At 43.2% G+C, this 144,179-nt stretch overlaps 2 protein-coding genes and 1 non-coding gene across 3 annotated transcripts; all 3 read left to right on the forward strand.

The window, feature by feature from the left end:
- The first annotated feature begins 29,968 nt into the window (after positions 1 to 29,968).
- On the forward strand, positions 29,969 to 78,792 carry ARL8B (ARF like GTPase 8B). The gene is made up of 7 exons (XM_075552325.1): positions 29,969 to 30,256; positions 65,026 to 65,106; positions 66,149 to 66,222; positions 66,601 to 66,694; positions 70,227 to 70,294; positions 70,560 to 70,630; positions 76,695 to 78,792. The coding sequence occupies exons 1-7, from the start codon at positions 30,134 to 30,136 to the stop codon at positions 76,742 to 76,744; spliced, it is 561 nt and encodes a 186-aa protein (XP_075408440.1). The 5' UTR covers positions 29,969 to 30,133; the 3' UTR covers positions 76,745 to 78,792.
- LOC142451954 (U2 spliceosomal RNA) lies at positions 53,490 to 53,680 on the forward strand. Its single transcript, XR_012785048.1, has one exon. It is a non-coding gene; the product is annotated as a U2 spliceosomal RNA (small nuclear RNA).
- A 30,465-nt stretch (positions 78,793 to 109,257) lies between the features above and the next one.
- EDEM1 (ER degradation enhancing alpha-mannosidase like protein 1) lies at positions 109,258 to 143,042 on the forward strand. The gene is made up of 12 exons (XM_075552326.1): positions 109,258 to 109,869; positions 115,652 to 115,724; positions 120,218 to 120,321; positions 121,504 to 121,675; positions 122,741 to 122,924; positions 125,541 to 125,715; positions 127,429 to 127,549; positions 132,331 to 132,501; positions 136,689 to 136,762; positions 137,970 to 138,066; positions 139,731 to 139,934; positions 142,752 to 143,042. The coding sequence occupies exons 1-12, from the start codon at positions 109,370 to 109,372 to the stop codon at positions 142,839 to 142,841; spliced, it is 1,965 nt and encodes a 654-aa protein (XP_075408441.1). The 5' UTR covers positions 109,258 to 109,369; the 3' UTR covers positions 142,842 to 143,042.
- Positions 143,043 to 144,179: the final 1,137 nt, after the last annotated feature.

Here is a 144,179-nt window from a genome sequence, read left to right on the forward strand (position 1 = left end):
CCCGAACTCGAGGCTAATGCCAGGTGTGTCAGGGTCCCGGGACCCTGCACTACCACAATGGCTGGCTTTTCTTCTGATTGCTTGAGGGCCCTGCTCTCTAGATTGCCAGGCATTGGAACCACAGGTTTTGTAGGTGACTCATTGCTGACAGTGACATTAAGCAGAGATGGCAAAAGAGTGATGGCAGCTCAGTCATCTCTGGGTTGAGGAACCAGGACTCTTCCTGTTGGAAGTCTTGCAGGCCTCCTTTCTGGGTCCCAAGGTCTTCTTGGGACATGCCAAGGAGGATGGAGAGCCTGAGAGACAGATACCAGACTTCCTGCCAGTCTTGGTATGCAAGGCTGTGAGCCGGTCCTAATTTAATTTAAAGAATAAAGTCATAGGCCATCGCTACTATCCTAGGAATCACACGGCAATTCATACTGGTTAAAAATCACAAGGAATGTTTTACTTATTTATTTTTAATTAAATTACTCTGGATGCTACTGAAAACAAATGGCCAGGCATCCTGGCTTCCTGGCCTAAGGGAAGGTCTCTCGGAGGAGAAATTACCCCATCCAGGATTGTGCAACCCCATCAGATGTGGAGTGAATCCGGGAAATTGTTTGAAGTAAGGATCCAGTTGGGGGGTTAGCAGAGAAGTAGTAGTAATAGTAATAATAGTAGATAAGTACTTTAAAGAGAACAAAAGTAAACCCGAAACTTCCACTATTACACACATCCATCTACTGAACAAGCAGGGCGTAAGAGTTACAAACGGAAAGATGCAAGGTTTTCTACAAGTAGTAAAAAGGTGTAATTCATGGTTCCCAGAGGGAGAAACTTCAGATCTAGGGAGTTGGGAGGAAATCTGTACAAACTTAAAGAAAGGAGACATGGTCTTCTGTGGGTTCAAGTTAAGATGGTTTTAGAAACTTTGCAGGAGAAAGAGAAGGATTACCACTCTAGCGAGATATCTTGTGTGAGCTGTCTAAATCTAGAAAAGCAAACTAAAGTCTCTCTGAATGAGTATGAACTAGGTGATGAAACTTTAGAAAAAAACTGAAGAAGCAGGGACTGATTTGTTATCTAAGGCCTCAGATTCTAAACAAAACCTCAGGGCCAAAGCCTCTATATCCTGGGGGACTGAAGGCTCTCAAAGCCTAAAGGTAATAAGGAATCATTAGAGGAGTTAATTCTAAAATTAAAATCGAGGCTATTGCACAATACCAGGAAGCACCCTTGCCTTCAAAAGCAGAGAGAGAGGTAGCAGAAAAGTAAAATTTAGAAACCAGACCTAAGAGAGAATATTTTGTTGTGGAAAGATCAAACATTTTCAAAAGGAGTTCGGAGGATGCCCTGCAGCAAGGGCGGCTCCAGAATTGGCTTGCCAGAGCCCAGGTTGTGTTGATGTAAAGTTAACTAGCCAAGAAAAGGTTAAAGAATGCCCCTCACAGCTTGTTAAAACCAAACTTCAGGAGGCTGTGCTTGAAAGAGTAATAATACCATTTCAGTCAGGGAAATTTAACCAAGTACTCAAGGAATTCAAATTGATACTGGGCTTATTCGAAGTATGAAGAAAAACTTTAATTTCTGTAATTAAAAAAGCAATTATAAAACCAGAAATTATTAAAAGCAGCACTTGGGGTCCACTACCTGAAAGGACTATATAGGGAGTTTATTAAGAAGGTCCAACCTTAATTCTTGAGGTGTTCAGACTGTTACTAGAGTTGTTGATCAGAGCTATGAAGGAGAAATGAGGGCAGTAATTAAATCTGATGCACCATGTTTATAATGAAGGAAGGTTGCTTAAGTCAATTACCTTGGCTTTCTAACTTTTCTGAAGTCAAAGTCTCTAACTATCAGGAAAGAGCAGCTGAGAAGTCTGACCACCCTATGAATCAAGGGGTCTTTTGGAATGCTGATGTGGTGAAGCAACAGCGCCCCCACATGGATTTAGAAATTGAAGGGAAAAGGGTTTTCAGTTCCGGATATGAGGTCACTTCCTTAGGGTATTCACAGGGCCTAAGACTTCCTCTAAATCCAAGTTAAGCAAGAGAAGATATTGCAAGATTGTAAAACCCTACAGTGTAAAAAGTCTGAAAGACAATACGACTTAATTAAGCCTGTAACGATACTTTTAAACTTATGCGGAAATGGTCTGTTTGATAAGTTAGTTCAAAATCAGCAGGACAAATTTGTTAAGAATTTTTTTCAGTTAAGTAGCTCCCTCTACAGCTAATGAGCTCTCTTGATTCTCTAAGAGAAGGGAGTCTAAATTTACATAACAATGAAGTCTAACTAGTTTTACTGGTTCAAAACCAAGCACATTAACTGAGATCACTGGTAGTGCCTTAAAATCTCCATTGTTAAAATAGAAGGGGGACATGAAGAGAAATTCTATGTATGACAAACTTCATTTAGTCCTTTTAACTAAAAAAAATTTCTCCTTACTACAAGCTTGTAACAAAGTGGTTCTTACCTTCCTAATGCCTCAGTTCTCATGTTGTGTTGACCCCTCCCCAACCATAAAATTGTTTTCATTGTTACATCGTAATTAGTTTTGCTACTGTACTTTTGTTATGAATCCGGTGATCCCAGTGAAAGGGTCGTTTGACCCCCAAAGGGGCACGACCCACAGGTTGAGAACCACTGCTGTAACAAAAGCCAGATGACCAGAGAAGTGTCATGATCTCACTTACTTTCTTTTTTTTCCCAAATCCATTTTAATTTTATTTTGCCTCCTCTTTTAAAAAAAATCATTTTATTGGGGGCCCATATAACTCTTATCCCAATCCATACATACATCTATTGTATAAAGTACATTTGTACGTTCATTGTCATCATTCTCAAAACATTTGCTCTCCACTTAAGCCCTTGACATCAGATCCTCATTTTCCCCCCTCTCTCCCTGCTCCCTCATTGTGTTAGACAGGGTTCTCTAGAGAGACAAAACCAGATTGCTAATAATTTTATATATATAAATAATTTTTATATTTATATATTGCTAATAATTTTATATATATTAAGAAATGAACATTTAAATTATATACAGATAGATAGATATATAATACAAGAAATGAAAAGTTAAATTGTAAAGCAGTACAAATGGCTCAGTGCAACTTACTCCTGTGAGAGAGTTGTCAGACACTGGCAGTCCTTCAAGTCTTGAGGGCTGTCAGGTAGTCTTCTGTAGAGAGATTCAGGCTATCCCAGCAGAGGCAGCAAACAGCAAGGCAGGTCACCAACAGTCAGCCAGGTCACCAACAGTCAGTCCCCAGCTCAAGAGATATAAATTCCAATTGCGTGGTGAAGGAAGTCTTAAAGGGACCTCAAATTGCAGCTACACAGTCCACAGGTTAGGTGTCCCACAGGTAGTGTAGCTTGCAAATTTAGGCACAGAACAAGCAAGGCAGCCACACACTGGTTTGATGATCAAAGAGGGAGAAACAAGAAAGGCGAGGCTCGCCAAGCCATTTATCTCTCTGCCCTTCAATTAAGCCCACAGGCCAAGCTGGCACAATAAACTATCTCATTCACGAACCCTTGATAATTTATAAATTATTATTTTGTCATATCTTACACTGTCCAACATCTCTCTTTGTTAGATAGTTTAGCTTAGGGACTGGGGAATCCATTGAGCATGCTCAGAGGTTCAGGTTTCCGGTCAGGAAGGGAGGTACACCTGGGTGAGCGCTGCACCTGGATTGGCCCACCTAGGCCAGATAAATTCAATTCCGCCAATAGGGTTGACCAGGGTCGTCTACCATTCCTCTCCAGGGGATAATTGAAAAAGGCAGGAGCCCGAAGCTGACCGCGTGACTTTCCAAGCAGCTTCTGGGGAGGTTGCACGGGGTGAGGAGCCCTGCGGGTGCCTGTATAAGCCTGAAACTTCTTCTAACTCTCATAAAACTCACTTGGATCACAAACCAGGCCTCGGTGTGAATTCTTTCTCACGTGGAGCCAAGGACCAAGGTGTATCTGTCCCCAGAGAGATCTACACCTTCACCCACTTTTCTGTTGTCCATCCTCAGGGAGGAGGTTATCTGAAGATGCCTGTAATTGGTTCCACCTTTCCACCCCACCCTCCCTCCACCATACTGAACATTTTCATGCCATAATGATTGGACTACTACAACAGACTGTTCATTTACTAAAAGATCAAATTGTGGACTTGCAATAATTCATGCTAAAATGTAATTGGAATGTAACTGATTTCTGTGTAACCCCTTACTCATATAATAAGACATGGCATGATTGGGATATAATTAGGAAACTTTTTCAAGGGTTTAAAGGAAATATTTCATTAGATGTTAATCTGCTAAAAAAAAAAAAGACATTTTCTATACATTCAAGGATAGAGTTACGACATCCCCTAGCTCTAAGGTGATTAAACAATTGGTAGGCAGGTTCGACCCGCGGGCTAGGGGTCAAAGTGTTTCACATAGCTGAAGTTGTAGCCTGACTGGGCTGGTCATTATCATAATTTTGATGCTCGCAGTCTTGTGCTGCTTCCATAGGAAGCTAGGAGATATGAAAAGAAACCATATAGCTTCTATATCTCTATTAACTTTTAAACATAATACTGTAAGGGGAAATGTGGAAAACTAACACTGAGAGAAATATGAGTAAGACTATATTCCCTAACTTATCACAGAGGGAATCTAAGTTAGAGATGAAGTCCAAGTACATTATCCTGCTTTAAATATCATTCCCACAGATTTCCCCCCAACAGCTATGTTGCCTTAAAGTAAGCATGTAGTTGATTTTATATCCTTTCAGAAGCAAACATCCTGTTGCTAACTCTTCCTGCCCTGTCACCCAACCCATCTCATATCTTACCTTAATAGTGGGTGGGCCGGGGGAGGGGGTTGGGCTTTATCCCCCAAGCCTGGATTCAAAATATTTGCCATAGCTCAAATTTTGGGCTTGGCTATATTAATATTGTCATTAATTTTGCCTTGGCAGCTTTCAATGTATAGAAAGTAATCATGCTGCCCCGGTAGCTCTTTTGAATTTAATACATAAAATAAAAGGGAGATTTATGGGATACAGACAGATTATTCCCCAGGCTATCCTCCCATATTATTTGCCAAACCTAAGATGCTGCTTCCTAACACATGGTCAATGTCTATACACTCATCAGCTATCTAGAGCAATCAGATTCTATTGTCTGTTCCATCTCAGGTGGGGCCCATTCCCTGCTGATAAGGATAGTGGATTATTTCACTGAAGGAGAGCCCAAAGACAAGGTGAAGCAAACTCAAGGGGTTCAAGGTTAGGCTGCCATCTTTACTTTAGAGTCCACCCATCTTGTCACATGTGTACTCCCCTTCCTATTATATGTACACCCCTAGCTCTTCCCCCTCCTATTGCATGCATGTCTATGGTACAACCCCTTCCTGTTAAGATGTAATTAGGGGGACTGCCGTGATTGGAAATATATTCGCTCTCTCTGTGTGGACCTGGCTGCTGAGGTCATAGCTGTCCAGAAGGTGAGCAATTGCATGCCTTATCTTGTCTGATGCATCTTTCATTTTACCCCTCAGTTACACAACCGCTCTTGGACCCATTTGATTGTGGGGGATGGTACCCCACAGTTTGGTGCTCAACTGGTTGAGCCACCAGTGACTCATTTGAATGCATATTACATGTTCCTAAAGTGCCGGGGAGGAGAGCCCAGGGTGGACCCCCAGAAAGGCCTTCCAGGACTATGAACTTAGAAGGGTGTGATTTTGGTCATTGTCTGTATAGTGTGTACAGAAAAGGGAACTGTGCATAGTAAGGGCTGAAATATTGGATGCCGGGGAATAAGTGCAGCTGTGGAGCACTTTCTATGGGAGAAGCACTGTGTTACAGTGTTGCCGTTGGCTGTGGTGAAAACTCTCAGAGGTATGTGATGTTATTCCCCTTTTAATTTCCAAATTGTCAAAGATCAGAAGTGGAAGAATCAGGGCTCAAACCCACTTCTGTTTGACTCCAAATGTGATTATCTACCAAAACATAACAGGAAGCAAGGATAACCTAGTTGAAATCCATTTAAGGAAAAAAAAAATCACACTTCCCGAAATTACGGACTCACTCTCTGTCATTTCCTTCCCACGCCAACACTGCATTTTCTTTCCTAGACAAGACTGAGCTTCAGTTTGGATTCCCTGAATTTATTTCAGACTCGATTCTGACTCAAACACTTAGTAGAAACCCAGGCTCAGCGGGCTGAAGGGGAGAGAAATGGATTTGCCATATAACTGAAAACGCCAGAGTCAAGCTACAGGGCTGGGTGCTTAACAACGGAAGATCTTAGGTAGGCACTTCTCTCTTCTTCCATGCGGTGATTATCAGTTCCACTGATGACTGGATCTCAGTCATCTACTCCTTTTGTACCTACTCCTCAATCATCTACATCCTTTTGATGTTTATTTCTCCTTTGACTTCAAAACAAACACTGATTACTCAGTATTTCCTGCCACCTGGTTGATGCCCAGTCACAGTGACCCTACAGGGCAGAGCAGAATTGCCCTGTGAATTCTGAGACTGTAGCTCTTTACAATAGGAAAGCCTCATCTTTCTCCCATACAGCAGCTGCTGGGTTCAAACGGCTGACCTTGTGATTAATAATAGCCCAACGTGTAACCCACTATGCCATGTCAAAAAAAACAAACCCAAACAACCCAACAACTCACTGTCATTGTGTGGATGCTGATTCATAGTGACTCCCAATGGGTTTCTGAGACAGTAATTGTTGATGGAAGTAGAAAGCCCAGCCTTTCTCCCTCAGAGCTGCTGGTGGTTTCAAAGTAGTAACTATTTAGATTGCACCCAAAAGTGTAACCACTACACCAGAGCTCCATACTATGATACCAGGCCTCTGAAAAAACACTACAATGCTTTATTGCTGCACCCAAAGCCTTCTCTTCCTTGCACTGCTGTATGGGCTGGCTCTCGCCCTTCCTGCTCCCCCTTCCAAACTCTCACTGGCATCCAGTCGATTCTGACTCATAGTGGCTGTAGGTGGTGTTGATCAGCTGAGCTTGCGATTCACAGCCCAGGTGTGTCCACTGCAGCACCTGGGCTCCTTGCTCACTCTTAGATAGCAAACAAAACCATGGACTGAAAAATCCCATTGAAAATGAGTTCTAAAAAAAAATTTTTTTTAAGAAAATGAGTTCTCACCTTTTCCATGGATGAATCACTTTCTGAATATTTCAGTCAGATTTTAGAAATCATAAAGTTTTGCAATGAAACATTTAGATTTTCTCCTATCTAAATGTTTTACCTCGTTTGTATTAAGGAAACTGAAGGGAAGTGACATATTCAAAATCACACAGCTATTTAATTTACCAATCAAAATAACAACAAAACAAAACACCTCACTGCCATCATCGCACCCTTACAGGTCAAGGTAGAACTACCCCATGGGTTTCTGAAACTGTAGCTTTTTTTTTCTTTTTCCAAACCAACAGCTTTGTGTTATTTATTGTTAAACTTGATACAGAAGCATAAAAACCTGTCCCGTCCCGCGGGTCATCAACAACGTGGATACCTGAAGGAGGGACTGGGAATGAAGATGGGCACGTGGAGAGATGGAGGCAAGACTGGAATCTGATCAAACCTTGTTTATTGAGCTGAGAGCAGAGGCTTAACTAGCCAGCGAAGGGCGGGCACCATTATGTCACATGGAAATAAGGTACAGCTGAGGTAGCCAATAGTCGTGCATCTCCCAAATAAGGAAATGGCGGGCAACTGTGATAAAACAGGTCAGTATGCTAATGAAGCATACCAGGCGCCTGGGGGGAAATGCCACCAGTCATGTATTGACCAATGAACATAGCAGCTGCTAGTGAAAGAGCACCAATCCTAGCAAGGGTCAAGACAGCCACCATCTGGTGGGTGAAACAAAGGCAGTAAAACTAGAGGGCACAGTTTGTATGGCAGGAAACAGAGTAAATTCATAAAGGTCATACACGGCTTAAATCCAGGGTAGGGGGACACACAGTTCCCTACAAAAACCAAGGAAGAAATCAGATTATTTGCCAATACAAGTTCAATTGATAAGACGGGGGCAAAAATCTTAATGCAGCTCAGCATGACCGGCCGCTAGTGAACCAGGGCAAAGGCGGCCATGCGTGCCATCCCTCAGGTGCTCCTGACACACCCAGTTTGGTTCTTCTTGGAGTTGTACCTGATCTTATTATCGGTTTTCATTTGAATCCATTGAGAAATGGGCCAATTCCGCTCCAGTTTCTTGTCCAGGAATCTCTTGATCCTGAAAGTCTTATGAGAAAACAAGGTGAAGTCAGAGCAACACCACACTCAGGAAGGCTGAGAAACTGAGAGAGGGAGAAGAGCGAAACTGTAGCTTTTTAAGTAGAAAGTTTTGTCTTTCTCCTGAGAAGGTACTGGTGGTTTCAAACTACTGACCTTGGTGGGTAGCAGCCCAGCGAGCAAGCACTAGTCATTTGAATCTTTTTACTCCTAGAAGAGTGCTTTTTAAACTATTTCTTTTTAAAAAGTCATTTTATTGGGAGCTCATACAATTCATCACATCCACTGTGTCAAGCACATTTGTACATTTGTGGCCCTCATCATTCTCAAAACATTTCCTTTCTACTTGAGCCCTTGGTATCAGCTCCTCATTTTCCCCTCCCTCCCCCCCTCCCTCATGAATCCTTGATAATTTATAAAGTATTATTATTTTATCATATCTTACACTGCCCAACGTTTCCCTTCACCCAATTTTCTGTTGTCTCCTCCCCAGGGAGGAGGTTATATGTAGATCCTTGAAATCAGTTCCCCCTTTCTACCCCACTTTCCCTCCATCCTCCGACCACTCTCACCCCTGGTCCTAGAGGGATCATCTGTCCTGAATTCCATGTTTCCAGTTCCTATCTGTACTAATGTACATTCTCTGGTCTAGCTGGATTTGTAAAGTAGAATTGAGATCATGATAGTAGGGGAGTGGAAGCATTTAAGAACTTGAGGGAAGTTGTATGTTTCATCGTTTCTACCCTGCACCCTGACTGGTGCGTCTCCTCTCCATGACCTTTCTGTAAGGAGATGTCCACTTCTCCACATGAAGTTGGTAATCAGTTTTTCCATTTCTTTGAAGAAAGATGATGGTAATTGTATCAAGATTGTATTAAACTTACATAGTACCTTGGGCAGACTGACATCTTTACTATATTGAGTCTTCCAATCCACAAGCATGGGGTATTCTTCCATTTGTTGAGGTCACTCTTGGTTTCTTATAAGAGTGTTCTGTGGTTTTCTACAAACAAATCTTTTGTTGTTTTTGTCAGGTATATCCCTAGATATTTCAATTTGTGTTTGGCTATTGTGAAGGGTACCACCTTTTTGATCCCTTCTTCTGTAGTCTTATCTGATGTGTATAGCAGGCTGATAGACTTCTGTTTGTTGATCCTGTATCCTGCCACTCTGCCATATTCCTCTATTGCTTCCAATGCTCAGCTTGTGTTTTTGGGGATTTTCCATATATAAAATTATATTATCAGTGAATAATGGTACTTTCACCTTTTCCTTTCCTATGCAAATACCTTTGATGTCTTTTCTTTGCCTTATGCTGTTAGCTAAGACCTCCAGTACAATTTTGAATAAGAGTTGGGACAAGGGGCATCCTTGTCTGGTCCCCTTGTTCAGTGGAATTTTGTTTATCTTTTCTCCATTCACTACCACATTGGCTTTTGGTTTTTCATATATAGCTTGTATTATCTTGAGGAATTTTCCTTCCGTTCCTATCTTCTTGAGTGTCATAAAAAGGAGTGGGTGTTGGATGTTGTCGAATGTTTTTTCCACATCTATCGATACTATTATGTGGCTCTTATAGTTTTTCATGTCAATGTGGCGAATGATACTAATGGTCTTTCATATGTTGAACCATCCTTGCATCCCTGGTATGAAACCCACTTGGTCATGGTGAATTATTTGTTTTATATACTTTTGTATTCTATTGGTCAGTATTTTATTAAGGATTTTTGCATTGATAGTCATTAAGGATATTGGTCTGTAGTCCTTGATCCTTGTGGGATCCCTGCCTGGTTTTGGTATCAGAGTTATACTAGCTTCATAGAAGGAGTTCGAGATTTTGCTGTCTTATTCTAGGTTCAGGAAGAGTTTGTGTAGGATTGGTGTCAGTTTTACTCAAAATGCTTCACGGAATTCTCCTGAGAAGCCATCTGGTTCAGGGGATTTTTTTTTTTTTAATCCCTTGATAACCTTGTCTATTTCTTCTATTGCTCTGGGTCTGTTGAGATTCTTGACATCCATCAGGGTAGTCTAGGAAGGGACTGCTTTTTCAATAATTTGTCTATGTCTCCAAGTTTTTAAAATTCATTGGGGTACAGTCCTTCATAGTACTGTGTAATTATCCTTTTGATTTCATTAGGGTTTGTTGTAATGTCCCCTCTTTCATCCCTCATACTTGCTATTGAAATTTGTTCTCTCCTTTCTTTGGTTATGTGTGCCAGCAGTCTGTCGATTCTGTTTATCCTTTCAAAGAACCAAATTTAGCAGTATACGTTTTCTTATTTTCCCTCTCCTGAATCTCAGCCTTGATTTTTATTATTTGTTTTCTTTTGCTATTAGTAGGATTGTCCTGTTGACTCTGTTCTAGTTGTAAATTTGTGCCAGCATATGAATTATGAGTCTCACTTCCTTTTTCATGTGTGCATATATTGCTATGGAACTTCCTGATAACTGCCTGAGATAGTTTATTGTGCCAGACTGTCAGATAAACACAAGTGGGATTAATTGAAGGGCGGAGAGATAAATGGCTCAGTGAACCTAGCCTTTCTTGTCTCTTGCTCTCTAATCATGGGACCAGTGTGCAGCTGCCTTGCTTTTCTGTGCCTCAATTTAAAGGGGACACTACCTGTGGGATGCCTAGTCTGTGGACTGTGTCGCTGTAAGTTGAGGTCCCTTTAAGAACACATGATTGAAATTTACATCTCTGGAGCTGGGGATTGACAGTTGGTGACCTGGCTGATGTATGGTGACCTGCCTTGCTGTTTGCTGTCTGTACTGGGATAGCCTAGCTCTCTCTCTCTACACAGGACTACCTGGCAGCTCTCAAGACTTGAAAGACTGCTAGTGTCTCACAACTCTCTCACGGGAGTGAGTTGCACTGAGCCATTTGTACTGCTTTATAATTTAACTGTTCATTTCCTGTATTTTATATCTGTTTATTATTTAACTGTTCATTTCTTGTAATATATATGTATCTGTATATAATTTAACAGTTCACTTCTTGTGTTATATATCTAAATATATATATAATTATCAGCAATCTGGTTTTATTTCTCTAGAGAATCCTGCCTAATACACTGCCTTTGCTGTTTCCCATAAGTTTTGGTACGTCGTGTTCTCATTCTTGTTGGTTTCTAGAAATTTACTGATTTCATCTCTGGTCTGGGCCAGTAAACACTCCTTTTGCAGTACACTTATTCAACCTCCAATGGTTTGCTCTTGTTTTCTTCCTGTTCCTTTTGTTGATTTCCAGCTTTATGGAACAGTGGTCAGAGAGAGAGGTCTGTATGATATCAATGTGCTTAAATGTATGTATGTAGATTTGCCTTATTCCCCAGCATGTGGTGTCTCTTTGAATATGTACCATGTGAACTTGAAAAGAATGTGAATTAATTTGTATTTGGATGAAAAGCTCTGTAAATATTTATCAGGTCAAATTGTCTAAATGTATGTAGTGTTTAGATCTCTAGCCTTGTTGAATTTCTTTCCCTGTGATCTATCTTTCTCAGAGAGCAGTATATTGAAGGCACCTAATATAATTGTTGAGCCTATGACTTCTTTTTTCCTCTTTTGGAGAGTTTGGTTGATGTATTCAGCAGTGCTCTTGTTCGGGGAATATGTGCTGACAATGCTGACATTCCCTTGGCATTATATAGTGTCCTTCCGTATCACTTTTCATGGTTTGCACTTTAGGTCAACTTTATCTGAGATTAGGATTGCAAACCCTGCTTCTTTTAATTGCTGTTTGCTTGGTATGCCTTTCCCCAGTCTTTGATTCTCAGCCTATTTTTATGTGTAGTCTTGAGATTTGTTTCCTGTAAGCAGTTGAATGATGGTTTGTGTTTTCTAAACCAGTCTGCTAACTTCAGTATTTTAATGCTTGAGTTCAGTCCATTGATATTCAGGGTTATTATCTCCATCTGTGGACTCTGTGATGGCATCTTGTACCTTTTGTGTTGGGTGTTTTCCTACTTCCCTTTCTTATCAGTGTGTTGTGCATGTGTGTGTGGTTCATTCTTGACTTATTTCCACCCTTAAGCCAATGCTATCTTCGGGGCTATTTTCTCTATGTTGCTCTCTGGGTGGGGTTGTTCTATGTGGTGGTCTCTTATGTATGCTTCTTGAATGCTGTTCTTCTGCCCACACTGGGTAGGCAAGGATCTTTTGTAGGCCTGGGTTTCTTCTAATGTAATCTTTGAGTTTTTCCTTGTCTGGGAAGACTATTACTTCTCCATCTATCTTGATAGATTATTTGGCTGGGTAGAGTATTCTTGTTTTTCCGTTATTTTCCTTCAATTTTTGGAAGATGCCACTTCACTCTCTCTTCTTCCTAGTGTCCACTGATAGGTTAGAGCATATTCTTATTAAGAAATTTTTATATGTGATTGCTTGTTTTTTTCTAGCTGCTCTCACGGTTTTGTCCTTTTCCTCAGTTATATAGTTTAACTATTATGTGCCTTGGTGATTTCTTAGGATTCAGTCTAGCTGGTGTTCTTTCAGCCTCCTGAATGGTTGCCTGGTTTTCATTTATTAAGCTGGGAAAGTTTTCCTCCAAGAATTCTCTCACTAATATTGCAGATGACTTCTTTGTTATTCTGATTTTGTTCCTCTTCATAGCATTAAATATAGCTCTTAGGTTTTCTTCAGCTTTTCTGATGATCTTATTAGATTTTTGTCCAGGTTTGTTAAAGGATGCCTGGCTGTCCTCTAGGTCACTGGTGTGGTTCCCTGCCTCCTCCAGTTGATTGGCGAAGTCCGTGACTCTGCTACTGGTTTTTGTTATCTCATCCCTTAGCTCTTGTATTTCCCTTTGGTGTGTGGACTTTATCTCCTTTATCATTTCATCCTTTTCCTGTATTGTTTCCTCTATAGCCTGTATGACCCGAAATAGCATTCTGAAATTTTATTTATTTCTGTGGCAGACCAATGTCTGCTTCTTCTCCACATGTTGTTAGGTTCAAGACATCTTCTGCCATTGCCCTTTGTTTCTCCTGTTTTTTCATTGAGGTTATTTGGCCTGATTGCTGTTTGCATTGTATTGTTTTGGAGTAGCCAGGTGCCATTTTCCAGGGTGTTGTAGAGCCCTGGTTCTCTCTGGTGGAGTTGTAGGGATGCTTCTTCAAACTGCCTGCAGCTAATTTCACTATGGAATTGGCCTACCACTTTTTCCTCCTGTGGTTTCACTCTTTCCCTAGTCAACCAGTAATCTGTTATTTGGAGGGCACAATGTATGGTCTTCTCAGGGGGTGCTGGTTGGATTGTTGTGGACCCAAGAGAATGGTGCTCTACTGGGTGATCTCAGAAGAAGCCGTGATTGTGTGGCCTGTGGCAGCTTGGGGCATTGCAGAGGGCTTGTGGGTGTGCCTGCTGCAACAGGAGTGCCACAGAAGGCTGGTGGGTTGCCTACTTTTATGTAGAACACTGCAAATGTTAGGCGGAATTGCCCTGGTCAGGTAGATCCCTGTGGAGGTTACACAGAGGTTTCTGCAGCCACGTGGACTGTTGGTGACTGTTAGCCAAGCTGCCTTAGGCTGTGTGAGGAACTACGGCTGGCAGGAGGAAGTTCCCTCAGTCATGTGGGACCACAGAGAATGGGTAGGAGCTCCCCTAGCTAAGCAGGCAGGATTTCCCTGGTAGAATGTGGGCAGGATTTCCTCAGCCAAGTGTTAAGCACTGCAAAGGGGAGGCGGGAGGAATTTAACCCAGAAGACGTTGGGCGGATATCCCTTGGTGGAGGGTGGGCAGGCTTGCCCAAGCCTCTGGTTACACTGCAGAGGGTGGAGCATGCCCAGCTGTTTGGAGGGCAGGCATAAATGCCCTAGGCTAAGGGGAGTGGTCTGGAGGTCAGCACAGTGGCATGTGAGAGAAAAGGGAAGAGAAAAAGAAATTTTTTAAAAACTTAAGCCCGCTGAGACTGTCTGGGATAGCGGGAAGAGAGGGAAACAAAAGTAGCCATATGGCTGAGCTCTGATCCCTGACCATGGGGCTGAAGAGATTTAATCCATGCCTAGAGGTGGCAGCAAGCTGTGGCTGTGTTGAGATAAAGCACTGCTGCAAATGATCCTGGCTCTTGCCGAGATAGTGGTGGGGCTAAGGTAAAACCCTAACCTTTAAATCATTTCTAATAACTTGTTTTAGTTCCTGGCCAGTACCCTTTGCATCACTTTAAAGTGTGTTGGGTATCTGCTTTCTGCCTCTGGGTTTCTCATATGACTGAATATTCTCACAGTGGGGTTGACTAGCTCAGTTTGAGAATCATGTGGATGAAACTTCCCCAGCTGGTTCTGTTTTCCCGAAGATCGACCAAACCAAACAAAAATTCTAACATTGAGTCAAATGCAATTCAGAGCTACCCTTATAGGGCAGAATGGAACTGCTCCTGTCCATTAACCAGACTGTAACTCTTTACAGAAGTAAAAAGCCTCATCCTGTCTTCTGCAGAGCAGAGCAGTTGGTGGTTTGAGACAGCTGACATTGGAGGTAACAGCCTAATCTGTAACCCCTAAACTTCCAAGGCCTTTGAAGATCTACATCTTCCCTTTTAAAGACAGTAGCACTGCCATCTGCCCATGGCTGGTTTTGTCTATGTGACCTGCAATGACATCCATGGCTAATGAGAAATTCTGCCTCCTTGCCTACCTTGGCCAAGTGCAGTAAAGTCACATGGAGAAGGCCCATGTGTTGGCATTTTAAGATGCTATTAGGTTGATGATCTGGTCATTGGGAACATATGGAATGTGCCACATTTGTTTTACACTTCTTTTATTCTTTAGTCCAAACTATCACTGTCAACACATGTGAAGCCAACATAACAGATGCTGCCAGAGCAGATTTCAGGCTCTCCTAATTGGTGTCATTAAGTACACAGTGCCTCTTCTCCATGAGATTACAGTGTTAAATTCTGTCCCTATGATTCTCCCTCTGGGAATCAATTTTCCCACAGGGGAAACTGAAATGTGATCCAAAGGTTTGTCTAGGGCTCATGCCTGAGAATGTTATCTTTCTGCACACACAGCCACACAGCAAATACCTGGGTCAGTCTTACCTCTTGCCCCAGTCCTTACCACCCATCTTCCCATAGGGAAAGGGCCCTGAATCTTGATGATTTGTGAATGCATCTATGTATTTGGGCACATGATTCTGGATTCCTATCATTTAACTTAATTCTAGACAAAGTTGAACCAGAATAGTGCACCCAGAGGACTTGATACTTTACTGGACTAACTTCAGTAGAAAATACCTCATCAGTTAAAACATCCATTAAAACTCATCTTACACTTATTTTTACATGAGAAACTAATCATCCTCATTGTCCAGAGTCCTGATGTTCCAGAAATAACAAATAGCATAGAGTGGGTTTGGTTTTTGACACACATACACTGCACCTACAATAAACCACACGCATAAGAGTAAGAAAAATGTGTTAGGGAGAGAACTTGTCTATACAATAAAGTTTGGAGTTCCCCAGTGCATAGAAAAGTTATGTCTATGAATTTCGCAGGGGCATTGTGAAACAGTTTGAGCCATTTGAAAATTACTCAATGTGGCACAGACATGAAGTGAACACATGCATGGTGCCCTAGGCTTGCTAGGGGAGGGCTGCCACAAACCTTCGAGCTGTGAGAACACATTATCTGGAGAGCACATGAGGGTGAAGCTCAACAACGAGGTGGCAGCTTGCTGACTTCAATGCTCTTCTATAGAAATTCCAAAATGAACATTTCAAGGTGTAAATTACATTACTCTCTTGGGTCCCCCATCGCATGGAGAATAAACCCAATTGTAAGCCACCAGGCCCCTGTCATCTGGTCCCTGTTTCTCCATCCTCACCCCTATCTTTTATAGAGTTTTCTATGCTGCTTCTTTCCTCCCTTCTTTTCCCTTTCACCACAGGTATAGTCTCTCATTCTCATATCATCCAGGTGTCCTCACTCAGGACCACCTTCTTGTCACCCTTGCTGGAGCAGGCTCCTCTCCTTTCACCCTGGGCTCCCTTGATTCCACTTCCTTTCTAACACTCACTATTACCTGGAAAGAGAGCATGTGATCATCTGCTTGTCACATCATATGACTCACCCCCTAGGATCTAAGCTTCAGAAGGGCAGTCATTTGTACTCCAAAAGTCTCACAGATATTCTTATTTACTCCTTTCCCCCAGTTTTTGAAGAAGCAGACTGATTTACATAGTTTCAAAGTCAAAATGATTTAAAACAGTGTCCAGAGATGTTGAATTCACATTCCTGCCCCTGTCCAATTTAATCAGCCCATCTCCATAAGAATGTATTTACAATCATCTCTGTTTAGCCTTCTAGGACTTATTTATGCAAAGACAAGCATATATATTGAATAAATACAGGAACATATGAGCATATAGGTGTTGTTATTAGGAATCAATTTTGACTCATAGGGATCCCATGTGACATAGTTAAGTTGTCCTTAGGATTTTCCTTATGGAAGTAGATCACTAGGTGTGTTACTTTGGGTTGACTGGAGAAAAAAATTCATAGACACTCATTTGTGTGTAAGAGAGAACTTTATATCAAAGAGCAATTTTACATTAAAGAAACAGCCCAGGTCAGTACAAATCAAGTCTATAAGTCCGATATCACCCCATATGTCAATACTAGTCCATAAATTCCTCCTTAGATTCATGCAGCCATGCAATGACACCAAATGCAGGAAGATCACAGGCCAGTTGGTGGAAAGTCTTGTGAATCCATTGCTAGTGGATGCATCTCAGCACTGGTGTGGGTTTCCAAGTGGGCTCCTCCGGCTCCATGGCTCTGGCTCTCTCAGCATAACTCCATGTGGTTTGTCAATAGGAATGTATCACAGGGAATGAGTGTATCTGGCTTCTAGTGAGCTGTTTTGATGCCGTTGCACATCCAAATTAGGTTATCAATCTACAATCTGATTGACAGGCTAGACTCCATCCCTTCCTCAAGTTGACAGATTATGTGACTGCCACGCCAAGTTTTTTCCCCTAGAACTACTGGGTTATTGGATGGTAGGGGGAGGTGGGGCTGATGGGGTGGTGGTCTCAAACCATTGACTTAACAGTCAGCAACAAAGTGCTTTAACTAGTATGCCATAAGGGGGCTTTCTCTTTCACTTTATGAGATGGTTAAGGTTTATTGTGCCAACCTGACTGATCAACATGTGGGATTAATTGAAGGGTGGAGAGATAAATGGCTCGGTGAGCTTTACCTTTCTAGTTCTTGGGTCTCTTGCTCTCTGATGATCAGACCAGGGTACAGCTTCCTTAGTCAGTTCCCTGCTTCAGCTGGTAATGCTCACTTCCTACAAGACATCCCTAAGGAGAAGCCACATGGACTTACCCTGATGCAACCCTGGGTGCTAGAGCAGCCATGTGGAGACCCCTGCCAGTGCTGAGATGCTTACATGCTCAGATTTGGCTTTCCTCCTGCAGTCAGCGTCATTGAATGTGTTTTGTGAGATTGAGGAGGATTTTGTAGATTGGTGTAAGACATATGGGCTAATGTTAGATTTATGGGCTGGGACAGAACTGGGTTGTGATGCTTTTTAATGTACACTTACCCTTTATATAAAACTCTCCTTTATACAAATAAGTTTCTGTGGATTTCTTTCCCTAGTCTACCCAGAATAACACTATCTATCTATCTATCTATCTATCTATCTATCTATCTATCTATACCACTGAACAAAATGAACCCAGAATTACTTGTGCTTACTTACTAATCTATAGTGAACAACTTCACTCCCCCCCCTACTAAATCAAAGAATGTGCTTCTAGATATGGCAACGATCTCTCTCCCAACTTTAGCTTCTGTTTACAGAATTAAAGCCTCTTTTCCAATTTATAGCCCCTGACAAGGATAGAGTACCAGTAATCAAGGTAAGCACAGATATACTTGTGCTTAATAATCAGAGTGAACAGTTTCAGAGGTCTTCCCACCACATTTCTATCTGGAATTGTCCACAGAAGACTATTAAGCAAGCCCAGGAAACCCTTGTTTACCCTATATATTAGATAATCTGGCCCTTTATACAAGAGAAAAATTTTAAAAATGACTATTACAAAATTATAGGAACCAACACCCTCAATGAGAAAACAAGAAAAACAGAACAGCAGAGCTAACAATGCTCATAGAAGAATCATATGTGGATCTGCCACAAAAAGAAATCTCAGAAGGTTGCTTGGAATAATACAGGATATGAGGGAAGCAACGCAGAAAAAGGACACAATGATAGAGGAACGAAGTGCACAATAGAGGGAATTAAGTCCATGAAAGGGGATGAAGTACATGTACCAAAGGGAAATACAAGAGCTAATGGATGAGGTAACAAAAGCAAAACACAAGATCACAGATTCACCAGCAGACTAGAGGAGGTGGGGAATAGTACCAGCAATCTTGAGGACAGTCAGTCAGACTTCAACAAATGGGAAAGACAGTCAAACAAGATAATCAATGAGGCAGACGAAAACCTGAGCTCAATGACAGATGCTATGACGCAGAACAATATTCAAATAATTGGTCTATCAGAACAAGACACAATGAAGATGCCAGCAGTTAAATTAGTAAGGGCTGGAAGCAAACATCCTCACCTTAATGAATTAGAATCAGACACATAAAGTAAACAGAAAGGATAGCGATTAGACTAAACCTGAGAAAGAACTCACCAAGACATGTAACAGTTAAATGATCTAACTGAGAAAAAAGAGAAAATTTTAAGAGCAGCAAGACAAAATAGGTGGTCACATACAATGTAGTGCAGGTAAGAATATGCTCAGACTTATGAGCAGAAACTATGAAGAGGAAAGAGTGGAGTAACCTCTTCCAAACGCTGAGTCCTCTACCTTGCCAAACTAGCTATTAAGATAGATGGCGGAGTAAGAGTCTTCCAAATAAGGAAAATCTCAAAGAATAAGCCATAAGAGACCCAACCTTGCAGAAAATCCTTGATGACTCACCATGGTCAGAAGACCAACATCCACTAAGCACATACAGGAGACCACCATATAGCCCACCTCCATCCAGAAGCCAACACACCAAAAACAATTACCAGATAACACAAACACACAAACAAAGCACATTGATATAAAGGGAGATAGGAAAACACCTAACACAAAAGGTACAAGATGACAGCAATACATCAAAAAATGGTGGATAATAACTCTGAATCTCAATAGCCTCAACTCACCCATTAAAAGACAAAGGCTAGCAGACTGGCTCAGAAAACATAATCCATCAATCTGTTGCCTGCAAAAGACACATCTTAAGCTTGCAGACAAAAATAGACTAAAATATAAGGCTGATGGAAAATATACCAGGCAAATGGCAACTTAAAAAAAGCAGAGGTTGCAATCCTAATTTCCAACAAAATTGACCTCAAGGTGCAAACCAAAACAAGAGACAAGGAGGGGCACTATATAATGCTCAAAGGATCTGTAGACCAGGAACCAGTGAGCACAATAAATACATACATGCTTAAAAAGCGATCCAAGAAATTCATCAAACAAATTATTCAAAAGATGAAAAAAGAAATCACAGATTTAACAATCATAGTAGGTGACTTTAATACACCATTATCAGAGAAAGATAGATCACTGGGAAAGAAGCTCAACAAGGAGACTACAAAGGTAAACTACAATTAGACAATTGGCCCCGAGAATAGTACCAGCATTCTTGAGGATAATCAGCCAGACTTCAATAAATGGGAAAGACAGTACACTTTGAGTCTGAATAAATTCAGACACATAGAGATAATTCAGATGTCACTCTTGAATCACCAAGACATAAAGCTGGAAATCAATAAAAGGAAGACCAGAAAAACAAGGGTAAACCATTGAAGGATAAATCATGATCTTGTGTGATGCAAATGGGTACAGGCCCAGATTAGAGAGAAATTTAGGAGGTTTCTAGATACTAATGAGAATGAGAATGCAACACACCAAACCTATGGGCTACATCAAAAGCACTTATCCGAGGCAGCCTGGTAGCAATAAATGCATATATGAAAAAGGAAGAGGCTTATGACTGATGCACTATGACAAAACCTCCATCAACTAGAACAGAGTCAACAGAACAACCCTACCATAGCTAAAGAAAAAAGAAAAATCAGGGCAGAGTTAAACCAGTGGGAAGACAAGAGAACAATGCAAAAAAAAAAATCAATGCAGCAAAAATCTGGTTCTTCAAAAGGATCAATAGAATCTACAAAGACTGCTAGCAAGCCTAACCAAGTAAAGGAAGGAGCAAACCTCAATAGTTAGGATGAGGGATGAAACAGGGGAAATTACAGTGGACCCTCAAAAGATTAAAAGAATAATCACAAAGTACTATGAAAATCTGTACTACTATTAATTCAACAATATGGAAGACATGGACAAAGATGAGGAAAAACAACCCATTCCTAGATTATCGAAGATAGAGGTCAAGAATCTCAACATACCCATAGCAAAAGAAGAAATAGATACGGCTATTAAGATACTACGAACATAAAAATCTCCTGGACCAGACAGCTTCACAGGAGAATTCTACCAAGCATTCAGGGAAAAGCTATCACTGTACCTCTACAAATTATTCCAGATCATAGAAAAAGATGGCAAACGCCCAAACTCATTCTACGAAGCCAGTGTAACTTTGAACTCAACCAGGGAAAGGATCCCACAGGAATAAAGAACTACAGACCAATATCTCTAGTGAACATACATGCAAAAATCCTTAACAAAATATTGGCCAATAGAATACAACAGTATATAAAACATATCATCCACCATGATCAGGTGGGATTCATTCTAGGGATGGTTTAGCCTCTGAAAATCCATCAATATTATTCACCACATACATAAGAAAAAGGATAAGAATCACATGATAATATTGATAGGCACAGAAAAAGCATTTGACAACATCAAACACACATTCCTAATTAAGACACTGAAGATAGGAATGGAAGGAAAATTCCTCAAGTTAATACAAGCTATCTATGAACAGCCAGCATCATAGCCAAGGAGAAAAGATTTAAAAAATCCCACTGAAAAAGGAGACCAGACAAAGATGGCCTTTGACCCCCACTTCTATTCAACATTGTACCGGAGGTCCTAGTTAACAACATATGAAGGTGAATGACATTAAACATGTGCAACTGGGAGAGGAGGAGGAGGCTATTTGCAGACAGCATGATTCTGTACATTGAAAATCCCCCAAACTCCACAACAGGAGTATTGATAGCAATAGAGGAATATGGAAGGGTGGCAGGATAAAAGATCAATAAACAGAAGTCTATTTGATTGCTATCTATCTCATAAAAGACCAGGACAGGAGGAAAGCCAAGGGAAATAGAGGAAAGAGCTAGGAGGCAAAGGGCATTTATAGAGGTCTAGATAAAGACATGTACATATGCAAATATGCATTTGAGGATGGGGAAATAGATCTATGTCTATATTTATAGGTTTAGTATTAAGGTGGCAGAAGGACATTGGGCCTCTGCTCAAGTACTCCCTCAATGCAAGGATACTTTCTTCTATTAAATTGGCAATCTATGATGCTCACCCTCCCGACACAACCACTGAAGACAAAGAGGGTGAACAAGAAAATGTGGTAAAGAAAGCTGATGGTGCCCGGCTATCAAAAGATATAGCGTCTGGGGTCTTGAAGGCTTGAAGATAAACAAGCAGCTGTCTAGCTAGAAGCAGCACACTACCTGTGTGATCACGAGGTGTTGATAGGATCAGTTATCAGGCATCAACAAACAAAATTTCATATCATTGGGTGCACACCTCCATGATATGATCGCTGAGGACAAACAGGTGCATAAGCAAATGTGGTGAAGAAAGCTGATGGTGCCTGGCTATCAAAAGACATAGTGTCTGGGTTCTTAAAGGCTTGAAGGTAAACAAGTGGCCATCTAGCTCAGAAGCAACAAAGCCCACATAGGAGAAGCACACCAGTCTGTACGATTATGAGGTGTCGAAGGGATCAGGTATAAGGCATCATTAGAAAAAAAAAATCTTACCATAGTGAATGAAGGGGAAAGTGCAGAGTGGAGACCCAAAGCCCACTGGAGATCCCCTTTCAGAGGGGTCTAGGGGAGGAAATGAGTCAGTCAGGGTGTGATGTAGCACCGATGAAGACTACAGCTTTCCTCTAGTTCTTAAATGCTTCCTGCCCCCCAACTACCATGATCTGAATTCTACCTTGCAAGTCTGGATAGAGCAGAGGTTGTACACTGGTGCAGATAGGAGCTGGAGGCACAGGGAATCCAGGGTGGATGATACCTTCAGGACCAGGGGTGTGAGTGGCGATACTGGGAGGGTAGAGGGTGAGTGGGTTGGAAAGAGGGAACCGATTATAAGGATCTACATGTGACCTCCTCCCTGGGGGACGGACAACAGAAAAGAGGGTGAAGAGAGACGTCGGACAGGGCAAGATATGACAAAATAATAATTTATAAATTATCAAGGGCTCATGTAGGAGGAGGGAGCAGATAAAAAAGAGGACCTGATGCAAAGGGCTTAAGTGGAGAACAAATGCTTTGAAAATGATGAGGGCAAAGAATCTACAATGTGTTTTACACAATTGATGTATGTATGGATTGTGATAAGAGTTGTATGAGTCCCTAATAAAATGGTTTTTTAAAAAAGACCATGGAAGAGGATATCAAGAAGGCAACACCCTTCACAATAGCCTAGAGCAAATCGAAATATCTAGGGACATATTTAACAAAGAAAACCCCATAAGATGTATACAAAGAAAACCCCAGGGCCAGACTATAGTCAACCGAAAGCAACCGCCACTAACAGAAGACTCAATATAGCAAAGATGTCAATCTTACCCAAAGCACTATATAAGCTTAAGGCTATCACAATTCAAATTCCAACAACCTGTGGGGGTAGGGCCAGGCCCCCACAATTAATCATGGGTTCGATAGGCGCAATTGTATGGTTGAGATATATAAAGATTATAATAAAGTCATAGAGAGCATGAGATAAAGGAGAGATTAAAATAATAGAGTCAGATACATTTCATAGTAGCATGTTCACCTCAGCCCCTGTTGGGGGAAGCCAGCCCCTAACACATCATCATGGTTCTGGTAGGCACAATTGTTCAGTGATAATAAGTACAGATCATAGTAAAGTTGTAAAGAGCATGAGAGATAGAAGAGAAGTATTAAAAAATGGAGTCAGACCTAATTCATGGTAGCATGCTCACTTCAGCCCCACTTGGTGGTCCACGTGGATGGAGCGAGAGAATTTAATGCTAGCCCAGGCTTTTTATATTCTCTGGGGACATGCAAGCCCCTTAATTACAGGTGAGGACCTACGTCATAGGAAGGGGTTGTGCTATAGGTAAAACATTAATGGGGGGGGGGGCGTGATCTAGGAAAATATACACAATAGGAAGAGGAGGGATTGGGGATATACATGTGACAAGATGGGCGGATCCTAGATACAGGATGGCAGCCTAACTTTGGATGCCACAGATCAGTTTGGCCTGTTCCCTGGCTCAACTGATAGAGACCATTAATCCATTGTCTCTAGCAGCAGGGAGCAGGCCTACCCCTGTGGTGTGGGGAGACAGCAGTCTGGCAGGGACTGCTTCCAGGGAAGATGCCTGTGAGCATCTGACCTCCCCCCACAAGTCCCCCTTTTGTTTTATATATAAAATTCAAAAGCCACATGGGCGACATGGCTATTTTCTATACATTAAAAACTGTCAAGGCAAAATTTCATGATCAAATTATTATAGCCAAAAATTTAGGTTTATGAAACATTTGGAATCTAGGTGCTGGGGATAAAGACCCCTATGCCCATCTGCTATTGGAGGAAGGCATGAGAGAGATTAGATGCAAAACAATGGTTTGTAGTAATAGTCCAGTAATTATTGTATAAAATGTTCAGATTTGATAGTCTCAGAGTTTCTCTTTGACAGCGTCAGCAATGGAAGTAATATCTCAGCAGTCAGCGATCGCCATTCTCAGGAATCTGTTGAATTTAGAACGATGACATTGACTTACCCAATGAGTTCCCTTCATACAGCGGGGGCAGAGTTCAGGTTCTTTTAAATCGGAATTAGGTGGCCCTGGCCCATGCTCTGGCGCAGGCCACAGTTTGCTTTTCACGGCCAGGCTGATCGGCCTGTGCTGTCTGTACTCTCTTTGAAGATGACCTGTCTTTCCCCAACTAAAGAACTCTCTTCTAGGTCTGATGTAATTTGCCAAGGCCGCTGCCATGAGGTCTGCCTTGTGTTCCTCTGCCCCTACATTCCTGCATATCCTAAAATAATCCAGCAGCAGTGCCCTGTTCCCTGTAGGGATACAAGGTATTTTTACAGTGCTTATTAGAGAAATCATAAGATAGTTTATGCACTAGATCTCTTACTGCCTGGACATTCTTCACACATTTGGAAATAGCATCTTCCAGTTGGGACACAAAGTCAGCATAAGGCTCATCATTCCTGTCTTATAGCCGTGTAACTCGGCTTCTCTCTTCTGATGGAATTATCTTTTCCCAGGAACTTAAGCAAATGTCACGTATCTGTCCTATTGTCTGTTCAGTAAACTGTAGCTGAGACTCAACTGTGATATAATTCTCATCTTCTAGCAGCTGATGAACCCCTAGACCTATCCCATCCTCAGCACTCTTCAAGCTCGTGCAAGGGCTGCTTGCTTCCATAGCATTTGATATTGCAAGGATTCTGAAGAGTAAAGGCAAATTCTCGCTAAAACTCTCCAGTCTGCAGGTGTCCAGCTCTCGACTTCTGCTAGACCCCTTATCATGCTAATTACAAAATGTGAATCTGGACCATAACTAGATACTGCTTGTTTGAGATCTTTCAGCAGCTTAAAGGGTGCCTTTCTTGGTTCCCTTCAGGGTGCTGCTCGTCAGGTTCCCTGTCTATAATTCTTTTTTTTTTCCTTTTTCCATGCTCCCCCCCGTCTATAATTCTAACAGGATAAGCCATTCGGAATTCTAAATCTGCTTCTTGAGCTGTACTCTTCTCCGCCCGTGAGAGCCAAGGTGCTTTCTTACTCCCTGACTCTTTGCTTCTCACTATCCGAGCCTCACTTTCTAGGTTAAACCTCTCTATTTGCATTTCTTTGGATCTGATCTCTTCTCCTCCAGCACAGGCTTGCTTGATATTATTGTGATTCTCTGCGCTATACTCTGGCGGGGCAGATGCTTCTACTCTGCAATGTACTGATTCAAACTTCGCCTTCTCAGCTTCACCTAAAATCATCTCATCTGCCTGAAACTCATTCTGCCTGCTTCTCATCTGACTCAAGTCTGTGTAGTTTAGAAGTTTCTCACTACTCTGCTGGTCTTGCACGGCCTTCGCTCTCTCACCCTGCAGCAGATCCAACACTGCTTTAATCTGCACCCACAGCTCCCAGGCCTCCATGGGTAGGCTCTGTCCTTCCCTGTGTGCTTTTCTTATGTTAATGGCCACCTTATCCCAAATCTCCATAACAAAGGTTCCTGACTCCGGAAAGGAAGGATTAAATTTCTTTAGCACTCAAAGAAACTCTTTCATTCTCTTATTCTTTACCACTACATTTTGTTTCTTCAAGAGGTGGCAAAGAGTGATACCGTACTCTGTATCCTTGCTCTTTGCCTGACCCATATCTCACTCGGACTAAAACTTCATACTTAAACTCCAAAAAATGTCCCAGTTCACCTTCACTGTCCGATGAGCCCGTACAATTGTTACATGGGATATAACTCAAAAGAGTTCATTTCCTACGCCCCCCCCACCCTCCCTGTAATGGGCACCACATGTCCCGTTTGGTGGTACATGTGGAGAGAGAAGGGAAGGAGGACAAGGGGAATGGAGGATGGGAGAGAGGACTGTAGAGGAGAGGGAGCCAACGAGAGGCCAAGGGAGCCCAAGAGAACTCTTTATTGCTAACTAAGGCCTATATAGCTTTGGGGGGCATGCAAGCCCCGAATTACAGGTAAAGACATACATCACAGGAAGGGGTTGAACGATAGGTTATACAGCAATGAGAGGAGGGTGATCTAGGGGTAGACATGCAATAGGAAGAGGAGGGATTGGGGGGCACACGTGTGACAAGAAGGGCAGATCCTAGGTTCAGGATGGCAGCCTAATTTTGGTGTTACTGCCCTGGTTTGAACTGTTCTCTGGCTCTCCATATAAACCATTTTCAGTAGGGTGTAAACCCCACCTACAGGGACCAAACTGATGGCCGCAACCCTTTAGGGAGAAGTAGCCTATTGTCCTTAACAGCAGGGAGCAGGCCCTACCTGTGGTGGGACCAGTCAGCAACTGACTGCCTACAGGGAGGATATCTCTAAGCATCTGACTTCCCACCATATGCTGGTAAACAGCCTGTAATGTTTGGCATATCTTTGGGGGAGACAAAGCTGGAGGAAAGTCTCTTTATATTCTCGCAACAACCTTCTTGAAAGAATTGGAAAAATGGATCACCAATTTCTTATGGAGAGGGAAGAAGCCTCAAATTAGGGGAACAACTAAGGAATTAAAATCCACAAAGAGGACATAGAGATCCTGAGGGGTGCTGGAGCAACAGCACTCTAGCTGAGAGGAATTACTGAGAGGCAGATGTAGGGCAAGCATGATGGTGGGGCAGGAGGAAAGTAAAAGGAAGTGTAAGGTCTCTCTCTCCTGGCTAGATTTCAGCCTCGGTCCTTGGCTCCGCTGGAGAAAGATTTCACGCCGAAGCCGGGCTTGTGATCCAAGTGAATTTAATGAGAGTTAAGAGAAGTTTCAGGTTTTACGCGGCACCCATAGGATTCCTTTGACCATGCGGCCTGGCAGACTGCCCCAGGTCACGCAAGGATCTCTCTCCTCCCACGAAGACGACCAGACCAACCAAGCAAGACGCCTCTCCCTTCCGGTCCCTGCCTTTTCAAGGGTTCCCGGGGGAGGCATGGTGAACGACCCCCAGGTCGATACCATTGGCCGAATTGCAGTCACCTGGCCCAGGTGGGCTGCTCCAGGTGTAACGCCCATCTGTGCCCACCTGTGGGAAAATCCAGCTTTGTCTTTTGTTGGCTCTCCTGGGCATGCGTAATGGACTTCCCAATTCCCTAGGCTAAGCTACCTAACAGAAGCAGAGGAAAGATCTAGGAAGCAAAGCTATGGATAGAGGTATAAGCATAGGTACATACATAAGTAAATACATTAATTTCTAAAAATAGAGGTATTGGCCTAGGTACATATATTTATATGGCAATACATTGAAGTAGTGGACTGATTTCGGGCCTCTGCTCATACCCTCCCTTAATGTAAGAACACTTTATTCTAACAACCTGGAATTCTGTGATGCTCACCCTCCCAGCATGATCACTGAAGACAAAATGGGTGCATAAGCAAATGTGGTGAAGAAAGTGAATGGTACCCAGCTATCAAAAGATATAGTGCCTGAGGTCTTAAAGGCGTGAAGTTAAACAAGCGACCAGTTAGCAGAGAAGCTACAAGCCCACATAGAAGAAGCACATCAGCCTATGGGATCACAAGGTGTTGACAGGATCAGGTAACAGGTATCAGAAGACCCCAAACAAACAAACAAACAAAAACCATATTGTTGAGAACATGGGGGTTCAGAACAGAGACCCCCAAACCCATCTCTAAACAATGGGACATCCACTCACAGAAGGGCCACAAAGGCCACAAAAGGATGAAACACACAATATTCCTCTGGTTTCTTGAGGCTTCCTCATCCCACACTATCATGACCCCAGTCCTACCTTTCACTGTGGACTAGACTGGGAGCATGTGTACAGGTATAGATAAGAGGTAGGAGCTAACAATACACAGAATCCAGTAATAGGAATGGGAGTAGCGATACCAGGAGGGTAGAAGGAAGGTGGGGAGAGCAGGAGAGGAAGGGGGAACCAATTACAATGATTGACACATAACCATCACCCTACACACCCCCACACCCAGGGGGACAAAAATCAGAAACCCTGGGGGAACAGTTGGTATACGATATGAAAATAATAATAATAATAATTTATAATTTATCAAGGGGTCATGAAGGGGTAGGGGAAGAAGAGCTGATACCAAGGGCTCAGTAGAAATTAGAAAATAATGATGGCAACATATGTACAAATGTGCTTGAGACAGACAATTGATGTATGAATTGTTATAAGAGCTGTAAAAGCCCCCAATACAATGATCTTTTAATTAAAAAAGAAAAATTGTGGAAACCTTTATTAAAGAGGAATGTCAAAATGTGAGGCTATTTCCCAGCCGTTCTCCCACTGAGGCCTGTGTACATGTGATGGCAGTGTGCTCTTCTGATTACACCAGAACCAAGTGGAGGCATGGGCATTTCAGAGGAACTCACATCGCGTTCCCTTCTGCTGTTCTGTGAGTGTAGGAAGCAAAAGGGAGTCCGAAGGGGCAAGATCAGGGCTGTAGGGTGGATGTAGGATAGGACGGTCGTGGCTCCCCTTGAAGGTACATTGCTGTGATGGACGTACGTTCTTCAAATCAACTTGTCTGGTCTTTAACTCAGCAAGGAAGTTTTCCATGTCCATAAAATATGTTCATAATAAGCCCCACTGATCATCATATGTTGTTTGAGAAATGTCTGTCCAGATGACCCCTTTGGAGTCTCAGAAACGGTCACTATAACCTTCTGAGTTGACCTCCCTGTCCTGAATTGAACTGGCCAGGCAGATTCCTCTGGAAGTCCCTGCTTTGCTTAGACCTTCGCTTTGAGGGTGGACTAAGAAAACTAAGACTGTGGGTTACTGAAAGACCTTGTCTGCATCCGTCCACTGCCTCCAGAGACAGACCCCAATACACTTAGTTTGCAAGAAACCCAGGCATGTATGACCTTAAACCCTAGCAGCACTGTTGTTTTTTATTTACCCTCAGTTATGAACCCCAGGGACACAGCACGAGAAAGAGGTGGCAGTCTGCTTTTGTAAAGATCTACAACCCCAGAAATCCCATGGGCAAGTCTCCTCTGTTCTTACTACCATCGAGTACATTCTGACCCACAGCAATGCAACAGGACAGGGTAGAACTGCCGCTGCACATTTCCAAGACTTTAAATCTTTTAGAGGACTGGAAAGACTTATCTCTGCACTAAGAAACAGCTGGCAGTTTCAAACTGCTGCCTTTATGGTTAGTGGCCCAATAAGTAACCACTACACCACCAAGGCTCTGTGTATCTTGTTTGAATCTTCCTTCTCCCTTGCCCCTGTGAAACCGTTTCTGGATTTCATTCCATGTGAGTCCATTAAAAATGTTCTCTTTTCCACACAGCTGTGTAGAATTCCGTCTTGAGCTATACCCCACTACCAGCATGTGGGTTGTGACACACAGGAACCCTATATAGGGTCTCCAAGGCTGTCAATCTGTAAACCTTGACTTTGAGGTTAGCAGTTCAACTCTATCCAGTACTTTAATGAGCATTCAACTGATCAACGTGTGGTTTCCCATCTTCTGCTACTAGATTAATGTAGGACAAGGATTTTTATTTTATGCGAAATCCTTCAGAATATTTAAGCCTTCCTATACAGGTAGAACCTCAATGAATGAATGGATGTGTGGACAAATAAATGTTGAATGAACCACTGAAGATGAGGGAAAAAGCAAACCTTAAGGGAGCCCGCCGGCGCGTTGTGCTATGGAGAGGTTCCACCAGGGGGCGCTGCAGGAGGCGGGCGCTCCTGGTCAGCAGGCCACGCCGCTCTTGCCGTCAGAACCGGCGGCGACGCGGGGACGGCGGTGGGGGAGGACGAGTCATATGACTCGCTCGGCTTCCTGGCTCTGGCCGCCGCCGCCCGCCCGCGTCTGCCTGCGCCGCCCCGGGGCCCCGAGGAGCCGTTGGGGGGTCCGGGCCGAGGTCCTCTCTTGTGGAAGCCGCCTCCCAGCCGCCAGCCTACCCGTTTGCTCTCCCGGCAGCCATCATGCTGGCGCTCATCTCCCGCCTGCTCGACTGGTTCCGCTCGCTCTTCTGGAAGGAGGAGATGGAGCTGACGCTGGTGGGGCTGCAGTACTCGGGCAAGACCACTTTCGTCAATGTCATCGCGGTGAGCGGCCCCCTCCCCCCCTCGGACGCCGCCGCCCGCCAGTCCACCCGGTCGCCGCCTTCAAGGCCGCGCCTTGGGGCGCCCCTCGGCGCCGAGAAACAAATGGGGAGCGGTGTGGGGTTAATCCTGCCCCCAAAGGTTAGCTTTGGGAATTCCCAGCGTTGCGAGGACAGCGGTGTCGCGCTGAGACCGGCTGCGGAGGGGTTAATCCCACCTAGCCGCCGGCGGGCGGTGTCCCCAGCGCGCCCGGGAAAGGGTTAAATTGGCCTGGGTAAGTTTTGTGTGCAACTTTTGCGGCCCGGGCTGCCCTCGGGTTGGTTCGTGGGGGCAGGTGGCCTGGGGAGTGTCCGTCAGCCCTGGGAGGGAAGTGAGGCTTGAGCCCTCCTCAAGTTTCCCCTCGAGGTGAAGAACCCGTTTGTAAGGAAAGCGGGAGACCGGCGTGGACTGCGTCCTGGATTCCGTGGGGGGACTTATCGCTTCCAGTTCCCCAGCTAATGCTCCCGCTTGTTTTACCTCATCTCCCTCAAGAGTCGGGATCCAACTGATGGTTGAGCCCACTGGTCCATTTGGGGAAGGAGGGGCGGAGTCTTCGTGGCCACAGGTCCCCCGGGGTTCCGGTCCCCACTCTGGATTTGCAGGCAGCTTGCAAGTTAACTGTCTTGAAAAGGAAGGGCAGGCGCTTGAGAAGGGATGGCAGAAGCATAGCTTATTTCAGGATATCTCGGAGGGAAAGTGTCCTGAGACTTTGTAGTGTGTGTGGTGTGTACTGAAAAAGACTGGGTGAAAGGCCGAGTTCACGCTTGATCTGGTCGAAGACGAAATCGCAGTGGAACGATTCACAGCAGTATTTGGGGCTGTGGGCTTGGTGTGACTTAGTCTTAACTGGTTAGGGTTTGTCCAGACCAGGCATGAGCAGCTCTAGCGAGAGAGCCAGGAGCTCTGCCACCTTTTAGATGACTGTTGTTATCCGTATTTACCAGGAGACTAAGCTGCCCAACTGGTTTGGGTAGAGGAATGATTCAGTCATGGTCCCTATAGAGAAACAGCTGTAAGAAGACTTGCAGAGAAGGATGACAGATGCTCACACTTCTTGGAGGAGTGTTAAGTATGAACAAATTGTACTATTTTGTTGTATGGCTCTTTTTGTCATGCCCTCCTCTCATGAAGATGATTGTGTTTCCAACAAGTATGTGCAATGTGTATCCAAATGCCAGGAAAATTAGTGAGCATGATGTAGCCGGACTAGATGGTTTACATGCTAAAGCCTACGTAGCTTGAGTACAGCTCAGCTCAGTTAAGGGTAAATATTCCCGTCTTCCCTTGAGGTAAGCATTGGAGTGAGTTTGCAAATCTTGTCTCATTGAAAGATTGAATTGACGTATGTTTTAGAAGGGCGTGTTTACTATAGTAGTTGTATTTGTGGCAGAGAAGTAGTTGTGTTTGGGAAACAAAAAAGTTGAGTAAGTCAATCTTTGAGAAATTTCTTGTTGATTGTCATGAGTTGTTTTCTGTGGACCATGTAACTAGTGAAATGAGCTTGGGCTTTGAAGTTGGGCAACTCTGGTTTTGAAATCTGGCCCTGCTTTGCATCCTTTGAGTCTTTGCTTTTCAATCTAATAAATGGGGATAATAATATGTTCATTACAGAGTTGCTCCAGGGATTAAATGAAATTGCAGATTCAAGTTTCTAGCACTGTACCTACCCTCAGAAAACAGAAAATTCTCTACCATCCAGTTGATTTCAACTCATAACCACCCTGTATGACAGAGTAGAACTGCTCTTTTGAGTATTCTCTGCTGTAAATCCTTACTCAAGCAGACAGCCTCTGCTTCTCCATCAAAATAGGTGGTGGTGTTGAATCCACAGGTCTACCAAAGGCCCCCCTCCCCGAAACAAACAAACCAAAAAAAGAAGCCTCTCCATTGAGTCGATTTTGACTCATAGGGACCATGGCTGTAGTGGTAAGTAAATGGCAACTTCAGGAAACCAATCCCTGGTCAAGGACATCATGCTTGGTAAAATAGAGGAGCAGTGATTGACACGTGGCTCCAACAAACGGTGCCAACGTAAGAACCACTGTGAGGATGGGGTAGGACCTTGCAGTGCTTTATTCTGCTGAACATGGGGTCACCGTGAGTATGAGCTGACTCGATGGTATCAAACAACACTTTTTATTTGTAGTCAGTACAGCCCTTTAATGCAGAAACTTTTGAAGTTTATTAAGAGGTGTGTCTGCGATATCCAAATGTAGGCTACAGAAGTGGATTTATGGATTATGGCAAATAATTACATCATGCCCCTCCACCAGTTTTCTCCCTTTCTTTTGAAATTTTTACATTGAGCTTACTTAAAAAAAAAAATCTAGAAATCTGTTGAACCTAAAGAAAGCCAGTAATTTCAATATTATCTTTTAAAAAATCATTTTATTTAATATTATCTTAACATTAAAGTGTGTGCTATTTTCATTAGAAGTGTGTATTCAACACCCTGTCATCAAATTGATCGACTCAGCAGCCCAGTGGGACAGAGTGGAACTGCTCCATAGGGCTTCCAAGACCATAAATCTTTATGGGCGCAGATACCTCCTCCTCTTCCGGAACAGCTGGTGGGTTTTCACTACCACCCTGAACAGCCCAACCTTTAGGTTACTGCATCACCATGGCTCCTTAGTGGTGTGTTAGGTCCTGTTAAAAGCTCTGGATTTGTAACTGGCTGTGTCTTTGCAAGTGTGCATGCAAGAGCAAGATGGAGCCTTTACCATGAAGAGTTACAATCTCGGAAACTCGGAATCCACTTAGACAGTGAATTGTTGAGCAGAGTGACCTCTAAGATTAAAACAAACAAAAAAACCAGGTCTCAGTGAACTAATTGACTTTTCAAAAAAATTTTTCATCCACAGACTAATCAGTGATTCCTTTAGAATATATTGAAGTGATTTGATCAATTATCAGTTAGAACCAGTGTATCCTAAATACTAAATTTGGCCTTACTTTCAAGAAAAAAAGTAAAGCAACATTTTGTAGAGTTTTTTAAACATAGAGACAACATATACGTTTGTCTAATGTGTTTGACTTATAGAGAAATGCAGATGGGTGTTGAACACTATCAGGGGACTTTGAAAAGTTCATGGAAACTAGTTTCAAAGTTCATGGAAAAAGTTCCATGAATACTTTTGTATGTCTACGTTTCTAAGCTTATTCATTTATCAAAGTAAGCAGATAACTTCTCATGCACAAAAAGCTTTTTGTAGTATTCGAATTAAGATGCTGCTCCATCTTCTCCCTAAAAAGTGAAGATTTTAGAGTTACCATACCCAAAGTGTTTGCACAACTGAAGTACTTTTTTTTTTGGGGGGGGGGGTTGTTCATTTATTTTCATAATATTTTTAAATTTTTATTTTAGGTTTGTTTTAGGTTCACATTCAACAATTTTTACACAATTTCTTTGATGCCATTGGTTACACTCTTTTTAAAATTTTTTTTATTTTAACAATTTATTGGGGCTCATACAATTCTTATCACAGTTCATACATATACATACATCAATTGTATAAAGCACATCTGTACAGTCTTTGCCCTAATCATTTTTTTCTCCTCTTTTCTTTTTTTACATTTTATTAGGGACTCATACAACTCTTATCACCGTCCATACATATACATACATCAATTGTATAAAGCACATCCATACAGCTGAAGTACTTTTAACGCAGAATTGGGTCCAGTTCTGGAAGACCGCAGAGGCTCAGTCTTCTGAGAATGTGTGTTGTTTTCTGTTGTCAACTGGAAACAGCAGCTTCTCTAATTTATTAAAATATAAAGATGCCTGACCTAATTTGTGCTTTCCTTTGGGTATTTTAAAAAAGAAATATTCCTAGTCTTGAATTTTCTAATGAGCTACTGTGAAATTGCCATTACTGAGCATTCTAGCAGTTATTGCATAAGAAATCATGTGCCATATATGTGTAATGTATGTTGGGTAATCTTCCTTTTTCACTGGGACTCGTTGATGGATTTTAGTGCTGTCAGTTACTAAGAAACATTTACTAGGCTTTATCGGAACGATGTAAGTTTTCTAGAAACTGCCGGATTTTGACCTTAGTTGCTGCAGAGTTGGCCCTGGGTGTGTCAGAATAGCCCTGTGCTGCAGAGAACTGTAAGGGCAGTGTCCCTGCCTGTGCGCAGTAGAGCACCACGTCTTTCTTCCTAGCACCTCTGAGGAGAGTCCGACTTTTAACCTATCTAGTTAGTAGGGGAGTGGCTGCTCTGCAGGGTGTCCAGGCTTGTAAGGGTACATCTGCATATGTCCCTCCTGCAGAGATGCCGTGAGCACCAACCACAGACCTGCCCCTGAGCAGTCACACACTTTAAGCTCTGCACAACTGTATTTTCTGAAGATTTGTAGGCGTGTTTGTGATTATAAAAATAATGTTTCATTAGTTGAAATTTGAAGAGACTAGTACCAAATATCTATCCCGAAGATTTAACTATTGTCAACATTTCAGAGTGTTTCCTATATGTCTTCAGTTTATTTCCAAAACCTTATCGAATGCCTTCCAAGTATTCCTTCTTGCAGACGCAGCAGCAGCATGCAAGGGGGCCTGATGAACGTTCATGGGAAAATTCCATTACTAATGCCATTTTTCCATGAACTTTTGGAAGCCTGGTAGTTGGTTGGTCCCTCAGTATTAGACATTCAGGTAGTTTCCAGGTTTCTGCTAATTATTCCACTCTGCACTTGTGAGGATGGGTTCCAGAGCTGCCATTGCAGAATCAAAAGATAGGAACAGATTTCATCAATGAGATGATCAAATTGCTCTCTAGAGAGGGTGCATTTTTACTGCGTGCTTAACTCATTCCTGTTATGAGCAAGCCCTGTTCTTAACTGTGCCTGTAAATGGAATTTTAGGTTATTCAGAGCAGGTGAATTGAGATCTTACTTAGCTTTACTTTAGTGCTAGAAAATTCTTGTAAGCCTTTTCAGTGATTTAAAAGCTTCACCTGCAGGCCAGAGCAAGTAAAGAGAATTTGTCTAAAAGAATTAGTTGCAGAGGGAGAGATTCCAAGGTTTCAAAGTGAGGGCAAATTTACATAACATTAACAAAGGACAAGTACAAGTTCCTAATCTGGGGGCTTCAAGTATAAAATTGAACACCAATTAAGCACTTTTTCCTTTGGTGTTTTTAGGGCAAAACATACTAGTTTAATTGAGAAGATGATAAACTAACAGTTATTTTAAGCTCTTTTGTTAGGTACTGCTGTTTCTGTTTTTAATGAGTTTTATGTTTCAGCAGCTGCTAAGACAGGCTATAAAGTAGAACATAATTCTTTTTTCAATTTTCTCTTACAGAAGTTTGTAGGCAAGCCACATAAATTCAGCTCGTTCCCTTTAGCTGTCATGCTAATTTGTTTTAAACTCATTAGGGCATTGTATTAGTAATTCATATCTCTGAAGGCTGATGGATGTTTCCATGTGGTCCTTATCTAACCTGGAAGTAGGATGATTCTTTATTTGTTGTCTAGAATTCATTTTTCTAAACATGAATCTAAGAAAGTTTGTCATGTAGACCACTTTTGGAAACTCTAGCATAAGAATTTTCTTTCAATTCATAACCTGAGTGTCATAACAGTTTCATGTCCTTTGAGCTCATGCTTGAGAAAAATCAAGGGCAGAAATAAAAACCTAGTGACTGAATATCCCAAATTAAGTAATTTAAGTTTAGTTTTTCTAAGATGTAGCACACCCAAACTGAAATCCTTAGTGGAATAGTTTGCGCTCCTTCTTCAAAACCAAAACCACAGCCTTAATTCTTTTATTGAAGCTGGTACTTTTTCTTAAATTAGATGCTGGATCTTGCATTTGGATCTGATGTCATAGTTTACCCTGAGGGTGGAATGGGGGGAGGGGTGGAGGGAGGGACATACTACAAAGGAACAGAAGGAAACTTGCTAGGAAGAGTGTTAGAATTATATTGATTTTCCGTGATTGTGGTGATAATTTCATGGAATGTACTTGTAATTTTATGTAATTTATGTATATTTATTGTCAGTCAACAGAACTTCAGTTAAGCACTGAGATTGCTAGTTCAAACCCATCCACTGGCTCCAAGAGAGGAAAACCTGGTGGTCAGCTTAGCCCCATGGGACAGACTGTTCTGGCACAGAGTTGTTGCAGTCGAAATCAACTTGGTGACACCTAACAGCAGCAACAAACCTGTAATGTAAATAAAAGCGGTGTTTCGAACCTCAATTTGCTGACATTGGCTATAGTGGGGTGAGTTTGCTTGGAATGCATTGAGTCGGTGGTTCTCAACCTATTGGTCACAACCCCTTTGGGGGGTCAAAACGACCCTTTCAAAGGGGTCACCCGATTCATAACAGTAGCAAAATTAGTTAGTCAGTATCAACGAGCATTTTATGGATGGGGGGTCACCGCAACATGAGGAATTGTATTAAAGGATCACAGCATTAGGAAGGCCGAGAACCACTGCTTTAAGTGATAATGTGAGTTAGAATGGAATAGTGACTACTACCTGTTTAGGTTCAAGTTCTCACCCCTCCCTTATTGATTGGCTCCCTTATTGCCCATGTCCCTTATTTTGGAAATGAGAATGATGGTGTGTACCTTGCAGTGATACCTCCATGGAATACATATAGAACACTGAGCGGTGCAAGTATATAGGACTGCTTCAGAAAAGTTAGATCCTGGAGTTCTGTAATTCCATCTCTTCAGCTCTGCATGTTGGTCTGTTTCACTGATGCATTCCAAATGCCCGGAACCGTGCCGGGCACATCTGTGCCAAAATTATTGTTTTTTTAAATCATTTTATTGGGGGCTCATACAACTCATCACAATTCACACATCCATCCATTGTGTCAAGCACTGTTATACATTTGTTTCCTTCTTTATTCTCAAAATATTTGCTTTTCACTTGAGCCCTTGGTATCAGCTCCTCATTTTTTTCCAAAATTATTATTAAAAACATAAAAGTAGTCAAAAATAGTCATGATCCTCACCCATTGGTATGAGCCCAGCTGATTGGGATTTGAATAGTGGCAATGTCATATATCAGTAGTGTCAGGTGGCTCTCTGGATTGGCTGTCCTCGTGTATAAAATGGAAGTGATCGAAGAAGCCACCTTGTGAGGAACTTGTAATAGCCCTGGTGGTGCTGACAGGTAAGCATTGAATTGCTTGTGAGGTTGGCGGTTCAAACCTACCAGTGGCTTCTTGGGAGAAGAGCGAGGCAATTTGCTTCAGTTAAGATTCGCAGCTAAATTGATGGAAAAGGTGTTTCAGTCTCTAGATTGGGATTGCAATTTTTGTTGGATCTACAGGGTTCTTTCTTCCTTTTTAGAATTTGAAATTAGATCTGATAAGATTCTCCTTGGTCAGTAATTATTTATAGAAACCACTCTGAACAGGGGATTAGAAACAAATCCCTTTTCTTACCTTGCCATTGGTAATGACAGGACTGTTTGCATGCCATCTGACTGCTCCGTTTGTCATGTTTGACGTGGGTCAAGGTGAACAATGATGAGAGCCTGGAACTCATCGCTGTGTGTGTGATGTGTACTTGTAAGTAGAATTAGAAATCCTAGGTACAGGTCAGATAAATAAATGTCTGTGCACTCCAATCTAAGATGCTCGGTATAAAATAACAGACCCTCTCGGGAAGAAAAGTTGGATTATAATTTTATGGTAAGAACTAGAGTAGACAGATTCCATGAAGAGGGGAAGAATGGCCTTCTAGAATTAGGTGCTTTGTACACATGTAAGGAAAGGTGGGTCTTTCTAGTCCCACAAAGAGTTACAGTCTCTGAAACCTAATATGTAGAATATTTCTTAAGTAAGAGCTTAATCCGCTATGTAAACGTTCACCAAAATCACAGACACAAATATGCTGTGGAGCATATGCTGTGTATAAAACCAACTAAACTCATGGGCACTGAGTCAAGTTCTACTCAGGGTAACTCTTTAAGACAGAGTAGACCTGTACACTGTGGTTCCTGAAACTCAATATTTAGTCTCATTCTTCTCAGGAGCAGCCCTTGGGTTTGAAGTAGTAGCCTAGCAGTTAGCAGGCCAATGCTTAACCTACTGTGCCACCAAGGTTCCTTCCAGCTGTATAAAAAAAGTCAAACTCATTGCCATCTAGTCCATTCCAACTGATAGCTACCCTATAAGACAGGGTAGTTGCACTTTGTTCTGCTAAACTCTCGGTCAGCAGTTCGAAACCACTAGCTGCTCCTCGGGAGGAAGTTGAGGTTTTCTACTCTGTAAAAAGTTACAATCTTGGAAGCCCACAGGTCCAGTTCTACCCTGTCCTATAGGGTCACTCCGAGTCTATTGACTCCATTGCAGGGAGTTTGGTTTTGGTAAGGAACCCTGGTAGAACTCAGCTGCTACTGTAATGTCAGTAGTTCAAACCAATCAGCACCTCGGAAGGAGAAGCCCTGGAGAGCTGTCCTGTCAAGATCCTAGCCAGGAAGATCCTGTGGGACAGGCTGCTGTCTCAGATGATGACAGGCACTCTGCTCTGAGTTGACCCGTTCTTTCTGAGGTGAGCGGAGAGTAGGAGTTTTGGCAGCGTCCACCTTTGTGTGGCAGCTCCGTAGTTGGCTCAGACACTTGATTTCTAGGCTTATCTTTTTTCTGCACTTCTTGAAAGCTCATTTTATTTGTAGAATAGCTTACTGCAAATACATGGACTTTGTTTCTAATAGCTCTTAAGAGAGAAAGGGAAAGTTAAGAAATAGAAGAAACAATTTAAATTGTTTCCATAATCTTTTAATGACTTTTTAGTTTTTTGGCTTCCATCTTTTTTATTTCTTCACTTTGTGACTGAGTTAAAAATCTACCCAAAGGTACCTTTGAAGAAGGGTGTACAGATTTATTGGCAAAGGCTCACAGATCTAATCCATATTCAAATTTTTTAAAAAGTACAGGGATACAAACAAAGAAATCATGACTCTTATTAAGAGTTAAAGATGATCAATATTAGGCTGTAGTCACCCATATTTTCCGTTTGCCTTGTTTTTAAATATGCGTTTGTGCACACTTGCCACTGGTGAGGGGAACATGCTGTGTGTATACTTGGTGAGTTCGTGTAGTTCCTTGTTGGTCTCCACATGAGTGACTAGCGGGGAGCTCGCAGTCTGGTCTAAGTGGAAAATTTTAACCACTCCCCTCCAGCTTAGAGACACATTAACCCATTTCTTTCCACCCCCCCAAAAAAAAGAAAATTTTATTGTGAGCTCTTACAGGTGTTATAGCATTCCATAGTTCAATCCCTTTTAAAAAAAATTTTTTTTTTTCAATCCCTTTTTTTATAAATCATTTTATTGGGTGCTCTTACAGCTCTTATAAACAATTCATTTATCAGTTGTATCAGACACATTTGTACATATGTTGCCAACTTTTCTGCTTGAGACCTTGGTATCAGCTCCTCTTTTCCCCCCCTCCTTCCCTTTCCCTCCTACTCTCATGCCCCTTGATAAATTATAGATTATTATTTTCATATCATATACCATCCGCTGTCTCCCTTAACCCACTTTCTGTTGTTTGTCCCACTTGGTGGGGGTGGCTAATACATCAATCATTGTGATGGGTTCTCCTTTTCTTCCCCCATCTTCCCCCACCCTCGTGGAATTGCTACTCCTATTACTGTTCCTGAGCCCATTTTGTAAAAATCATACATCACATGGATGTCAGGGAGTTTACTGTTACATGTGTATTTTGATTGCCACCATTATTTTCTACCGTTTATTTACTGAAATGCTTGTGCTTAACATTTTGTTTTTCATTTTTTGCACAAAGCATCAGAAATGTGTGTGGTTCAGAGGGTTTGACAAGTGTTAGCCTTTGGGTTTTCCCATCATCCTGTCTATATCAAGGGTCTTCCTGTGTCAGTCTTGATCACATCAACTCCATTTTCATCATACTCAACATTGTTGGAGCCCTAGTGGCCTCGTGATTACGAGTTGGGCTGCAGTTTGCATGCTATCAGCAGTTTGCAACCACCAGTCACTCCAGAGAAAGATTAGTCTCAGAAATCCACAGGGACAGTTTTACCCTGCCTGATAGGGTCACCATGAGTTAGAATTTACTCAATGACAGTGAGTTTGTTTTATATATCACTCTCAGGTAATGTCTTGTTCCTTTGTTTTTTACCTCAGATCCCGTTCCTGATTATTAAGCTCCATGAGAGCAGGACTTGGGCCTCCCCCACCCCCCTTGGTTTTTTAAATGCCATATCCCCAGTGCTAAAAGTGTTTAGCACATAATAAAGTAAATAAATTCATGGATATAATACCAAAGCATTTCGATTTTATGAATATTTAAGCTGTGGTTTTATATATAAATATAGTGAATTTCCTGTGGACAGGCCCAGCAGGTAGGGGACAGTGTGATAGATGATTCATAAATATACCAGACATCTAAGGAAGGCTTAAAGAGTGATGCCTTTAGAGTCAAGTGTTGGTGAAGAATATTAAGAATACTTCAGAATTCTAAAAAACAAATAAATGTGACTTGGAAACAGCAAATTTGGCTTGGTACAAATGGTTGGAGCGTCTGAGGGGCCTGCCCTAATCCCAACTACGTGCACATCTGCCCCCTCCCCCACCAGAAGAATTTATTTCAGAGGACAGCACTGAATCTGCAGCGCAGGGAGAGGGACATATCTGATCAGAGCACACAGGAGCAAATGAAGGGGGAGGGAGAGTGGAGCACACCCTGGCCCACCAAACCTTGAGGATGGTTTTCCTGCTCAGAGCAGCCAGTCCACAGAGAGGACCCTATGGGCGGCCCCACTATGAGACACGACATTGCTCACTGACCCATAGCCCTACAGGGGACTACACTGGAGACACAGTGTGGGAATTCTGCCCAATCTGATTCCACCACACCAAGGCAAAACACTAAGGGCGTGGAACAGAACAGCAAAGGGAACAGAGCAGAAAAGTCCCCAGGGAATACTAAAAATAAACTTGGGGCCAGGGCTTGGTGCCCCATCAGACTCATCCGTAAAACACTCCTAAAGGCCAACAAGCAGTCCTTGAACTAACTACAAGCTTTTCTCTTTTTTTCTATCATTGGGTCTTTGTTGTTGTTTTGCTTTCTTTTGTTGCTTGGTTTTGCTCTCTTGTTTTAGTGCATGTTATTATCTCCGCAGGTGTGTCTAAATAAGATAAGATAGGCTGGATGAACAATCTGGAGGAGAAAACAATGGACCGACAGTTCTGGGGGGACATGGGAGAGGGGGAGGAGGAGGAAAGGAAGTGCTAACAAACCCAGGGACAAGGGAACAACAGGAACAAGTGATCCAAATCTTCAACTCTTAGCTATGCAAATGCTACTTAACTAGTCACACTTTTTTTGAATAATAAAAGCACCTTGTTCTAAGAGAATCACACGGATATGCAAGATTCAAGAGAGCCTTAAAGAGATCCTAAATTACTGAGTTATCTCAATGTTTTTAGCAGCAAGGTCACATGACAGTCATTTTGCGATGCTTTTGTCTGCAAAGACACAGAGGCACAGGGGACTAATTGGTCACCCATCAGTAAACACCTTGATCAGCCCATACCTCCTACACTTTCCTCTTGTCCCACTATCATGTTCTGCCTTCATTCGGGTTTTAGGAATTCCTCTCAGTTACATTGCCCTTGATCCAGCCCTGCCAGACTTCCCACACCCTCCTTGACACTGATTTTGGATCACTTGTTAGCCCCTTGTCCCTGGGCTTGTTAACAACCTCTTTGTTTCCCCCACCTCCCCTACTCCCATGTTCCCCCAGAATTGTCATCCCATTGTTCTTCCTTCTGGCTTGTTTATTCCACCTATCCCTTCCAGGTAGACATGCTATGTACTATCACAAGACTGAGTACCAGGAAGCAACAACAGAAAGTAAATCAATAACTACAACAACACACACACACGCATACACACACAAACGTAAGAATAGTTCAGGGTCTGTTTGTTTTCCTTCATGGGTGCTTCTGTTTCTTTTTACTTTCCTCCTGTCCCACTATCATGTTCAGCTTTCATTCGACTCCCAGTGCTTCTCAGCTTCGTTGCACTTGATCAAACCCTATCAGGCATTTTGAGCCCTTCTTGCCATCAACTTTAGATCTCTTATTGTTCCCTGGTCCCTGGGTTTGTTGACTACCCTCTCCCTTTCTTCCACCTCCTCCTCGCCCATGCCCCCCAGAGCTGTTGTTGAACCCATTGTTTATTCCTCGGGATTGGTTATCCTACCTGTCCTATGTGCGTAGACATTTTAAAAGGGTGTGTGTGTGTGTGTGTGTGTGTGTGTGTGTGTGTGTGTGTGTGTAGAAATCACAACACCACAAAAAAAAAAACCCGTCCTATAAGTAGTTCCAGGTCTTCTGTCTGCTGACCCTTCTGAATGTTTTCCAATCTGGTCTGGTGAAGTGCCACACCTTGCCCTCCGATTCCAAGGTCTGTTTTCAGGATCCCTCCGGTCCTTCATTGTTTTGCTCCCCTTGTTCTGTTGCGTTCCCTTCGTGTTTAGCGCCAGTGCAGGGAGTCGTTTTCTGACCGAGTATAATTCTCACTCTCTGGCTCCAGTGCTGTCCCCTGTAACCCTGTGGGTCAGTGAGGGGGTGTCTTGACTTATGGCTAGTCCCACAGACCTTTCTGTTAGTTCACTGCTTTATACAGGTCTGTTACTCTCGAGACTTGGTGTCCCAGGTTGAGTTCTGGTCCCTTTCTGGCTTTCCTGTGGAGACATGAACAATACTGTCCCCCTGAGTGTGTTAGTGTCCTGTTTCCCACTCTCTCTCCCGCACTTTCCCCTCTTTTTTAGTTTGCTGCCATATGCATCCCTGGGTTGGGTCTGACCCTTGCGAGGGTGCCTTGACCTTGGAGGGCCAGAAGTGTATTGTATTCATTGTAGTGGGGAAAGACCTGGAAAAAGAGACTGAATTTGTGTTTGTAAGCCTGGGAGGGTTTGTTTAGAGGGATAAGAAAAGACATGTGTTTCTAGAGGATTAATTTAGGATCAGCCAAAGAGGTTGTAGGAACCTCAGTGGCGCAGCATGTTAACAAAAAGATCAGAGATTGGAACCCATCAGCTACTCCAGTGGACGAAGATTGGACAATCTGCTTTTGTATAGATTACAACCTTGAACCCTGTGGAACAGTTCTGCTGTCTTCTAGGGTCATTGTAAGTCCAGACTTACTTAGTAGCAGTGGGCTTGGTTGGGTTTTGGTTATAGAGATAGTATTATGAGTTTAGTTTTGGTTTATAGAGATTTTTGGCAAGGAAAATGGGTGCAAGACTGTGACCAAGGTCTGGGTGAGAGAAAGGAGACTGGGGAGGAAGGGCAAGATGAGCAGTTATGGAAGTAGAATGAGTACATCTTAGCAGTTGAATCAGGTGTGGAGGACACAGCAATTGTCCTCTATGGCCTGCTCAACGCACTTGATTTGAATGAGTGGCGGGGAAGGTGACTGCCACCAACAGACAGCTGATTCAAAGACGAGAGAGGGAGGGACTAGGTATAGAAGAATAAAAAGTATTACATAATTAATGATCTAAAGAGAATGTTGTTTGACAGTGATAGGACATTAGTGCTATATTTAAGTATAGTGGGAGTAGAACTGAAAATTAAAATTTCATGAGTTTTAGCTTTTTTTACCATTTTATTGGGGCCTCATACAACTCTTATCACAATCCATACATACATCAGTTGTCTCAAGCACATTTGTACATTTTCTTCCTAATGATTTATGTAGATCAGTGTTTTCCAGAGTGGCCAATACACTCCCCGTGGCGAGTGGGGGAGTTGGGACAATCCTAGGAGGCGGCAAAAACAGACATCTGCACTTGCTCTTGGATTGGGGGGCTATAGTACAAAAGTTTGTAATTACCGGGGGCAAGTTGAGTAACGTTTTTCCTGAAAAGGGGTGTTAGGCCAGATAAGTTTGAGGACCTATGCACTAGATCATCCTGCTCTGCAATGACTGGTTTTGACAAGGACTGCGCTTCTTGAACTCTTCCCACAGTCACAGTTGGTACCTGGGCTTGTTTGTGATGCTTGTTTAGGTACATGAATTAGTTGGCCCAAAAATGCCAACTCTAGAAGAGGGTCTCCCTCAATCATAGGCCTTTTATTCAGCTGTGATAGAAGCTGTCTATTCAAAGTGGCTCAGTTGTTTTGTAGGCTTTGCCTACGTATTTCTTTTTCAAAACATGAAAGGGAATGTTTTCTTCCCTGCAAAAATACCTATTTTAGGTGTGTGTGTGTGTGTGTGTGTGTGTGTGTGTGTGTTTTACTGAATAAGTCTTGTGTGCTTATTTGCTTTAAGTATCTGATCTCTTGGGATTTAAATTATATTTTTCTCAGGTGCTGGGTAAACATGTAGATCACAGTTTTCTTCTGTTCAGATAACAGTACTGATCATCTTACTCTGGCTGAAAAGACAAAGTATGATCCTCAGTCTTCTCTGAGGATCTGCTTGGAAAGATTCCTTTCTAAGTACTCAGATACCACACGCACATCTTGAACGCATGGGCACTGCCCTAAAACAGGTTAGGGATTAAGTGTTCCACCTTCGTTCTTGGGACAGCAGACACAAGATCATGTCTAGACATCCTGTTGTTTCAGAGTCGTCCTTCTCCCCCACCACAGCTCCCACCATGTATTTCCCCTCTGTGGGTTTTTACACACAATCCGTTGTTTGAACCTTTGGGTCCCTTATCGGCTTTTATTGAGGTGAAATGTGAACTGACACAATCAGATAGATGTGGAATTCCACTCCCAAGCTTCCACTTGAATGCTCTGTTCCATAACCAAGGTGAGTCGGGATGAGTGTGGGTTCTTTCTGGGTTTGCAGGCAGAGTGCCCTTTAGGACCTAGGTCTGCCAACTCTCCCATATGACAGAAACCGACTGAGAAGTTGGATGTGGTTGCTGATCGTGTTTCAAGTGCATTTTTAGCTTTCTTTTGCTCTCTGTTGCCAAATGTTGTAAGTGTATGAGCTATTTCCTGTATTTTTTATTAGCGCACTGGTCAACTTAAGTATTTCTTGTAGTAGATTTAGGAGAGGAGCCTCGATTTGCCAGTGAAATTCAGCAAGGTAGAAAGGGGCGAGGGACATAAGCATTTAAAAAAAATTCTAGACTATGGTCTTAGTGGAGAATAAACCATGGTGTATGTTCGCTGGCACTCTTTCTCTTAGCCTAGAAGGCACTGTCTTACTCGTTAAGTAGGGCCAAGATCTGCAAAAACTTGGCCCCAACTTTTTTCCTAGGTAAAGGTATTGCCATTAGTTTTGTTTTTGTAGTACTTTGTGTCCCCGGAGTGCTTATTTATGCTAATTAACTGCTCGTGTGTCTGTGCTTCTAGACAGACCCTAAAGCTAGCTTTAGGCCTGACTCATAGTGGGTGCTCTGTAATTATTGACTTACTAGAGTGAAGCAGTATAAGGTCATTTATGCTTGACGCTGCTGAGTCAGACAAGCTTAGGTTTGAATTGTTTCTGGCCCTCCGAAGCTTCCCTTTCATCTTGAGTGATGTGTGACAGGAGAGCACATGGACTGGCATAGTGGTTGCTGTGAAATGAGTAATTAGCGCAGTTGGTAAAATATATGGGCGTTAAGACAGGGTCAGGTATTGCAGTTAGATGGCAGATGAGATAGTACCTCACTTTACCTGTGATGTGAACACTGCAGATTCAGTTTTACAGAGGAATGAAAGGTTCCTGAATTTCTGGATAGGGGTAGGTGTACTGGGCCTGTGGGGCTGGTTTCTCATTCTTAATGTTTTGGTTGTTCTGAGAGAAACTAAAATAACAATGTGCTTGTCATAGCCCACCATAGATGGGTTAGAATGTTTGGGGTGATCTGCTGAAAAATTTTAATGGTTTATTTGGCTCATCTTCCTGTTGTTGGTAAAATTTCTGTCGTTGGTTCAATGGTAAAATTCTCATTTAACACACAGAAGGTCTGGATTGGATTTTAGCTGATCAGCCAGTGGGAAAAGCCCTATGGGTCACAGTGGTTGGATCTGCTGCCAATCATAGGGTTAGCACAGCACAGGGCAGCTTCTTATGTCATTGTGAATAGAATATATTGAACAGTAATTTATAACAATAACAACTATTTTGGGCTTGGTGGGAGAAATCATAATTTTTGACTAGAGTGTAAAACTGGGATGCTTTCCATTTATAACCTCTCAGTTGACCAGCGAGTTTGTATTTGTTATTCAGCATCCTATATTGGGTTCAAGCTTTAGTACAAATAGTGACCCATGCTTATCTCTCAACAAAGAACCCCTGGATACCCTGAGCTTTATGATGAAGTGGGAAGTGACTTTAGGACTTTGAAGCTCACACCATGCCTTTGCATGGTCATTAATACACAAATAAACATCTTTCTGGTAATTTCCTTTTAGCCAAGATCTGTTTGGTGGCAAGAATGTCTTCTTCTGAATTCAGCTCAAATTTCTGGCAGCCCCTATCAGTGAACTGCTGCAACCATTTTTGAATCATTTTCAGCAATATTTTACTTGCATGTGGTATGGATAATAATCAGTGATTTCCCATTCTGTTAGTCACCTTTCTTTGGAAAGGGCACAAATATAGATCTCTTCCTGTTGGTTGGCCAGATAGCTACCATCCACATTTCTTGGCGTAGGTGAGTGAATGTTTCCAGGGCTTCACCAGCGTGTCGAAACATTTCAATGGATATTTTGTCAGTTCCTGGAGCTTTATTTTCCACTAACACCTTTTATGCAGCTTGGACTCCTTCCTTCAGTACCACTGATTCTTGATCATTTGCTACTTATTGAAATGGTTGTTGGTTGACCAGTTTTTTCCCCTGGAAGTTTTATTGCCTAATAATTCACATCACACAACTCAATAGTTCACTCTAAAAAAAAAATTTATTTGTAGTCATCATTGGGGCTATTTCTTGCTGCTGATTTGTGTGTTGGCCTGCTCTTCCTCCTGCATGACCAGGACCAGGGCCTTCATGAACGCTTGCAGGGCTGATAAGGGCTCAGTAAGCTTGGCGAGGGTGGATTCTGCTTTATCATTCTCAATGGTCTCCAGGTCATAGTCTAGCTCTTGGTCATCTTTGGAGAGCTTAAGTTAGGTTGGCCTTTGCTTTGAGCTGAAGAGGCACAAGGAGTCTCAGGAAGAAGGCACTGCACACGAGGGGCACAGCACAGGGCGGGGGAGGGCTGGGGGGGAGAAGTGTCACCCCAAACTCCTTCTTACTGGATTTTGTGATAGGTGCTTACATTTTAATGATATTTGTATCAACTAGACTTCCCGGTAGGCATGTAGATATTATCCCATCACAAACAACGTCATACTTTAAGATAGATCTTGAAATGTTTTTGACGATGAATGTGCTGCTATTCCTCTTGAATTTGTCATTTCTAGCATAAGATTATCTAATTCAAATGGCCAATACCAGTCCATTTCAACTCACTTATTCTTAGAGTATCAGTCTTTGTGCATTCATTTCATTTTTTATGATTTCCATTTAGCCTAGATTTATACTTTGTACATTCCATGTTGCAATTATTAGTGGATGTTTTCAACTGTTTCAATTTGAGTCATGCCCTGTCCACAGATGACAGTCCTGAAAGCTTTAGTCCATTCAAACTGTTTAGGTTGACTCTACTCATAGGGTCCTATTTTTAGTACCTTCCAACTATATCTGACAATTGGTTTTCACAAAACAAGGCTCCAGCAATTGATGGCATATCAGTGGAAATGTTTCATCAAGCTAATGAAACACTGGAAGCACTCACTCATCTATGCCAGGAAATTTGTAAGACAGCTACTTGGCCAACTGGAAGAAATCCATATTTGCACCCATTTCAAAGAAAGGTGACCCGAGAGAATGCTCAAACTGTAAAACGATATCATTGATATCACAGGCAGGCAAAATTTTGCTGAAGATAGTCCAACAGTGGTTACAGCATTACATTGACACGGGTTTCCAGAGGTTCGAGCCAGATTCAGTAGAGGTGGTGGAACAAGGGATATCATTGTTGATGTCAGGTGGATCTTAACCTAAAGCAGAGAATGCCAGAAAGATGTTTACTTGTTTTATTGATTATACTAAGGCATTCATTGTATTGACCATAACAAACTATGGATAACCTGCACAAGAATTGAATTTCCAGAACATTCCATTGTGCTCTATGGAACTTGTACACATACCAAGAGACAGTTGTACGAACAGAACAAGGGAATACTACTTGATTTAAAATTAGGAAAGTTGTGCATCCAGTTTGTATCCTCCCACCTTACTTGTTCAGTCTGTGTGCTGGGCAACTAATCAGAGAAGCTGGATCATCTGAAGAAGAACATGGCGTCGGGATTGGAGGAAGCTTATTAACAACCTGTGATGTGCAGCTGACACAGCCTGGCTTGCTGAAAGTGAGGAGGACTTGAAACCCTTGCTGATGACGATCAAGGATATTAGCCTTCAGTATGGATTACAACTCCATGTAAAGAAAACCCAAATCCTCACCACTGGACCAACGTACAGTATCGTAAACAGAGAAAAGGTTGAAGTTGCCAAGGCTTTCGTCTTTCTTGGATCCACAATCAGTGCTCATGGAAGCAGCATTTGAGATAAAAAGACACATTACATTAGGTCAGTCTGCTGCATGAGACCTTTTTGGAGTATTGAAAGGCACAGATGTTACTTTGAAGACCATGGTGAGCCTGACCCAAGCCATAATATTCTCCATTTCACCATATGCATGTGAAAGTTGAACACTGAATGGGGAAGACTAGAGAAGAATGGATGCATTTGAATTATGGTGCTGGAGAAGACTTTTGAAAGCATCCATGGACTGCTAAAAGGCCAACCCGATCTGTCTTGGAAAAAGCATGATCAGAGTGCTCCTTAAGGGAAGGATGGTAAGACTTTGTCTTACATACTTTGGACCTAAATCAGGAGAGACTAGTCCTTGGAGACGACATGCATGGCAAAGGTGGGGCAGTACAAAAGAGGAAGGCCCTTGATGAGATGGATTGACACTGGTCGCAGCAATGGGCTCAGCGCAGCCACAGTCTTAAGGATGGTGCAGGACTGCATTGCTTTGTTCTGGGTGCATAGCATCACTCTGGATGGGAACTGACTCAATGGGCAACGTATCTGGTCGCAAATTTTCAGTAGAAGCCCGTAGTCTGGAAGCCCTGTTGAAACGTTCACCTTGAGTAACCCTTCCAGCATCATAACAACATGTCAACCAAAACAGTATGACAAACTGACAGGCGAGCAGTAGACCATCTGTTGCTTTCCTTTCATTGCTGAGGCTCTAGGTTTTCCTCTGGTATTTCTCTTATGTCTGAAGCACTTCCTTAAGTATTTCGTCTAGAACAGGTGTGCTGGCTACATATTTTTGTAATTACCCTTATCTGAGAATGTCTTTTATTATCTTCATCCTCAAAAGATAGTTTTGTTGGATAGAGGATTTCAATAGATAGTTTAGCACTTGAGAAATAGACTTTATTTTAGATGAAAAGCTCGTAGTTATTAAAATCATTTTTTTCCTGGCTGTTTTCACAAATTGGGGATGTTTAATTTCAGGAGTTTAATGATAGTGTACTTGGGTGTGAATTGCTTTCTCCTCTATCCTGCTTTGGGTTTGTTACGCTTTTTGGATCTGTAGGTTTATGTCTTTCACCAAATTTCTGGGAGTTTTCAGTCATTATATTCTTCGCGTTTCTTCTGCACTGCTTTTTTGTTTTGCCTCCTAGAACTCCAATGGCAGTTCCTGAGGCTGTGTTCACTTTCCGTTTTTAAGTCTTATTTTCCTTCTCAGCTGTTCCCTTAACTAGCGCTTCCCAGTTCCTTGGCTGTCTGCATTCTGCAATGTGCCCATTCAACAAGGATTGTTTTTGTGTTGGATATTTGTTTCAGAATATTGCTATGGTTCTAATGGACTTTCTATATTTGCCTAGACTTTGTGTTCTGTTCATTTCTAGAGTGTTTGCCCATACGTCAAGAATGGTTGTAGCAGTCTTGTCTGGTAATGCCAGCGCCTTTGCCATCTTCATGGTGGGTTGCTGATTTTGTTTCCCTGCTAGTTTTTGACTTTTTATTTGTTCTTTATACACTCGGTTATTTTGGACCTTTTAAATGTTCAAATTCTACGGAAAACATTGATCTTTATTTTTGTTTTGTTTTAAATGGCAATTGAGCTAGGTCACAAGATCCATCTTTCCTTGTGTGGTCTGTAGCTCTAATATCAGTTCACTCTTCAAAACATCTATGTTGCTCTTTGGGTCACTCTTGCTGTTGTTACAGCACCCAGGCTCAGCCAGGAACCTGGGTCTGGTTAGTTTAGATCTTTAAGCTTTTAATGTGCAGTTCAGCGTCAGATCTATACATGCACGGCCTGGAGATAACCATGCACAGAACAACATACACAAGGTGTATGTCTTTCCTTTCCTGATATTCCTATCACAGCTGACTCCCAGGAGTCACTCTTTCAGGTACTCTGGCTTAAACGCTTGGGCTTTACCCTTCCTGCTCTGATGTGCCCTTCCCTGGACTAAATCTGTTTCTAGGGCTAGGTGGCTGGATAATTGGGATAAAAGCAACACAAACAAACAGGCTTATCCACCCCATCGACCAGCCTTTTGGACCAGAATTCCTCTGGTCAAAGAGCTTGTCCTCGTTGCCCTGGTACCTGCTTGCCTGTCTCTGCCTGATACAGCAAGGGGCTGGGAAGAGAGAGCAATAGAAAACAAAGCTCCGTTCTCTACCCCCACCCCATCTTTCTGCCCGGTCACCTTTCCCCCCAAGCAATCAGAGCCCCCTCCAATTTGAAAAAGAAATTTTCTTTTGGAATGTTTTCTCTCCTGCCTGGTGCACATTCCCTGGAATTGGCCTGTCTTTGAATCTGGCTGGGAGATCAGGAGGAATCAACAAAAAGCTGTGGGAAGCTCAGCGGCAGATTGATTGTGGTTTCCGTTTCGGTTGCCTTCCTCTTCCTGCAGCCACTTTTCATAGTATTGGAGTAGCGGCACGGTGCATTTGTCCAGAGTTACTCCATTCAATGAGAGTGCTTACTGCGTTTAACCAGAGCCTGCTGTAACATATTTCATGACATTATGGCACATAAATATCAGATGTTTTTCTAGTACCAGCCATTGTTCAGAATACTTTGCACGTTTTAATTCATTCAATTTTATAAACAACTATTTTAGGTTTTTGTTAAGTCTATTTTACGTGTAGGAAAAACAAGACAGTTACAGGAACTTGAAGAAGGAAATAGAGCCAACCAAGTGGTAGGACCACAGTTGTAACCTGGTGGAACTGTTTGTTGAGCCTAAGTCTAACATGCCACCTTTATATCATTGTGTTTTAACATCCCTTAGGTGAGAAAATTAACTGATTAATTTTATACTTTTTATAGTCACTCCAAGTCACCGGGATACTTTAAACTACATGCAAGTGATTGCTGATCAGCTACATAATTTTACTTGTATAGAATAGCCACTATTAATTGCATTAAAGCTTTCTCCGATACTAGCTTACTCTAAAGATCTTGATAAACTAGGCTTTTTTGTTTTAATGAATATGAAATTCACTTTACAGTTTCCAGTGTGTTTCTTTAACAGTGATGTACAGCAGCTTTTCCATAAAATATTTCCCCTTCAGAATAAAGGATTTTTTGTTACATAATTTTTACTTTGAAGTACTTGAGTAGCTCTAGGAATCTCTGTTTTTCAAAAGTTTAGTAATAGAAATCTAGAAGGACATTTGAAGGAAATGCTTTTTGCCTTTATAATCTTATTTTTGATTGTCAGTATTTGCACTTATAAAAGGACAGTTCAATGATAAAATGACTCATTCACTCTAGATCCAGAAAGACCAAGTCCTTAGGAAAGACAGGCCCGTAGACTAGTACTGAGGCCTGGAAATGTGACTTGTGTGTTCTTTTCTCCCATCCCACCCTTCTCACTCCAGCAGCTGCGGTGGCCTATTGGTGAACATCCTAGATGGCTCCGCAAGTGATCTGGTCAGTGGTGGATCCTTGCTACTTATGAAAAAGACGTCCAGGCATTTCATGGCTTGACACGTTAGCACACACTGGGTTTGCTAGTCTCCAACAATAACATTTCTTTGGGGATCCATTTTCACCTGCTATGAGCCAGAATTTTACTTTACAGCCACCATCACCAGTTTCTGATTAGCTAAGTAAAAATACAGAACTCTACTTGTAGGTGGCTTCTGGGTGGTTCACTAGGAGTGTTTATTGACATGTTGATTTATAAGTAAGCAAACTGAGTTTTTTCTTCAGTTCTCCGGATTTAATTCGGATTCAAGCAATCAGAATTTTTAGGGGCCTACTGTATATACTCTAATATAAGCTGACCTGAGTTTAAGCCAAGGTACCTAATTATTACCTGGGAAACCAGAAAACTGATTGACTCGAGTATAATCCTAGGGTGAAAAATGCAGAAGCTGTTGGTGAGTTTCAATAATCAAAACAAATGAAAATAAAATTACTAAAAATTGAGACATCGGTGGGATAGTGTATTTAAATATTTATTTTAAATAAAAACATAAATAAAAGGACAAGTCATTTAACATTAGTAAACCAGCACAGTAAGTGGAAAATAGGTTCAAGAAAAACAATAAGGTATCATTGCAATGCATCAGTGCATTGCAATGATACCTTAAGAGTACTATTCCCTGAGCTTAATCAGCAACCAAGCTAAAATGTAGAGTTAAAATCCTTCAAAACTGGATTTCTCATCATCATCCATATCCCAATGCAGAGCTTTAGCTGGTGTGAGATCATCATAGATGCTTTCCTCGCTGGGTTACCCTGACCCGTGTATAAGCCTAACCCCAGTTTTTCAGCACATTATTTTGTTTTGTGCTGAAAAACTTGGCTTATACATGAGTATATACGGTAATTGAAATTGTGGATTGGAGGATATGTTAGTCTTTAAGAATTGTCTTTGTAAAGAAGGTTGCTGCAAAGTAGCCATACTGGTACCTGTAAGTATTAGTTGTTTCAAATGAGTTGAATTGCAATGATAGGCATTTAAATTTAATTGGTAGTTGGAGTTTCCTATACCATTATACTTTATAAAAAGTTCTTTTCTAGAGAATTTTCTTTTCATCTTTGGTATTCAGTTTTTATAACCTAATGTCAGAAAAAGTTCAGAGAGTGTTTAACTGTTTCCATCAAAAGGAACAATTAAAAAAAATAAACCCATCGCTTCTCGGCCTTTTGGCTAAGATCAAGTGTAGTATCTGTTCTTATCAGTTTAATATCTGATACGTCCTCTATCCGAGGACAATATATTAAATGGACTTTTGGAATTAGGAGATGGAATAGGAGCTTGCTCCATCCACTCCACGCATCGACCTGGTATTGCAGTACTTCCAGGAACGGTGCACCCCCCCCCAAAAAATAAACCCACTACCATCTGGTTGATTCCGACTCATCGTGGCCCTTACAGAGCAGAGCAGCACTGCCCTATCCTGTTTCCAGTGCTGTAAATCTTCATGAAGCAATCTACTGCCACATTTTTCTCCCACAGAGTGTGACAGATGTAAAATGCCAACCCTTGATTACCAATCCCATGCTTAAACCATTGTGCCACCAAGGATCCTTTTGTTTAGTGTTGTAAAGAAAACCTACCAGTACTTAAAATCCATTGCCGCTGAGTCAGTTCTGGCTCATAGCAATTCCCGTGTGACAGAATATTAGTTGGCTGGAAATCTTTACAGAAGCAGACTGCCACAGAGCAGCTGGTGGATTCTAACCACTGACTTTTGGTTAGCAGTACAGTACTTCTAAACCTGGGGATAATTAATTACTTAAAAAATAAAGTATCCAAGTCCATCTCCCCTACCACCACAAACCTAATTGCTAGCTTAAATCACCAGAGGCAGTTTTCTTTTTACAGCAAAAATCTCTGGCAGTATAAACCCTGACATTGGAAACCTTTTTTAAAAAAAGTATTATTTGTTTTATTTATTTTTTAAAAAGATAATTTTATAAAAGTGGGCCCTTACAGCTCTTATAACAATCCATACATCAGTTGAACCGAGCACATTTGTACGTATTATTGCCATCATTATATTGTAAGCATTTGCATTCTCTTTGAGCCCTTGGTATCAGCTCCTGTTTTTACCCTCCCCCCCACCTCCCACCCTTGTGACCCCTTGATAAATTATTATTAATTTCAAGTCTTTTTTAAAAAATAAAAATATTCTTGGGACTTTTCTATCTCTTATCACAATCTGCGTTCATCTGGTGTGTGAAGCACCTTTGCACATAGGCCACCGCCATCATTTTCAAAGTATTCTCTTCCCACTTGAGTCCCTGATATCAGCTCCCATTTCTTCCCCCTCGCTCCCCCGCCCACCACTGTCTCCTTTCCCCTGTGGTTTCTTCCCCCTCCCCAGCTTCCCCCTTCCTTCCATTTCTGTTCCTGAGGGGCTTATCTGATCAGGATTCAGTGTGACCTGAGCTCTTACTTTACCTGTGTGCGTGCTCTGGTTTAGCCTGCAGTGAAAGCATCATGATAATGGGGGGTGAGGAAGCCTGAAGGAACCAGAGGAATATTGTGTTTCATCGGTGATATACGTCACCCTGGTTGACTCATCCTGCTTTTTTGGGCCCTTAGGTTTCAGAAGTGGTTCTCAGTCCAGAAGTGTATCTTGAGGAGACCTGAGGGTTCAGTCAAGGGAAATGCAGCCGAGAGGAATAACTGAGCACCAAATTAAAGTCAAACATGATCATGGAACAGGAGGAAAGTAAAAGGAAATAGAGGAAAGAACTAGGAGGCAAAAAACATTTATAGAGGTATAAATATATGCTTGTACATATGTAAATATATTATATAACAATAGGGTTATAGGCCTATGTACATATATTTATATATTAAATATTAAGGAAGCAGATGGACATTGGGCCTCTATTCAAGTACTCCCTCAACGCAAGAACACTTTGTACTAATAACCTGTCATTTTGTGTCTTCACCTTCCCACCATGATTGCTGAAGACAAAATGGATGCATAAGCAAAGGTGAAGAAATCTATGGTGCCTGGCTATCCGAAGATACAGCTTGAAGTTAAACAAGGGGCCATCTAGTGGAGAAGCAACAAAGTCCACATGGAAGAAACACACTAGCCTGTGTGATCATGAGGTGTCTGACAGAATCAGGTATCAGGCATCAGAAGACCCCAAACAATCAGACATGCAATTGACTGGAGTTGGAGTAGAGACCCAAAGCCCATCTGTAGACAATTGGACATCTCTTTACAGAAGGGCCACAAGGAAGGGACTAGTTATTCAGAGTACAGTATCGCACCAACAAAACATACTTTCCTCTAGTTCTTTAATACTTTTCCCCCAACTCCCCACCCCACTATCATTACCCCAGCTCTACCTTACAAACCCAGCTAGACTGGAGCATGTACACTGGTACAGGTAAGAACTCTCAACACACAAAATCCAGGACAGATACCCCCCCCCACACCCCCAACCAGGAAAAGTAATTAGAGTAAGGATACCATGAGGGTAGGGAGAAGGGGGGAACTGATTGCAAGGATTGACTTACAGCATCCCCTCCTGCCCAAGGAGGGTGTACGACAAACGTGGGTGAAGGGAGACACTGGGCTGTGTAACATATGAAAACAATAATAATTTATAATTTATTATGGGTTCATGAAGTGGGGAGAGGGAGGGTAAAAAAGAGGAGCTGATTCCAACGGCTCTAATAGAAAGAAAATGTTTTGAAAATGATGCTGGCAACATATGCATAAATGTACTTGATATAATTAATGAATGGATTGTTATAAGCGCTATAAGAGCCCCAATAAAATGATATATTAAAAAAATACCCCTGAGAACAGGGAGGTACAGCAATTAAGGCTTAAAAGAATGCGGGCAATTAGACCAGCTATCCTGCATCAAGCTGGGTCCGAACTGAGGCCTGCGGATAGAAGGAAAAGAAAGATGTACAAAGTATGGGACCGGGAGGACAATAATCTGATGGACTGAAGTCCTGAGTATATTCAAAGCTTGGTTTTTATACTCTTCTTACAAGGGATTGTTTACAACACCAACATCAAGGAACTTTAAAAAACATTCTTAAACTCTTAGTTATGCAAATGTGACTTAACTAGTCACACTTTCTTAACATTTGTATAATAAAAGCACCATGTCTAAGACAATCACACGGATATGCAAGATTCAAAAGAATCTTAAAGAGATTGTAAATAACTCAATTATCTCTCAATGTTTTTAGCAGCAAGGTCACAAATAACGGTCATTTTGCAATGCTTTTGGCTGCAAAGACAAATTACTACGGGGGTGTAGCTATAGGCACTTAGGAAGAAGCAAGTGGTAAAGAGAGAGGAATTTGGAAGCTTGTGCATTCTGAGATGAAGGTTCTGAGAGTGTGTGTATGTGTATAATGCAATGTGATACAGCAGGAACTGAAATTTAGATCTCCTGACTTTCAGGTAACACAGTAGTTAGGTAGGGGATCTGTAGAATCATCCTGTTATCCTATATAGACTATAAAAATATCTTTAGAGAGGTCTTCCTGGATACCTGTGGGGTGAGGCGTACATACCCAACACTAGAACAGGTTCTCAGGAGCAACTCTGGGATGGGGGAAAATGAGACAGACAGCATGGCACTGGGGCTCCTTGTCCCTATGTCAGGACCAAAAGAGTGAATGTATTTTCCAAGGAGTGTATATAATGGTGCTTTACAGATCTGACAAAAGACGTATATGACATGCAGCAAACATTACGTAGTCAATAGGTAATATCATAAGTGAGTAACACAATGAACAATGAAGTGAATCATCCTTTTGACTTAGTGTTAGTTGACCTTGAACCCCCTGAGCCCTCCACAGGGAAGCAAACTATGATCAGTATCTGCATGAGGTGGCAAAACAGTTTGGTGGGTTGGCTATAAAGCCTGATTGCTCTTATTTATAGAAATCCTCCAGGCACAGGGGGTAGCCAGCTGAAGGAATGCTTCCTCTTACGTGGTAGTTCCTTTATGAGGGTTATTGGAGGGACTGTGTCCAGTCATGAGAATGTTTTAAGATTTTTTCTTATCTCATAACCCTAAGGGTCTTCTACTGGAGTCGGCTATCCAGACCCGTAATTATGAGCATAGAGGACTTAACTCTATTACATTCTCATACAGCCTCTATAGTTTACCACAGGCACCCCTCTCTATGGCTGCATATTGTAAATAGCATCTGCTTATTGCGTGATGTTTTAATGCTTGGTTGTTAGTCTATTGCTGCATATTGTAAATAGCATATACTTACTGTGTGATGTTTTAATGCTTGATTGTTAGTTTTTCTCCTTTACCATTCTTCATCCCTGCCCTAGCTCATTAGATTGTTCACTTCACGAAAGTTGGAACATTTCTTTTTCCAATTTTGCTGGCATATAATTTACATGTCACACAATTCAGTAGTTCAGTCACATCAGAAAAGTTGTACACACCAAAACAAATTAAAAATCTCATTTGAAAAGAAAGCAAAAATACTAAAAACTAGAACAGATTTAAATGGGTCATAAAAATGCAAACTACACCCAAGGGCTCAAGTAGAAAAAAAATGTTTCGAAAAGATGATGGCAACAAATGTGCTTGACACAACAGGTGTACATATGTATTGTAAAGAGCTGTATGAGTCCCCAATAAAATGATTTTTTTTAAAAGCCACAAACTCACTGCTAAGGAGTTAATGCTGACCCACAGTGACACCCCTGTGGCCTTCTGAGACTATAACTGTTTTCAGAAGTGGAAAGCCTAGTCTTTCTCCCTCAGAGCTGCTGGTGGTTTCCAACTGCCAACCATGCAGATCACAGCCCAACATATAATCACCACAACACCACGGCTCACGAGGGAGATCAAATTATAGGGTGCTAACTTTTAACCTAGCTGCATCTGCAATAATCCACTCTCCAGTGCATTTGAAAGCAGGACCTTGATGGGCTTGCTATTGCTTTATGCGGTATATCTGGCACTTGCTAGGCACTCTAGTGTTGATAGGGACCCAGTGTACGGCAGAAAGAAACGTGCTCGGACCCCTCATAATTGTCATGTTTGACCCCAATGCTGTAGTCACTGGCTGTCAGTCCATCTCATTGATGATTGTCTTTTCAAACATAGCAGGAGCCTAATAGTTGCTAAGCAAATAAGTGAATGAGTAAAGGCAGAAGCAAGCTAGATTTGTGGGTGTGCAGTCATTCCCTAAGGAAAAGGTGAGCAATATGGTGTTTGTACCCACGTTCATTGTTTGTGTATGACATCAAGGTACGCAAAACTGAATTGTTTGGTGGTCATTGGCTTGTCAGTTGGTGATCGGCCAACTTTTATTGTTGGGCCTGTGTCATGAACACCTAGCCTGAGAATTGTTGGCACCACTGTGAATGATGACCCACAGGAGACACACAATGGGGCAGGTGCAGGGAAGAATCTCTCTGGTGAGATCAAAGGTTACCCTTTTCCCGTGTGATTTGTTCTGTTTTTAAAAATATACTTTTGGAATTATGTAATTCTGCAGGAAGTTTAAAAGTATTTGACCGACCTCTGAGTTTAGTTTATCTTGGGATGATGGCCCACTTTGGAAATTGGGGCATTTGAAGAAGAGAATGATTGTGTTACTAAGGAATGTAAAGTATCAGTTTAAAAATTTTACATGCTACTAAGTTCACTCTGTAAAGGCCTCCTCATCTGCCAAAATAACCAAAAAGAACCCACTGGAGTTTTGCCAGGCATTGTTATTCATACATTTTAATGAATTCAGCAAATCTCAAATTTTTAAAGGCATGCTGGTAAATAAGCATACTATAGAAAGTAGGGATACTTGTGGTTAGAAGTCAATCTAGATTTGCATATAAAACTGGAACTGACCATCGTGCTTGGGAAATGATTTAAGGCATAAATTACCCAGTAGCTCCAGAAATTAGATATAAAATAATATCACCCCTGAATTTTGCTACAGTGAATTGTGTTTGTGTGTGTATATGTATACATCTATATAGACATCCTAGCTTATTAAAAAGTAGAATGCTTAAGTAAATGTGTAAGAATTATTTAAGGGGGGTATCCTCACATATATCATGATCATACTCTATTACCGAGGAATAAATTATTGCTGGATTGCTATCATTTCTCCAGAAACTAAAAAGAACTTAGACTTGAAAGAATACACTATATTTATTTCAATTTTGTATTTTATATGTGAGTACTAAAAATTGCAGTTGATAGTACATTTTAAAAGGAAAATAAATTGTGCTAATTTTAAATGGTTAACTGAAAAGATTTATACCAGTTATAACACATGTTTTGCTTTGTTTGCTGAGTAATTTTGTATTCTAGGAAACTGAAGGCTGGCCAGTGCAGACTCAATTCCAGGGTTAGGCATTGCATTTAGTTGTCATAACCCTGTGGCCTCTTTTCGCCTGCATGATTTTATATCCTTGTATTAAAGATGCAGCCTCCTTGGCCTTACCCCTCTGCCTGCCTCTTTTTTAACAGAGGCATGAGACTTGGGTTACACACTCTCTACTGGAGCACTCCATGAGAGAGTGTGGCCTCCTCATGGTGCTGCAGCTGTAGGCTCATGATGTCAGTTTTTGGATTAGCCTTATTGTAGTGATAAATTTGATCATCTGGGAGTCTTGGTGGCAAAGTGGTTACATGTTGGGCCACTAACTGCAACGTCAGCAGTTTGAAACCACCACCAGCTGCTCTGAGGGAGAAAGGCGAGGCTTTCCACTCCTGTGAAGAGTGACAATCTCGTGAACTCACAGGAGCAGTTCTGTGCTGTCTTGTAAGATTGCTGTGAATCAGAAGCAGCTCGATGGCATTAAGTTTGATTTGGCTTTGAGTCAGGTCTTCTCTGAGTTCTTCGTTGTATAGTGTACCTATTTTTGGACATGTTGGTTATACACTCTTAAGACCATGAAAATACTTTGCTGATAATCCGAATTTGTCCCGAGATGAAGCATCTGATGCCTTTTCATTTTAATACTTTGTCAGTTGTTTTTTTTAAGTTGTTCATCTTTTTCTTGCTAAGAGCACTATTTACTAGTAATTTTGCTTACAGGGTTTTATAATGCCACTAATTAGAAAAATGAGTATTGGTAATGATGGAGATCATGTTTGGATTTTAGCTGACTTACTTGCATATTTATTGACCATATCTTATTAGTTGTCAAGTGTATGAATTTTGGCAATTAAAAAAATTAGTTGTATCTCTGTGTTAAGAACAAAAAGATCACGCTGCTTAGTATGTGAAAGATGGTCTCTTCTGGCCAAGTGGAGAACCTTAACCTGAGGCCTTGTCATTGGGCCTTTTATCATGCTCTGTTTTTATAAAATAGCTTGATAATCAGAACCTTACAGAGAGAAAAGTAGAGATAAAACCACGAGGCGCTTTTCAAATAGGGGTTTTCCCACATGTCCTTTTGAATAGATTGAAACTGGATGGGGGCAGATCAAGCTCCCAGGGCATGCATCTTCTCTGTTACTACATCATGCATGTATTTGTTTACAGAAGCACAGTTAAATGTAGAATGACCCTGACGTGCACAAGGAGTCCACTGTTCTCACCAGTGTCGGATGCTGCGGCTCACCAGCAGCCAGCGCACAGCAGTCTCTGTGTGCTAACTTGTCTACATGACCCAGTAAGACCCTGCCACACTGAAGTCCTAGGACAGTGCTTCTCAACCTGTGGGTCACAACCCTTTTGGGGGTCGAACAACCCTTTCACAGGGGTCACCCGATTCATAACAGTAGCAACATTACAGTTAGGAAGTAGCAATGAAAACAATTTTTTGGTTGGGGGGGTCACCACAACATGGGGAACTGTATTAAAGGGTCGAGACAATAGGAAGGTTGAGAACCACTGTCCTAGAGGTCTTCCATGGGGTATCCAAAGGCAACTTTCCCTTTAAATGCTTCTACCTTTTCCATATGTGATAGAAAATGGAATGCCCGATTTCTCAGATTTCTGATAAAAAACTTCATAAACTATAAGGTACCTTCAAAACATTTCATTCAATTATCCCATGAACTTTTTGAAGTCCTTTCGTATAGAGCTGGCAATGATCAAAATTTTTGGAACATGATCTGCGTGCTAATGAATTTTTGGGAAAACTCACATTTTTCTACTGTTGTAGGCATTCATCTGTTGTTTGCCTATTTAAATGGGAAGCCTGTGACTAAAATCCCTAATTGTTAAGAGAGCTGGAAGTGACTTCAGAGGTAGTCTTCCAATTCCCTTGTATAGATAAGGAAGCTGCTGTCCAAAAAGGTAAATTACTTGTATCTAGTTACTAAGTATCATTTGTTATACTTGTTTTGATCTTGGATCATAGTGACGCCTTGTGCACAGTAGAACTTAATGCCACGGAGTCGATGACGACTCATAGTGACCATATAGGCCCAGTTAGAACTATCCCGGGAGTTGCTGAGACTAACTTTTTACAGTGGTTGGTGGTTTTGAACTACTCACAGTGCACATCCCACTGTGCTACCAAGGAGCTTGGGGTGGGTGGGTTCAAATACATACCTTTTGGTTAGCAGCTGAGTGGTTATTCTGTTAGCCAACGTGCTCCATAGTAACTGACTCACAGCCATCAAATCAATTCTGACTCATAGCAATACTAAAAGACAGGGTGGAACCGACCCTGTGGGTTTCCAAGACTAAATCTTTACAGGAGTAGAAAGCCTTGTTTGTCTTCTGAGGAGCGGCTGGTGATTTTGAACTGCTAACTTTGCATATCCCACTCTGACACCAGGCTCTTAACTACTAAGTAGCATATCTGAGTATAAAGATTCCCTGACTTAGGATTGCATCCAATTTATTTTGCTCATCAAGTGAGTACTGCATTGCAGCTTTGTCTTATCGGGTGCCCATTGATAACTACAGCTCCCTCGCAGAACCATAGTGCGTGCGACTTTTAATCACACATTAGTGCAGTTAGGTCAGTTCATGTTGCATGTACGGACATGAAAGCACATTTTATTTCTCTACCCTCCCCTCCAGAGGAGCCCTGGCAGAGCAGTGGGTTACACATTAGACTACTAACTGCAAGGTCAGCATTGAGACCATCAGTTGCTTTGTAAGAGAACGCTGAGGCTTCTATGCCTGTAAAGACCTACCATCTCAGAAGCCCACAGGGACTGCGGGGTCGCCACACAATGGCTTCAATTCATTGGCATTGAGTTTTGCCCTTTCCTGCAGTGAGTATGCAACACTTAAAGGATCAGCCTATAACTAACCATATTTGAAGGGAAATGTGATGTGGGGCGAGCAGTTTGGACCTGTCTCTGCCTGGTTTTCTCATCTGAGATGAGGGTGATGACATGTATTCCATATGGTTCTTAAAGTCATAAATAATAAGTATTTACAATAAAGTTTTGTGCATAGAAGTATTATATAAGTGTTTACATTAAATTGCTTAGGAATAAAGTGTTATACAGTTAAGTAGTTTTTCTTTTCTAAACACCTGTTTCCTAAATTGCTAATTTTATTTAATGGCATAGAAATAAATTCCCAGCTATTTAGAGTGTAACTACTAAATGGTATCATTAATTAGCACACATTTTTACAGTGATAATTAAGATTTGAATTAAAAGAAGGTAGAAAATGCTCTGAGTAGGTATCCTACAGGCATCTGTGCATCCAAGGTGCTGAGCCTCTTTATTGCTAGAAGAGGCCCAGTGCTTTCCCCTTTGTAATCTAATAATCATTATCTTGCTCAACACATTTGCTGAGCATCTGTCTGTGTGTGAGACAGTTTGGGATTAAAAACGTGATTACTTATGTTTCAACCACTGCAGATCCAGGGAAGTAATTCTTTGTTTCCGTCTGCATTGAGAAATGATGATGAGCAAATTGCTGAATGTGCACCATGAGGGAAGCTCAGGAGTACCCAGTGCACCGCAAACGCCCCCCACCCCCACCCCCAGGGCTTTCATATGCGGGATAGTGTGATGGCCTAAACATAAATTATTACTGCCCAGCTGCCTTTGACTACTGTCTAATAGAATTTTCCTGTTTTATAGTTGATGAATGACCCTGAAGCATGAGAGCACATTGGATCATGTTACATATATGCAAGTGTAATTAATACACATTTTATATCATTTACTACCTGATTCATTATGTCCTCACAAATACCAAATTAATGAGGCATTATCTCACACCTCTCTTCACAGATTACTTACAGCTTCTTATAACAAATAGAACTACAAGGGGAAATTGTTTAAAACAATTCAATCAATCACTATTGACCCATGTAATCTTGAGAGTCTATTTTCTGTCCTATAAAATGGATATTATAGTTGGCTCTCTCCATATCATGACCAGTTTGAGAATTGTATATGGGAAAGATCTAAGAATTTTAATGTGCAATATTAGTATGGCTATGTTACCATCTTCCTGAAAAATTTTGAGAAGTCCACTGAGCATGGGTTTTAAAAAGAAGCAGTGACTCCAGAGTTAAAAGAATTAACTTTTAATTCCTAAAGACGGAATTCATGTGCTGAGGGGTGCGGCACGCCTCTGTAGCCAGCATAAGGTCACCACAAACAATCAGCCAATGTGTTCGTGTTTTGAAAATAAAGTTCTATTTGTTTAACCAGTCTCTTGTTGAAGTATTTGATAATTCTTAGCTTTCTACTTAAAAGGAAAGAGTCAGGTAACTGAAAGTTATTAGTTGGTAAAGTGACCAGCATGTAAGTGTGTATAATCAGTATTATGTCTGATATGTTCTATGGTGGCAGCCAAAATAAAGACTTGTATACTTTGCAGAAGAAGAAAGAGGTTTAATGATCTAAGGGACAAACCATACACCTAGATGTGGAGACTTGATAAAAGTCGATTCTGCTTAAGGTAAAGCTGACATGTCTACATATGGGGTTTTAAATCACCCGAGAGGATGATGGCTTATTCCTTTGCAGGATGGTGGCAGGACTTGGGGGAGGGGGGCAGCTTTCTTAAACTATGTAATAAAACAGATTCCAGATAACTGGGCATTTTCATTATGAAAAGGGCCAGCAGATCCTGTACAGGAAAACATTTCCTTTTAGTCATATGTCATCATGGTGAAAAACTAGCATGCGAGCAGGATAATTATGCAAAAATCTTTTATAAGCCTGTTCAAAGAGAAGTGGGAAAGTAGCAGTGAATTTAATATTACAAAATGTTAAAAAATGAAAAATCTTCCATTTTCCAATTTTTTACTTTTGATTTTCTTCTGATTTGTATTTGAAAGTGTATGTGTAAGTGGGAAAATTTATGGATTTTTGTGTGTCTTTATAATAGGCAATGTCTTTTTTTAACTTAAGGAAATATGCTGTTTAAAACTACCGTATTTTCAAACTTCATTGTATAATGAAATAATGTGTCCTTGTATGAAGCAAAAGAATGCCTCTCTTCAAGAAAAAGAACTATATAAATAACATTGTGTACAGAGGAAGAAATGGTGTAGGACTGATTATAGTGATGAGTACAACTTTATATGACTGAACAAGTAAAGTGCATGATAGGTGAATTATACATCAATAAAACTGTTAGAAAAAAGAATTAGGGAGCATTTTCTTAAAACAGGTGGTTGGTTACCACAAGTACAAATACTAGTTAATTATTGAAATGGTTCAAATATAAAGTTGATGTTAGAACGCTTGGCCAAGTTTGTACCCCTTCATGAGCACGGATTAGTCTGATGTCGGGTGTTTTGTTTTGTTTAGTCAGGTCAGTTCAGTGAAGATATGATACCCACAGTGGGCTTCAACATGCGAAAAGTAACTAAAGGCAACGTCACAATTAAGGTACGTTGACTGCTATCTTTTTAAGTTTATTAGCATGTACAGCTAAGAATTTGTCTCTTCTCGTTATCACTTGCATACTTGCAGTTCTTAGCTAATGAGTGGGTGCTTTCCCAAAGAGGTTCTCTGATGGATCAAAACGTGCAAGTGTGGAAATGTTGTATGTGGCCCTTGAAAATCTGGGAAAAGATGGGTTAACAGTACTTTTTAAAACTTAGATGTTGCTCAGAAGTAAAAAATCCCAATTTCAGTGTATATATATATAAAGTGTGGTATGATATTATTTCATGAGTAATACATTGTAATAAAAGGTAATTTCTTGTTTATAGTGTTAATATGTATTAAGTTTAGGGAAGCAAATAACCACAATGCCGTTTCTCCTTCTTTTTAGTACTTAATCTAAAATGAACACGCTGAAACCGGAAAACATTAACTCATTGTTAAAACATAGTTTTCCTTTTAGAATGAGCTTGACAGATTTTCAGCATTGACTGTTTATTAGGGGTGGGTTTTGGCAGGGATGGGTAGTGTGGGGTGTTCAATAGATACTGGAACTTTATTATTCCTTTATCCTGAGTTTTCCTATTGCTATTTGGCCCAATTCTCTTCAGGAGCTATTCACGAAACACTTGTGAGTTAACTGGTTACCCAGTCATACATTAGTTCATTCTGAGCCCACTCTTGCTTACTGGGTAGGCATTCAAATCTGGATGCCCGTGGTTCTGGAGATTTTAAGTGTTATCATAAAGATACATATTTTCTCTATTAGGAATGTATTGGTTCACAGGCAAAGAAAGTATTATGCAAAAGCCTAATCTCTGCCCAAGCAGAATTTTAGTTCTAGTGTAAGCACATTCTATGTGGACTTCAGTCTTGAACATGGGTCTAAGAACTCCTGTTGGCAGCTCAAGGCTTTCAGAAGCTCGTTGGCTCTCCTGTGGTGCAAAGGGGCCTATCTGCCTCATCCTTTCTTTTCCCACTATCCTCCTCTCACTGTGATGTTGGAAATATTCTTTACTAAGAATTATCCTGTCTTGGTTTAAAGATCTGGGACATAGGTGGGCAACCTCGATTCAGGAGCATGTGGGAGCGGTACTGCAGAGGAGTCAACGCGATTGTGTGAGTACCTATCTAAAGTTAATAAAAGTTTCCCCCCAAAAGGGTTTTTCCTTACCAAGGCGCAGGTTTTCTCACTAGCTGTAACAATCTTTCTTAGGTATTTTCTTAGTGTAGTCTCATAACGAGATTAAAATTTTTCCATCAGAGAATGAGTTTTATTTGTCCTTGTTTATAGTTAAGATTTGAGGGATGTAAATGTTTTACTGTTTATTGTGTAGTAGCAAGAACAATCTAATGAAAAGTATGAAAACTGAGCTTTTATCAAAGGCTTAATTAAATATTCATTTTGCTTAATTTGGTGATGTAAATTGTAAGAAAAATTAAAAGTCCATAATAGTTGTGATTATCAAGACATATTTAGAGCACTTTTTTTTTTAGTTACATGATAGATGCTGCAGATCGTGAAAAAATAGAACCCTCCCGAAATGAACTACATAATCTTCTAGATAAACCACAGTTACAGGGAATCCCAGTAAGTATGGAAAGTATGTTTGTTTGTTTTTAATATATACAAATATACAGTTATGTTTGAAATTAGTAGAATGTCTTTTCTGTATTAAAATTTAGACCGTTTCCATTTATTGAGTATTTTTCAAAATACCAGGCCTTGTACTTTTTATTAATCTTTTCAACAAGTATCCAGCTCAATCACGGAGGTCCAATCCTGAATGGAAATGGATATGAACATAGTCCCTATCGTTGTAGCATCTATAATTTTTTTATAAATCATTTTATTGGGGCTCATACAACTCTTATCACAATCCATACATAATCAGTTGAGTAAAGCATCCTCATACATTCGTTGCACTCATCATTCTCAAAATTCGCCTTCCACTTGGAAGTGTTCCTGGAATCAGCTCATTTTCCTTTTTCCCCTCCCTCCCCCTCTCTTACCGCTCCCCCCTCCCTCATGAGCCCTTAATAATTTATAAATTATTATTTTATCTTATCTTACACTGCCCCGTGTCTCCCTTCACCCACCTTCATGTTGCCCATGGCCCAGAGAGGAGGTTATATGTAGATCCCTGAGATCGGTTCCCCCTCTCACCGTTGGTCTTGAGGGATTCCTAGATTCCCTGTTTCCAGATCCCTACTGCACCGCTGAGTGGCGTATATAATTTAACCAGAAAGCAGGTACTGTGGCGGCACGAATAATCTAGCTCTGCTAGCTGTTACCCAGAAGAGTCCGTGAGAGGAGAGCTTTGATCTAAGTTGGAGAGGGAGGGAGGGAGGATTCCAACAGGAAGTGATATTTGAGCTGAGCTCTAAAGGATGTGTAGGAATTAGTGGTGGTTGGAATGCAAGAGACTTTAGGCAGTGGCCAGCCCCTTGTTGCAGAAGGGAGCAGGACCGAGAGGCAGGCTTCAGTGACGCAGTCTTGGTGTTGGGGAGTGTGATGTGCCAGGCCAGGCCCCTAGGCCTGCCATTGGAAGAGGCCACCTGCTGCGCAGGACTTTGGGAAACTCTGGAAGTGTCTGAAGCCATTAGATTGTGATTTGATGACAGCACTCTCATTATTACCATTGCAGAAGGCTTGAAGTGGGGACATGGAGGACCATTTAGGAAGCTGTGACAATCGTCCTGGAGAATGATAGAGCCATGGAATGGGGTGATGGTGGACCAACTGAGGAGGAAGAAGCCAATTAGGAAGGTGTTGAGAGCACAAGAGCCAGAATTGGCCGTAGATTAAAGAAGGCGGGGGTGTAAAGAATAAGGTCTAGTTTCTCGCTTATGTACTTGCTGGAGGTTGTTGTTATTTGTTAAGCTGAGAAGACTGGGGAAAAAAACTCTTGATTGCCCGGTGCAACTTGAAGTTGGTGGTGTAATCTCCTCTTAGTAATAAACTTCGTTAAGATCACATGGTCTTTAGTAGTTGACCAGCCAGCATTTAAACATGTCTGACCTCCAAGCTGATTTTTTTTTCTTTCCCCTTATCATAAATAAAAGTCAGTCTTGTTAATCAACAGGGCTCTTAGTTACAAACAGTAAGAAGCTAATTGAAGCAGAATATTCAATGAATGAGACATACATTGAAGACATGTTTACCTGGTAGCTTGTAGAATCGCTAGGAAGGCTGCACAGCCATGCTGAGAAGAGAGGCCAGAACAAGGCCGGCTAAGCCTCTGTCAGGATCACACCCAGGATTGGTGGCTGTGTCTGATTGATTGGTTCTAGATTATGTGTCCGTGCTCTTACCCAGAGGAGGGCTGGGAAAGAAAGAATCGACAGAAGCAAATAGCTTAGGAGCCAGGTATATAAGGTTCAGATTTTACAAATAGAGGACACAGGTTAAGGTGCCAGCTGATCACAAAGAGAGTTAGCCAGTTAGTTACAGCTTGAGACCTGGAGCAACGGAAACAAGGGTGACAGGGAGTGAGTCAGTGAATGAAAGACAAGCTGACCATGGGCACTGAGATTCTGCTCTTGGCCCTCCCACTGGCCCTCATCTTGTTTAACCCCCACACCCACCTGCTCCCCTGGCAATCTGTGCCCTTGTCTCTGTCTCTTGTGCAAAGTTAAGTGTCTAGACCTATGTGAAATGGGATTGGATGTCTGGTGGGGAGGAGGATGGTATTAGTGAGAGAAATAGGTGGGATGGGGTGAACATGATGTGTGCTTGGAAGAGGCTGAAGCTAAAAATTCTTGGAAAGCACTGACTTAAGAATATGGCTGTGATCCATTCAGTTATATGTATTCATGTTCTTTGTTTTCCGTGTCCATGGCTGTAAGGACATTATTCCTTGGCAGGGTAGGAAGGGTGGTCTTTTGGAAAGGCCACCGTAGCGCTCTTTTTCAGAATGTGCCTAGCACTTAGGGATAGCACTTACTCAGTCCATGTCTGCAGGATGCAAGCGCGAGCCCAAACTCTACCTTCATCTTAGGATAGTTATCAATCAATGGTATTTTATAGAATATAACCTGGATTTTTAAATGTATTTATGTGACGGTGACTCTGTCAGGTAAGTGTTAGACTGTTAGTCACAAGGTCAACAGTGCAACCCCAGCAGCTGCTCTGTGGAAGAAGAATGATGCTCCTATAAAGATCTACAGCCTCTGTGATAAGAATGGGAACCTGCTTACTGGCAGGTGTGTTGGGTTTGGGTTGTGACTTGTAGTTCATAAAAATGTTTCCCCACTCCCCTTGGTTCTTAAGATTGTTTTCATATTTTGGCAAATGCTTGTTAGTATCAGAAGACATAGCATAGACTTCCAAAATCTCTCCCTGCCATCAAATTAGTAGTGACTGTAAGGTCAGAGAAGTGCCCCTGTGGGTTTCCAAGACTGTCACTCTTCTTGGGAATAGAAAGCCTCGTCTTTCTCCTGGAGAGCAGCTGGTGACTTAGAGCTGCTAGCTTTGTGATTAGCAGCCCAGTGCATGACCACTGCACTACCGGGCCTTAAAGCAACTTAAATAGAAATTGGCAGTTGCAAATTGAATGACGACTATAAACAAACCCACCCCCTGCCCTGCCCCCATGGTAGTCAGAATAATTTAAATCACTCTAATTAGTATTAGTTTCTCTTTCTCAGGAGCCCTACTGGTGTAGTGATGACACCTTGGGCTATATATAATCCAAAAAGTGAGCAATTCAAACCACCAGCCACTCTGAGGGAGAATGAAGGGCTTTCTGTTCCTGTATGAGTCGGCATTGACTCAATGGCAGTGCGTTGTTTAGTTTTAACTCTGACTATATATAGCAAGTATGGTTAGGTAAATACTAATTAGAATGATTAAATTATCTGACAAGCCACTAGTCTTACAAATCTGCTTTTAAAATCTGCGTCACATGATGACATCTACCGTTTTAGCATCAACTGATACCAAAGCCCAAAAAAACCATGATCGCTCACAGTGACCCTGTAGAACAGGGTAGAACTGCTCCTGTGAGTGTCTGAGACTTAGAAGTCTTTACAGGAGATACCAAAATGGCGCTAATTGTTAAAACAAGTTCTTTACATAGAATTTTACTCTTAATGTTTTGTTTTGTTTTGTTGTTTTTAAGGTGCTAGTACTTGGAAACAAGAGAGATCTTCCCAATGCCTTGGATGAGAAACAGCTAATTGAAAAAATGTATGTCTTAAGAATGAATGAAAACATTTTTAGAAATTGGTTCTAAACATTTTGTTCGTAATTTTAATTGCTTAACAACATCGTATTTTATTTTTTAGTAATAAGTGTGGGTAGGATATTACCTAGATAAAATTGTTCTATTAGGATTTTTGTAGTTTAAAATAATTTCCTGTTTATTAGTAAAAAATGACCAGTAAAATTGAGCAGTGAAAAGTATGACAAATTTTTTAAGTACAGACTTATTCTTTAAATCTGCTCCTTATAGGAATCTGTCTGCGATTCAGGATAGAGAAATTTGCTGCTATTCAATTTCTTGCAAAGAAAAGGATAATATAGGTAAGTAATGACTGGTATTATGGGAAACAGTGAATATCATTGGAAGGCATTTCTAATGTCTTTTTATAAAATATTGTGTCTTCAATGAGCACTTGTAAAAAGCTAATTAAGTTCCTTTATCAATTTTTAAACATTTTATTAGGGGCTCATACAACTCATCACAATCCATACAGCCATCATTTGTGTAAATCACATTTGTACATTCATTGCCCTTATCATTCTCAAAACATTTGCTCTCCACTTAAGACCTTGGCATCGGCTCCTCATTTTTTTCCCCTTTCTCACCACTCCCCCCTCCCTCATGAACCCTTGATAATTTATAAATTATTATTTTGTCATATCTTATACTGTCCGATGTCTCCCTTCACCCACTTTCCTAGTGTCCATCTTCCCAGGGAGGAGGTTATATGTAGATTCTTGTAATCGTTTCTTCCTTTCCATCCTACGCTCCCTCTACCCTCCGGTATCCCCACTCTCAGCACTGGTCCTGAAGGGATCATCTGTCCTGGATTCCCTGTGTTTCCAGATCCTATCTGTACCATTGTACATCCTCTGGTCTAGCCAGATTTGTAAGGTAGAATTGGGATCATGATAGTGGGTGGGGAGGAAGCATTTAGGAATTAGAGGAAAGTTGTGTTTCATCATTGCTACAGTGTACCCTGACTGGCTCATCTCCTCTCCACGACCCTTTTGTAAGGGGATGTCCAGTTGCCTACAGATGGGTTTTGGGTCCCCAATCTGCACTCCCCCTCATTCACAATGAAACCTGGTGATCACACAGGCTGGTGTGCTTCTTCCATGTGGGCTTTGTTGTTTCTGAGCTAGATGGCTGCTTGTTTACCTTTAAGACCTCAGCTGCTATATCTTTTGATAGTCAAGCACCATCAGCTTTCTTCACCTCATTTGTTTATGCACACATTTGTCTTCCACGATCATATCAGGGATGTGAACACACAATGATATGATTTTGTTCTTTGATGCCTGATAACTGATCCCTTAAGCACCTTGTGATCACACAGGCTGGTGTGCTTCCATGTGGTTTTTGTTGCTTCTGAGCTAGATAGCCACTTGGTTATCTTGAAGTCTTTAAGATCCTAGACGCTATATCTTTTGATAGCCGGGTACCATCAGCTTTCTTCATCACATTTGCTTATGCACCCTCTTTGTCTTCAGTTATCCTATCAGGAAGGTGAGCATCATGGAATGCCAGTTTAATAGAACAAACTATTCTTGCACTGAGGGAGTACTTGAGTGGAAGCCCAATGTCCATCTGATACCTTAATACTCGACCTATAAATATATGCACATAGATCTATTTTCTCATCTTCATATATAAATATATTTATATATGTCCTTTGCTTCTTAGTTCTTCCCTGTATTTCCTTTTACTTTCCTCTTGTCCCACTGTCAAGCTCAACCTTCATTTGGGTTTCAGTAATTCCTCTCGGTTACATTACTCTTGATGACACCCTACCAGGCCTCCTACACCCTCCTCACCACCGATTTGGATCACTTGTTGTTCCCTTGTCCCTGGGTTTGTTAACACCACTTCCTTTTCTCCCCCTCTCCCATGTCTCCCACGGAACCGTCAGTCCCGCTGTTTTCCCCTCCAGATTGTTCATCCAGCCTATTTTATTTAGACAGCCCTGCGGAGATACTAACATGCACAAAAACAAGACAGAACAAAACAATGCAACAAAAGAAAACAAAAAGCCAATGGCAAACAAACAAACAAAAACAGTAACGAAAAAGAAAAACCTGTAGTTCGTTTAAGGACTGTTTGTTGGCCTTTAGGAGTGTCTTCTGGTCTATTCTGATGGGGTGCCAAGCTCCGGCCCCAAAGTTCCCTGGGGACTTCGTTGCTCTGCTCATCTTGCTGTTCTGTTGCATGCCCTTAGTGTTTTGCCTCTGTGTGGTGGGATCAGATTGGGCTCTGTTCCCACACTGTGTCTTCAGTGTTGTCCCCTGTGGGGATATGGGTCAGTGAGGGACGTCGGGTCTTATAGTGGGGCTGGCCGTATGGTCCTCTCTGTGCATTGGCTTCTCTGAAGAGGAATCTCATCCTCAAGGCTTGGTTGGCCAGGATGTGCTCCACTCTCTCTTCCACCCACTTCATTTGCTCCTGTGTGCTCTGATCAGACATGTCCCTCTCCCTGCGCTGCAGCTTCAGTGCTGTCCTCTTAAATAAATTCTTCTGGGGGGAGGGGCTGGTGTCCATGTAGTTGAGATTGGGGCCGGCCCCTCAGACCTCTCCACTGGTTCCCTACTCCCCTTTATTAATTTTTATATACATCATTCCATGCTGTTTGTTATGGCTAATGTTTCTTAATGGATTATTCTCCTTGTTTAAGTAACTTTCTTGTAAGGGGTCCTCCTATTGCCTCAGGAAAAAAGTGTAGACATAGTACTTTTTGATTCACTAGATACAACTTCTTGAATCTGCTCCATGCTCCGTAAAGAATAAATGCAATAAACCCATGAAATTGAGCATTATGTGATAATTAAGTTTTGTAGAGCTAATGTCCAGTTGTGCCTTATAACAAAATGACATTTTACAAACATGAAAGGCACTAGCAATTTTTCATTTATTGAACCAATATCTTAATGCAATATGTTTGTACTATGTTGCAGATATTTCTACAAATACTCTTTATCTATTTAATGCCCTTGAAAGACTACATCTGCATGTCCTAACTTTAGTCATTTGCTTAACATGGTAAGAGATGATTTAATAAGCAAAGTGTATTGGACCCCCTGTGCAGAGCACACAAAAGCGAAGTAAATGAAAATTCAAGGAAATAGTCCCAAGTAACAATGGACCACACAGACCCCATCCTTCACTGTCTTTGAAACCAGAACGAGATGGTACCTGGCTACTACTATTGACTTCTCTGAAAGGGATCAACAGGGGTATTTCTTGGTGGATTAGGAGAGAAATGTGGACCAACGCTCACAATAATTTTTTTTTTAAAGAATAGAGACCAAGTTTACTAGTCTGATAGAGATGGGGAAAGCCCCCAAGACTACAACCCTGGAATTGAAATCACTCCATTGCTTAGCTTTCAACTGAGCTGTAAAAGCAAATAAGTTGAACAGTAACATCAAGGATGATTCACTCCCCAGAACCGTCAGTGATTTGAAACCCAGAGGGCAGCATTTGTCCGGCGATAAAGTTCAGTGGGCAGGAGGGGTAGGAAAAGTAGACAAAGGGATGTGGTTAAACATACACGGGACTGTGTTTACTCTCACAAAACTTGATATGCAGGAGTTGTTAGGTGGAAAGCCAATATGCTCTGGAAACTTTCACCACAATTACCGTTTTACAAAATGAATTTAACGTTTATTTAAAAATTTCTTTTATGCTTAAGCTGTCCTCGTTTTTAATTTTCCATACAAGTTAGCAAAATTAACCTTTGATTTTAAAACTTGGTGTCTTTCATTATCTATAGTGATGGACAGTTTTTCTCAGTAACATTTCTTCAGTGAACCTTCCTATGATTATTTCTGATGAACAATAAGTGGAAACTTAAGAAATACCAAAGAATCCCAAAAAGTTTTTTAAATGATCTATTCTAATGTTTTGCTATGCTTTGCTGTTGGAAATGAATATAATTGTATGTCAGCATGTCGTGAATGTGTGCCATGCTATGTGGAAGGTTGACCTACATATCCTTTCTCCAGCTGTGTCACACGAGTGTGATTTGTCAGGGCGTTGCAGAGTGGAAATACCTTTTTGATCGTTTTTGCCAGTTTCCTTTGGCCCATGTCTTGGTGTTACCAAAAGGAACTACTTTCAGCTCTTGGGAAAACATTGTTTTTGGAACTGACTCACTAAAAGGTTATGTACAAGATCCATAGAAATTAATTTTTGTAGTTTGATAAAAGTGTATTGGAAATAAAGTATAATTAGTAGTGCCCAAATCGTTTTAAAGGTATTCTGATGATGTTCTTTTAGCCTTCGCTCAGTACTCATTGATTGGTTAATTCCAGCCTATAGTCCTCACAGGTCTTGCCCCAGTTAGGCTTCCAGGAACTCAAAAGGGCTGGGTTGTCCTGGCCGATTCTAGGCTTCCTTGAAAGGCCTCTCAAGCCTTAGTCGTACCAAGCCCTACTTTGTTGTTAGTGGACACCAATTTTTATCTGTTAAATGAATAAAGCAAGTGACATGTAGCACTGGTACCTCTTAGCTTGAGGACAGACTGTTCAAGTATTTATAGTTACTTAGATTTTATTTAAAATTCTTTGTAGTTGCTATGCATTTTAACATTCTGTATAATTCTGTATAGTTTCTGTAGCTTACCATCCTTGTTACATATTGAAATTTACCTCCAAGAAAACATTTATTAACTTTAATACCAGTGGTTTACCACACCAAACCCACTGTCATCTGACTCATTGCAACAACCATGTAGGCCAATGGTTTCCTGTCTATAAATCTTTGTGGAAACAGACTCTGCCTCATCTTTTTCCCACAGTTCAAACCCCTTTAACCCACAACATACTGAGACTCCTAAACCAAAATCAAACCCACTGCCATTGAATTAATTCCACCTGAGACTTTAAATCTTGGGAATAAACAGCCTCATTCATCTTCCATAGAGCAACTGGTGGGTTTGAACCACTACCCTTGTGATTAGCAACCCATCGCTTAACCAACAGCACCTCTGATGTTCCCAGTGGTTCTCATTTGGGGATCTTCTTTTCTGAGAGAAAATTTTGGTAATGTTTAGAGGCATTTTTGGTTGCCCTCTTGAGGGAACTGATGCTGGTATCTATTGGGCAAAGGCCGGATGCACATCATACAGCCCCCACAGTGAAGTCTGCAACTCACAATGTCAATAGTTGGAATGCTAACCACAAGGTCAGCAGCTCCAAATCACTGGCTGTTCCATAGGAGAAAGGCCAGATTTTGTACCCCTACAGTTAAAGCCTCAGAAATCCACGAGAGCAGTTCTGCCTGCCCCCTGAAGGGTCTCTGTGAGTTGGCATCAAGTCAATGACCGTGAGTTTGAGTTTTGTTTGGACATCAAGGGGAATCATGCTGGTATCTAATGGGTCTTAAGTTTTCTAAATTAGGAAAGAAAAAAAGCTTTCAGAGACAGAAAAAAGTCCTCAGAAAATTTTCTGTCTTAATAAAACTAGCCAATACCTACCTGAGCAAAATCTTGTGAGCTCATTTATGTGGGAAATGCATCAAAGCTGCTGAGGGTGCTGTTACTGGAGTCTGGACTTCAGGGCTTGCTAGAGGTCACTAGTCATCCAGACCTGTCACCCCCAGTTTTGTTAAGTTTGGAATTCCTAGTTCACTTCAAGTATTACCACAGCCAAGGAAATGAATCTGCTCTCACTAGATTCAAAACAGATCATTTTTAGATTAGAATGCCTCTTTATATATATGAAGCAAGAAATGCTGCCAAATGGATAAGACTTCCTGGATAATCAAGTCCCAAACGGGGGTGGGGAAGTGGAGGGTCCTTCCAGCATCGAGTAGTAAAATGCCCCACAGAGCCCAGGATAGCGATTGCCACGCCCCGGTGTCAGTCGAGCAAAGTGTAGAATGCCCCGTGTGGTGTAGGTAGTCTGTGATGGCCCACGTCCTCATTCCTGGGCCGGAGTTTCCCTCAGCCACATGCACCCAGCGTTCCGCATCATGTTGTGCTTTTGTTTCTCCTTTGCTTTGGCTCTTTCTTTTACGTGGCGTTCTGTGGGGCTGCTTACACCAGACTCATGGTTACTGTATCATACTAGACTAAAATTCCTCATAGAATGGATTCTCCATTTCTTTACATTCCTGACCCCTCACACACCACACCTGATCATATTAGAAGTCGGTACATTTCTTAATGCCTAAAGGACAATACAAAACATTGTAATTTTAAAATTCGTGTAAAATCCTTGAAGCTGAGGGTGAGTCATGTAGAGCAGATTCAGAGACACTGGAGGTGAGCACATAACAACGCTAGTCGTGTTTTCTAGCTAGCACCGTCAGTTGGTTTAATGTTTGTTTCTTAACTCTGGTTTATTAACACTTTGACATTTCCCTCTCCTCTTTCCCCGTCTCTAGATATCACACTTCAGTGGCTTATTCAACATTCAAAATCTAGAAGAAGCTGAAGCACCTTCTGACGTCTTCCAGTCCTTCTTGGCTCTAATCCTAGAATTATCGTCCGTTCCTTTGAAGTACTTCCCAAGATATGGTCCTTCCTAAACCCAAGAAATTGCCTTTTTTCCAGAGTTTATTTCTCATATGCACTGCTGGAGATGTATATCCCTAATCTGTCATAAAGAATCAGCTAGAGTTGTCGTGATAAGGTCAGCGCACGCGCGCGCGCACACACACACACACACACACACTTTTGACCATCTTAAATCAAGAAGATTGCATATTTCTGCTCTGGTCTTTCTGGGCCAGATTTTTATATTGATTTCCAGTAAATGTCTATCTGATATTTAATTGTAGAGTGCAGTAGCTTACTGCTGACAGTGACCTGAGACAGCATGAAGTTTCTAGTGACACACACAGTATTTAGAAACATTTAGGCCTGGTTTGTGTGGGATGAAAACATGATGTGTATCTTATCTCAAATGCATGTGACATGTATAATTACACCTTAGAAATTTAAAGATGGTCTGTGAGGCGGGAGCAGAGACATCAGATCAATGTTGTTGGTTCCTTGCTCTGGTGAGAAATTTGCTGGTGATACTGAAAGTCCTTTTACTCTCTGAAGAGTCGTCACCAGAGCGCAGTTGAGGATATGGGAGGAGCCAAGGCATGCTGTTTTGCATTTGTCCACATCATCACGTTGGTCTTTTTTCCCCTTCCTCGTTCAACACACTTTTTTAAGCGGTTGGGAATTGCTGATTTTCTCAGAAGCTTTCATGAATCCAGAGCATTCCAGCCAATTTAATAAAACCCATAAGGACTGTCAGACTATTCCAACACTTGCCCCTCTCGTCATTTAACCAGTGCTGCTGCATGACGCGCTAACTTCGGGCGTTTATACCCAATCATAAATACAGTGGACTTTCAGTACAGACGACACTTAGAGATAAATACAGAGCCTTGCTTTTCTCTCTCACTGATAGAGGTTTGGGCACTCGGTTATCTGGTGCCATTAGTTACGTTGTTTTCTGTGACAGCACTAGCCCTGCCTGCTTTATTTGACATAGTCCCACACCATGTCTACAGGCTGCTGATTGTCTGCTTCTAGCACACGGAGACAAATGAAAATATTTTGTAGCTTAGTGAGCTCCACGTACATAAAGGGACAAAAGGGTTCATTGCACTGTCACCCACCAAAGCAACTTCTGCGTTGCCTCACCCTGCGGGTGATTCTCTGTCCTTTTGTCAAGCCCCACCTAGATCATATACTCATTGCTAAACATGTTAAGCACTCGGTGTGTAGTAGGTACTATGTTCTTTAAGAAACTCCAGACTGCCATGGCCTTAAAATCATCTGTACAAGATGCCGTACTGCACAACACAGGCACTACTTGTTTGCTTCCAGGCAGCATTTGTATGAGGAGACTACTCGGGGCTTTTACAATTCTGTTCTTATTCTTTGGCGCATGTAGCTTACTTCCCCAGTGGGATGGATGGGTCTGTAAACAGAGTGTTACTTCAGCTTGCTACTATAAGTCAACATGGTCGCTGTGAACCAGTACGGAGATTGTGGCAACTTGGCTGTGCTACAAGGAGAAATAGGAACAAGAATGTATGACCATGTGGGAACTGCTTAGGTTTGTTAATTGACCTTAAAGTGTTTGTGTGTTCATTGCTTTCAGCATCTCAAGACACCCAAACACTAGTATCAACCGTTTCCTCCGCGTTAACCTCTGCATGTGAAAATTTGACAGTTAACTAAACTTTGTAAATACGTGAATTTTTTTTAAGTGGATGCATTCATGTTTTTCTTTTTGTCTGTTTACTGCTCTTCTTAGCTTTATTCAATAAACTTGCATTTTGAGGGTTGTATATTGGCAATTTGAACTTAAATGTACATCATGATGGAAGGTGCTGTCTTTATTGGAAGGGATGGAAAGACAAAGTGAACAGGAGGGTCTGTAGACCGTGTGCTAGAAAGACATCAGCACAGCCCTCTTTGAGATTGGGGCCTATGGGCGAGGTAAAATAGAAATAAACTTTTAAAATAGCCACAGAATTGATATGTGATCTTTTTTTTTTTTTTTGGTGGATGGGGTGGGTGGGTGGGAGACACTACCACTGTGAGCTGTCATGATACACCAAATTTATGAGCAAGTGGGAAGAGCATTTTATAATCCAGTTGTTTAAAAATCTCACCAAAACCCTACTAATAAACTAATGACAAAACTTGCCTGTTTACTGCCTTCAGTTGGCTTCTGATAGTGGCAGGTTTCTGGGTAAAACATTTGCCCTGTTTTACTAGTATGCTACCCTAGAAGGGAGCGTTTATCTTATCGAAGCTATTGGACACAGGATTTTGTGTATTTCTATTTAAAATATTTCAACGTGGCTTTCTGTCTACATCAGTGGTTCTCCACCTTCCTAATGGTGGGACCCTTTAATACAGTTCCTGATGTGGTGGCCCCCACCAACCATAAAATTATTTTCATTACTTCATAATTAATTTTGCTACTGTTGTGAATCGGGCAACCCCTGTGAAAGGGTCATTGACCGCCAAAGGCGTCACCCGCACTGGTTGAGAACTGCTGCTCTACATGAATACTTACTGTCTGAGTTACCTAGTCATAAGCCAACAAACAGTTGTGCTTTGTGGTTCGGGAGGTTGGAACACCAAATGGAGTGTGGATTCCAGGAGAGGACGCCTCTGTCCTTGGTCTAGGGGCTACCCAGCGCACCGGCTCCAGGCCCAAAGGGTGAGCTCTGCTGCCTGGTCTTTCTTTGTTGCGTGGGTCATTCTGTTGGCGTCTATCTCCTTTCATCTGAAAGATAAAGGTGATGTGGGCCATCTCTCTGAGGAGATGCCCTTTAAGCTGATTGGCTGCTCATAGTGGCTCTCAGTATGAGGTTGTATAAATGCCCCAAATAGGGCGTGACTGCATGACTACATAAAATATCATTACACACCTGCCAAATCACTGAAAACTGCCTCCCCAGGGTGACCCACATTTGTAGGGGGAAGCAAGTTAATCCATGACACTTTTTCTTTGATACCCAACCCTTGCTTGGTATTATCCATTTATGAGCAAGTGGGAAGAGCATTTTATAATCCAGTTGTTTTAAAATCCAACCAAAACCCTACTAATATTATCCATTTGGACATCTGAATTAGCTTTTCTGCCCTGGATTAGCAAGATTAATTTGTTTTATTGAATTTGTAAAGTCCTTTAGTCAATTTGATTTACTTCTTAACCCCATCCTACTGAAGAAATTTAAACTCTAATACACCTTGATTCAAAGTTTTGTTTGTATTTACATTTAGACTTACAAAGCTAGCCTCCTTGACTCTTGTCGATGGATTGAATGTAAACTGACCATGATTACTTAGTTTCCTGGTTTTCTGTGAATTTATTTTGTATTGGTGGTCTGCCCTCCAGAGAATTGATTGCCAGTGAAATCCTGTTGATTGGGTAAATTTCAGCCCCTAAAAGAACCTCCAATAGGTGCAAACGAGTGGATGTTTAATTTTTGTTTATTTGCTTATTTTTAAAAATGCCAGAACATCACTTGTAACTTTGAGACCTCAAAAGGCATGCCCTGAATTGCGTGTGTGCTCATGGGAGACTTGAAAAGGAAGATGCTACGGGTCACACTAGCCTTGCAAGCTGCCTGGAAATGGGTGGTTATGTAACTGCAGCCCACTAAGTATTTCCAGCTGTAAATAACCTTCACCCACTTCCTTTTCAAATCCTAAAGTGCATCCTTTTGACCTTGCTGTTTGTTTCTTTGACAAGGAAGCAGGCCATTGTTCAATGGTCGGCCAAAGGAAGTTCTGGGTCTCGTACAGCGTACAGCGAGAGTCCTTTATGATTCGACTCCAGTCAGAAAGGCAGCTGGTGATTTAGGTAATGCAGACTTTTCAGCAGGAGGAGGAAGATGGCCAAGCCTCATTGTGCTATGGCTTACAGATCTTGGATTCATCAGAGGAAAAGATGTAAAAGGGAAATAATTGGTAGCTAGAAATAATGCATTGTTAGATAAAAAGTTCCCAGTTAACTGGAAATAGGAGAAATAATTGTTTTTGCCTTTCTAGAATAGTTAGCCCTTGACTTCTTTCTCCATCTTTGTCACTTTTCATGTGGCCTTTGTGTGCTCAGAGAATTGCTGTAAGGGATAACACCATAATCTCAAATGCAGTTTAAGTTTAATATTGATTAAGTCTCAAAAAGAACAAAAGCAACACAGCCATCATTGGAGGAGGGAGGCCCTTAATACAAGGTCATAATGGCGGCTGACACAGGACTCTACTTAAATAAGGCATGGGCCCCAATAAAATGATTTTTTGAAAGGAAAATACAAAAAAAAGAATGGAATACAAAAATTCTTGATTCGTGGCAGATCAGTAAGTCACAGTTACAGGTGGGACTATAAAAGTGGGAACAGGACCATGACGGGGACACATTGTTTTAGAAGAGCTTACAAGAGAAGTTCAGGCCTTTCTGATAGGGTGAGGCTCCTCATTGCTACCCCCAGGATTCTCCCTACACGGCAGTCTCCACCGCAGACACACTTAGGCCAGCCCCAAAGAGTGATTGCCCCTCTGGACTGGCTGGAGAAGAGTGCAGGTAGTCTGTTTTCCAATGCACTATGTCTGAGGAGCCCACTCTAATGCATAGTAGAGTCGGCTGAGAACCAAAATTCCTCCATGCTTGCCCCAGAATTGACCCTATAAAGTTCTGCCTAAGCCTCACCCCATAAAAAGTTCTGCACAAACAGGAATGAATGTGCCTTTGTCAGAAGCCAGCAAACTAAGGACAATGACCACAAAGGAAACTGAACCAAGGACCAAAAGTGACTACCTGGAACTTTTTTTTTAAAATTATTTTATTAGGGGCTCATACAACTCATCACAATCCATACATACATCAGTTGTCTCAAGCACATTTGTACATTTGTTGCCGTCATCCTAAAAATATTTGCTCTCCACCAAGCCCTTGGCATCAGCTCCTCATTTCCCCCACTCATGAACCCTTGATAATTTATAAAGTATTATTTTGTCATGTCTTACACTTTCGACGTCCCCCTTCAACCACTTTTTTGTTGTCCATCCCCCCAGGGAGGAGATTATATGTAGATCCTTGTGATTAGTTCCCCCTTTCTACCCCACCTTCCCTCCACCCTCCCAGTATCGCCATCCTGAAGGGATGATCTCTCCAGGATTCCGTGTGTTTCCAGTTCCTATCTGTACCACTGTACATCCTCTGGTGTAGCGGATTTGTAAGGTAGAATTGGGATCATGATAGTGTGGGGGTCGGGGGGAGGAAGCATTTAAGAATTAGAGGAAAGTTGTATCTTTCATTGTTGCTACACTGCACACTAACTGACTCTTCTCCCCGTGATTCTGTAAGGGGGTGTCCAGTAGCCTGCAGATGGGCTTTGGGCCCCCAATCTGTACTCCCCCTAATTTACAAAGATGACTTTTTGTTTTTGATGCCCAATACCTGAACCCTTTGGCACCTCGTGATCACACAGGCTGGTGTACTTCTTCCATGTGGGCTTTGTTACTTCTGAGCTAGATGGCCACTTGTTTATCTTCAAGCCTTAAGACCCCAGATGCTGTATCTTTTGATAGGCACCATCAGCTTTCTTCACCATATTTGCTTTTGCATACATTTGTCTTCAGCATTCGTGTAGGGAAGGTGTGCATCATGGAATGCCAATTTAATAGAACAAAGTATTCTTGCATTGCGTGAGTACTTGAGTGGACGTCCAATGTCCATCTGCTTCCTTAATACTAAACCTACAAGGGTTCATGAGGGGGGAGGGGAGAAAATGAGCTGATGCCAAGGGCTTAAGTGGAGAGCAAATGTTTTGAGAATGATGAGGGCAACGAATGTACAAATGTGCTTTACACAATTGGTGTATGCATGAATTGTGATAAGAGTTGTATGAGTCCCCAGTAAAATGATTAAAAAACAAAAACCACCGTTGGACAGTGTAAGACATGAAAAAAATTTATAAATTATCAAGGATTCATGAGGGAGCGGAGGTGGGAATGGAGGGGAAAAATTGAGCTGATACCAAGGGCTCAAGTAGAAAGCAAGTGTTTTGAGACCGATGAGGGCAATAAATGTACAAATGTGCTTGACACAATGGATGGATATATGGATTGTGATAAGAGTTGAAGGAGCCCCCAATAAAATGATTTAAAGAAAAAAATACTAAACCTGTAAATATATGCACATAGATCTATTTACGCATCATCCTATAGGCATATATTTACATATGTATATCCCTGTATTTAGACCTCTATAAATGCCCTTTGCCTCTTAGTTCTTTCCTGTAGTTTCTTTTACTTTCCTATTGTCCCACTATCATGCCCAGCCTTCATTTGGGTTTCAGTAAATTCTCTTGGTTACCCTTGCTGAATCCCTACCAGGCCTCTCACACCCTCCTTGCCACTAATTTTGGATCACTTATTGATGCCTTGTCCCTGGGTTAGTCAGCACCACCTCCTTTCCCCCACCTTCCCCTCTCCCATCCCCCACCCCCAACTATAGTGACAAAAGAGAACGCAAAGACTACAGTAATGAAGAGAACCAATGACAAAAACAAATACAAACCCTGTAAATCAAGGTCTGTTTGTTGACCTCTAGGAGTGTCCTCCAGTCAAGTCCAAGGGAGTACCATGCCCTGGCCCCAAGGTCTATCCTTTGCACACCCTGCTGTGCTATAGGCCCTTAGTGTTTTGCCTCGGTGTGGTCGGGTCAGACCAGGCCAATCCCAACATAGTCTCCAGTTTTGTTCCCTGCAGTCCCATGTGTGAGCTTGTGTTCGGAGTGGGGATATCATCCTCCAGGCCTGGTGGGCCAGGATGTGCTCCACTCTCTCTTCCTCTCTGTTCATTTGCTCCCATGTGCTCTGACCAGACATGTCCCTCTCCCTGAGCTGCAGCTTCAGTGCTGTCCTCTAAATTCTTGTGGGGGGACAGGCAGTTGTCCACGTAGATGGGATTGGGGCCGAGCCCTCAGGCTCCTCCAGTGGCTTACCTCTCCATGCGGGCACACTGCATCCACATCCCAGAACACCGGATTGAAGTCTGGTCCCTCTCCCTGTGGAGATACAAATAATACCCTCCCTTGGGTGGGTTAGTGCCCTGTGCCCCCCCTGTAGATCTTTTTTTTCCCCTCCTGCCCCCTCTTCAGTTGGTTAGTATTTGTACCCCTGGATTTGGTCTGGCCCCTGCCATATTATCTGGACCTCACCCCTGGAATGTTGTATACAGTAGCTTTTTCTCTGTGCCCCTTTTGCATTTCATATATATATAGATTTAGATATAAAAACTTACCTGAGTAGACTCATGTTGTACTTGTCCTTTTGCGCTTGGCTTACTTCACGTAGCATACTTTCCTCCAGTTCTTCCCATGTGGCGATGTGCTTCATGCGTTCATCACTGCTTTTTAGCGATGCATAGTACTCCATTGTATGTATGTACCACAGTGGTTTAATCCATTCATCGGTTGATGGAAATTTGGGTTGTTTCCAACTCCTTGCAATTGTGAACTGTGCTGCAATGAACATTGGAGCACACATGTCTGGCCGTGGTTTGTTTCTTGCCTCTTCTGGGTATATGCCCAGTAGGGGGATTGCTGGGTCGTATGGTAGCTCAATTTCCATCTCTTTTAGAAATCACCAAATCGATTTCCATAGTAGCTGTATATACCTACAGTTCCACCAGCAGTGGATGAGAGTTCCTGTCTCCCCAAAGCCCCTCCAACACTTGTAGCTTTCTGATTTTTTGAATTGGTCTATCTTTGAGGGTGTTAGGTGATATCTCATAGCTGTTTTAATTTGCATTTCTCTTATGGGTAATGATTGGGAACATTTTCTCATGTTTATTGGCCATTCGGATTTCAGACTGAAACTTCTGTTCAGGTCCTTTGCCCATCTCCTCTGGGCAGTTAGTTTCTCTCTTATTGTAAGCTTGCAAAGTATTGTAGATTTTAGTAATAAGGCCTTTGTCTGATGTGTCATTGCTAAAGATGTTTTCCCAGTTGGTGGACTCTCTTATTTTCCTCTTGGTGAATTCTTTCGATATACACAGGTGACTTATCTTCAGTATATCCCATTTGTCTATTTGTGACTCCACTGTATTTGTACCCTTCCCTATTTCTGATAACCTGTGTATTCCCTGTGCCAATGTTCTCAGGTTTGTCCCATTGCCCTCATTAATGGCCCTAATTGTTTGGGGTTTTACCTCAAGGTCTGTGATCCACCTTGAGTTTATTCTTGTGCATGGAGTGAGGTAAGGATCTTGTTTAATTTTTCTGCAGGTAGATATCCTTTTTTTCCAGCACCGTTTATTGGAATGGGCATCTGCTACCCATTGGATATTTCTTGGGCCCTTATCAAAGATCAGTTGCCTCTTTGCTGATGTTTTTATTTCTGGGTCTTTAGCTCTTTTCCATTGGTCTGAATATCTGTGGTTATACCAATACCACACTCTTTTGACTACTTGGCTGTATAATATGTGCTAAACTCAGACTACCTAGAACTTTTATGACACCTCAGCTTGTATTTTCCACCCAAGAGGGGCCAAACCCATTCCTCATTTCTGTACAATATGGAAGGCGCTGGTCCCTGTGCTCAGGGCTGATGCACTATTCTACCTCAGCCTATCTGCATCCAGATGTAAAATAACTCTCACTGTTTACTTGTACTTGGCCTTTTGTCTGAGTCAAGTCATTTTGATGTACCGTACACCCACCACTTGTCTGTCAGTTTGACATAGTGGGATGTGAATGGAGTAAGCCCTGTAGAAGTAAAGACTTCCAGATCTTCATTTGCTGCTGGGCAATACCACTCTCGAAGGACCACCAGACGCAGTTTGCCTTCACCTGGCAGGGGCAACAATATACTTTCACAACTCTCCCCCAGGGGTACATTAACTCTTCTGCCCTGTGCCATAATTTAGTCCAACGGGACCTTGACCACCTGTCTATTCCACAAAATGTCACACTGGTCCATTATATTGGTGACATTATGCTGATTGGACCCACTAAGGAGGATGTATCAAAGACTCTAGATTAGTTGGTACAATATTTGCGTACAAGAGGTTGGAAAATTAACCCAAGGAAGATTCAGGTACCCTCCACATCAGCAAAATTTCTAGAGGTCCAGTGGTGTGGGGCATGTCGAGATATCCCTACTAAAGTGAAGGATGAGTTATTACATTTAGCACCCCCAATGACTAAAAAAGAGGCACAACACCTAGTGGGTCTCTTCAGATTTTGGAGGCAACATATTCCTCACTTGGGTGTTCTACTTCGACCTATTTATCAAGTGACACGAAAAGCCTCCATTTTTGAGTGGGACCCAGAATAAGAAAAGGCTCTTCAACAAGTTCAGGCTTCCGTGCAAGCTGCTTTGCTACTGGGACCATATGATCCAGCTAACCCAATGGTGTTAGAAGTGTCAGTTGTAGATAAAGATGCAGTGTGGAGTCTTTTGGCAGACCCTTATTGGTGAGTCACAGCGTAGACCGTTGGGATTTTGGAGTAAAGTCCTGCCTTCCTCTGCAGACAACTACTCCCCCTTTGAAAAACAGCTGTTGGCCTGTTACTGGGCCTTGGTGGAGACGGAACCCCTCACCATGGGCCACCAAGTCACCATGAGGCCTGAATTACCTATCATGACCTGGGTATTGTCTGACCCACGTAATCATAAAGTTGGACGTGCGCAGCAACACTCCATTGTTAAATGGAAGTGGTATATACGAGATCGGGCCAAAGCAGGACCTGAAGGGACAAGTAAGCTGCATGAAGAAGTGGCCCAAAGCCCACAGTCTCCACTCCTGTCACATTGCCTCCTTTCTCCCAGTCTGCACCTATGGCCTCCTGGGGAGTTCCTTACCATACTTTAACTGAAGACCACAAAAGTCATGCTTGGTTTACGGATGGCTCTGCACGATATGCAGGTGCCACTCTTAAGTGGACAGCAGCAGCACTACATCCCCTTTCTGGGATCTCCCTAAAGGACAGTGGTGAAGGGACATCTTCCCAAAATATAGAAAATTACTAGCAATCTGGTTTTGTCTCTCTAGAGAATGCTGTCTAACACAACAACTAAAAGTACAAAAAACCCTGCAAATATATAATTATCAGAACTTGGAAGATACAAAGTATAAGTCCAGGTAAGGCGGAAGTGAAATATGAAACGGGGTGCATAGAGATTGGTATCCTAGGCGTTATTCAGCTGGTAGTGACTATTTTGAACCAGAACGTCATATGGTTTTACTAAATGTGAAACTACCATCCAGAAGAACGGTGTTGCATTCACTGTCAAAAGGCCATTTCAAGATCTCAAAGTACAATGTTGTCTGTGATAGGATTATATCTATCTGAATTCACGGAAATCCAATCAATACGACTATTACTCAGATTTATGTACTAACCACCAAAGCTTATAATGAAGAAACTGAAATCTTCTACCAACTTCTTCAGCCTGAAATTGATCAAATATCCAGTCAAGTTGCATTAATAGATTTTGGCCATTGAAGTTCAAAAGTTAGAAAATTGGAAAATGTGGTCTGGAGATAGAAACAAAGTTGGGAGATCACACGATAGGATTTTGCAAGACCAACAACTTGTTCAGAGTAAAAGCCTTTTTATCAGCAACACAAACAGCTACAGAAAACAAGTTGAGTACATCTGTGGAAAGAGACGATAGAGAAGCTCAATATCGGCAGCTAAAACCAGACCCAGGCCTGACTATGGGACAGATCATCGAGTGCTCATACGTAAGTTCAGGATAAAACTGAAGGCCATTAAGTCCACAAGAGTAAAATTGTGATCGTGAGTCTATTGCACTTGAATTGTGAGAATATCTCAAGAACTGATTTTCCACATTTAACACGAATGACAGACTTGGTGAGCTGTAGGGGGACATTAAGAACATTCATGGAGAAAGCGAAAGGTCACTAAAAAGATGAGAGCGAAAGAAAGAAAACATCAGAGTGGAGGTCAGAAGAGACTCTGCAGCTTGCTCTTCATCATAGAGTAGCTAAGTCAAATGGAAGAAACAAGGTTAACGAGCTGAGCAGAAGATTTCAAAAGACATTTTGAGACAAAATCAACTATTATAATGAAATGTGCAAAGACCTAGAGTTAGAAATCAAAAAGGAAGAACATAGTCACCATATCTTAAGCTGAAAGAAAGCAAGAGAGAGAGAGAAAGCAAAAAAAAAAAAAAATTAAATCCTTGAGTTGCAATATTGAAGGATTCTATGAGCTAAATATTGAGTGATGCACCAGCATCGAAAGCAGATGGGAAGAATACAGAGTCTGTACCAAAAAGACCAGGTTAGCAGTCCACCATTTCAGGAGATGGTATATGAGCGGGGGAAAAAATTGTAAGGAAGGAAGAAGTTTAAGCTGTACTTAAAGCATTAGCTGAAAACAAGGCTCCAGGAATTGAAGTGTTTCCACAGGCTGACGAAGCACTGGAAGCACTCATCCATGCCAGGAAATTTGGAATCAGTTACTTGGCCAACTGATTGGAAAAGATTCATATTTTTACCCATTCTAAAGAAAGGTGAAACAGCAGATTTCGCGAACTATCAAACAATACCATTAACAGCACATGCAAATAAAATTTTGCTAAAGATCATCCAACAATGGTTGCAGCACTACATTGACAAGAAGTGGCCAGATTCAGAAGAGAGTGTGGAATGAGGTTTATCATTGCTGGTGTCAGATGGATTCTGGCTCGAAACAGAGAATACCAGAAAGTGGTTAAGTATGTTTGTGCCAATACGTCACTCATAATATATGGGTGAAAACCAGCCCTTCCCCCCCCCCCCCCACCAGATGAATTTATTTCAGAGGACGGCATTGAATCTGCAGCTCCAGGAGAGGAACATCTGAACGGAGCACAGAGGTGATGATGAAGGGGGAGGAGGAGAGAATGGAGCACATCCTGGCCCACCAGGCCTTGAGGATGATGTTCCTGATTAGAGCAGCCAGTCTACAGAGAGGACCACATGGCCGGCCCCACTATTAGACATGACGTCCCTCAATGACCTATAGCCTTACAGGGGATAATACCGGAGACACAGTGTAGGAATTGTGCTTGATCTTATCCTGCCACACCAAGGTAAAATACGAAGGGGGTGCAACAGAACAGCAAGGGAATGGAGCGGTGAGGTCCCCAGGGAATGCTGAAGGTGGACTTTGGGGCCAGGGTGTGGTGTCCCAACAGACTGGACTGGAAAACACTCCTAGAGGCCAACAAACAGTCCTTGAACTAACTACAAGCTTTTCTTTCTTCTTGTGTTTTTTTCATTTGTTTGTTGTTTTGTTGTATATTGTTGCTTGGTTTTGCTCTGTCTTGTTTTTGTGCATGTTATTATCTCTGCAGGTCTGTCTAAATAAGATAGGCTGGATGAAAAATCTGGAGGAGAAAACAACGGGACTGACAGTTCCAGGGGGGCATGGGAGAGGGAGAGGTGTGGGGGAAAGGTAGTGGTGTTAACAAACCCTGGGACAAGAGAACAACAAGTGATCCAAATCGGTGGTGAGGAGAGTGAAGGAGGCCTGGTAGGGCATGATCAAGGGTAATCTAACCAAGAGGAATTACTGAAACCCAAATGAAGACTGAGCATGATAGTGGGACAAGAAAAAAGTCAAAGGAAATAGAGGAAAGAAGTAGGAGGCAAAGGGCATTTATAGAGGTCTAAATAAAAGTATGTACATGTGCAAATATATTTATGTACTAGGATGGGGGAATGGATCTATGTGCATATATTTAGAGGTTTAGTATTAAGGTAGCAGAATGACATTGGGCCTCCACTCAAGTACTCCCTCAATGCAAGAATACTTCTATTAAATTGGTATTCTAAGACGCTCACCTTCCTGACACAACCACTGAAGACAAAGCGGGTGCATAAGCAAATGTGGTGAAGAAAGTTGATGGTGCCCAGCTATCAAAAGATATAGCATCTGGGGTCTTAAAGGCTTGAAGGTAAACAAGCGGCCATCTAGCTCAGAAGCAACAAAACCCACATGGAAGAAGCTTACCAGCCTGTGTGACCACGAGGTGTTGAAGGGATCAGCTATCAGGCATCATCAGAACAAAAAAATCTTACCATAGTGAATGGGAGGAATTGTGGAGTAGAGACCCAAAGCCCATTTTTAGGTCACTGGAGATCCCCTTGCAGAGGGGTCTTGGGGAGGAGATGAGCCAGACAGGGTGCGATGTAGCAACAATGAAAAATACAACTTTCCTCTAGTTCCTAAATGCTTCCTTTCCACTCTCCCCCATCCCCACCCACCCCCACCCCAACTATCATGATCCTAATTCTACCTTGCAAATCTGGCTAGACCAGAGGATGTACACTGTTACAGATAGGAACCAGAAACACAGGGAATGCAGGGCGGATGATCCCCTCAGGACCAGGGGTGTGAGTGGCGATACTGTGAACGTAGAGGGAGAGTGGGTTGGAAAGGAGGAACTGATTCCAAGGATCTACATGTGACCTCCTCCCAGCAGGACAGAACAGAAAAGTGGGTGAAGGGAAATGTCGGACAGAGAAAGATATGACAAAATAATAATTTATAAATTATGAAGGGTTCATGAGGGAAGGGGTAGTGGGGAGGGAGGGGGAAAATGAGGTGCCGATTCCAGGGGCTTAAGTGGAGAGCAAATGTTTTGAGAATGATGAGGGCAATGAATGTACAAATATGCCTTACACAGTTGATGTATGTATGGATTGTGATAAGAGTTGTATGAGCCCCTAATAAAATGATTAAAATTATATATATGGGTGAAAGAAATATATATATGTGAGTAGAGTATAGCCTGTCAATCAGGTCACAGCCTGATTGTGCCTCCTGGGCATGACTTTCTCATAAGGAGGATCCTTGGAACGTCCCCCTCCCTCCCCCACCCCCTATAGTAGCTCTAGGAAAAGCTTAAACAGCCTTGACAAGAGTGAAGCCATTTTGAGCTGACAGAAGTCATTATGAATTATAAATGAACTAGCTATGAACTGTAAATGAACTAGCTGATATTAGGGACCTAGGTTGTGCTGACGTAGCACAACAGAATGTACTGAAGGAAAGGTATGTTCAGAAAGCTTGAGAGAACGACTAACACAGTTATTGTTCAACTAAGAGCAGTCATTGTTCGACTAAGAATGGCTAGCCGCAATATCCCACTTCTGTACTCGGCTCGCTTGCACACCTGCACATTGCAAATGTATAAAACCCTTTGGAAAATTAGGCTGGGGGCCGCTCAGTCTCCTCTCAAGAGGGCTGATGGTCCATGTGCAGGAAATAAAACTTTTTCTGTTGAACTTGTTGGTGGTCTGGGTGGTTTTCTTTCTGGGAACAGACAGTGGCTACAACACCCCCTGCTTCACCTTCCTGCTGGGTAGACTCATGGAGATCTGCTGGAGATCGACCAGACCTCTGGAGATGCACCCACCACCATTGGATCTACAAGGCTTTGCACCCACCAGCCTGTGGTCTTCTGCATTGTGCATTATTGGATTTGGCTGGGTGAGCCTAAAGAGGGGATTTATGGACTAGTATCAGACTTACGGACTAAAAGCAGACTTATGGACTTGGTCTGGATTGGGCTGGGATGTTTGCTCGACATCTAATTACTTCTTGATATAAAGCTCTCTTACATATATATGAGTGTTCATGATTTTGTTTCTCTAATCAACCCAGCCTAAAACAGATATTTAGTTATGTTTATTGACTATGCTAAGCCATTTGACTGTGTGGGTCATAACAAACTATGAGAAGAATGGAAATTCCAGAACACTTTAATGTGCTTCTGTGGAACTTGTATATAGATCAAGAGGCAGTTTGGGGAACAGAACAAGGGGATACTGCATGGTTTAAAATCAAGAAAGGTGTGGATCAGGGTTGTGTCCTCTCCCTATAACTTATTCACTCTGTATGATAAGCAAATAAACATAGAAGCTGAATTATATGAAGAATGTAACATCAGGATTGGAGGAAGACATTACCAACTTGTGATATGCAGATGACACAATCTTGCTTGCTGAAAGTGAGGAGAACTTGAAGCACTTGCTTCAAGGATCCAGGATTGTAGCCTTCAGTGTGGATTACAACTCAATGCAAAGAAGACCAAAATCCTCACCACTAGATCACAAGGTAACACAAGTAAAGTACAAGTAGCCGCTATTATACATGGAGAGAAGGTTGAAGGGGTCGAGGATTTTGTCTTACTGGGATTCACAATCAACGCCCATGGAAGCAGCAGTGAAGAGCTGAAATGACGCAGTACACTGGGTCAATCTTCACAGTACTCTACACTTCAAAAGCAGGGAGATTGCAGCACAGATCCTTTTTTTTAAATTAATAAATCTTTTTATTGGGGCTCATACAACTCTTATCATAATCCATACATACATCAATTGAGCAAAGCCCCCTTATACATTCGTTGCCCTCGTCATTCTCAAAATTCGCCTTCCACTTGGGTTCCTGGAATCAGCTCCGTTTCATTTTTTCCCCTCCCCCTCCCTCCCCGCTCCCCCCTTCCCCCTGCTCCCTTAATAGTTTATAAATAATTATTTTATCTTATCTTACACTGCGCGGCATCTCCCCTCACCCACCTTCCCATTGCCCATCTCCCAGAGAGGAGGTTACACATAGATCTCCAAGATTGGTTCACCCTTTCTACAACTCCTTCCCTCCCGGTGTCGCCACTCCCACCGCGGGTGTTGAAGGGTTCATCCGTCCTAGAGTCCCTGTGTTTCCAGATCCCTACTGCACCGCTGTGCATCCTCTGGTCTAACCAGGTCCGCAAGGTAGAATTGGGATCATGATAATTGGGAGGGGAGGAAGCGTTCAAGAACTAGAGGAAGGTTTTGAGTTTCATTGTTGCTACACTGAACCCTGAGTGACTCATCTCCTCCCCACTACCCCTCTGCAAGGGATGTCCAGCTGTCTACAGATGGCCATTGAGTCCCCATCACACACTCCCCTCATTCACAGGGATGTGATTCCCCTCCCCCCCTGGCTTTGTTGTTTGAGACCTGGTTTCCTCTGCCCTTCACGGTCACCCATGTTGGTGATCAGCACAGTTCTCTTAACACACATTGGCTACCGTGAGTTGGAATCAAGGAAACCTCAATTGGTTTGGTTTTCATTATGCTATCGCATTTAAGCAACTCTTTAAAAAAGTACAATTTGGTCATTGGGCTGCTAGCCGTTCAAACCCAGAGTTGCTCTCTGGGAGAAAGATAAGCCTATCTGCTCCTGTGAAGACTGACACTCTTAGAAAGCAGAGCTAGGATTGAATAGAGGGCAGTAAGTTTGGGCTTCTTTGGGTCAATGCTGGACAACCAGAGGGAGCCATAGTGGGCTAGTGGGCTATGCATTGGGTGGCCAAGCACAAGGTCAGCAGTGAGAAACATCCTGGTGCTCCTCAGGAGAAAGATGAGGTTTTCTACCCCTGTAAAGATTTACCATCTCAGAAACTCCAGAGGCAGTGCTACCCTGTCCTGCAGGTCGCTATGAGTCATAGTCAACTCGAGAACAGTAGACACAGGCAGGATCACAAATGTACCATCATCTTGTTTCTACATGTGAAGAGACACCAGCATTCCTATCTGCTGTCACCCAATCCATGAGTTATAAAACTATGCCCCTCCTATTTGTCCAGATCATTTGCTATTTAAAAATGAATCAGCATTATTTGGCATGTGATTGGAGTCATTTCAAATTCATGGTGACCCTGTGTACAACAGAACTAAACACCACCCAGCCCCGCACCATCCTCACGATTGTTCTTATGTTGGAACATACTGTTGCAGACACCATGTCAATCCAGCCTCATCTTCCCCGCACACTTTACCAAGAATCATGTTCTCCCCAAGCATTGGGCTCTCTGATAACAAGTCCGTAGTATGGGAGATGAAGTCTCATCCTCACTGCTTCTTAGGAGCATTTTGGCTGTATTTCCTCCAAGACAGGTCTATTCTTTTGGCAGTATCATACTTTCAATATTCTTTGCCAACCCCATAGTTCAAATGCATCGATGTTTCTTCAGTTTTCTCCTAATTTATGAAGACTCTAGCTCTCCTTGCTAGTCAAAAAAGGCTCAAGAATTTATAAAATTCCTATTTTCTCTGGAAGCACCAACTCAATAACCTAAGGGCAACAGCATGGACCATGAATGGGTAATATCAGTTATGTGGGGATAATTGCTACCCTGGTTTAGTGGGTTAATACTTTGAATACACAAGAAGGGACATTTTATTTATGTTTGTGTGTGTGTGTGTGTTTCCCTAGATCATTGGTTCTCAACCTGTGGGTCATGACCCCTTTGGGGGTCAAATGACCCATTCACAGGGGTCGCCCGATTCATAACAGTAGCAAAATTATAGTTATGAAGTAGCAACAAAAACAATGTTATGGTTGGGGTCACCACAACATGAGGAACTGTGTTAAAGGTCTCGGCATTAGGAAGGTTGAGAAGCACTGCCATAGATAGATTAACTGTTGATAGACATTTGAGTTGTTTATAACCTCCTTAAAAAAGGAATAGTGTAATAAGTACATTTGTACAGGTGCAGCAACTCAGCAACATCTGAATCAAAGGTATATGAGTTTGTAATTAAGCTAGCACGGGTCAAACTTCCCTCATGGCCAGAGATCAGGTGAACTGTGGGGAGACATCAGGACACCATACAGAATGAAAGCAAAAACTCATTAAAAAAATTCAGGAAAGAGAGAAAAGTCCAATGTGTACGCCAAAGAAGCTCTGAAACTTAAACTTGCTTTTGAAGCAAATTTGCTAAAGCAAATAGAAGAAAAAATGAACAGCTAATGGCAGCTTTTAAGGGGTATCTTGAGAAAAAAGGTAAAGCATTGTAACAAAATATACTAAGACCTGGAACTAGAAAACCAAAAGGGAAGAAAAAACTTGGCATTTCTCACACTGAAAAGACTAAAGAAAAATGCATACCTCAAGTTGTAATTCCATGGACAAAATACTGACCCGTACATGAAGCATTGAAAGAAGACTAAAGGAAGACACAGCCACTATCCAAAAAGAATTGGTCAAAGTACAGCCATTTTAGGAGATGGCCCATAACCAGGAACCTATGGATTTGAAGGAAGAAGTTTAAGCTGAAAACACTGGTGAAAAACAAAGTTCCAGGAATCAGTGTAATACCAGTTTAAATGTTTCAAAAAACTGATGAAATATTGGGCTTACTTATCTGTCAAGAAATTTGGAAGACAGTTACCCGGACAGTCACCTGGAAGAGACCCATATTTGTGCCCATTCCAATTAAAAGTGACCCCCCAACTGGAAGAAATTATCAAACAATACAATTCATATCACTTGCAAGTAAAATTTTGCTAAAGATAATTCCAAAGAGGTGGTAACAGGACTGTAAAGGAACGGCCAGAAATTCAAACTGGGTTCAGAAAAGGTCATGGGAAGAAAGGTACATTTCTAAAGTCAGATGGATCTTGACTGAAAGCAGAGTACATCAGAAAGATATTTGATGTTCTTGTTGTTAGGTGCCATTGAGTCAATTCCCACCCATAGTAGCCTTATGTAAAACAGAACAAAACACTGCCTAGTCCTGCCCCATCCTCACAAGTATTATTATGTCCCAGGCCATTTGTGGGAGTCACCTGATCTGGTGTCAATTTAAGGATTCAGAGTGTAGGGGTGGAGACTAGGCTGTCAACCTGGAGATAGCCAATGTGACTTCTGTGGGCATGGCCTTCTCCTGAGAATTCTGGGAAACCTGGTACTTCCTCCTTGGAGGTGGAAGACACCTCTCTCTACTACTCCCTGGGAGACATTGCAGAAGACAAGCCACATGGACGCAACCAGACCTCGGAAGCCGGAGAAGCCACAGAGAGACCCCTGCCAGCACTGAGATGTTTCCAATGACACTGGATCCAAAGACTTTGTACCCAATGGCCTGTGATCTTCTGCATTCGGCATCATTGCATGGGTTTCATGAGTCTGAAGATGATTTTATAGTCCGATATCGGACATATGGGCTAACGTCAGACTTATGGCCTTGGACTGGTTGGGATGCTTTCTCAATGTTCAATTCCTCTTGACTATAAACCTGTCCCTTATATACATATGTGTGTTTATGAATTTGTTTCTCTAGTCTACCTGGACTAACACAGCCATTATTGCAGCCACTGTCCATCCATCTTCTCGAGGGTCTTCCTTGATTTCATAGCCTCTGTACCAAGCATGATGTCCTTTTCCAGGTATGGGTCTCTCATGAGAACATGTCTAAAGTTCATGACAAAGGAATTTGCTTGTGTTCTTTTGCCTACACAAAGGCATTCAACTCTGTGATTCATAACAAATTATGGATAACAGCAAAGATTAGGAATTCCCAAACATTTAAATTTTCTCATGCAGAACTTCTACACAGACTAAAAGGCAAGCTTTTAGGTGGAATATTCTACGTTTTCAAATCACAAAGGATTTGCATCACGATTGTATGATGCCATCACACTTATTCAATCTGTATGCTGAGCAGATATTCTTAGGAACTGGAAGCAGTATCAAGATTGTAGGAAAACTCATTCATAGCCTGCTTTATGCAGATGACACAACCCTGCTTGCTGAAATTTAAGTGAACTTGATTCACTTGCTGGTGAAGATAAAAGACTATAGCCCTCGTATAGATGACAACTTGCCATAAAGAAATAAAAAATCTTCACAAACCAGACCAGTAAGCAACATCACCTTAAACTGAGAAAATCCTGAAGTTGTAAAGGATTTCATTTTACTTATATTCACATCCAGTGCCCATGGAAACAAGTCAGGAAATCAAACAAAGTATTACTTTGGGCACATCTACTGAAGAGGAGCTCTTCAAAATATTAAAAAGCAAAGATGACATTTTGAACTTTAAGGTGCACCTCACCCAAGCCATAATAATTTTCAGTCACTTCATGTACATGCAAAATCTGGAAAAAACAAACAAACAAACCAAGGAATAAGTGTGACTTAAGAATTGACCCACTTGAATTATGGTGCTTGTGGTATTTACACAATGTTATGCCAACTTGATAAAAGAATGAAGGGGTGGAGTCTAGCATGTCAATCAGGTCACAGCCTGATTGATCCCTCCTTGTGAGCATGGCCTTCTCCTGAGGACTCTGGGAACTTCTTCCTCCTCCCCGGAGGCAGGTTACACTCTCTCTGCTTCGAATTCTGTTGACAAGCCACATGGAGCCACATTGATGACAGCCAGAGTCCGGGGAGGCTTCTACCACCAGTAGACCCAGAAGACTTTCCACCCACCGTTCTAAGATCTTCCTGCACTTGGCATCTTGCATGTGTTGCATGAATCCGAAGAGGAATTCGTAGACTGGGAGCAGACATATGGGCTAATATTTAACTTATGGATTTGATCTGGACTAGGCGTGGATGCTTTATTGATGCATAATTACTTCTTGATATAAAATTCTCTCTTACATGCATATAAGGGTCTCTGGATTTGTTTCTCTAGTCAACCCAGACTAATACAGTGCTTTGAAGAATATTGACTATCCCATGGACTATCAGCAGAACAAACAAATCTGATCTGGGAACAGTACAGCCAGAATGCTCCTTGGAAGTAAGGATGATGAGATTTTGTCTCCTGTACTTTGGACATCTTATTAGGAGGAACTCATCCCTGGAGAAGAATATCATGCTTGGTAAAGTAGAGGGTCATTGAAACAGAGGAAGGACCACATTGAGATGGACTGACACATCTCATGCCAACAATAGGTTCCCATATAGCAATGATTGTTAGGATAGTGTAGGACCAGGCAGTGTTTTACTCCATTATGCACAGGTCTCAATGAGTCAGAAGTTACTCCCGGCACCTAACAACAAAAACAATACATTTGCACAATGAGCCAAAAGCTACTTGATGGAATACAACAACAGCAAATTTAATTTTAAGTCTGTGGGAAACAGAAGGATTTCTCCCAAGCTGTCGTCTCCTCCAAATATATGCCAAACTTAGCTGCTTGCGAATGACTATGCACTTGGAGGTCATCCGAAGTAGGTCAGGGGTTATTTTCCCTAAGGATTATCAGCCATCTAGACCAAGCAGACACTACTGTTTATCCCACACCAAGTAGGGCCCCGCTCCCTTCTGATAAGGATAGCAGTTGTCTGTTTCCTTGTAGGAGACACCAGAGAGGTCTAACCCGTCCAAGGATGACCAAGGTTAGGCTGCCATCATGAATCTAGGATCCGCCCATCTTGTCACATGTATACCCCCAGTCCCTCCTCTTCCTATTGTGTGTATTTCCCTAGACCACCCCTCTCATTACTATGACATATGTCCTCACTTGTAATTAGGGGGCTTGCATGTCCCCACCCCCAGAGAAAATAAAAGCCTGGGCTAACATTAAAGATTCTCACTCTCCCTCCATGTAGACCACCAAGTGGGGCTGAGGTGAGCACGCTACCATGTATTGTGTCTGACTCCATTTATTTCTATATTTCTCTTCTATCTCTCATGCTCTCTATGACTTTGCTGTCATCTTTACTTATAATCGCTGTACAATTGCACCTACCGGACCCGTGATGATGTGTTAAGGGTTGGCTTCCCCTGACATAAGTCAAATATGAAATTTAGTTGTTTTTTAAATCTTTTTATTGAGGGCTCATACAACTCTTATCACAATCCATACTTACATCATTTGTACATTCGTTGCCCTCATCTTTCTCAAATTGTTTGCTCTCCACGTAAGCCCTTGGCATCAGCTCCTCATTTTTCCCCCTTCCTCTCTGTTCTCCCCTTCCTCATGAAGCCTTGATAATTTTTAAATGATTATTTTGTCATATTTTACACTGTTAGTTTCTACAGCGAAATCAGGAAACAATATTAAGTTTATTCTAGACTTGGAAGGATCTTCCCCAAATTAACATTAGGATAATAGGCTCTTCCCTCCATTTTTATCTTACTTCCTAGGTGCCTATTTGTATCTATCTATCTATCTATCTATCTATCTATCTATCTATCTATCTATCTATCTATCTATCTATTTTCTCAAACAGAAGTACAATTGTGAGGATGGGGTAGGACCAGGCAGTGTTTCATTCTGTTGTCCACAGGGTGGCGGGGAGCTGAAACTGACTTGACAGCACCTAACAACAACGACCACCACAACCCCCATTTTTAACTTGTATTTGTTAGCGCCTGCGTTATACAGCAAGTATAAATTGTTTCATGACAGCAGGGAGGGTTTTTTAAGCCCAACCATTCTATCGCTTGCCCTTTCCACATTATTGCTTCGGAGGATGGAGTACGTTGAAATTACTTACTTTATTTTCTCGATTGCACATTTATTTCACAAGGCAGTGTTACACAGAGTGCTAAGAACACTTGTCTTCATATTCTACTGAAGGGCGGGAAAGAATATGAACTTTGAATCAATGGTCATCCTAGAACACAGTCAAATCTAACCTAACTGGATGCAGGACTCCACTGTTCAGAGTTTAAAGACTTAATGGCAACAATTAAAGAAGGCTGCAAAATACATTCAAGAAACAGCAAATACACGTTCATCTGGCCTCAAGCGCCCAGAAGGAGGGGGTGCCCGATTGGGAGGGGGGATTGCTTTGTCCAGATAATCCTCCATTGGGAACTTCTGTGACTGCAGGGTCATGCAATCTTCGGTCCCCTTCTTCCCTGACAAGGTGCTGCCAAGTTTCTTGACTCACCATAGCCAGGTCTTTGCAGCTCCGTAAAAACGGAAGTGTGTGCCCTCCTTTCTTGCCTCTGGGTAAACGTCCTTTACCACGCTCGTCAACGCTTTCAAGGTCGCCTCCAGCCAGGTGTCTATCTGCAGCTCGCAGGAGCACACTTATACGCAGGAGAACCTGACATCCGGGAGACGGCCTCCTCCAGGTCCCTCCGCTTCTCTGGTTCCTTCTTATTTCCCTCCTGGAGGATGTGCAACTTCACTGCCTCCAGGCCAGGGACACTGGCTGTGAACCCCGCCGCCCGCCACTGCGGCGCACAGGAAAGTCAAGTCCATGACCTCTCTTCACATGGCTCTTCCATCCATCCATCCAGGTCTCTGTAACTGCCACTCATCATGGGGACTGGTCAGAGTTAGTTGCTATCTCCACCCCACCCCACTCCACCCCACACACCTTGCATAAGGGAGCTTTCAGATGTAGAAACAGAATTCCCCAGAACCACCAGTGGCGCACGTGCTCTCAAGACCCTAACAGAGAGTGGCCAAGGCATGGAGACCATGGGAAAGCGCAAATGAGCCCACGGGACTCAGAGCAGAGGTGAAGGAGTGAGGCCGGCAGTGCTGAGAGGCTGCGGACCAGAGGGATTTAGCTGCTGGCCAAGGAGGGGCACTGCTGTGGACCATGAACTCTATTCTTACATTCACTGATCCCGACTTGTTAACTTCCCTAATAACCCCCCTTAATTGTGAGTATTGCCCTTGAATTCTGTGCGGCCATTGCAACAAATCCTCGAACCCAGTCGAAGAGTAGAGCCTCATGGGAGGGAGGGATGGTGTCAGAAGAGGCTAAAGAAGGAAGTATGTCTAACTTCAGCCTTGTGGCGAGTTGCCTTGGGCTGATGGGAGCTGGATTCTCTGTCCTGTGTAAACTGTAGGAGCCCCCATGTGGTCTCCAGGACATTTTCCTAGATGATACCTCATAGCTTTTTGGAATACATAAATGCCTCCTTTTGATAGTCAGGGAGAAAGACAGAGCTTTCTACTCAGTAAACAATCTCAGAAATTCACAGGGACAGTCTTCCTGCCCTATAGCATCACTAAGAGTCAGCATCGACTCCCTGGCAGTATGTTTGGTTTGGAGTTTTGATAGTCTGTTTTACATCTCATGTTTAATGTAGCTCTGGGAGTAGGCAGCGATGATTATTGGGCCAGAGACTTTCTCCTAGCAGTTTTAAGAATCTTGTGCTTTGTCCCATGCACTCAGACACTCAAGACTGATTGGCAGATAGCTTTGAAGGCAAGGAAGTACACTTGTCAGTGGGTTCTCCCTGTCCTCCACGGTGAAAGTTAGGCGATTGAATTAGTTCACCGAGACTGAGGACGGAGAAGTGTGAAACTGCCCAGTGTGTGCAAAGTAGAGTCTTAGTGATACACCTTTCTTAGCGATCCTTAGACTGGGGTGAATTTTAGCCCTTCTATTTATAATCAGCTCCACTAAACAAAAATTTTTTTTTGAGATAATGTTTTGAGGATAGTGTTTTGAAATAGAGGTAGGGTTGGAAAAGAAGACGTTCAATTCGCCCAGTAGACATCAGGTGTGTATGTACCAAATACTGTGACCTTAAAACATTCACAGAGCTGAAAGGTAGTAACAATAGAACTCACTGTGTATGCAGCAGTGTTGGAAGCAAGTCTTACAACCACGACATGTGGTAAGTCCTGTTTTTTGTTTTCAGTTAAAAACGTTTTATTGTGAATTGAGGGAATGTTTACAGAGTCGATCATCCATTATACGTTCAAAAACTCATAGATATTTTGTTTCACCTCATTCATTGCAATTCCTTGAACTGATCCTCACTTCTCCTACTGCCTCCCTTATTTATTGTTGACATTCCACGTTTCTTCCTAACCCTTCTGAACTTTATCCTTGGGTAAATGCTGTCCTTTTGCTCTGCAATGTTGAATAGTCCAGGTGTACATACTTCACTGGTGGTAGTGTTCCCTTTACCAACGTGTTTGTTGTTTGGCTGAAAATGGAGCCCTGGGGGTTAGTTCAGTTCCAGACCTGAAGGATGACTAAGAGCTGTATTGGCAAGAATTCCATCGATTTCTAGCCAATCAGTAAGCCTAGTCTCCTGTATGATTTTTGAGTTTTGCTCCACATTTGTCTTATCTTTTATCCAGGATCTTATAATGTGATCATTTTAAAAGCAATTGGTAGTGGTAGCGGGGCACCACCTAGTTCTGGTCTCAGTGTCGTAGAGACTGGTATTTATGTTGTCCCTTAGTCTACTGGACTAATTATTTCCATGTGTCTTTCGATTTATGTCACTCTTCTTTCCTTTGGACTAGAGAGACCAATAGTTGCACCTTAGATGGCTGCTTTTAAGCTTTGAAGACCCCAGTCACTATTCAGCAAAGTAAGATGTAGAACATTGTCTTTGGAGATTATGTTATGCCATTTGACCTTGGTGTCCCCCTAAACTATGGTCTGAGCCCAGAGACCTAGTGAATCATTCCCGCAGGGTGTTTTCTTATTTCTAAGACATTTTCCTAAGTTTATTCCCCATCTGCTGCACCACATTCATAGATGTATTTGCCACAAAAGTAAATACTCCTGAACAGCTATCTTCTGTCAAGCCTATATGTGTGTGTGTCTACTTACCCCCTCTCTTTCCATATGCATCTATACAGCGACCATTGTTACTGCAGGGTTGTGTATGTAACAGTTTCCTTAACTCCTCCACCCCTCCTCGTATCATCCCCTGAAATCATGTTTTTTTACTGGGCTCCTCTCCGTCACCTCATGCCATTTGCTTACCTTCTAGCCAGTGCCCTTCCCTCGATTCCTCTCCACCCCTTGGGGATCATCAAAGAATGATTCTTTTAGGGTGACAATAATTTCTTGGCCATGTACTATAGTGGTCTCATACATATTTGCCCTTTTATGATCGACTAATTTCACTCAGCATAATGCCCTCCAGGTTCATACATGTTATGAGACGTCTTGCACATTCATGTTATAACAAAGTTTGTTTCTCTAGATGGTTTCCTTTTGTGCTTTTGTGAATTGTGATACAATGAACATGGATGTGTATGTATCTATTCACTTCCTGGCTCTTGCTGGGTCATATGATGTTTCTATTTCCAACTCTTTGAGGAAGCACCATATCTCTTTCCGCAGCAGTTGCACCATTTAAAAATAACACAACAAAAACAAAACAGTGGTTCACCATGTTACAGCCTCCTGGCAGGGTTTGAGGGTGCCAATCTCATGGTAACATCTTTAGCATTTGCTGGGTGTTTTTTTTTAACTATTACTGCTGGGGTGATATGATATCTCAATGTTGTTTTTGATTTGCATCTGTCAAATGACTAAAGATCACAAATATTTCCTCATATGTTTGTGGACTGCCTGCGTGTCTTCTTTGGCAAACTGTTTATATCCTCTGTCTTAATTGGATGATTTGTCTTTTTATTGTTGAGGTAGGAAAGTGTTCTGTAAACTTTGGAGATGAATCCCTTGTCCAGTATGCCATTGCCAGAACTTTTTCCCAGTCTATGGGTTCTCTTTTCTGTGAAATATTTTGATTAACTTACGTGCCTAATTTTAAAAAAATGGGCCTAGTCATCAAATTTGGCTTCTACTATTTGTGTGGTTTTCATTATGCTTGATAGTAACTTTATTCCATGTATTTTCCATGTTGAATATGGATTGCATTATATCTCTGGAACTTTTTGAGTAGCAATGACATTTTCATAACGTTAGGGCTTTGCATCCACGGGCAGAGCATATATTTCCACTTATGTAGGTCTCTTTTGATTCTTGTAGAATTACATAGTTTTCTTTTGTTTCTTCCCTAAATATTTCCTTTTTGAGCGACTATTATAAAGGTAGCGTGGTAGTGACTGAATTTCCCGTGACCCTGAAGGTATATAAGAGCGTGGGAGTGGTAGTCAGCCTGTGGATTAGGTCACAACCTGCTGGTGCCTTCCTATGGGTGTGGCCTTCTCTTAAGTAAAAGGCACAGGGGACCCTCCCCCAACCCTCTCTGCCTTCATCTTCCTGCTGGCTGGCCACTCTTGAGACCTGATGTTTCCATGCGTCCACCTCCATTGGATATACCAGACTTTGTACCCATGTGATCTTCCTGCATTCTGCGTCATTGCTTGTGGCTGTGTGAGTTTGAAGAGAGACTTATGGGCTTGAGTTGGACTGGGCTGGGCTATTTTCTTGGTGTATGATTGCTTTTTGACATAAAGATCCTTTTTGCACATAGATGAGGGTCACTGGATTTCTTTCGCTAGTCAACCAGGCTTAACACAGTAGTGTAATGTAATGTAGAGTCCTGGTGGCATGGTGGGTCATGTGTTGGGCTGCTAGCAACAAGGTCAGTAGTTCAAAACCACCAGCCGATCTGTGGTAGATGGAGGCTTTCTACTCCCGTAAAGCGTTAAAGTCTTGGAAACTCACAAGGTAGTTCAATACTGTCTTATAGGGTAGCTATGAGTTGCAGTTGACTTGATGGAACTGAGTTTGGTTTATTGTAAATGTATTGTTCTGATTTCCTTTTTAGAGCTCTCTTTGATAGTGTAAAGGAATCAGATTTTTGTATATTGAGCTTAAACTCTGCCACTTTGATGACTCTTTTAATTAGTTCCAATCATTTTCTTGCTGAGTCTTTGGGATTTTCAATGTATAGGAATATATCACTACATATAGAGAGAGTTTCTTTGTTTTTTAAAATAATTTTATTAGGGGCTCATACAACTCTTAACACAATCCTTTCATACAGCAATTGTGTAAAGCACATTTGTACATTTGTTGCCCTCATCATTCTCATAACATTTGTTCTCTACTTAAACCCCTGGCATCACCTCCTCATTTTCCCCCTCCCTCTTCCCCCATCCCTCATGAACCCTTGGTAATTTATAAATTACTATTCTGTCATGTCTTGCATTGTCTGACTTCTCCCTTCACCTACTTTTCTATTGTCCGTCCGCCAGGGAGGAGGTGACATGTAGATCCTTGTAATTGGTTCCCCCTTTCCACCCCACCCTCCCTCCTCTTCATGTTACAAATGATAAATGTCCAGAAAAACTGAGCACACAGAGTAACTTCTCAAGATTATTTAGGGTGACATGAAAGCCAGGCATTTGACTTAATACTCTGTGTTAACTGCCCACTCTTTCTCTTTTTCTCAGAGTAAAACACTTTTTACCACATTGTTCTTAACTGTCGCCTCGTGGCAAGCCCATGTGCCAACCTCAGGGAATGAAGTGCTGCTCCACAGTTCATGGTAGCTAGATCTGTGATCTATAGGCCGTCACTGGTTGACTTTCAGAAGTAGCTCCTTTTTCCCTAGTCTATGTTTTAGGAAGCTCTCCTGGAGTCTGTTTAGCATCAGAGCAACTGCTTATGAGCTGCATTGTCTGTGAATTGAATGACATGGTGGTTAAATGCTCATTGCTAACTAAGAGGTTGGTGGTTCAAATCCACCAGCTACTTCTTGGGAGAAAGATGAGACAGTCAGCTTCTGTAAAGATGTACAGCCTTGGAAATCTATAGGGTAGCTCTTTCTCCCCTATGGTCACTAGGAGTGTAATTCATTTGATGACATCTAGATTTTTTTTCCCTCTTTCAGGGAAGGTGAAAACTCTATCATGGTACCACAAATGTCCCCATATTTTTATCATGAAAAAACTCCATTTCTGGTCCCTGGAGCCTCCTGTTTGGGAAGCTATAGTGAGATTACTTACAGAAAAATTCACAACTATCAAAGTCTTGAGTGTTGAGGAATGTAAATTTTAGGATTGGGACTTCCTGATAAGATTTGGAGTGTGTAGAATGGTGGCATTGACCTTGAGAGCAGGTCTAATCTAACCTAAAGCATAGCCAGAAAGCATTCCATTTTGCGTTGCTTCTCTTTAATGTGGAAGAAAACACTTTCTGAATTGGGCCCCTGAATCTGAAGCTGGGCCTTACAGAGCACTGGTGGGAAATATACTTGTGGGTGACTTGAAAGGGGCAGTCTTTTGGCATGATGGCCAGGTATTTTTTTTTTTAAATAATTTTCTTGGGGGCTCATGCAGCTCTTATCACAATCCATACCTACATCCATGTGTCAAGCACATTTGTACATTTGTTGCCCTCATCATTCTCAAAACATTTTCTTTCTACTTGAGCCCTTGGTATCAGCTCTTCATTTTCCTCCTCCATTCCCCCCTCCCTTCCTCATGGACCTTGATATTTTATAAATTATTATTATTTGTTCATGTCTTACACTGACAGATGTCTCCCTTCACTCACTTTTCTGTTGTCCATTCCCCAGGGAGGGGATTATATGTAGATCCTGTGTTTCCAGCTCTTAATTGTATCCATTTACATGCCCTTTGCCTCCTACTTATTTCCTCTATTTCCCTTTACTTTCCTCTTGTCCCACTATCATGTGTGGCCTTCATTCGGGTTTCAGTAATTCCTCTCGGTTACATTTCCCTTGATCAAGTTCCACCAGGCATTCTATTGCTGTCCTTGCCATCGGTTTTAGATCACTTGTTCCCTTGTCCCTGAGTTTGTTAACACCTACTTCCTTCCTCCCTCCTCCCCCTTTCCTGTGCCCCCCCCCACCTCTCAACCATCAGTCCCATTGTTTTCTCCCCCAGATTGTTTATCCCACCAATCTTATCTAGTTAACCATGCAAAGACAATAATAAGCACAAAACCAAGACAGAGCAAAAGAAAACAAAAACCCCAAACAATAGATACAACAATGAAAAAAACCAAACCCCCACCCCCAAAGCCTATAAATAGATCCAGATCTGTTTTCAGCACAAAAAAATGTGCTGAAAACTGGGGTTCGGCTTATACACGGGTCAGTGGTACCCCAGCGAGGTGTAACATCTTGCTGGCTCCCGCCCCCCACCGAGGTAAGAGGAGGAGCGCCCATTGTCTCTAGGGTGATTGCAGTTTCTCCCCTGTTCATTCAAAACCCGCTGACACTGTAGGGCTTTGAATGTTTGTTTACTCACATCTAACCAATACAGAGCCATCCTATAACGTGTATCTTTGAATAAGCCTAGGAAATCTCATGAAGCCTGACATAGAGTTAATAGCAAAGTGGGTTCGAGATACATGGGAAGACATTCCAGAAGACATGGTGCGACGTGCCTTCCAGAAATGTAGTATTAGTGATGCTATGGATGGCAGTGAAGACTGTGCTTTGTATGAAAATGACAGCAGTGATGGTGATGACGGCGATCTCAGTGAGGACAGCGTCTGTGACCTCACACCAGCTGAAACTCTGCATTGGGATATGGATGATGATGAGGAATCCAGTTTTGAAGGATTTTAACTCTTTACATTTTAGCTTGGTTGCTGATTGAGCTCAGGGAATAGTACTCTTAAGGTGTCATTGTTGAAACCTTATTTTTTTTGTTGAACCTATTTTCCACTTACTGTGCTGGTTTACTAGCGTCAAATGATTTACTGTCCTTTTATTTATGTTTTTTATTTAAAATAAATATTTAAATATATTATACCACCGATGTCTCAATTTTTAGTAATTTTATTTTCATTTGTTTTGATCATTGAAACTCACCAATAGCTTCTGCATTTTCCACCCTAGGCTTATACTCGAGTCAATCAGTTTTTCTGGTTTCCCAGGTAATAATTAGGTACCTTGGCTTATACTTGGGTCGGCTTATATTCGAGTATATCCGGTAGACCTCACAGGTTTTCTGAGAAGATTAATGAGACACATGCAAAAGGGCTTTAACAACTATGCAGAACTAGAGGACTGACAACTATGGTCAGTTTTACCATGAGGAGCATCTTTCAGATGTGGGATAGTTTTATTAAAGAAAATAGAATTTTATTAGAGTTTGTCTCTAAAGTGAGGACAGGAGCTGGTATGAATATGACCTACAGTTGGCTGTGGTTTTGAGATCAAATTTAAGTTAAAATTTGCACTAACATCACTCAGGAAGGAAACACACAACATGCAACATGAAATAAGCATTCAGTTTGCAAATTCTGGGAAGGCAGTCTCCAAATTCAGGATCAAAGGTTGGGGTTGGGCTTCTAGCAGGATCCGTTTCACACCCAAACCCAAACCCCAGTCATCTAATCAACTCTGAGGCATGGTGACTCCACGTATTACAGATTAGAATTGCTCTTTAGTGTTTTGTTCGATTTTTTGGCAGTAATACAAAGGAGTCCTGGTGGCATAGTGGTTAAATGTTGGGCTGCAAATAGCAAGTTCAGCAGTTCAAAACCACCCACCACTCCCCAGTTTGGGGCCTCTACTCCCCATCTGAATGGCAATGAATTTTGAGTTAATCTTATTGAAAGCAAGTTGCCAGGTTTTTCTTCTGTAGTATTGCTGGGTGGATCTAAACCAACAAGAAAAGGGCCAATTCTGTGTGCGATATCTCCTTGGTCTCTTTCTCAGTCCTCTTCCCTCTGGATTACAAAATGTCTGCTGACCTTGAGTCTGTTATAGTGTGCCACATGACAACATATCATCCGTGTTATCCTCTTGTTGACTCAACTCCTGTCTGACCAAAGGCCCCACGGGGCCTTACTTCCCGAACTTCTCAGAAGTGCTGGTATAACCGCACATAGTCTAAGCGTGCAAGCCTTAGCTGACATTCCCAACTGAAGCAAACCAGGCAGCCTAAAGTCCAAACCACTTTTTACATGAAAACCTTCAGAGCTGAATTTTCCAGTCTTCTTAATAATTTTTAATTGTCATTGAAGGAAAGGATGGGAAGGGGCAGAAAGGGCCGTAGTTAAAGGGATCTAGTAAGAATAAAGGAGCCTTGGGGGCGTGGTGCTTCGTGGTTGGGCTCAGATCTGCATTGGGGGGCAGTAAGAAAGCAGCAGCAGCTCAGCAGGAGGAAGGCTAGGCTTCCTTCCTCACCGCCCCCCCCAAGCAATTAGTTTCAGAAACCCACAGGGGTCGCTACGAGTCAGCATTAACTCCATAGCAGCGAGAATTGGAGTTAAGAATAAGGAACTTAGTGGTGCAATGGTTAAGCGCTAAGTTTAACCAAACCCAGCGAATCAGCTTCCATAAAGCGCAAGCCTAGGGAATCCCACGGAGTTTTCCTCGGCCACAGGGAATTCCTCAGTTCTCGAAGACTCTAAAGAACCTAACAGCTGTTAGAAACCCAGGGGACAGTTCTGCTCGGTCGAACAGGATCATTATGAGTCGTAATCAACGGGACAGCAGAGTGAGCAAGAGCTAAAAGGTACAATCACACCAGACCGCCCCCACAAACGTACAAGTTAACCACTCTGCCCCTTTACTAGTTTTTATTTAGACATGTCCGTTTCCTTCTTCTTTCTGCGTGTGTCTTCCAACTGTCATCACCCCCAAACTTGTCTTCCTCCCGCCCCAGCTCCGGCAGACTTGATCTGCCCGGAGCCCGGTGGTCCCGCCACGTCTCCTCCGGCCACCGGCGGGCGCACCGTGACGCTCGTCCATTGGCTGGAAGTTCTCGCGTCCAGAGCCCCGTGAGCTCCTGCGCGCCACGCCAGCCCATCCCGAGTCCGGACCGCCCAGGGGCGGGGCCTGGGCGGGGCCTGCGGAGGGGCGGGGCCTCGCCGCGGTGCCGACGTCCGGGCGGCCCGTGGCGTGGGAGGGAGTCCCCGGCCGCGCCCCGCTAGGCCGCGCTCGGGCCGGGCCAATCCCGGGCGGGCGACGGGGCGTGCGAACGCGGGGTTGGGCCGGTGGGGCCCGGGAGGGCTGGGGGGTGGGGGACAATGGGCCAGTTCCTGGTACGTCACGGGGAAGTTCCTTAAAGGGGAAGCGAGCCGCCTCCCGGGAGGGTGCCGAGAGCCGAGGTCGGCGGGGCCGGGCCCCCGCGCTTTAAAATAATGCCCGCGGAGCCCGCGCGATCATGCAATGGCGAGTGCTCCTGCTGGGGCTGGTGCTCCTCCGGCTCGGCCTCCACGGGGTTTTGTGGCTTGTCTTCGGGCTGGGGCCCAGCATGGGCGTCTACCAGCGCTTCCCTCTCAGCTTCGGCTTCCAGCGCCTGAGGGGTCCCGACGGCCTCGCCCCGCTTGCCCCTGGGTCCCCAGGCCGCCCCGGGGAGCCGTCGTGGCTGCAGCCGCCGGCTCCTGGCGCGGCGGGCAGCGGGCGGCCGGCTGCGCGGCGGCCCGGGCCGGGCGTGTGCGGCCCGGCCCACTGGGGCTACGCGCTGGGCTGCCGGGGCCGCGGGCCGGACGAGTACGAGAAGCGCTACAGCAGCGCCTTCCCGCCGCAGCTGAGAGCCCGGATGCGCGACCTGGCGCGCGGCATGTTCGTCTTCGGCTACGACAACTACATGGCGCACGCCTTCCCCCAGGACGAGCTGAACCCCATCTACTGCCGAGGCCGGGGGCCCGACCGTGGGGACCCGTGAGTATCCCGCGCCCAGCGCCCTTGCGCGCGTCGATCCACCGATGCTGGAGCGCCTGGGGGCTGGGGTCTCGCTCGCTCCGGGGAGCGTGGGTGGGCTGGTGGCTGCCCTCCTACCTCCTTCGCCATCCGACCTGCCTGGCAGCTGTCCAGCACCGTCGCTCTTACACCTGCGGGAAACAGGCCCCCTGGGCGGCAGGGGCTGTTCCGGGAGCGTTAGAGCTTTCAAGCTCCCTCAGCCCCAGGTGAACTATGAGTAGTCGAAATGTAATCTGGATCCTTGCCTTGCGAAACACTCTTTTCGGGTCCCCTGCTAGTCAGATCGCCACGCCCAGCGCTTTTCTCTGTCATAACCGGGAGTTTGGGAAGGGACTTGGGAGCGATCCAGTGAGTCACACAGAACAGAGTTAGAGCTTTCCTCCTCCAACACAGATGCTTCTTAGACCGAGGGCAGGTAGGCACGAAGGATCCCAGCAATCTGGCCGAGAATTGGGGGTCAAAGATTTCTAGGCTATGCTTCGTGCCCTCTGCCCATCCGAGGCAGGCGGGGCTGCTGGAAAGGTCTGTTATACACTCGCACCAGCCCTGTTTGCCAAGGCAACAGCTTCCAGGGTGACCGAGCCCGACATCCAGGATGACAAAGTCCTCGAGGGTGGCACTCCCCACGAGGAACTTTTTGCCAGGAGGGAGCGCCACTGGTCCTGCTGGTCAAGGTGATGGACCACCTACCTGCCTCTGGCTCCCTATCCTTAGGTGGGAGGGGAATGATTTTATGGCTCAGTGGCCAGGGCGCACACCCCAGGGATGTATGTCCTTGGACCCTTAAGGTGAGTGCACTGAACTAGTGTTATTGAACGCTTATTTTTTGGAGCCCATTCTTTTTTTTCCCCTTTTATTTATTTAAAAACATTTTATTAGGGGCTCATACAACTCTTATCACAATCCACACGTATACATACATCAATTGTATAAAGCACATCCGCACATTCCTTTTCCTAATCACTCTCAAAGCATTTGCTCTCCACTTACGCCCTCTGCATCAGGTCCTCTTTTTTCCCCCTCCCTCCCCTATTGAACGCTTATTAACCTGTCTATTATTTGGCTGAACATTGAGACATGGGGAGAGTCTAGCTCCGGACCAGAAGGCTGACCAGGGCCCATAGTCTATCCAACTAGTAAGCTTGATTCTCTTTTAAGATTTTGAGTTTTGTTCTACATTTTTCTGCTCTATCCAGGCTTTCTGAAAGTGATCCCTGTCCGAGTAGTTGGTTGTGGTGTAGCTGGGCACCATGTGGTTCTTCAGGTTTCAAGGTTCTGGAGGCTGATGTTTGTGTGGTCTCTAAGTTGTTTTCTTGTATCTTTTCATTTTCATCACTCTTCTTTCCTCTGGATGGGGGTGATTAATTCCATTTACTCCATGAACTGTTTGAAGCCCAGAGTTTGGCCAGGTTGACTAGAGAAACAAATCCAGTGACACTCATATATGTGAAAGAAAGAGCTTTAGATAAACAGTAATTATAATATCAAGAAAACATCCCAGCCCATTCCACTCAAGTCCATAAATCCAATATTAGTCCATAAGTCCCCCTTCAGACTCACAGCCACATGCAATTATGCAGAGATATCACAGGCTGGTGGGTGCAAAGTCGTGTGGATCCAAGGTTCGTGACAACAGGGCTCAGGTATCTCTCAGGATGCCCAGCAAGCAGGCGAATAAAGGTGGGGGCGGGGTGTGGGGTGTGTGTTTGTTTGTGTGTGTGTTTGTTTTCTTTGGGTGGTCCTTATGAGAAGGCCATTCCCACAAGGAGGTACTTTCAGTTCGAAACCACCAGCAGGTGTGTGGGAGGAAGACTGGGCATTTTATTCCTGTAAACAGAATCTCAGAAAGCCACACGGGTCGCTATGAGTCAGTAAGGACTTGATGGCAGTGAGCTTGGTTTTTTGAGAATATGTTTTAAAATCAGAAAGGGTGAGATCTATGTTGACTTTTAACCTTGTTTAATTATTTGTGACCTCGTGACATTTTATGTACAGGTGAGGCATAGTTTTTCTACTTCTATAAAAAATAGCAGTTGGAGATTTGAATGGGATTGGTTTAAATCTATAGATATCTTAGGTAACATTGACGTCTTAAGAATACTAAATCATTGCGGAGTGGAGACCCAAAGCCCATCTGTAGAAAATGAAACATCCCCTTACAGAAATGTCACATGAAGAGATGACCCAGTTAGGGTGCAGTATTGCACCAATGAAACATACAACTTTCCTCTAGTTCGGCGGTTCTCAACCTGTGGGTTGCGACCCCTTTGGGGGTCGAACGCCTCTTTCACAGGGGTCGCCTAAGACCATAGGAAAACATATTTCTGATGGTCTTAGGAACCAAGACACTGCTCCTCTATCTGTCTCCAGGTGGGGCTGCCCACATGTAGTTATGCCCACATACAAGTACCTGGTATGAAGAGTGTTATGCATGCTATACCATGCTTCAAAACAAAATTTCATTTATTTGTAATAAGAAATAAATATTTCACAATATAGAATTACATATTGTTTTTGAGATTAATCACTATGCTTTATGTTCAATATGTAACAATGAAAATATATTCTGCATATCAGATATTTACATTATGATTCATAGCAATAGCAAAATTACAGTTACAAAAATAAAGTTATGGTTGGGGGTCACCACAACATGAGGGTCACAACATTAGGAAGGTTGAGAACCAACCACTGCTCTAGTTCTTTAATGCTATACTCCCCCCCCCCCACTATCATGACCCCAAGTCTACCTTACAAATCCGGCTACACCAGAGCATGTACACTGGTACAGATAAGAGCTGGAAACACAGAGAATCCAGGACAGATAAACCCTCAGGACCAATAATGAGAGTAGCAATACCAGGAGGGAAAGGGGACGATGGGGGGAGATAGGGGGAACGAGTAACAATGATCGACATATAACTCCCTCCCTGGAGATGGACAACAGAAAAGTGGGTGAGGGAGGTATTGGTCAGTGTAAGATAGGAATAAAAAGTTTACAAATGATCAGGGGTGCATGAGGGAGGGTGGGAGGGGGGAAATGAGCTGATATCAAGGGCTCAAGTAGAAAGAAAATGTTTGAAAATGATGCTGGCCTGAGCACATTTGTACATTTGTTGCCATCATCCTTCCATCGATGTGTATTATGTTGATGATTTAAACTTTTTTAGGGATAAAACCTTATTCAGTTTGGAAAAAGGATGTCTAAAATGTCTGCAGTCATAGTTGCTTTTAATTTATCTTTCTCCTTGCCTATACATTTTTTACATTGTGGAAATCAACATGTATATATACATCGTTTCCTCCAGTGTGTGTGCACGCACACACACACACACACACACACACACACACACACACACACACTAGTGCTCACAGCGAGAACACTTTAAGTAAGTACCCTGTTGACTCAGAGTTTTCTCCTCAGACTTCCTTTTATGAGATGGCAGTAGGAAAACCACTTATTGGGGACATTTTTAATTGTTTGGAGAGCAAGTTGCTGACATTTTAATGCTTTTCTTATGAGCCTTAAGAACTCTGGAGTATTAGAGGACCTCTCCAGCACGGTGAGGTGGTGGTTGATTAACTGTGCGCCCAGTGGCAGTCATCTGTGGCCGCCGAGGCCTGGATTTCAGGATGATGAACCAGGACTGGTTGAAGTTAAGGTCGTTGTGCTGTGGGGCAGATATGGACCGCGTGGTAATGGTAGGCTAGTGCTGGAAACACTGGGGGGGGGGGGCGGAGGAGGGGGTTGTGCCCCGAAGTTAGCAATAACAAGTGTGTTGGTTGGAACGCCTTTGTGCCTCTGAGGGGGGTGTGAAAGTGTCAAGGTAGAGGGATTAGTTGCGGTGGACTTGAGGACACCTCTTCCTGGGTCGCTTTCAAGGAATCCAGATTGTATTTTTTTTTCCCTCTTTCCCCTTTTAATTTAGCTTCTTTCAGACTTTGGCAGTTTTGAAAGGGTTCTCTGCTCTCTGATGCAGTATGCCAAAACAGCAGTTCTTAGCAGCAACAACAGCAGCAGCACAGTTCTAGTATCCTTGAGGGACCAACATTTGATCTTTAAATGTTCTTTGAGTTTTGTGAACAAAAAGGGGCAGGACGAGGGCCATAGGGTGAATGAGGTAAGTTTTTCAATGCAATTCTTCGAGGACAACCCTTGCTACCTGTGACGAGGGAGCGCGTGCATTGTCATGATGGGAAAAAGAAACCTCCGTGGCACAATTCTGGGCTTTTCTCATCCTTGCAGTTGTTCATTTTCTTAAGATTTCATTAGAATCAGCTGCCAGTAGTATCCTGTGCTCTTTGGAAACAGTCAATTAAGATTTCCCCTAAATATCATGATAGACCGTGTTTACCTGCCTTGAATGTCACTGGCCCTTGGAAGCCACTGCTTTGATTGGACCTTTTCTCTGAAGACACCTAACAAAAGAAAGACACGTGTATTCCTGAGAGATGTCAGCAGCCATCCCCTGAGCTCAGAGGCATGATGAAACAGATTTTGTTTACAATAAACAGCACATGAGTAAACTTTTTTAGCTTCCCCATGATTGTTTGATTTTCTTAAGTACATAATCAGAAAATTTCTATCAGAGGCTGCTTGTCTCCCGTCTTTTCTGTCACGGGGTAGCAGGACCCTTTAAATTCATAGCGGGGGAATACCATGACCATTTATTCACACCTGGCAGTCAAATTGAGAGTCAATTCTGGACACCATGGCTCAGTCAGCTGGTCCCATGGCAGGATGTGTACGTTGGAGCCTCATCTTGTGCTGACATGGATGGTGGGGGTGGGTCTAGGATCCTCAGCCTAGCAGAATGTTCTTGAGTTAACAGAGTTGAGCCACCTGTGTGTGTAGACCTCCTGCCCCAGCATTCGACACATCACCATATGCTTTCTGGCAGGCCTGTCTTCCACCACAGCTTTCATTTTCCGAGGATCTTTTGCTGTTTCACAAACTTATTTAGAGAAATGTCGAGCCAACAGGTGCAGCTTTCAGCCAGACAGTTGACGTCCTTTATCTGACCCGAGGCAGGAATCATAGGGGCCTTCTCCCCTCTGTAAACAGGATCTGCATAAATGTTTCTGCCACCAACCTTTACCAGCCCCCAAGTCGACACCAGTTTATGGTTTTGAAACAATCTCAGGAACTCAGTGGAGTGGCTCATATAAAGAATACATGCTCTTCCCAGAGTTAATGGAAATAATGGTATTTAGAGGAAGGAGTGGTATAAAGAGGTTATCCCCCCAGCCAAAGGGGGGATACTGAAGGAAGGAGATTCTTTTTGTGCGTAGCCTGTCAGAGTGCCCTGTTTTTGTATAAAAGAATTATAGGTAGTGCCTCTTCCTTAGTTTCAATGATTGTGAACTCAGAGCTTTTTGAAACTGGACAAGTCAACGAGAACATTTATGGTAATAAAGCTCTACATCTACGAAGGCAAATGACCCTATCCAGCCTCCTACTTCCTGTTGAATGTTCTTGCCACGACTGCCTCAGTAGCGTTTCTCATTTCTGCTCTTACACGCGCCCAAAGTTAGCTGTCACAGCAGAGAGAGGAAGCTCTTTGCCATACTGGTCCACCCATAACGAGCCGTTCAATACGAAAGAGTTGCTGGAAATTTCAGGTCCTGACGGGTGTTTAATTTTCTTGTCTTAATTTTTCTAATGTATTAAAAAACAAAAACAACAACAAAAACCAAACTACCACGACTCAATTTGATTTTGTTTCTTTTATTTCTTTTTCAGTTCAAATCTGAACATCAATGACGTCCTAGGGAACTACTCTTTGACCCTTGTTGACGCATTGGATACACTTGCAGTAAGTGCTCAGTCTTATTGTTTGTTTTCTTAATATATAAAGTAAGATGTTTTAGAGTTGATTACCCACCGGACGCCTGCAGGGACCCTTTCCAGAGATCCTAATACTTAAAACAGGGCTAGCTATTTATATGAATGATACTATGAGGGGGAAAAAGCACAAGAGATTAAGTCAGGGGAATGAAGCAGAAGTGGCTTTGTAGTGGGCTTGTTTTTCTCTCTCTCTTGGTTTCCCACTGTTTGACTCCCAGAAGGAATCCATAGAGCAGTGGTTCTCAACCTGTGGGTCGCAGCCCTTTTGGGGGTCAAACGACCCTTTCACAGGTTGCCTGATTCACAGCAGTAGCAAAATGACAGGGATGAAGTAGCAACGAAAATAATATTATGGTTGGGGGTCACCACAACACGAGGAACTGTATGAAAGGGTTGCGGCATCAGGAAGGTTGAGAGTCACTGACATGGAGAATGTTGGTAGCGCTGACTTACAGTTTCTGTCGTTGAGATTTCAGGAGTCAGAAGGTTCCTTGAAATACCATCTAGTGACTGAGGGAGTGAGTGGGGCTGAGTCCTGGGCGGGCTGCCTTGCCGCACCCACTCTTTCATTGCCTCCCTCCTGACTACTGACCCTGCCTCACCGTGCTTGTGCTGTGACCTAGGTGTTGCCTCCCATCTCCTGGCTTCCCACACTGACTCTGGGAACTAGAGACCCTTGGACAGACTGGTAGGAAAGGTTGAAAACAGGAAGCCACTGTGGAAATGTTACTTATTCTCAGGACCAGCCTATGTGCTTGGTGGGCTTCATCTCCTTGGCCTGGGTAGAATGGGATTTCCTGAGGCCCGCCAGCATTGTCTCTAAATCTCATTCGTTGATGAGCAGATCCTCACATTCCAAAATTCTTACTGCAGTTTACTCAAGTTGTTCATTCACTTAGGTAGGCTTCACGTGAATCGGGAGAGTCTATGGCTGCTTGCTAAGGTGGGGTGGGGTAATGCTAGCTGAGTTTGTATTGTGGTTGGTTCTTGCTAGTAACAGAATGATTAGAATTTGGAGAGAGCCCGGAAGGAAGACTCTCTTTATTCTTTTTTTTTAGAAGTAAGTGCAGAAATGGGACTAGGCCTCTGGCTTAGAGGAAACCCAGGAGATATATGCAGGGTATTTCTTGAATGTCTGTCTGTCAGCTGTAGCTGCAAGTTTCCCCGTGTCTCTTTTGTAAGTGACTGCTGCTCTCCCTCCGTCAGTCTTCCACCTTCCCTGAGCAAAATGTGCCCAGACAAGTGTTCGGTTTAATTGCTTGACTCAACTACTGGTGTTGCTTAAGAAAAATTCCTACAATTTATATATATAGTTCGATCTTGCTTCCTCCACTACAACCCCCTTTGCCAAACTCCTGAGTGCCTTGAGTACAGAGATCTTTTGTGTACTTTCTCCCTCACACCTGATGATGCAGGCTCTGGTTTATCTTAAGTGCAGGTACTTAGCCAAGGAGCACAGACTCTCAGCATTTCCTGGCACAGGTTCCAAAGGTATGCTCACTGAAAGAGTAGTTCTGTTCCCAAATAAACTGAGAAATCTGTATATCTGCCCCATGGTTACTAGGGGTCCTGGTGGCATAGTGGTTATGTGTTGGGCTGCTAACCACAAGGTCAGCAGTTTGAAACTACTCGCTGTTATTCAGGAGAAAGATGAGGCTTTCTACTCTGGTAAAGAGTTACAGTCTCAGAAACACCCATTGGCAGTTCTACTGTATCCTCAGGGGTCATGATGAGTTGGAATTAACTTGACGGCAGTGAGTCTGATCCCCATTGTTAAGGAGTCCATGTGGCTTGTCTGCTAATTATGTGTGGTCAGTAGTTCCGACCCACCAGCTGCATGGAGGGAAAAGGTTAAGCCTGTCTCCTGTAAATATTGACAACGTCACAGCATCACTCTGAGTTGAAATTGGCTTAAGGACTGTGGGTGAGCTCCACTGTAGGTCCAGATACTTTACTGGCTCCGTTGTTTAACCAAAAGGGTGGAGACTTGAGTCAACTCAGGTGTTTCAGAAGAAAGACCTGGCAAGTTCTGAAAAACCAGCCCTTGAAAATATATGGGTAGAATTATGTATCGTGAAAATATGTGTCCCAATCCCGACCTCCGCATCTGGGTCATAATCCTATTTTCGAATAGGTTTTGTGTTAGGTTAATGAAGTAGGATTAGTGTTGGGTGTGTGCCGAGTCAGTCTCTTTGAAATATAAAAAGAGGTTCACTAACCAACAGGGAGAGAGAGAGAGAGAGAGAGAGAGAGAGAGAGAGAGAGAGAGAGAGATGGGGTGAGCTAGAGGCCAAGGCACCCAGGGAGAGATCGCTAATGTACTGACAAGCAGGAGCTGGAGAGCCGAGAACCGTCTCGCAGAGGTGATGGGAAGAGCAAGTCCTCCGCGGGTCAGTGCTTGGGACGGGCCTGATAGCCTCCTGAGCTGTAAGAAAACCCTGTCTGTTCTGTGAGCAAGTCGTCACCTCGGGGCCCTTCTGTCATACCAGCAGTGGACCGCAGTGGGGACAGAAACCCTGTGGGGCTCAGCTTTCCAGGGGCAGCACCGAGGAAGGCCGGAGCTGCAACTGGTTTGATGGCAGCTGGGTGTTTGGTCTCACTGCTGGAGAGCCACAAGTGTCTGAGCATTTTGAGACCGAGAAATCCTGTAGGACAATGCACATTTAACCCTCTGCTCACTCCAGTTTTCCCAGACGAGTGAATGAAGGTCCGAGCCTAGCTGCTCTCAGCTCCAGGGATCCGGTTAAGATGGTAAAATAAAAATGTAGTTAAGAGTTGCTCCATTCTTTCACCATCCGCTCCTCCACCTGAGAGGTCACCCCAGCCTCTGCAGCTGCTCATTTATACTGTTGCTACAGAACCTTCATGAGGAAACAGAACCATCTCTTGTGGTTTCCACTGTAGACCATCTGGCAGCTAATTTGCCCACATTTGAGGCATGTTTTCCAGATGTTACTTATCTTGAGGCTTTCGTTGTTTCTCTTGGTAACATCTTAAGCAGGGTGTACCAGATGCGTGGCAAAAATACTCCTAAAATAGTAGTCCTGCGACCCCCTGAATGCAACTTGAGCATTATTGCATAATCTTTAAAAAGAGGGAATTGAAAGCCGGAAAAGAATTGCCTATACTTGCTCTACATGTTATATAGTAAATCACAGTCAGGGACGGAAAAGCTACAGGAGACCAGTCCACATTAGGAGATACTACCGAGACCCACCTTCTTGAAAGAAGTCACGTCTGAAGGCAACTAACTGATTTTTTCTTTTGGTATGTGCTCTTAGGAGCTGATTGTTTATAGTCCTGAGGTTTTCACAAAATCTATTCTAGAATGAAATTATTTTAATTCAGGCTCATCTAGAAAATGCTCTGCCTTTTTGTAGAAGATTGTGTGGCCTGACATCATATCAGCACACCCAGTACAGGACCTGTCATTGTAGATCACTTTTTAAAATGGAGTTGTGCTGATTATTTGTTCATGTCACTAGTTTCATACTGTGTTCCCAAAGACAGCCACCACCCTTTTGTCCAACGTTTAGACATATGGATTATGAGCAACAAGTTCATGTCCCTGTTTCACTCGGAGCCACAAAACCAAACTGTCCATTTATTTGAAGAGCAGAGGACGTGTCCTCTAACTTTATCTTCACCTCTGCAGACTTTCTAGGCACTTGGCTCGGGACCCGAGTGGAGGTGAAGGAGGAGAGTTCAGGTTCGGAGGGACTGTTCTCAGGGTTTTGGGGCTCATACAACTCTTATCACGATCCATACATACATCAATTGAGTAAAGCACCCTTATACATTCGTTGCCCTCATCATTCTCAAAATTCGCCTTCTACTTGGGTTCCTGGAATCCACTGATTTTCCTTTTTGCCCTCCCCCTCCCTCCCCGCTCCCCCTCCCTCATGAACCCTTAATAATTTATAAATTATTATTTTATCTTATCTTACACTGCCTGGCGTCTCCCCTCACCCACTTTCCTGTTCCCCATCCCCCAGAGAGGAGGTTATATGTAGCTCCCGGAGATCGGTTCCCCCTTTCTACCTCCCCTTCCCTCCCGGTGTCGCCACTCTCACCGTTGGTCCTGAGGGATTCATCTGTGCTAGATTCCCTGTGTTTCCAGATCCCATCTGTACCGCTGTGCATCATCTGGTCTAACCAGGTTTGCAAGGTACAATTGGGATCATGATAATTGGGGGGGAGGAAGCGTTTAAGAACTAGAGGAAGGTTTTGAGTTTCATTGTTGCTACACTGAACCCTTAAGGTGGACCAGTTGGAGGACCCGGGCTTGCTGTCTGTCGCGTGATTTGTCTCAGGAATGACTGTGCTGGTCTGCTTTTGTGCTCTGTTCCCTGGGTGGCAAAGCTCCACGCAGGCATTGAGACAGAGCATTCTGCTCCCAAGGTTACAGAGCTGGAGTTTCCTCTCAAACTGGGATAATGGCTTGTGTTCCTCTTTTTCAAGATAATGGGAAATTCATCCGAGTTCCAGAAAGCAGTCAAGTTGGTGATCAACACAGTTTCATTTGACAAAGATTCCACTGTCCAAGTCTTTGAGGCCACAATAAGGTAAAATTGTACAAACAGGCTTGAAGGCCTGTGTGTGTGTGTGTGTGTGTGTGTGTGTGTTATGCTTGTGTGTAAGGAGAAAAATTCCTGAAGGTTCTCTCCCAGTTACACTCTCCGGAAAACAGACCTATGCAGACCATTTGGTTACCTTGCCCGTGCTTCCTTTCCATACTATCAAAACTGGAATAATTGATGGATCAGAATCAGTACATTCTGGACTGAACAGAAAGAGCTTGTTTGTATCTCTAAAGGGTGTGTAGGATCAACATCCCCTAAGTGCACATGTATGTGGTTTCTCTTTATGTGTGCCCTCTTCCCTTTTCTTCCGTGTGTCCCAAGAAAGTCCTGACACATTTCTCAAGAAAATGAGTTTCCCACTGTGATTGACTTCATTCTTGTAATCTTTTCCCAGTCTCTCTTTCTCTGTCATGTGTTGGGAACATACTTTATACAGGACATTGTGACTATTTTCCGTAAACTTTTTGATAGTTTTACTAACTACATGAACTCAATTTATTTCAAGCTTACTTAAGAATATACTTGCTCTGGAAAATGTCACAGTCCCCGTCAGCTGGTTGGCGTGAGGCAGAGCCTGCGAGGACATAGAGCTAAGCTGGTAGCCTCTACCTGTTAGCTGGCCATTGCCCGCTTCTTCTTATCAGGTCTCCTGACTGGATGCTGGAGACGTCCATCAGGTTCTTGGTAGTTATGACTATAAAAGTTATGTATAGTTTATAGTATTTGTTGCTTTCCCCAGACAGGGTCAATCAAATGCAGTTCACTGATGCTCAAATACAAGGGGGCTTAAAAAGACGTGTGGAAGAGTGCTGTTGCTTCTCATGTTCACACCGCCGTTTGCAGCCCCTCGTTGGTCATATTTACAGCGATCTGATAAGAATCTGTGCAGCCCTTCCTGAGGAGATGATTGAGACCCCCAAACATGGTGCTTACTTTGGGCACGCTGGTTATGACATTCATTTCTTCCCCTCAGCAGGGCCCTGAGGACTGCTGTTTATTTTTAGGGCTGGAAAGACTTCCTGAGGCTGGAAGTCCCATCCTCCTGGTGTAGTCGGTGCTGAGTCCCTTCGGAAGCAGAGCCCTCCCCTGTCGTTCTGAATTGGATGGTGTGCGTTTCCATGCACACGATGATCTACTCCATTGTTTCTGTTCCTCCTGTCACAGGGTCCTGGGCAGCTTGCTTTCTGCGCACAGAATCATAACTGACTCCAGGCAGCCCTTTGGCAACATGACCATTAAGGACTATGATAATGAGCTGCTGCATATGGCTCATGATCTGGCCGTGCGACTGCTCCCTGCCTTCGAGAACACCAAGACGGGCATTCCTTATCCGCGGGTAGGTAGGGGTAGGTAGACGGCCTGGTTGCATTGAATGACTCCCCTCTGAGTTAAAGCTTTGCTGACTAATTTATGATGGTGGTGGTGCGGGCGGGGGTATCGTGCAGGGGGCGGGAGTAGGACTGAGGTGGCAGAGAAAGTGGCTCCATATAGGATGTGTTATTAATCCACTCAACAAGAACATAGTGCCTTAATGTGTGCTGAGCATGAAGTGACAACTGAAGGGACTTCAACAAGCCTGGAAAAATAGAGTGAAAGATAATGGGATTTTTTTCACAAACTGTTTTGAAGCCTCTTGTGTCGTTCTTAGTGCTTCCCTGAAGTAATTGATTTTCCCGAGTCTGTATTCTCCGTCCCCAGCTACAAAATTGTATGGGGGTTTTGGCTTTCTTGTGAACGTGGGTATATTTCTCCAAAGATCACCATGTATGTTGTTGGAGCCCAGTGAGTGTTCTTTGAGTGCTTCCCAAGGTTCGTCCATGAAGCAGAAAGCCTGCCCTGACTGATGAGGTTGTCACTGATTCAGCCCAGGAGCTAGAAGGAGATGGCACCTTATGCCTTCTGAGTTGTTGGCTCAGAACTCCTCAGGGGACAGAGTCGCTGCTTCTGGTAATCAGCAGGGAATCCCAGACCTCAGAGTCACACTGAGGACACAGGCTGTCGTCAGATTGTCACCGCACCTTTCCCCCTTCCCAGCCTTGGTGCTTTGTGCCCACCAAGCAGAAGTGCATCCAGAGAAGCTTACTTACAGTGTCTGAGTGGTGCCCCCACACCACAGCCAGGGGCGTGTGGAGTCGTGGGAAAAAGGCAGTGACTAGCAATACATTAAGTCCTCGAAGACTTGCTCTTCAGAACAAGACGAGGCTCCGGCACTCTCATCGGCTGGCCTGTGTGCTGTCCCTGTGGCTCCTGCCTCCCTCTGGAGGCACAGTGGGAGTCAGGAAGCCGCTGCACCCTGCAGGGAGCTGCTTTCCTTAGGCAAGGCTGCTGCCTGTGAGCCGGTCTTCAGTCCTGTGGAGTCCTTGAGTTTCGCCACGAACCCTTTGTCTCTTCCTGTCTCCAGGTGAATTTAAAGACAGGCGTCCCTCCTGACAGCAATAATGAGACGTGCACAGCAGGAGCTGGTTCCCTCCTGGTGGAGTTTGGGATTCTGAGCCGACTGCTGGGGGACTCCACGTTTGAGTGGGTGGCCAGACGAGCTGTGAAAGCCCTGTGGAACCTCCGGAGCAATGGCACGGGGCTACTAGGTGCGGCGGCACCTTCTCTCTCGACACTGGGGCTGTGTGCACTCGGTCCCTGTTCCTTTGCCATCTCTGGGGCTCTCCCTCCTCTCTACTCATTTCTGAAAATTAGCGCAGGAAGAATGGCCCTCAGTGTCTGCCATATCCAATTTCTATTGACCTTTTGCTTAGAAAGAGGCGGTGAGGTTTGGTGGGAAGGAATGCATATGCTGGTTGAGAGCTAGCTCTCTTGGATCCCTTGGCATCTTCCATTTGAAAACCATTGTTAATGGAAATGGCCTCAGAGGCAGATTTTATTGCTTCAAAATCTAGGACTCTAAATATAGTGGCTTTTTCCCTTTAGAAAAACCTAGTCATCCGGAAGTACATTGAAAACCCACATTAAATCCTTATTGGACAGGGTTCTCCCCAGCTCCCCCAATAATCTTTGGTCAAGATATTATTAGAAAAGATTATTTTGGAAAATTTCAAATATAGAAAAGTAGAGAGAAAATGCCATGAATAGTGAACTCCTGTGTCCTCATCACTCATCCATAACGATCAATATTTTGTCAACTCAACATACAATCTATTAGAGTCAAAATGTCCCAGAGCTAGAAAACCTTCCAACATTTGTGGAATTCCCAGTCCTACTGGAATTGCCATGGAAAAGGGGCCCAAACATAACTGATAGGACAGTTTGGGGGACACTGATATAGTGTCTTTTTTATTTTTTAAATTAATTAGTTTTTTAAATAGTGTGTCTTGAAGAACAATTAAAACACAGATTTATTAGAATTTAGCTCACAGTCTGAAATGGAATTCTTCAAAAGAACATAATACCCAAGGCCCACTGGCTTGTCAGCTTACCTTGACCATTGTTTGAGACAAAGGTGACTTTTGGACAACCTGTTTCTTCAAAAGGACACCGAGACCTTAGAGCAAATGGCCCAGAAATCTGGATTCCAGGAAAACTGGAAACTGTTGTTTCCATCTTGAAATTGGTTTTTGTCTCATGCAATTGTCTTATGTTGAGAAATATTTCCCTTTTGACATTTGAAAGTCATTTGACTTGTTCATTCGAGAGCCAAAGAGGATTATTGTGAAAGTCTTGCTTTTAAAGAGTGATTTTGGATTATTACGGCCTAAAACTATTCACAGATAATGTTGTGCTTCACCAAAAAATGAACCAAAAATGTCACCATAATTCCAACACTGCAAATGGTCAACTTTTCCCTTTTCCATGGAGGCTCTCTGGGGTTGTAGTAGGTACGCGTCAGGCTACTACGCACAGGGTCTGTAGTTCAAACCCACCAGCCACTGTGAGGGAAAAGGTGAGGCTTTGTGTTCCTGGGAAGATTCAGAGTCTTGGAAACCCACATGGCAGTTCTCTGTCTCAGAGGGTTGTGATGAGTCGTAATTGACGACAGCAGAACTGACAACAGTCAGTTTAGGTTTTTGGTTTTCCTTTTCCACAGTACAACTTGGATATAGTTACAGATTGCAACATAAATCAACATTTTTTTCTGCCTTGCATTTGACAGGTTATTTAAGAGTGTCACATTGTTGCCGTGTGTGTGTGTGTGTGTGTGTGTGTATTTTAACAGCTTTATTGACATAATTTCTGCATCATGCAATTCAGTGACTTAAATATATTAAGGAGAATTGTGTATTCATCATCAGAATCAATTTTGGAATGCTTCCTTCATTTCTTGTATCCATTATTATTAGCTCTTCTGTTACCTTGTTTTTGTAGTTGTCTATTTTTTTACATATGTAAATGCCTTTATTTAGACCTCTATAAATGCCCTTTGCCTCCTAGCTCTTTCCTCTATTTTCTTTGACTTTCCTCTTGCCCCACTATCATGCTCATTCTTCATTTGGATTTCAGTAATTCCTCTTGGTTACACAACTGTAGTTGTCTCTAAAAGCCACATAATCTCTCCTAAATTTCTGATGTAGGCTACTCAGATCATTTCTGTTCTCTCCCCTCTCCTTATTTTATAGATAATTCTCTGCCGAGCAATGCCAAACTGTTTCTGAAATGATATTTACTGTGTTGTTGTTGAGAATGCACACAGCAGGACACACCAATTCCGCAGGTTCTCCAGGCACAGTGCAGTGACCCTGAGGACGTGCCTCGGATTCACAACCTTCTCACTCTTCTTCACTGAGTCCGCCTCATTCCCCTAAACCCAGTACCCTGTCACTCCACAGTCCAGAGGCCAAGAGAACTTGGCGTTTTATTCTGTGTGTGCCTTTTTTACGAGGAGTCTCCTATGGAGTCATTGACCGAACTGTCCGGTCAAAACTCTTTTTTTAAAGAAGATTCCTATTTAGAATACATTCGGGATAGTTTAGATTTTAGGCTGTGAGCATTCTTTTGGCTCTTGACATGGTTGCTGAGCAGGTCAAGCTAGATGACAAACCTGCGTTTATTTTGCTTTAAGTGCTCACTCCCGTTTTTATGTTGGCATCTCTATACTATCCGTGCTACAGATACTAGCCATGATACGATGGCTAGAAATCTTGGGGCCTGGCATTCTCTCTTCTCTGGCTAAGGATCAAGGAGCAGAGGAGCACTGGGGTTGGGGTGGAAGGCTAAGTTTTTGGGGAGCTGAAGTGTCTTGTTTGTTTTTGCAGGTAATGTTGTGAACATACAGACGGGCCACTGGGTTGGGAAGCAGAGTGGCTTAGGTGCTGGCCTGGACTCCTTCTATGAATACCTCTTGAAATCTTACATTCTTTTTGGAGAAAAAGAAGACCTGGAAATGTTTAATGCTGCATATCAGAGTATTCAAAACTACTTAAGAAGAGGGTATGAATCCTAATGGCTCTGACATTTCCTTGTAAATCCAATAGAACACACCCAGTGTGTTCACACGTCTCTCCTCAGAAGTTGGCAGAAACTGTACGTCTCTGATTCCATTCCCTCAGCCCCTACGTTAAGCAAGTCTTGTGTGAGTCATTTGGGGTGGAGAGGTGAATTAGCTCACTACTGCTCTGACAAATTACTCCCAACCCTAGTGGCTTACAGCAGCAGATACTGTAGCTCAGAGTTTCTGTAGGACAGGGATGCAGGAGTTACTCAGTGGGGAAGTTTTGGTGGAGGATCTGAGGAAATGCCGTCAGGCTGTTGCTGGGGTGATTCAGGCTGGAGGCTCCACTTCTCAGTTCCCTTGGGTTTTCTGCTTGCCTTCAGTTCCTCACTGGCTGCTGGCTGAAAGCCTCCCTTCCCTTCCCTGTCATGTGCACCTCTGGGCAGGCGGCTGCTGGCTTCCCCCGAGGGCGTGCTCTTCCAGGAAGGGAGAGGCCACAGTGCAGGCCGCAGGGTCTTCCCTGCCACCCCGTCACATTCTGCCGTATACTCTCGGGCTCACAGGCCAGCCCTGGCCTGGTGCAGGAGGGATGCCTGGAGGAGTAGATTGTTGGGGTGCCACTGTGGCTGCGGCCTCCCAGGGGTGACCTCACTGTGTGGACTTGCTTTGCTTGCAGGTAGAGCTGCAGTGCAGGAGAATTCCCGCTAATTTTTGTTCTACAGGCCCACGAATTGTTAGGGTGGTCTTTACACTCGAAAGAAAAGACAGTCACCATATTTCCCCTAGTGTTTTTCACAACAAAATGACTTGCTGCTTCTGCACTGTGCATCCACAGAGGGCTGTGTGGGCTGCAGGGGCTCCTACGCTGCTGTCACCCCTTTGTCATGGATCTGCCCTTGCACGTGCCTATGTGGGAAATGGCCAGTGCAGGTTAGAGCTACTGAGCTTCTTGCTGGGTGGCGTTTTCTGAGGCCCATTTCCACTTGAGCCACTGTGGAACCCACTTGCATGACTGTTTGCTCTGAACCAGAGTCCAGGCGTGTGTGCCCACGCTAGATCGATTCTCGCTCTGCTCCTACGGCTCCTGCTCTAATGCTTTTCTCTAGGCCAGCGGTTCTCAACCTGTGAGTCGCGACCCCTGTGGGGGTGGGGGGGTCAGACAACCCTTTCACAGGGGTCGCCCGATTCATAACAATAGCAAAATTACAGTTATGAAGGAGCAATGAAAATAATTTTATGGTTGGGGTCACCATAACATGAGGAACTGTATTAAAGGGTCGCAGCATTAGGAAGGTTGAGAACCACAGCTCTAGGCCCATGCTGTTGACCTTTATCATAGAAGAGGCTCTTCCTGATACAGAAATCCCCGGGCTCCCCACTCTGGTCAAGGTCAACATAGAACCATATTAGACTGCATATTCTATTATGCCTTAGGCCTTAGTGTCAAAATCTTCTTTGCAAAATGCAGCGGGATGCTGATCAAACAGTTGAGGCTAGGACTTTCGTTCTTAGTAGGTGTCCTCTAGAGTCTGTTGTAGACAGGTAACCGAGGTTAGCCACCACACAAGTAAGCCAAGTTTGGGGAATATGTTCGTGCTGCTTCCATTGTAATGAAACCATCAGGGCCTGCTGTGGGAAGCTCACTGGAGCATGGTGCCTGGTTCCCAGAGCCAGGACCTTCTTTCATCTGAATGCTTTGCTTGGTTTTGTAGTCGGGAGGCCTGTAATGAAGGAGAAGGGGACCCCCCACTCTACGTCAATGTGAACATGTTCAATGGGCATCTGATGAACACCTGGATTGACTCTCTGCAGGCCTTCTTCCCTGGACTGCAGGTACTTGGGGGGCCTATTTGCTAAGAAAGGAGCACAGTGGTAAAGCCTTCAGCTGCTAAACGAAAAATCAGTGGTTCGAGCCCACGGACTGCTCCACGGGAGCCAGCTGAGGCAGTTTGCTTCTGATGTACAGGCTTTGGAACCTGACGGGGCAATCTCCTCTGTCCTGCAGAGTGTTGCGTGTTAGGATCAACTGTACAGCAACAGGTTTTGGTTTTAATTTTGGGCACTTGCTAACGAAGGAGTACCTGAATGGTGCACATTCACAAAGGCTGGTGGTGTGAATCCACCCAGAGGTGCCTGGAGAAAAAAAGCCAGTGATCTACTTCTGAAAAGTCAGCCATTGAAATGAAAGCCCCGGGAAGCCCAGCTCTGCTCTGAGGCACATGAGTTCATTCCACAGCAACCAGTTATTTTGCTAAGAAAACCATTTATGGAGCAGTGACTCAACTTCACATTGTGTTCGAAGCTAAAAGAAGGTAGAGTGTTTATTTTTTGTTTATGAATTTAGAGGGACAGACAGTTTCTAGGAACCCACACCAGGAATTGGGCATTTGCTGGAATTGACTCATCAGTTGCCAACTGATGAAAATGATATAAAAAATGAAAGCTTTAAAATTTTCTTTTACATTTTATTAAGGGCTCATCCAACTCATCACAATCCATGCATATACATACATCAATTGTATAAAGCACATCCGTACATTCTTTGCCCTAATCATTTTCAAAGCATTTGCTCTCCACTTAACCCCTTTGCATAAGGTCCTCTTTTTTTCCCCCTCCCTCCCCGCTACCCCCTCCCTCATGAGCCCTTAATAACTTATACATTGTTATTTTGTCATATCTTGCCCTATCCGGAGTCTCCCCCCCCCCCCCTTCTCTGCCGTCCCATCTCCCAGGGAGGAAGTCACATGTGGATCCTTGTAATCAGTTCCTCCTATCTAACCCACTCACCCTCTACTCTCCCAGTATCGCCCCTCACACCCCTGGTCCTGAAGGTATCATCCACCCTGGATTCCCTGTGCCTCCAGCTCCCATATGCACCAGTGTACAACCTCTGCCCTATCCAGTCCTGCAAGGTAGAATTCGGATCATGGTAGTTGGGGGGAGGAAGCATCCAGGATCTGGGGGAAAGCTGTGTTCTTCATTGGTACTACATCGTACCCTGACTGACCCATTTCCTTTCCTAAACCCCTCTGTGAGGGGATCTCCAGTGGCCAACAAATGGGCTTTGGGTCTCCAATCTGCACTTCCCCCTTCATTCACTATGGTATATATATATATATATTTTTTTGCATGATGCCTTATATCTGGTCCCTTTGGCACCTCATGATCGCACAGACTGGTGTGCTTCTTCCATGTGGGCTTTATTGCTTCTGAGCTAGATGGCCGCTTGTTCACCTTCAAGCCTTTAAGACCCCAGACACTATCTCTTTTGATAGCCTGGCACCATCAGTTTTCTCTGCCACATTGGCTTATGCACCCGTTTGTCTTCAGCAATCGTATCATGGAGGTGTGCAGCCAATGATACGATTTTTTGTTCTTTGATGCCTGATAACTGATCCCTTCGGGACCACGTGATCACACAGGCTGGTGTGTTCTTCCAAGGCTGGTGTGTTCTTCCATGTGGGTTATGTTCCTTCTGAGCTTGTTTATCTTCAAGTCTTTAAGACCCCAGACACTATCTCTTTTGATAGCCGGGCACCATCAGCTTTCTTCACCACATTTACTTGCTCACCCGCTTTGGCTTCAGCAGTTGTATCGGGAGGGTGAGCATCATAGAATGCCAATTTAATTGAAGAAAGTATTCATGCATTGAGGGAGTGCTTGAGTAGAGGCCCAAGGTCCTTCCGCCACCTTAATACAAAACCTATAAATATAGACACATAGATCTATTTCCCCATTCTCATATATATATTTGCATGTACATGTCTTTGTCTAGACCTCTATAAATGCCCTTTGCCTCCTAGCTCTTTCCTCTATTTCCCTTGACTTTCCTCTTGACCCACTATCATGCTACATCCCCACCTGGGTTACAGCTATACCTCTTCTTTACGTTACCTTACCCTTGATCATTCCTTACCAGGCCTGCCACTCCCCCCTCACCACCAATTTGGATCACATGTTGTTTCCTTGTCCCTGGGTTAGTTAACACCACTTCCTTATCCCCTACCTCCCCCCATCCCAAGTCCCCCCGGATCTGTTGGTCCCGTTGTTTTTCCTCCAGATAGTTCATCCAGCCTATCTTATTTAGACAGACCTGTGGAGATAATAACATGCACAAAGACAAGACAGAGGAAAACAAAGCAACAGTATACAACAGAACAACAACAACAAACCACTGACAAAGAACAAAACAAAATACATCAAGAAAGAAAAACTTGTAGTTCAAACTTTCAGGTTACCTCCCCTCCCAATATACCAACACAACAGGAGTAAAACTACGTATAACGAAAATTAAAACCAAGCTCACTGCTGTGGAGTCGATTCTAATTCTTAGTGAACACGTGTAGGGTTTCTGAGGCTGTAAATCATCGCAGGAACACATAGCCTCATCTTTCTCCTGAAGAGTCACTAGTGGGCTTAACCCACTAACCCTGCAGTTAGCAGGCCAATGGTTTCTCAGTTGAGCAAATTCTGATTAAACCTCCCTGTTTACTGGGTTCAGGAATACAGTGAAAACAGCTTTCAGACAAAGGATTGCCTCTCTAACCCGCCTGGGCTGTGCCTTTGGACCATGCATGCATTATTGCTGATCCTCAGACAGAACTGCAACGACAGGCTTCTTTCTGTGCAGAGCCGCTGGCGCAGAGGTGGGCGGGCTCATGTGTGGCGGTACGGGGCTTCAGATGCACGTCTTTCTGATTGCTTCTGCTACACGTTGGGCTGACTGTCATCAAAAAACTGAAAATGACTAACTTGTGAGTTTAATAGTCAAGTCATGTAGTCCCCCGAGTGTTAAAATGTTTAGACCCGAGGGTCCACTTCAGTAGCCACTTGCCCCTTGTGGCTAGTAGAGTAAGCACTGAGAAAGTAACACGGCCCTTTGCTCTGAGAAAGGATCACGTCGGAAGGTCCTGGATAGAGTGGGAGAAAAATGCACAACAAAACTGAAAATCGTAACAGGGACCAAGCTCGCGGTTGCTAGGGACTGATGAAACTTCTTTAGGCAGCATTTGCCGAAGGACAAATTCGGAGTATTAGAAAAGGAGGACTGGAAACAGGAGGAGCGGGGAGGAGGTGAAGTAAGCCCTGGTACACTGAGAATCGAACTGGATACGTTGAAGCACATTGTTTATAAATCATTGAATGTAAACTGGGCTAATCTGCTCTGGAAACTTTTACCTGATTCCCAATAAAACTTTAAAGAACAATGGATGGTAGGTATGGATTGTGATAAGAATTGCACGAGCCCCCAATAAAATGATTAAACAAAAACATTAAAGAAAAAAACATGAAAACAAAACTGAACAAAAAAGTAACTTAAATTCACACCAGACTTGAGACTTACTACCAAAAGAGAATGTAACATATCTGATGATTAATTTTTATATTCATTACAATGTTGATATGATAGCATTTTAGATGTATCGGTTAAGCAGAAGTAATTGACTTCCTTTTTCTTAGTCCCTTTTCCTTTTTTTAGGTAGCCTCTAGAAAATTTACAATCACATTGAACTCTTTTAAGGCCCAGCTCTCTGGGATCAAGTTGACAATTCTCTCATGAAGAGATTGGGTGGGAGTGGTGGTGGGGGGGGGGTGGGGACAGTGAGCTGATATCAGTGGAGAAGGCAGGAGACAGTCATTCCTGGCTATTTGTCTTCTCAACCACACCAAATCAAATAATTTATAACAATAAATAAATACTTTGTTGGGAAATAGAAAAATTTTGCAAATAATTAGAATATGTTTCTATTGGAAAGTCCTTCTCTGGACACTGAAATGATCTAGGAAACTAAAATTATTCTAACTCTAAATCTGACCCTCCCAGCTCCCCCGTCTTCATCTCAAGGCCACCTAGCACACCAGCTGTCTTACAGCCTGGTGGGTCTCACCCAGCAATAACTTCTCTGAGGCATGTTGTAAAGTCTGAGGACACTTTTATTTAGATCATTTTATTAAGTTGCTCATACATCAATTGTATCAGCATATCTGTACATATGTTGCCATCATCATTTTCTAAATATTTACTTTCTATTTGAGCTGAGGGCACTTTTGAAGTGATACTTTCTTGGAAGAGAGTAGCCGCAGCCTTTTCAGGAAGTTAGATAACCAAACCTCCAACTCACTCTTTGCTTACCATCTCCCTAGGTTCCCATATGGCTTACTTGGTAGGAAAGGTGTGCCTGCATGTGTGTTAGGGGCAGTGAATTTCCAGAGCATTTACTAGCTCCTACTGATTAGAGGCCAACATCAGTCTGCCCCAAGTATTCTCTCTCTGGAATCAGTACCAAGATATGGAGCAGAGAGTGCCATACCAAATCAGTGCAAATCCATACATGAAAAAAAAAATTGAGTTGGAGTTTGGTTAATCCACTTGTCAGTTATCACTTAGTCGTTTGTTCTTTATTAGTATTCCTCAACTGTGCTCCTTGGCAGCCCTTTAGCTTCCTGGTCTTAAATGTGGCAGTAGCTATTAGGCTGGTCTCCCTTTGGGCTGTTAGCATCTCCATCCCTGTCAGCAGATCAGCCGAGAATAAGGGAGGTGGAGGGAGACCCACGGCCCTCGTGTGTCAGGCAGGGCTTGCTGCTCTCGGAAGTGACCCATGTCTCCTCCTTAGGTCCTGATCGGGGATGTGGAGGATGCCATCTGCCTGCATGCCTTTTACTATGCCATATGGAAGCGGTACGGAGCCCTGCCAGAGAGGTACAACTGGCAGCTGCAGGCCCCTGACGTGCTCTTCTACCCACTGCGGCCCGAGTTAGTGGAATCCACCTATCTCCTCTATCAGGTGAGCGTCTGCTGAGCAATGGCTGCTTACTGTTTTTTCCATTAAAAACTCAGAAGCCCAGTAGCAAGCGGTAGTTAGTGCACACTTGACGCTTGATCTGGAGATAGATTGCTATATAGCAGCCTGGCAGTGCTACAACCTATGTGTACTGTTGCTTGTGCTAGTTAGTGTCCTTTGTGGTTGGTCCTACGGGACATGGAAGTTTATGGTCTAATACAGCTTTTAACCTAACATTTCGCAAAGCCAGTCAGCAGCTTTATTATGGACGTGTGTCTCAGGACCCTCGGTTCTCAAGGTAGAGATGTGATATCTAATGTCCAAATTATTTCACTTGTAGGGTGGAACCCTCGTCTTCTTCTTCATTTTTTTAATAGAAGATAGTATTCTTGCATTGAGGGAGTACTCGAGTGGAAGCCCAATGTCTTTCTGCTACCTCAATACTAAACCTCTAAATGTAGGCACATAGATCATCTATTTCCCCATCCTCATAGATAAATATTTTTGCATACATACATGTCTTTATCTAGACCTCTAGACATGTCCTTGGCCTCTCAGCTCTTTCCTCTATTTCCCTTGATTTTCTTCCTGTCCCACTATCACGCTCAGTCCCCACCTAGGGAGCATCTTCATGATGGTTATTCAGACAAAAAAAACCCAAAACCCTAAACTACACAATAAAATTCTTTGTCTTGATTGTAAAGGAAATCAAATAGGATTTATCTGTATGTCCATTTAAGAAAATTAATGTTTCACTAAGGGCTTAAGTGGAGAGCAAATATTTTGAGAATAATGAGGGCAATGAATGTAAAAACGTGCTTGACACCATTGATGTATGTATGGATTGTGAGCCCCCAAGAGTTGTATGAGCCCCCAATAAAATGATTTAAAAAAAGGAAGAAAATTAATGCTTTAAAAAAAAAACATTCCAGTATTCATCTTTGATTAAATGACTTTAATGTCACTTTAATGACTTTAATGTAAAATGTCTTCTCACCTCCATGTAAGCCACATGCTTATACTTCATACCGTACACTCACAGAGAGCGTTCATATGCCACAGAGACAACCGCCTTTCCAAGTGGCTGTCCCTGGACCCATAGTACCAAATGCTTACGGTAGGTGAGCTTTAGCAAGCAGAGGCTTTATGAGCTCTGGTAGTAGAATTAGGGCTATGATATAAATTTATTCAGTAATTTTTATACATCATGTTTATATGTACACAATGCATGCATTCCTTGCCAACCCTGTCTCCCACCCCAGGTTTTTTTTTTTCATATCTTTTTAAAAAAAATCATTTTATTGGGGGCTCATACAACTCTTATCACAATCCACACATACATCAATTGTATAAAGCACATTTGCACATTCGTCACCCTCAACATTCTCAAAACATTTGCTCTTCACTTAAGCCCTTGCCATCAACACCTCATTTTCCCCCTTCCCTCCCCGCTCCCCACTCCTTCATGAATCCTTGATAATTTATAAATTACTGTTTTGTCATATCTTACACTGTCCGACATCTCCCTTCACCCACTTTTCTTTTGTCCACCCCCCAGGGAGGAGGTTATATGTAGATCCTTGTAATTGGTTCCCCTTTCTACCTCACCCTCCCGATATTGCCACTCTCACCACTGGTCCTGAAGGGATCATCTGTCCTGGATTCCCTGTGTTTCCAGTTGCTATCTGTACCAGTGTACATCCTCTGGTCTAGTCAGATGTGTAAGGTGGAATTGGGATAATGATAGTGGTGGAGAGGAAGCATTGAAGAAATAGAGGAAAGTTATGTTTCATTGTGTACCCCAGCTATTTTCATGAGGGTGCTATGCTATTCAGTTGCAGCAATTTGTCTGACTATCTGTCTATTGATCTAGCTAGCTATCTCATAGGCACGAAAATACCTGGGGCTGGGGCTCTGGTGAAGTACTTTGGGGAGGAAGAACATGATTGACAAAACAAAACAAAAATCCCTCATTATTTGTATGAAAATACAGTGCAGAATCCTTGCTGTTTGTGTCTCTTATGGAATGGGCACATTCCAAGAAACAAGCACTTGACCTCATGCCTGAAGAGAGACCCGAGAGAGTCTTAGATAATGTCTGTCCAGGAAAGGCAAGGTGGCCCTGGACATGCTGGCTTTCCGGCGCCCAGCATGTGGAGTAGGTTGCTCACCCTGACAGGGTTGGCCTCCAGCCAGCTGCTTTCTTCTCAGCGCAGACCTGTGCCTCTGTTCAGACCTCCTAGTTCCCGTACACCCTGGGCCCATTTAAAAAAAAAACATATTATTAGGGGCTCATACAACTCTTATCACAATCCATACATATACATACATCAATTATATAAAGCACATCTGTATATTCTTTGCCCTAATCATTTTTTTAAAAACATTTTTAGGGGCTCATACAACTCTTACCACAATCCATACATATACATACATCAATTGTATAAAGCACATCTATGCATTCTTTGCCCTAATCATTTTCTTTTTTTTTACATTTTATTAGGGGCTCTTACAACTCTTATCACAATCCATACATATATATACATCAATTGTATAAAGCACATCCGTACATTCTTTGCCCTAATCATTTTCAAAGCATTTGCTCTCCACTTAACCCCTTTGCATCAGGTTCTCTTTTTTTCCCCCTCCCTCCCCACTCCGCCCTCCCTCATGAGCCCTTAATAATTTATAGATTGTTATTTTGTCATATCTTGCCCTATCCAGAATCTCCCTTCCCCACCTTCTCTGTCGTCCATCTCCCAGGGAGGAGGTCACATGTGGATCCTTGTAATGAGTTCCCCCTTTCCAACCCACTCACCCTCCACTCTCCCAGCATCACCCCTCACACCCCTGGTCCTGAAGGTATCGTCTACCCTGGATTCCCTGTGCCTCCAGCTCCCATATGTACCAGTGTACAACCTCTGCCCTATCCAGTCCTGCAAGGTAGAATTCGGATCATGGTAGTTGGGGGAGGAAGCGTCCAGGATCTGGGGGAAGCTGTGTTCTTCATCGGTACTACATCGTACCCTGACTGACCCATCTCCTCTCCTAAACCCCTCTGTGAGGGGATCTCCAGTGGCCGACAAATGGGCCTTGGGTCTCCACTCTGCACTTCCCCCATCATTCACTATGGTACACACACACACACACACACACACATTTTTTGCTTGATGCCTTATACCTGGTCCCTTTGGCACCTCGTGATCGCACTGGCTGGTGTGCTTCTTCCATGTGGGCTGTGTTGCTTCTGAGCTAGATGGCCGCTTGTATATCTTTAAGCTTTAAGACCCCAGACACCATCTCTTTTGATAGCCGGGTACCATCAGCTTTCTTCACCACATTTACTTGTTCACCCGCTTTGGCTTCAGCAGTTGTGTCGGGAGGGTGAGCATTGTAGAGTGCTAATTTAATAAAAGAAAGTATTCGTGCATTGAGGGAGTGCTTGAGTAGACCTGGGGCCCATTTTTGACTGCTTCCTCATGGTTTTGGTGTCTCAGTATCTGGGACGTCTTTCCTCCATTTTACTGTGGCCATCCTCTCGAGTTGCACACTGCCTTGTAATCCAGATGTTGTTCGCCTTGTAGGTATTTCCTGTTATGGCATGTTGGCACCATGTTTAAGTTAAAAATGATCCCCGTTATTGAAACTGTTTGTGGGGTCAAAGTCCCCTCTTTTCAGACCCGTGCCTTTCCCTGAGCTCAATCATCTTTGAGCATGTGAAAGAAGAGTAAGCCACCCAAGGAGTGACTCTCAGGATGATTAGAATGTGTGGTGGCTTCCTTTAGGTAGGTTTCAAAGGCCTGGACCATTAGCGTCTCCCGAGGAAGGTGCAGTGTGTAGAATGGGCATGGACTTGTTTCCCTGCGCCTCTGCTTTCAGGGTGGAGCTTCTCGCATGTGACTCTGTCGGGGTCGGTCCCGCCTCATTTTCCACATTTACCCGTTACTCATCAGGGTAGAGTTGAATATGAATTCTCCTCTGCTTTGGGTTGGTTCCAGTTAAACTAGGTATGCTTTGACGTGAACTGACAGAACACCATAGTCCTTTCTTCCTGACCCCAACAGGTAAAGTGAACGGGTTCCGCTCCCTCCTTTGGCCAGTGGCTCCTGTCTCTGGAACCTTCCTGCAGCACCCTGAGGTCTGTTGGCTCCCAGGCCTTGCTAGATCACATTCTCTCATGTTCTTTCTAGGCAACCAAGAATCCCTTCTACCTCCATGTAGGAATGGATATCCTGCAGAGTCTGGAAAAGCACACAAGAGTCAAGTTAGTTTTCTAAATTCTTCCCTTTCCCCCCCGCCCGCCCCTAGATTTAGTTAGATGATTACTCTCTCCTGGAGGATGATTATTCTGTTTGATATTGTAATTTTTAGGGTAGGCCACTCATGTTCATTTCAATAGGGAAATCATAAACTTTTTGGTTTAGTAAGACGTTTCCTTTGTAGTGGGACTTGCTTTTGATCTCCTTCACGCAATCCCTATGTGGGTCCAGCAGACTGTGTTCTCCTCTAGTTGTACAAATGGTGCCCAACAAGACCTCCCGGGAGTATAAAAAATACTGTGTTATTTCACAGATCATGCGCCACCTATACATGCAACACATGGAAATCATGAGATCATGTCAAACAGTTCTGGCCAGTGTAATTTTCAAAAGAAAATGAGGTATAACACTCAGGTTAGTTGCATCAAAATACAGAATAGAATTAGGATATTATTCTAATCCCTACATACAGAGGTAATCATAGTATTCAAGTATATATGCAAAAATAGGCACTTTTGTATGTATATGTCTATGTGTAAAACATAAATACGTGTACTTTATATATATAAACACATATAAATATTTAAAGTATGTATACTTGAATGTTGACTGTGATCTATATATAAAAACAAGAAGGAGCCCTTGTAGTGCTGTGGGTTGACCTTAAGGTCTGCAGTTTAAACCCACCAGCCACTTTGAGGGAGAAAAGTAAGGCTGCTTGCTCTCATAAAGATTTACAGCCTCAGAAATGTTATGTAATGCTACTATGAGTCAGAATTGACTTGATAACAGTGGGGTTCTTTGGCGTTTATGTCTAAAACATACTGTGTACTTCAGTCTTTTTGTTTTGCTTTTGTTACCTAGTTGTCTAGTATAAGCCTTTTGTATTTTATGAAATAGTAGTTTCAGGATGCTGAAATGACAAGACAGTTCTAGCAGGAGAGGATCTGAAATTTAATGAGATTTAAATTTGTTACCAGTCATTTTCTTGCTCTCATGCTTTTGTTACACACCCCTGTCCTGCCTAGTCTAATGATTTAGCAGCCAAGCCACTTATAAACTAAACTCACAGGCATTCTGTAAACCAGAGGAAGATAGCCCCCAAACGTGGAGGTCACTTAGTCCTTTGCATACTCATTATTCTGTCCGTAGAATGCTCTGCTTCTGCAGGGAGTGGGCAAAGGCGGGGCTAACTGCCCACCTGTTTTACAGGTGTGGGTATGCCACGCTGCATCATGTCATTGACAAGTCCAAAGAGGACCGGATGGAGAGCTTCTTCCTCAGTGAGACCTGCAAATACTTGTATCTGGTGAGTGCTGAAAAATGCCGTCCTGCTGAGACCGTCATCACTCCTCTAACCAACAAATCCTGGGCGCCTGCTGCATGGTGGATTTTGTGTTGAGCCCTGAGGAGCAGGCACCACCACTGAAACTGGGGTCGACCAGTTCCCTGCATGATTTCTCGCCTTGACAGTAAGGTGCTGGTAGCCAGAAAACACGAATTACAGGCTGAATAAAGGGCCAGCTAGCCCTGAGTTGGTGGAAAGGGCCACCTAGCACTGAGTTGGTTGCCAGGGAAGATTCCTGAGAGAGAGAGAGAGAGAGAGAGAGAGAGAGAGAGAGAGAGAGAGAGAGAGAGAGAGAGAGAGAGAGAGAGAGAGAGAAAGAAAGAAACATATCAAGAGAGAGAGAGAGGTGTTTACCCCTTGTCTCAGGGGTCATGCTCTATCATGGCCAAGACACAGGTGCAGCTGCCTCTCCATCCATCCACATGGCCCAGGTGCACCCCCTGTGTGGAGAGGACCCTAGCAGAACACAGGCCATCTAAATGAGAGTTTATTCTCCTTACAGAGGGAGTGAACGTCTGCCAGCTGCCTCAGGTCTTGGGTTGAGTTGCTGAGCTGCGGCATGAACTGGGGCCCGACTCCTTGTCCAGTGATCTTTCGAGTTACCCCCCCACACACCCATGTACACATGTCTGTGAGTGCTTGAGGGTGTGCAGCTGCCCTCCTCACCCTGCCTCTTGCACAGTGTGGCTACATACAAGACGGAGCTTCCCAAGACCACAGAGGGTTAGAATTTCCTGGTGGGAAAATAGTGAGTGGCCTGTAGATTGTGTTGAGTTTGAGAGTGGAACTATTTCTGTTGCCTAATTTATTGATGCTCAAATCCAAGGACCAGCAGAATCAGGATCACCCTGGGCCTGTCCACATCAGAGCCCAAGGGAGTCAGCAGCTCTACCGGTGGGCTCAGGCAGCCTTTCAGGTGACTCTTGGGAGGCACTCAGCATGGGCTGTTGCCAAGGAGGCTAGTCCACACACCAAGAACACACCATTCTAGTCCAGGGGGAAGACCACTGCAGCCTACTTCTTCTCATCGTGCTGGGCGGCTTGCACCTGCAAGGCCTGTCGGAACCTGGCCATTTGTGTGTCCGGCAGCCACTGGTGCCAGGGGGTTAGTAACGGCTGATACCGGAGGAGTCCCAGACATTGGTTGCTCTAGGGAAAACTCAAACTGTGGTCTACCCCATACAGCTGTGTAAAAGGGTAAGTTGCTCTGAGCCTCGGTTTTCCTCATCTGGAAAATACAGTTTAAGTGGTAAAGAAGGATTCTTCTATGTCTAAGGTTTTTTGTGGTTACTTGCCACACCCTCTTGCACACCTCTGCCGGGTCCCCTGTGAGGGAAAGGCCTGGCCTAGTGTGCCCCATGTCCTTGGAGCCCTATCTGGTCAAAGATACGGGGTGTTGGCAGATGTGTCGGCCCTAGGGATGCCATGATGGGTAAAGCTTTTGCTCCTGCTCCCTTACAATCTAAGGTGTAGGGGTGGGGGGAGATCTAAAACTCTAGGGGAGGATAGCAAAGCACAGACCATCCAGAGTGTTAGCTGAGTGTGAGGCTCTGCCTCTGAGTGAGTTTTGGCACTAGAACATGCTACGGGCACGAGTTCCATATTTTCTGTGTCTGTTTCACCAGCTCTTTGATGAAGAGAACCCAGTGCACAAGTCGGGAACCAGGTACATGTTTACAACTGAGGGTCACATTATAGCTGTGGACAAACATCTTCGGGAATCACCCTGGAAGGAATTCTTCTCTGAAGCTGGCGAGCAGGACCAGGAGAGAAAATCAGTGCACAGGCCCAAGTCTCACGAATTAGGAGTCATCAACTCCAGCTCCAATGTAAGTGCGATGTCACTGTAAGTCCGTCCACCTGCTGTCATCCGGGTGGTTTGCATGTGGAGGAAGAGAGATTACGAGGAGTTACTATGCCGTTCAGGCTCCCAATGGGACATCACCTGTGGGGCAGAGGGGCCTTGTGGAGGGACTCATGGGGGTGATTGTTGGCATGGGGAAATGGGAGGTGCAGCAGGACCATTTGGGTCTGCTGGAGCAAGATGGGGACGTGGTGGGGCGTGGGGACTTGAAGAAGAGAATCCCATAGGGGAGCAGGAGCATAGATAACTTAACCCCGCACTCCTTTTTCTCACCTGTAGGGCTTTTCTTTGGCTGCCCCCTCCAGAAACCAGAGACTAGGGGACCTATTAGCAGAACCTACCAGGCCAGCCTAGGAGCCCGAGCCAGGAGGGGCAGGGCGGCTGAGGCCCAGTATAGTCCCCCCTCTCAGCAGAGAAGAGATGCAGTTGGCAGTTGGCAGGGTCTTGGATGAAGATAGATGCCCTTGAAGTACAGCAGGCTACACTCAGCGGGCCTACAGCATCTGGAAACTGGCTGCTCTGGAGTTCAGTCACCAGGCCTTTCTTCCAAGCTGTCTCTGGGTGGACCAGAAGTACCACCTTTTTCGTTAGCAGCCTGCTCTGAACCACTTGGGCTACTAAGGACTCCTTTGGTTGTCTTGATGAACAGTGGGGAAGATTTGGGATCATAAGGCTCTGACTCCCTACTGGAAGGCCCAGGATTCAAGTCACAGTATTTATTTGAATCAGATGGGATGGTTTTAGAACAGCGGTTCTCACCCTGTGGCTCAAGACCCCTTTGGGAGTCGAAAAACTCTTTCACAGGGGTTGCCCGATTGATAATTACAGTGATGAAGTAGCAACGAAAATCACTTTATGGTCGGGGTACCCACACATGAGGAGCTGTAGGCAGGGCTGTGGCCTGAGGAAGGTGGAGACCCACTGCTCTGAACATCTCGTATTCATTGTTAGCGCCTTCCCGTGCTATGCCCCTATCCAGCTACTGTCTCTGTGGATCTACCTATTCTGGATTTCCTATGCAGAAAATTATGCAAAACAGTCCAATCATACAAAATTATACAAAGCAAACAAAAACGAAACAGTAAACATAGAAAACCTCAGTCCAAGAGAAAGCAGAAAATGTTGCAACCAACAACTTCACAAAGGCTTAAAAGGGAGGTCAGAAGATAGGACATTGTGCTTTAACCTGACTGCCTGCAGGGATCCACATTACAGTGCGCCGCACGACAGGGAAGCTGCTCTCGTCCCCGAGGGTGGCTGGGGGTTCACTAGACTTCATCTGAGGAGGACCCTGCAAATGGATTTTGGGCTTTCCGTGTCATCTATAGCCTTTTGCAACCAGGTGTTCACAATTTAAGCTTGGATACGATTTCTTCCTTTGGATTTGGGTCTGATTACTTACAATCCTTGGATCACTGTATTCTTGTGGACCGACGCCTTACTTAGATGCACTTGTTAAGGAAAGCCTTTAAGACGGACCGCAGCCACTATTCTGACAGGCGCCATCTGGCTTCTTGGTCACACTCATGCCTTCAGTGCTCTCTGCACGAGGGCGAGTATCAGGCAGAGTCTTGCCATAAGAAGTAATGTCCTTAGATTAGGGCTAGAATTAGTGTGAGCCTGGAGTCCATTCCTAGATCTATGATTTGTTTATGTGTCTGTTTCATTTTAGAGACATCATTATCATTTTTGTGACAGAGAACATTATAAATCATCCTCTTGGGGGTATAAGGTAATTCTGTTGATAGTGTCCTTGATTTCACCTTTGGTATAGGATTTAAAACACTTGGGAAAAGGAAATGATTGAAGTAGAGGCCGGCTTCAGACGGCAACACATGAATTGTTGGCTTTTGTAAAATAAAATCTTAAGGGAATAGACACTATTTACATAAACAACGGGGGTTGGTGGTAGGGCCCTCCCTCCCCTTTTAGTACATATCCAAGTATTGAGTCAGCTTCTAGGGACATTCTGCCATGTCTGGAGACAGTTTTGGTTGCCACTTCTTGGGGAGAGGCTCTGCTGATGGCATCTGGCGAGTGGAGATCAGGGATGTTGCCGAGCTCCCTACAGTGTCCAGGCCGAGCCCCACCACCCAGAATGACACTCCCCTTGACGGTGTTCAACAGACAAAGAGGTCACTTTGAACACTAAGGTGTGTCTGACCCAGGCCATGGTGTTTTCAGCCACGTCATGTACATATGAGTTGCACAATGAACATGGAAGTTTCAAGAAGAATTGGTGCCTTTGAGTTTTGATGTTGGTGGAGAATATTGCATATACCATGGGCTACCAAGAACAAATGGCAGCAAATCTGTTTTGTGAGAACTATAGCCAGCGTGCTCCTTGAAAGTGAGCATGCGAAGACCTTTTCTTACCTTGGCATGTTATCAGGAAGGATCAGTCAGTCGAGAAAGGCAACATGCTTGGTAAAGGTCAGAGGAAAGAGGAAGCCAGGTATCAACAACTGAGCCCAAACTCTACTGAAGTCCAGTCTGAAGTGGAAGGAACAGGGCAGATGCCTGGCCATCTATGACGGTGTAGGGATTTCTGTCCAACTTCTTTGAGATGGAGTGACACAGTGGAACAACAGTGTGCTCAAACAGCAGCGGTGTTTAGGCCGCAGCCTGATGGGGCAGTACTTTGTACGTTTGTGCCTGAAATGGACCAGTCAACCCGTGTCAGTGGGGCCCAGTTTGAGCCCCACTGGATTAGGTCACAAATAGCACTTCCTGAGATCTTGGAATTAGAAATTCACACTCCCCCTTGTTTTTTCCCTTCTAGTGCAACCGTGTTCCTGATGAGCGGAGGTACTCTCTTCCCTTAAAGAGCATCTACATGCGGCAAATTGACCAGATGGTTGGCTTGATTTGATCTGCTGTAAACCAGAGACCAACAACCGAGCCCGAACTGTGCTGAAGTCCAGTTTGAAGTGCAAGGAGCGGGACAGCCGCCTGGCCATCCATGATGGTGTAGGGATCTCTGTCCAACTGCTGTTCTTGCTAACTCTAGTGTTTCTCTCCTGTTCAATAAAATGCCCCTGTTTTTCTGACGGGCATCATTGGCAATGAGAAAGTGCATGCAGATTGGCTTTTATGAATTGCTAGTGATCTTACATATCAGGACGGGGCATTTTTGGATTGTTTTCACAGCTTCTTACTTTACAATCCGAGTCGCTTCCTTTGCCAGCACTCCCTGCATCTGTGACATTGCTACCTCTCTGTCAAGGGATTGCGAATGGACATTTTCTGAAAAAGACCCGAGGTTTCCTTGCTGTCCCTTTCTCGTGCTGAAGATGTCATCCTGTCTGTCTGTCATTGGATAACTGGGCTCTCCCCTAGATAGCCAGCCAACTTTTATTGCATGGGGAAAATCACCCAGTGGTCCATTTGTACCCCTCGTAACTTCACAGTGTTACAGATTGTTGGCTTAGTGATGGTGATGCTTGACCAGCATCCTCACAGGCACTCCTAAGTGATCACATCATGTGTTAAGGAAGTCAACTGGCAGATCATCTGGACAGTATTTTGCTTTTCTTCTGAACATGAACTTACCTGGGGAGTTTACATAGTCCCAGAACCAGGTGCCTTTTGGGGAGAGAACAATACCTAAGATAGTCTGAGCCTCTATCTCGCTTATATTTGCTAAGCAAGGACTCACGGTGGTGACCATGTTTGAGTTAGATATTGGTTTTGGTTTGTTTTAGACATCTAGTGCCAAAGAATAGGCTCAGTCAGGGAGAGAAAAAATGGTCCCAGACCTCCTGGCGGCCTTGAGGTGTTCTCCCTCTGACTCAGGCTTTAGGTCAGTGCCTTTCACTGGTTTAGGCGTGGGTCCCAGGGTGCCACAGTGATTGCCGTGGTTTCTGTCACCACAGTGGGACCACAGTAAAGGTGGGTGGGACAGCGAGTTTGTCAGGAAGGTGTCTGCAGGGGCTCGGCCATTCATCACTTTTAACGGGATGTTTTAAGACTGGTTATGCTAAAATGCCGTCTTTCTTTCTTCCTACTTCTTTAGCCAGAACAGACGTCTCTCTGAGTTTGTGCCGAGTACCCATATAGTACACAACAGCGCCCGAGCCCTAGTCTGGCTTCTGTGGAGCCTCGGAAGTGGAAATGCATTCCCCAAGAGCCCCCCAGCCGCACATGCTGTGCGTCTCACCTGCCCCTTTCTGCCCACTGCCCACGGTTTTGTATCAGTCAGAAAGCCAGA

The sequence above is a fragment of the Tenrec ecaudatus genome, chromosome 6 (assembly GCF_050624435.1).
Source record: "Tenrec ecaudatus isolate mTenEca1 chromosome 6, mTenEca1.hap1, whole genome shotgun sequence".
NCBI classification, from domain to species: Eukaryota; Metazoa; Chordata; class Mammalia; order Afrosoricida; family Tenrecidae; genus Tenrec; species Tenrec ecaudatus.

Coding starts and splice junctions, on each gene's coding strand:
- ARL8B (XM_075552325.1), top strand. CDS start 30,134: ATGCTGGCGCTCATCTCCCGCCTGCTCGACTGGTTCCGCTCGCTCTTC. Junction 30,257..65,025: donor CTTTCGTCAATGTCATCGCG/GTGAGCGGCCCC, acceptor TGTTTTGTTTAG/TCAGGTCAGTTCAGTGAAGA. Junction 70,631..76,694: donor CAAAGAAAAGGATAATATAG/GTAAGTAATGAC, acceptor CCCCGTCTCTAG/ATATCACACTTCAGTGGCTT.
- EDEM1 (XM_075552326.1), top strand. CDS start 109,370: ATGCAATGGCGAGTGCTCCTGCTGGGGCTGGTGCTCCTCCGGCTCGGC. Junction 121,676..122,740: donor CGGGCATTCCTTATCCGCGG/GTAGGTAGGGGT, acceptor TCCTGTCTCCAG/GTGAATTTAAAGACAGGCGT. Junction 122,925..125,540: donor CAATGGCACGGGGCTACTAG/GTGCGGCGGCAC, acceptor TTGTTTTTGCAG/GTAATGTTGTGAACATACAG.